The sequence below is a fragment of the Rattus norvegicus genome, chromosome X (assembly GCF_021556685.1).
Source record: "Rattus norvegicus strain SHRSP/BbbUtx chromosome X, alternate assembly SHRSP_T2T, whole genome shotgun sequence".
NCBI lineage: Eukaryota > Metazoa > Chordata > Mammalia > Rodentia > Muridae > Rattus > Rattus norvegicus.
The window spans coordinates 18,937,501-19,074,346 of record NC_141554.1 but is presented as its reverse complement, the minus strand read 5'-3'; the positions used below and the strand labels follow the sequence as shown (position 1 = coordinate 19,074,346).

At 39.5% G+C, this 136,846-nt stretch overlaps 1 protein-coding gene and 1 pseudogene across 1 annotated transcript; both read left to right on the top strand.

The window, feature by feature from the left end:
- Window positions 1–36,354: 36,354 nt before the first annotated feature.
- Window positions 36,355–113,019, top strand: Otc (ornithine transcarbamylase). Its single transcript, NM_013078.2, has 10 exons — window positions 36,355–36,531; window positions 49,720–49,858; window positions 51,626–51,707; window positions 67,464–67,551; window positions 94,555–94,708; window positions 97,479–97,601; window positions 102,775–102,828; window positions 102,914–103,063; window positions 105,996–106,133; window positions 112,605–113,019. The coding sequence occupies exons 1-10, from the start codon at window positions 36,455–36,457 to the stop codon at window positions 112,662–112,664; spliced, it is 1,065 nt and encodes a 354-aa protein (NP_037210.1). The 5' UTR covers window positions 36,355–36,454; the 3' UTR covers window positions 112,665–113,019.
- Window positions 113,020–116,470: 3,451 nt separating this feature from the next.
- LOC147998147 (PC4 and SFRS1-interacting protein pseudogene) lies at window positions 116,471–117,429 on the top strand (annotated as a pseudogene).
- Window positions 117,430–136,846: the final 19,417 nt, after the last annotated feature.

Genomic DNA, 136,846 nt, shown 5'->3' with positions numbered 1-136,846 from the left:
CCCAAGTGTCACTTGTAGTCCTAGAAACAAAGCACACATACTAAATGCACACATTAGTTCTTTATTGAATAAATGAATGCTATTATGATCATGCAAGTTGAATAATGTCACTCCTGTTTGCAGATATGCCAATTATACGTAGAAAGAGAAGCCCAGTTCAGGTTACTTAGCAGTCTAAATTATTAAAGTTATTTAAGATCTAAACAGTCTTCCTGCATTTCCTATATATAAGATATATAAAATTAACTCTGAAATATTATACTTTTCTGGATAAACCTTGGTTTCCCATCCATAACAGTTGGCCACAATAAAAAGGGGAAAAAAATCTTCCAGGAAGAGTTGATTCGTATGTCTGAGGTAGTCAAATGTCAATCAAGCACAACTGGATTTAAGGGAATTTTTATTATGAACACGAGAGGGAATCAAATCCAATCATTTGTGTGCAAACTAAAATTGGTGTTAAGATACTAGACAAAGGAACTGAAAGGAATTAGAGAACTCTGGACATAGTCAACTCATGAACTGATTGGTTCCTCCCAGGATCTTATAAGACTGGTTCCAGGTGAGTTGGCACGTTAACAGGATCTTTTTATCCTAAAACTATGGGAAATCATGGAGGAGCTTTAAACACAGAAGTGACAGGAGAGGACCTGTTATGCATGTTCTTAAAGTGATTCTGCCTTTACTGGCTGCTTTTCTGACAGGCAATCTGAGCAGTGAGAGGCAATTCAAAGGCTATTTATGTACAAAAGTGGTCAGGGTGCCTAAGTCCAGTGTTTTGGCACACAGAAAATGGTATCCTGGAAAATGCTGGACTATTAAATAACTTGCATCAGCAGAAAGGATCTAAAAAGGTAGCTTAACATATGTGGAGCAGGATTTGATACTCATGTTTAAAGGCTCATAATAATCATGATGAGAAAAATCAGAATATTTAAATATTTTCTTTGCTTATACTGTTATTTCATTGACTTTTAAAAATAAATATCAGAGTTTAAGTAGGTACTCAGCACTTCCACGCCGGTTTCTCACATAAGTAACTAGGAAAGAGTGGTGCCTTTTACAGAGATGAGAAGCGTTATGCAAGGAACAGAGGTTAGAGTTAGGTCAGTGAGGAAATGGAGGAGACAGTGACGTCAGCCCTTGAACACATAAGAAGGTCAGTGGAGTTGCTGAGCAGAGCAAGCAATTGCTGAGCAGAAGTTCCAGATGGATCCAGACATTTCTGGAATGCCTGGATTGACACAATCGCGACAGTCTAGGGAACAAATGAAAGAAGGAAAGGGAAAGACAAAGGAAACTAAGGTGGACCATGAAGAATGCCAAAGTATAATATCCTAGCAAAAGTTATAAGCCTAAAGGTGATGAGAGAGAGAGAGAGAGAGAGAGAGAGAGAGAGAGCGAGCGCAAAATACTGCACCAAACAAGAGCGTAGTCAAATTCTCCACAGAATGTGGACAAACTGAGACCTAATTATCTTCTGAAGTCAGAAACATGGCGATTATTCTCTGTGTTAAGAAAAGAACAGTTTGATGGGGGACTGGAAGAAGAAATAATATTGGAGAAGGAAGTTGGAGACACTGAGGGAAAGGAATCCAATAGGGCAACAGCGTTTGAGATAGTAAGTGCAGAGGGACAGAGGAAGAGGGGAAACATCATTTGAGCAGGGAAGAGAGGTAGAAGGAGGGCTTCTGTGAAACTAAGGAAACACGATAGCACTGGGAGGTCAAACTGAATAGATGGAGGAGAATACTTCTTCAGAAAAGTAATAGAATAGAAATTCTGGAAGACACCAAGCCCTTACATCCAGAGACTGTGGTGGAGGAACTAGCATTAGCTCAGAGACACAGCTTTCTAGCAGATAGGAAGAAAGAAAGAAAGAGAGAGAGAGAGAGAGAGAGGAAGGAAAAAAGAGAGCTTTCCATTTTAATATAATATTGGTACTTGTGATTCATCTAATATTTATAATCTAGGGGTGCCACACACATATGGCTATGATGGTACCTTAGATCATTCACATTATATAATATCTGTTAATAATGCTCTATCTCAGAAAATTTCTTAGCGATCCGAGGTAAGAATGTCAAACTCCTATCTCAACGCCCAGAATAAAGTAGCATTTAGTACTGTTAGGTATTAGTAACAAGGCAAAGTTGGCTATGGTCACTGTACTGGAAGGCAAACCCGAGGCTGTCTGGGCCACAATGGAAACAACACTCACATCTTGCAATAGCACAAAAGTTTTCTCTTCCTACAACAGGCCTAGCAAGGTTCAATGGCTTCACTGGGTCACATAGCTGCCTGGGTTACTGATGGAGGTGTTTTAGCTGCCTTTTAAGCATGGCTACCTTGGTTACCACAGGAGGGCAAGAGAATGGGGCTAGAAATTCAAGGTTGTAGATCAGAAGAGACAGAGTTTTCCAGTTTTGTGTGCATTCCAAGGGGACTGGAAAACAAGGGAAAGGCCCTGGCCCTTTAGAAACAATAAGGGCCTCTTCCACTATCCCAATAGTAACATTCTTTCAACCCATGACATCGCGTTTCTTATGTAGAAGAGTTAAGTGTGTGAGTCCCAGCTTTTCAAACTGTGCTTTGTACTATCCTACGAGGTCATGAAACTGAATAGAGGGCACAAAATGTTTGCCAATGGTGAAAGGTTTCAGAACTCATAATGACCAAAAGATAAATTTAGAATCAAATGTGTAATGAGCTGAGGGTTGTCGCTCATCAATCACCCGTTATCGTCTGTGACTTTACTACAGTCTCCCTCCGTAACATAAGACCTGTGTGTGCACTTTGAACTGTGTGTGCTCTCCTGCCATGCAGTGCCAACAAACTGCTGCCATTCTTCAGCTTAGAGGTATTGTTATATGATATGATATGATATGATATGATATGATATGTATATTTGTAATACATAAGAAACATGATTCTTTAATTCTTTAAAAAAACTATGTAGTTCCTCATTGTCATTTCTTAGCTAGTAAGCATCAAATTGTTAAATATTTGGATTATGTTGCCTTAGAATATTTTGCTTTTAAAAATCACTCTTTTAGTTGCAAACTAAAATTTCATTTTTAAAAGTCATCAAATGAATTTTGGTGTGGGATTAGGATAGATTTTTCCAAGAATTTTTCAAATGGTCTTAAGATATTTCTACCATTTTGAATTGTACATTTATGCAAAATAGAATTCCTGACATTAGTGATTCTTAAATCAAAATGTTGATTAATTTTGAAAAAAAAATGAAGGTGCCATGTCCTGAAGTATGAACTATTAGGTCAAAAAGGAATTCTTTATGTAAAAGTAAATGAGCATGACTATTTTACTAGGATGGAAATTTGTATGCTTCTTTAATAAATGGTAAGAACAATCTCTACTCTAAGCTATATTCATGTCACTCTCAAATGAATTCATCGTCACATATCTGAAAAAAAGTAGAAGTCTTGGCTGTTTAATGTATTACATCTAGCTGTGAGTAATTTCTGAGGATGTTTGTGTCCACTAAAAATAGAAGCATGTATAACAAGGAAGACATTTGATGGACTGTGTTTTCTTCCTGAATTTCATTTCTTACTTGCCAGCATTGAAGAAAAACTTGCAGGGTTTGCATGTTGAGTTACATTCCAATGCAGCGGCCTTCACTGTTTCTCAGGTTGCAGGTGTGTCCATACTTTGAAAACTCCATTGTGAGATTCCTAAGCAGCCCAACTCACTGAGAGCTTCTCATAATATATTTGACTTCTGAATGTTTTAATAATTAAATATAAACTATTCTAAGATACAACAAAAACAAACACACTGGAATTGGGGAAAACCAAGAAACAAAAGGAAAGGAGCCCAAGAGCAGGCACAAGAAACAGAGACCCAGTTGTTCACACACTCAAGAATCCCATAGAAACACTAACCTGGAAGCCATAATGTATATAAAAAGGTCCTGTGCAGGCCCCGTACATGCTACTTCAACCTCTGTATACTCTTATATGATACCTCCAGCAGTTCTTTTATTATTCGGGATAGTTTTAGTTATCATAGGTTTTCTGTGGTTTTTCTGAAGCTAAAAATTGCTGTTTTAAAATCTGTGAAGAATTGTGGGGATTGCATTGACTCTGTATGTTGGTCATTTTTCCTATATTGGTCCTATCCATCCATGGGCAGGGGAGATCTTTCCATCTTCTGAGATCTTTAATTTTTTTCAATGTCTTAACTTTCTATCAAATACATCTTTCACTTCCTTAGTCAGAGCTACTCCAGGATAGGTTATATCATTTGAGGCTATTTTGAAAGATGTTGTTTTGCTGATTTCATTCTCAGTCTGTTTGTCATTTATGTATACGATGGCTACTGAATTTTGTGAATTGATTTTGTTTCCAGCTACTTTGCTGAAAGTGTTTATCAGCCATAGGCATTTTCATGTAGAACATTTAGAGTCACTTATGTAAGCAATCATATCATTTACAAATAAAGGTTGTTTGACTTCATCATTTCCAATTTGTAACTCCTTGATATCTTTCAGGTGCCTTATTGCTTTAAGTAAGACTTCAAGTACTATATTGAATAGGTGTGAAGAGAGAGGACAACCTTGTCTTGTTCCTGATTTTAGTGAATTGCTTTGAGTTTCTCTTCTTTTATGTTGGCTATGGGCTTAATGTAAACCGCCTTTATTGTATTGAAGCATTTCTCTCGTATTCCTAGTCTCTCCAGGACTTTCATCATGAAGTGTTGTTGGATTTTATTAAAGGCCTTTTCTGCATCTAATGAGATGAAAATGTGCTTTTGTCTTTCAGGCTCTTTATATGATGAATTACATTAATAGATTTGCATATGCTGAACCAATCCTCTTCTCCTCCTTGTTAATTCTTGTTATTTTGATGTTAATGGTGTTTTTGTTTTGGGTGTGTGTGTGTGTGTGTGTGTGTGTGTGTGTGTGTGTGTGTGTACTTGTATCATACTGTGGAAAGCTGCAATAACATTCGCCATCACAAGATGGCGCTGGCTTCCGCTGCGCCCCACGTGAAAAGCCGGGATAGCATTCGCCATTACAAGATGGCGCTGGCTTCCGCTGCACCAGCCCGACTTCCTTTCAGGAAACTAGCTGTGTGCGCATGTGCAAGAGTGTGTTCGCGCCAAGTCTTTGCCCACCCCGGGGCGTGCCAGTGAGATCATGGGTAAGCGACCAATCAGGCGTGGACGTGCCGTGCTAGGGTTTTATTTATTTATTTATTTATTTATTTATTTATTTACTTTTTTTCGGAGCTGGGGACCGAACCCGGGGCCTTGCGGTTGCTAGGCAAGCGCCCTACCACTGAGCCAAATCCCCAACCCCCGTGCTAGGGTTTTATAAGCAGCGCCTTTCTGGGCCCCGGTCTCTCCTCTTCAAGATGTAATAAACGCTTTGCTGCAGAAGGATCCTGGTGTCCACACGTGTTCTTGCTGGCGAGACGATAGCACGGGACATCATACAAAATCTAAAAATCACTAATGAGATAAGGAATTTCTGCAGAAAACATTTCCAAATTTCGTTGGGCACATACCTTTTTTTTTTTTTTTTTAGAAAATTTTTCCATCTTTATTAACTTGAGTATTTCTTCTTTACATTTTGATTGTTATTCCGCTTCCCGGTTTCCGGGCCAACATCCCCTAACCCCTCCCAATCCCCTTCTGTATGGGTGTTCCCCTCCCCACCCTCCCCCCATTACCACCCTCCCCCCAACAATCAGGTTCACTGGGGGTTCAGTCTTGGCAGGACCAAGGGCTTCCCCTTCCACTGGTGCTCTTACTAGGCTATTCATTGCTACCTATGAGGTTGGAGCCCAGGGTCAGTCCATGTATAGTCTTTGGATAGTAGCTTAGTCCTGGAAACTCTGGTTGGTTGGCACTGTTGTTCATATGCGGTCTCGAGCCCCTTCAAGCTCTTCCAGTCCTTCCTCTGATTCCTCCAACAGGGGTCCCGTTCTTAGTTCAGGGGTTTGCTGCTGGCATTCGCCTATGTATTTGCTGTATTCTGGCTGTATCTCTCAGGAGATATCTACATCCGGTTCCTGTCAGCCTGCTCTTCTTTGCTTCATCCATCATATCTAGTTTGGTGGCTGTATATGTATGAGCCACATGTGGGGCAGGCTCTGAATGGGTGTTCCTTCTGCTCTGTTCTACACTTTGCCTCCCTATCCCCTCCCAAGGGTATTCTTGTTCCCCTTTTAAAGAAGGAATTTTGGTCATCCTTCTTGAGTTTCATGTGTTCTGTGCATTTAGGGTAATTCGAGCATTTGGGCTAATAGCCACTTATCAATGAGTGCATACCATGTGTGTTTTTCTGTGATTGGGTTACCTCTCTTGGGATGATATTTTCCAGTTCCATCCATTTGCCTATGAATTTCATAAAGTCATTGTTTTTGCTAGCTGAGTAGTATTCCATTGTGTAGATGTACCACATTTTCTGTATCCATTCCTCTGTTGAAGGGCATCTGGGTTCTTTCCAGCTTCTGGCTATTATAAATAAGGCTGCTATGAACATAGTGGAGCACATGTCTTTGTTATATGTTGGGGCATCTTTTGGGTATATGCCCAAGAGAGGTATAGCTGGGTCCTCAGGTAGTTCAATGTCCAATTTTCTGAGGAACCTCCAGATTGGTGCTGGTTCAACTGGAGGTCAGCATGTAGAAGAATGCAGATCAATCTATGCTTATCACCCTGCACAAAGCTTAAGTGCAAATGGATCAAGGACCTCCACATCAAACCAGATACATTCAAACTAATAGAAGAAAAATGGGGAAGAATCTCGAACACATGGGCACTGGAGAAAATTTCCTGAATAAAAGACCAATGGCTTATGCTCTAAGATCAAGAATTTACAAATGGACACAACAAAGAAAGAGAACTTCAGACCAATTTCCCTTATGAATATCGACGCAAAAATACTCAACAAAATTCTGGCAAACCGAATCCAAGAGCACATCAAAACAATCATCCACCATGACCAAGTAGGCTTCATCCCAGGCATGCAGGGATGGTTTAATATACGGAAAACCATCAACGTGATCCATTATATAAACAAACTGAAAGAACAGAACCACATGATCATTTCATTAGATGCTGAGAAAGCATTTGACAAAATTCAACACCCCTTCATGATAAAAGTCCTGGAAAGAATAGGAATTCAAGGCCCATACCTAAACATAGTAAAAGCCATATACAGCAAACCAGTTGCTAACATTAAACTAAATGGAGAGAAACTTGAAGCAATCCCACTAAAATCCGGGACTAGACAAGGCTGCCCACTCTCTCCCTACTTATTCAATATAGTTCTTGAAGTTCTAGCCAGAGCAATCAGACAACAAAAGGAGATCAAGGGGATACAGATCAGAAAAGAAGAGGTCAAAATATCACTATTTGCAGATGACATGATAGTATATTTAAGTGATCCCAAAAGTTCCACCAGAGAACTACTAAAGCTGATAAACAACTTCAGCAAAGTGGCTGGGTATAAAATTAACTCAAATAAATCAGTTGCCTTCCTCTATACAAAAGAGAAACAAGCCGAGAAAGAAATTAGGGAAACGACACCCTTCATAATAGACCCAAATAATATAAAGTACCTCGGTGTGACTTTAACCAAGCAAGTAAAAGATCTGTACAATAAGAACTTCAAGACACTGAGGAAAGAAATTGAAGAAGACCTCAGAAGATGGAAAGATCTCCCATGCTCATGGATTGGCAGGATTAATTTAGTAAAAATGGCCATTTTACCAAAAGCGATCTACAGATTCAATGCAATCCCCATCAAAATACCAATCCAATTCTTCAAAGAGTTAGACAGAACAATTTGCAAATTCATCTGGAATAACAAAAAACCCAGGATAGCTAAAGCTATCCTCAACAATAAAAGGACTTCAGGGGGAATCACTATCCCTGAACTCAAGCAGTATTACAGAGCAATAGTGATAAAAACTGCATGGTATTGGTACAGAGACAGACAGATAGACCAATGGAATAGAATTGAAGACCCAGAAATGAACCCACACACCTATGGTCACTTGATTTTTGACAAAGGAGCCAAAACCATCCAATGGAAAAAAGATAGCATTTTCAGCAAATGGTGCTGGTTCAACTGGAGGTCAACATGTAGAAGAATGCAGATCGATCCATGCTTATCACCCTGTACAAAGCTTAAGTCCAAGTGGATCAAGGACCTCCACATCAAACCAGACACACTCAAACTAATAGAAGAAAAACTAGGGAAGCATCTGGAACACATGGGCACTGGAAAAAATTTCCTGAACAAAACACCAATGGCTTATGCTCTAAGATCAAGAATCGACAAATGGGATCTCATAAAACTGCAAAGCTTCTGTAAGGCAAAGGACACTGTGGTTAGGACAAAACGGCAACCAACAGATTGGGAAAAGATCTTTACCAATCCTACAACAGATAGAGGCCTTATATCCAAAATATACAAAGAACTCAAGAAGTTAGACCGCAGGGAAACAAATAACCCTATTAAAAAATGGGGTTAAGAGCTAAACAAAGAATTCACAGCTGAGGAATGCCGAATGGCTGAGAAGCACCTAAAGAAATGTTCAACATACTTAGTCATCAGGGAGTTGGAAATCAAAACAACCCTGAGATTCCACCTCACACCAGTGAGAATGGCTAAGATCAAAAACTCAGGTGACAGCAAATGCTGGCGAGGATGTGAAGAAAGAGGAACACTCCTCCATTGTTGGTGGGATTGCAGACTGGTACAACCATTCTGGGCGCATACCTTTAGGTCCAGCACTTGGGAAGCAGAGATAGGTGAATCTGTGGGTTTGAGGTCAGCCCGGTCTACATAGTGAATTCCAGGATAACCAGGGCTATGTAGAGACAGAGAGAGAGAGAGAGAGAGAGAGAGAGAGAGAGAGAGAGAGAGAGAGAGAGAGAGAGAGAGAGAGAGAGAGAGAGAAGAGAGAGAGAAGAGAGAGAGACAGAGAAAGAGGGGGGAGAGAGATGAAAAAAATTCAAGCATGTAAAATCCTATTTACTATTAAAAATGTTACCCAAGCTGCACATCTGCTACATATGAGTGGGGAGGCCTAGGTCCGGCCTATGTTAGTTCTTTGGTTGATGGCTCAGTCTCTTAGAGCCCCAAGGGTCCAGGTTAGTCGACACTGTTGGTCTTCCTGTGGAGTTCCTATCCCCTTCAGAGACTACAATCCTTCCTCCTATTCTTTCATAAGTGTCCCCAGGCTCCATCCACTGTTTGACTTGGTGTACAGAGTGTCATTAATAGTGTCAGGGCTTGGTGCTTGCCCATGGAATGGGTCTCGAGTTGGGTTGGTTATTGGTTGACCGTTCCCTCAGTCTCTGCTCCATACCCCTTGCCTGCATTTCTCATAGAGAGGCTAAAATTTAGGTTGTAAGTGTTGTGGGTGGTTTGGTGTCTCTTTCATTCCACAGTGGTTCCAACCTGGCTACAGGAGGTGGCCATTTCAGGTTCCATATCCCCAACGCTGTGAGTCACAGCTAAGGTCACCCCCATTGATTCTTGGTCATCACCCTTTTCCCAGGTCTCTGTCACATCCTGGAGATGCCCCCCACCTCTCCACCTCAGTCAGTTGTAGGTTCCCATTCATTTTCATGGCCATCTGGGTTTCTCTGCTGTCCCTCCCCACACCTTATCCAGAACCCCCCATTTCCTTTCCCCTCCCTCCCTTTTTCCTCCCTCCATCTGCCTCTTATGATCATTTTATTCCCCCTTCTAAGTAAGATTCAAGCATCCTTGCTTGTGCTCTCCTTCTCGTTTAGCTTCTTTGAGTCTGTGGCGTGTAGCCTCCCTGCTCATATGTAGCAGATGTGCAGCTTGGTCTTCATGTGGGTCCCGAACAACTGGAATGGGAACTATCCCAAAATCTGTTACCTGTACATGGGATATGTTCTTCTAGCTGGACTGCCTTGTGTGGCATCAGTATGAGAGGAAGCGCCTAGCTTCACAAAGACTTGAAGTGCCTGGGTGGGGAGATACCTGAGGGCCCTACCTGCTCAGAGGAGGAGGAGGCATGGGAGGAGGAATGTGGGAGGAGGTGACTGAGAGGGGGGCAGTGAGCAGGATGTGAAATGAATAAGTAAAAAAATAATAATATCTACATAAACAAAAATTATGAACCAGTAAAAAAGTAAAATTTGGATTATTGCAGTTCCTTTTTAAATCATTTTCTTGCAAATTCATATTCCTTTATGATTTACAGAGAAGCCAGACTGATTTTTTTTTCCGAGTTGGGGACCAAACCCAGGGCCTTGCGGTTGCTAGGCAAGCGCTCTACCACTGAGCCAAATCCCCAATCCCCTGATTTTTTAAAATAAAAAGTAAGTCATGTCATTTCCTTGCCTAACAGTCTTTAAGAGCCTCCCATCTCATATTTTAAAATTTCTAAACACTTTTATTTTGTATACCCATACCCACAGCCAGTCTTATCACTAGGGAGGCATCAGCAGGTCGACCTGTGAGGTGGAGGCCAGCCTGAGCTACAGAGAGTTACAGGACAGCCAGGGTTACACAGAGAAACCTTGTCTCCAAAACAAAACAAACATACAAAAAGGTAAACAAAACCAAACGATGAAGTTGATTGTTTGGAGGGGGGTTGTTTGGTTTTGTTTTTGTTTTTTTTGGGGGGGGGGTTGATTGTTGTTGTTTTGTGGGGATGCCTGTTAAGTCGGTATGGTGATATTTGCCTTTCAAGGGTAACCTGGTCTATACAATGAGTTACAGGCCAGCCAGGGCTACAACAGTGAGATTCTGTTGTAAAAATCAAAGGAAAAAAAAGATTCTCTGCCTCAGGATTAGGTCTAGTGAATCTAACTTTTTTGACATTTCCAAAACACAATTTGACAATAAAATTATGGTTATTTTTAAATCTATATAATTCTTACTAAGCATAATTATGTCTTTAGTATAACTCCCTCCAAATTGTGTGTGTGTGTGTGTGTGTGTGTGTGTGTGTGTGTGTGTGTGTGTGTGTGAAATGAAACTAGTCTAGGTGTGGCTTGACAGTGGAATTTTACTCAATTGTCAAGAAAAACGAAATTATGACATTTTCAGGCAAATTAAACTAATTGTAATGTATTGTATTGTGTGAGGTGACCCAATGTCAAAAGAACAAACGTCTTACATTTTCTCTCAGATGGAGATGCTAACTTTTAATGTGTGCGTGTATTTAAATGAGGAGTGGTGAGAAGGGCATAGAATATAAAAGGAAATAAGAGACCAAGCGGGGGCAAAAAGTATTGAGAATGAGGGGCAAGGTGGCAAAAGGTCACATGAGACAAGAAAGTGGAAAGGAGGCGGCTGGGCACAGGGGACACAAAGAGGAGGATGGGAAAGAAGAGCATGGAGTGGAGAAATAACAATTTTTTTAACAAAATGCCTTTGTTAGCAAATGATGTTTTTAATGATATGTATTTAAAAGTATATCATTGGTACAATAAAATTACAGATGTCTAAAAGAAAACCAAAGCAGTTCAAGTTCTTTTTCTTTTCCCTTTCTTCCTTCCTTCCTTCCTTCCTTCCTTCCTTCCTTCCTTCCTTCTTTCCTTCCTTCCTTCCTGTCTTTCTGTCTTTCTTCTTTTTGGAGGAGGATGCTGTGGTCCCCGGAATGAAACCTAGGGCCTGGCACAGACTAGGAGAGCACTCTGTCTCTGAGCTGCTCCACAGCCTTCACTTTCCCTTTCATGTGGGGGGCAAGGTCTAACTAGATCAGCCAAGCAAACCTTGCAGTTGCAATCTTTCTTCCTACCTCAGCCTCCCCAGTCACTGAGATTATAGGCTTGCACCACCTGGCGTGACTTAATAAATATGTCCTAGGAACTATTAAATCACTTCCTAGAGGTTAGTGATCTGTAAGTGATTCTATTAGAAAATATTGGCCCATGATTCAGTCCTGGTTTTATTAGACATGGATGGCTGAACTTCTTCCATTACACCATGCTCTAATAAAGCACCGCAATTTTTGCAGTACCTGGAGCATTATTTTCTTACAGGCAGAACTTATGCATCCAAATGAGACATTCGCTGTCTTTTAGTAGGTTGCGCAGCCTAGCATTGCTCCGATTGCTAAGAATTTTTTTGACTCTTTATTTTAAACAGGTGCTAGAACATAAGAAATGTTCTTAAGCAGCATAGGTATATACCAGCGGTTCTCGACCTGTGGGTTGTGACCATCTTAGTGGGAGTGGGAGGTGTCAAATAGCCCTTTCACAGGGGTCACCTAAGACCATTGGAGAACACAATGCAATTCATAACACTAACAGTTAGCAACAAAAATTAACGTGTGGTTGGAGGTCACCACAACATGAGGAACTGTATTAAAGGGTCGCAGCATTAGGAAGGTTGGAAGCACTAAGCTAGGGAACACTTAGTCTGCCCATTTAAACACTATTTTGAAGATGGATTTCTTTTATTTGAAGTTCAGAAAACAAGGTCACACTGAAGAATAATTTGAAGCTGAAGCTGATGGATACTTTAAGATACTGTCAAGAAGAAACAAATAAACAATTGTCGTTGTGCTGCTTAGTCTTTCTTGTCAACTGGACACAAGCTTGGGTCATCCAAGAAGGAGGAATCACAACTGGGAAAATACATCCATCACATTAAACTAGAGGCTAGCTTGTGGGACATTTTTTTTTATTAGTAATTGATATGGGAGGCCCTATTCTAGTATGGAGAGCACCACTCCTGGGTACGTAGTCCTGCGTATATAAAAAAGCAAGCTGAGCAAGCTAGGGGAGGCAAGCAGGTAAACATAGGTGCTCTGTGGCCTCTCCTTCAGTTCCTGCCTCCAAGTTCTTGCCATGAGTTCTATCAGTGATGAAATGTTATTAGCATTGGTAAGCCAAATCAACCCTTTCCTCTCCACACAGTTTTTGAGCATGGTATTTATCACAGCAATGGACAGAAAACTAGGACAGGAGGCATAGCTAAAAGTTCCGTCATTTGCTTTTTTCGACTGTAGACTGACTTCAGCACTGCCAGGAGAGTCATCTCTCCCTGCAATGCTCGCATGAGAGAAGAAGCCTGACATAAGCCAGGCTTTACGTTCATGTTTTGTTATTTTCTGCGTTAGTATCCCAGGCAAGTTGTTTTTTTCCCTACCTCTTATTCTTCATCTGTTTAACCAGGATCCAAACTTCTTTTTTTTTTTTTTTTTTTTTCGGAGCTGGGGACCGAACCCAGGGCCTTGCGCTTGCTAGGCAAGCGCTCTACCACTGAGCTAAATCCCCAACCAGGATCCAAACTTCTAACGTGCAAGATTGTGTGCTTTCAAATGAGAGGGTGTGACCAAATCGTACAGTGCCTGGCTTTCAGCAAGCTCTTTTACTGTATGCCTTTCATCCCCATTACTTGTGCCTGAGTTTCTAAAATCGAGTGGCTTGTACAAGCTTCCATAATCAAATGGAGGCAGCCCTGCAGTTAAACTTGGTGCATCTAGATGGAGCTAGATTAATAGCTTTCTCATGCTGCTCCATTCCAAATACAGCACAGCTTTTCTTTTTGACAGCAAAGAACACTGGAGAGGAAGCATCTGGAAAAACCTATGTGCATTTTGAGCAGCACCACAGCATCAAGGAGGGGGAACTTAATGACTGTCAGACATTTCAAAATGAATGTCTCAACTGTTGACCAACTGTATGTTTGTGAACACAAACCCGCTCTTGTATAAGCTATTAGTCATTGTCATTTGTGACTGGAAATTAGGCTTTTAAACTTTCAAAGTGTCAATTGAACTCTTTTTTTTCTTAGTATTGAATAGAGTTTATTCAGGGCGTGGAGAGGGGAGTTAAGAGAGTAGTAGAGGCAGAGAAAGACAGAGAGTGAGTAGAGGAGTAAAGAAGTAGAGGCCCACCATGAGCATGTGGAGAGAGAGAGGGGAAGGGAATGGGGAGAGAGTCGGGGGAAGAAGGCAAGAACAAGAGAGGAGCAAGAGAGCAAGAAAGAACAAGAGCAATTGATCTCTTTTCATCTGTGCTTTTGTTTGGGTGACATTTTTATTAGCATATATTCAGTGAAATGATGTTTTCATCCAAGTACATGATATACTTTGAGCATATTCACACCTCATTACTCTTTCTGGTCCCCTTCCTCTCCTATTGGCCATTGACAGCTTTTACCCAACAGCGTCCCTCAGATACATTCAGTTTCATTAATTGTTTTTTCTACTTTTTTCTTTTTTTCCCATCTTTATTAAATTGGATATTTCTTATTTCCATTTCAAATGTTATTCCCTTTCTTGGTTTGCAGACCAACATCCCCCTAACCCCTCTCCCTCCCCTTCTATATGGGTGCTCCCCTCCCCACCCTCCCCCCATTACCACCCTCCCCCCAACAATCAGGTTCACTGGGGGGTTCAGTCTTGGCAGGACCAAGGGCTTCCCCTTCCACTAGTGCTCTTACTAGGCTATTCATTGCTACCTGTGCAGTTGGAGCTCAGGGTCAGTCCATGTATAGTCTTTGGGTAGTGGCTTAGTCCCTGGAAGCTCTTGTTGGTTGGCATTGTTGTTCATATGGGGTCTCGAGCCCCTTCAAGCTCTTCCAGTCCTTTCTCTGATTCCTCCAACAGGGGTCCCATTCTTAGTTCAGGGGTTTGCTGCTGGCTTTCGCCTATGTATTTGCTGTATTCTGGCTGTATCTCTCAGGAGATATCTACATCCGGTTCCTGTCAGCCTGCTCTTCTTTGCTTCATCCATCATATCTAGTTTGGTGGCTGTATATGTATGGGCCACATGTGGGGCAGGCTCTGAATGGGTATTCCTTCTGCTCTGTTCTACACTTTGCCTCCCTATCCCCTCCCAAGGGTATTCTTGTTCCCCTTTTAAAGAAGGAATGAAGCATCCACATTTTGGTCATCCTTCTTGAGTTTCATGTGTTCTGTGCATTTAAGGTAATTCGAGCATTTGGGCTAATAGCCACTTATCAATGAGTACATACCATGTGTGTTTTTCTGTGATTGGGTTACCTCTCTTGGGATGATATTTTCCAGTTCCATCCATTTGCCTATGAATTTCATAAAGTCATTGTTTTTGCTAGCTGAGTAGTATTCCATTGTGTAGATGTACCACATTTTCTGTATCCATTCCTCTGTTGAAGGGCATCTGGGTTCTTTCCAGCTTCTGGCTATTATAAATAAGGCTGCTATGAACATAGTGGAGCACGTGTCTTTGTTATATGTTGGGGCATCTTTTAGGTATATGCCCAAGAGAGGTATAGCTGGGTCCTCAGGTAGTTCAATGTCCAATTTTCTGAGGAACCTTCAGACTAATTTCCAAAATGGTTGTACCAGTTTGCAATCCCACCAACAATGGAGGAGTGTTCCTCTTTCTCCACATCCTCGCATCCTCGCCAGCATCTGCTGTCACCAGAGTTTTTGATCTTAGCCATTCTGACTGGTGTGAAGGGGAATCTTAGGGTTGTTTTGATTTGCATTTCCCTTATGGCTAAAGATGTTGAACATTTCTTTAGGTGCTTCTCAGCCATTCGGCATTCCTCAGCTGTGAATTCTTTGTTTAGCTCTTAACCCCATTTTAATAGGGTTATTTGTCTCCCTGCAGACTACCTTCGTGAGTTCTTTGTATATTTTGGATATGAGCCCTCTATCAGATGTAGGATTGGTAAAGATCTTTTCCCAATCTGTTGGTTGCCGTTTTGTCCCAACAACCGTGTCCTTTGCCTTACAGAAGCTTTGCAGTTTTATGAGATTCCATTTGTCGATTCTTGATCTTAGAGCAAAAGCCATTGGTGTTTTGTTCAGGAAATTTTCTCTAGTGCCCATGTGTTCGAGATGCTTCCCCACTTTTTCTTCTATTAGTTTGAGTGTATCTGGTTTGATGTGGAGGTCCTTGATTCACTTGGACTTAAGCTTTGTACAAGGTGATAAGCAAGGATCGATCTGCATTCTTCTACATATTGACCTCCAGTTGAACCAACACCATTTGCTGAAAAAGCTATCTTTTTTCCATTGGATGGTTTTGGATCCTTTCTCAAAAATCAAGTGACCATAGGTGTGTGGGTTCATTTCTCGGTCTTCAATTCTATTCCACTGGTCTATCTGCCTGTCTCTGTACCAATAACATACAGTTTTTATCACTATTGTTCTGTAATACTGCTTGAGTTCAGGGATAGTGATTCCCCCAGAAGTCCTTTTATTGTTGAGGATAGTTTTAGCTATCCTGGGTTTTTTGTTATTCCAGATGAATTTGCAAATTGTTCTGTCTAACTCTCTGAAGAATTGGATTGGAATTTTGATGGGGATTGTACTGATTCTATAGATTGCTTTTGGTAAAATGGCCATTTTTACTATATTAATCCTGCCAATCCATGAGCATGGGACATCTTTCCATCTTCTGAGGTCTTCAATTTCTTTCTTCAGAGGCTTGAAGTTCTTATCATACAGATCTTTTACTTGCTTGGTTAAAGTCACACCAAGGTATTTTATATTATTTGGGACTATTATGAAGGGTGTCGTTTCCCTAATTTCTTTCTCAGCTTGTTTCTCTTTTGTGTAGAGGAAGGCTACTGATTTATTTGAGTTAATTTTATACCCAGTCACTTTGCTGAAGGTGTTTGTCAGGTTTAGTAGTTCTCTGGTGGAACTTTTGGGATCACTTAAATATACTATCATATCATCTGCAAATAGTGATATTTTGACTCCTTTCCAATCTGCATCCCTTTGATCTCCTTTTGTTGTCTGATTGCTCTGGCTAGGACTTCAAGAGCTATATTGAATAAGTAGGGAGAGAGTGGGCAGCCTTGTCTAGTCCCTGATTTTAGTGGTATTGCTTCAAGTTTCTCTCCATTTAGTTTAATATTAGCTACTGGTTTGCTGTATATGGCTTTTACTATGTTTAGGTATGGGCCTTGAATTCCTATTCTTTCCAGGACTTTTATCATGAAGGGGTGTTGAATTTTGTCAAATGCTTTCTCAGCATCTAATGAAATGACCATGTGGTTTTGTTCTTTCAGTTTGTTTATATAATGGATCACGTTAATGGTTTTCCGTATATTAAACCATCCCTGCGTGCCTGGGATGAAGCCTACTTGGTCATGGTGGATGATTGTTTTGATGTGCTCTTGAATTCGGTTTGCCAGAATTTTATTGAGTATTTTTGCGTCGATATTCATAAGGAAAATTGGTCTGAAGTTCTCTTTCTTTGTTGGGTCTTTGTGTGGTTTAGGTATAAGAGTAATTGTGGCTTCATAGAAGGAATTCGGTAGTGATCCATCTGTTTCAATTTTGTGGAATAGTTTGGATAGTATTGGTATGAAGTCTTCTATGAAGGTCTGATAGAATTCTGCACTAAACCCATGTGGACCTGGGATCTTTTTGGTTGGGAGACTTTTAATGACTGCTTCTATTTCCTTAGGAGTTATGGGGTTGTTTAACTGGTTTATCTGTTCCTATTTTAACTTCGGTGCCTGGTATCTGTCTAGGAAATTGTCCATTTCTTCCAGACTTTCAAGTTTTGTTGAATATAGGCTTTTGTAATAGAATGTGATGATTTTTTGAATTTCCTCTGATTCTGTTGTTATGTCTCCATTTTCATTTCTGATTTTGTTAATTTGGACACACTCTCTGTGTCCTCTGGTTAGTCTGGCTAAGGGTTTATCTCTCTTGTTGTCAGTTTCATTTATAATGATTTACTTGAAATTTCACCTTTCATGTGAATTCTAAGATTTTGTTCCTTCTTGTTCTTCTTCTTAGGATGCTAAGTCTGTTGTATTTCTTTATGATAGTACTAGTGAGAAAAGGATGCACTTCCACGAATAATTTTAGAAAAATTACTTAGAAGTAATTCATTTTGAAGGTGGTTAAAACAAATAGAAGGCAATGGTGCTTAGACTCAGAGCCTACATCAGTAGGTCTGTTACTGCTGCATGGCCCAAAGCAATAAGGAAGAAAGCATTTGTTAGAACCCAAATGGAGAGAGCCAGGGTGGGGCAACCTTGAGGAAAACAGTGCAATTGTATTAAGACTAGGCCAAACCAATGTGTCAACATGAGAGTGGAAGAACCTGAATGTATAGCTCGACTTCACTCTTTCAATGTACTGCTAATGTCTCTGTACCTTTATATTTTGCTCAAGAGCAAAGTCCTAAGTGAATACATCCACTTGGGTGAGGTCATTACCCCTGCCTCTATGTTTGTTGAGAAATAGAGAGACAATATCAATCACTATAGACTGCTCTAGTGGGAACCCATTTAAATATTCATATTTTTAATAAAAAGCCCATATAACTGATTTTTTCTAGATATTAAAAAATGAGTTCAGGGATAGGGCTACAACTTAGTATGTTTAGTATGGGTGCCAGGTTCAATCCTCAGTACATGTAAATAAATGAAATTCAGAAAGAAGGTTCTGTTCCTTCTTTAAAAAGTTGCGTCACTACTAAATGACCTCTGAAGTTTTTATTAATCTATGGTAGCAAAACAATTGAGAATGCAGTGGGCTGGGGTTTGTATTTGCAGTTTCATATCGTCTCTCTCATTTCCTTCCTTCCTTCATTTCCTGTGCTCAAGAATGCCCCTTCTACTTTTATCGTTCTAGATCTTTATACAATAAGGCAGGGAGGGCTAAGTTACACATCTAGGTTAAGAGTTCAAACAGTGGGCAGTTGAAATACATATACAAGCCTACTTAGAACCCTTGGGACTGCTGATTTCTAATGGTCAATGATCATGGCATTCAATATAATGTTAAGGCTCTTATTTTTTTAACCATCCTTTATACATGAGACATTTATAAAATGTTTACATAGTTAAAATGCAGTGTGACATTTGTAAATGTCAGAGTGGTTTATTTCAGAAGTATTGAGGAGTAATAGATAAGACCGAATTGAGATTCCTCCACATGGTGTGTCTTCCAGTGTACCTCCACAGGACCATCAACAGTCTTAACTTAGGAAAAGTCTATATACATTCTTCTCAAAAGCTTCTTGCAACCAGCCCTAAAACTTTTTTATTGGGTATTTTTTATTTACATTTCAAATGTTATCCCAGTTTCCCCTTCATAAACCCCCTATTCCATCCCCTTCCCCCATCTTCTATGAGGGTGTTCCCTCACCCATCCACCCACCCCTTTCTGCCTTCCTGCCCTGACATTCTCCTACACTAGGGGGTCCAGCCTTCACAGGACCAAGGGCTTCTCCTCCCATTGGTACCCAACAAGGCCATCCTCTACATATGCAGCTAGAGCCATGGGTCTGTCCATGTGTAGTCTTTGGATGGTGGTTTAGTCCCTCGGAGTTCTGTATGGTTGGTATTGTTCTTATGGGGTTGCAAGCCCCTTCAGTTCCTTCAGTCCTTTCTCTAACTCCTCCAATGCGGACCCCATTCTCAGTCAATGGGTGGCTGCAAGCATCTCCATCTGTATTTGTCATGCTCTGGCAGAGCCTCTCAGGAGACAGCCATATCAGGCTTCTGTCAGCATGCACTTCTTGGCATCAGCAATATTGTCTGGGTGTGGTGGCTGTATGTATATGGGATGGATCCCCAGGTAGGGCAGGCTCTGAATGGCCATTCCTTCAGTCTCTGCTCCAAACTTTATCTCCATATCTCCTCCTCTGAATATTTTTGTTCCCCCTTCTGAGAAGAACTGAAGCATCTGCACTTTGGTCATCCTTCTTCTTGAGCTTCGTGTGGTCTGTGGATTGTATCTTGGGTAATCCAAGCTTTTGGGATAATATCCACTTATCAGTGAGTGCATACCATGTGTGTTTTTCTGTGATTGGGTTACCTCACTCAGGATGATATTTTCCAGTTCCATCCATTTGCCTATGAATTTCATGAAGTCATTGTTTTAATAGCTGAGTAGTATTCCATTGTGTAGATGTACCACATTTTCTGTATCCATTCCTCTGTTGAAGGGCATCTGGGTTCTTTCCAGCTTCTGGCTAGTATAAATAAGGCTGCTATGAACATAGTGGAGCACGTGTCTTTGTTATATGTTGGGGCATCTTTTGGGTATATGCCCAAGAGAGGTATAGCTGGGTCCTCAGGTAGTGCAATGTCCAATTATCAGAGGAACCTCCAGACTGATTTCCAGAATGGTTGTACCAGTCTGCAATCCCACCAACAATGGAGGAGTGTTTCTCTTTCTCCGCATCCTTGCCAGCATCTGCTGTCACCTGAGTTTTTGATCTTAGTCATAGTGCAACCCTTAAACTTATTCCCCTTTTCACACTTCTCTGGAACCATTAGCCACTACACATGACAAAGCATGGATAAGTGCCTCAGTTCTTCTCTCCAGCTAAGAAGAATGCCCCATTGGAAGCTTTGCTCACCAGATTCCTTGCCTTATGTACACCTGGATTTGGGATAGCTGCCCAACCTACAAGGAATTTCAAGGTGTTAGCTCCACACTGCTCTAAAATTGCATTTCTCAGTCTTGACTAAGCCTCCTTATATTCTCCGTGTACACTTATCACCGTGCACACTTCTGTGCACACATACTTTCCCGCATACAGTTCCTAAGGTTTCTTTTCTTTTTCAAAATAAAGTAGAAATCTAGAAATGTGTTGGCTTTCCCTGGCTTTTGACTTTGTTAGTACCACTTCCTCTCCGGATCATGTTAAATCTGACAACTGATAGGGAGGTGAGGTGGAGAGAAAGAAATAGCTTCATATTGCAGGGCAACTCCTCCAGTGAAAGACTAGCTCCAGGCAAGGTAACAACAGTTTCATCAGGCAAGATAGGAGAGATTTCTTAATTTGCCAAGGGAGATTGAATGAGAATTAAGGATTCAGCCTTCACAGGGCCTACTAAAATCCTCTTATATATTTCTGTGTCAATTTCTCAGCTTTGAAATTAAATCAGATAATATCACAAAATGCACCTCTAAAACCTGTCAGGGCTGTAATGTCACCAATATTATAGTTCATCAGCACACTGATCAAAGTCTGAATTATGTCTGACCATCTCGGTTCTACTGAGGCAAATGTCTTTTTTTACACTATAAAGCTATTTATTATAAAGAGCAGCTACCTTATTACCTATCAGTGAACTCGTCAGGCCCTTCATACCATTCTCTAAATCGGATACGGGTGGGCATGGCAGGTGATATTGGCAATTGATAAGTTAGTTTGTTGCTGTGTTTCTGAAGAGGGCTGTTAGTGTCTGTCATCCAATTCTGATTTTTATCAAGGTTTTCTGCAGCTTAGTTTATGATAGCAATTTCTGAATCAGAGCTCTTGGAAGAAAACAAGATTTAGTAAGAAAACATAAGGTAAGGCAGAGTATCAGAAATTCTGAAGAGAAGTGCCTGAGTGAGAGTAATAAACTGGGAAGGAAGGCAGCAACAGAAGAGCAGGTCCGAATACAATTGATGCCTTTAGCACAGTCTTTAGTGTTAGCATTTTGTCTAGGCTCCACCCCACAGTCACCTGGCAACATCCAGGTGTGCTGACTCACTATAAAAAAAGAGCTTGCTTGGCCCCTCCTCTCTCTTGCCTTCCTGCTCTGTCCTCCCGTCCCTCCTGTCCTGCTCCCCATCTCTCCCCATTCCCCTCCCCCTCTCTCTCCTTGTTCTTCTGGCCAGCCTCTACTCCTCTACCCTCTCCCTCTCCCTCCCCACTCCCCTCCCCCTTCCCCTCCCTCTTCCTCTCTACTACCCTCTCAACTGCCCTTCCTATGCCCCGAATAAACTCTATTCTATACTATACCTTGTGGCTGGACCCTCCTGGAGGAGGGATGCCTCAACATGGACCCACAGAGGCAACCCCTTTCCACACACCTTACCACATCTCCACCAAACATATTTCTTCTCTCCATATCTTTTTATAAAACACAACAACAGGTACCATTGGTCTTGACTGCCAAGGCAAGATCAGGCTGAGAACATGACAAAATCAGCACAGCTCATTGTTTACAGTACTTCTCATCTCAACAGATCAGTTTCAGTGATCCAAGTTTCAGAGCCCTAAGTGGGAGCATCCACTGGGTCCGCTGTATGTAACTTGGCTGTTTTTCCTTTCGGGATATAGAGAAGCACTAAGATTATACAGTAAGACCCATGAGGGGACCTGGGTGTGAGAGTCTGCTGCTATAAAGGAGAGGGGTTAGGGGGATGTTGGCCCAGAAACCCGGAAGGGGAATAGCAATCAAAATGTAAATAAGAAATACTCAAGTTAATAAAGATGGAAAAAAATTTTTAAAAAAAGACAACTATCTGTGGTTCTGAGTGAAAAAAAAAACCCTCCTTTCTCAGTCCATGGTGGAAGAGCTTTTATTAGGAACCCCAGAGTTATTTTTGATTTCTCAATTTCTCCTCACCTTTTCTACTTTGGAGAATGTCACTGTGCTTTTCTAGTGTTCCTGGAGACCAGAATTGGATAAAGATATTCAGAATCCATCTGTCTAAAACACTATGATTGCAGAAATTCCCTGACTGCACTTTGGAAGGTACTATGCTCATATGAAGAATATAAGACATACACCAAGTAAGAGTCCCCCCTTTTTATACAATAGATTGTTTTAAAGGATCATGTTAAGCCAACTCCTCTTTAAATATGAGACTTTTATATATACTAGATTCTATGTATTTACTGAATCTATAATATTAAGAAGCATTTTCCTTACTTGCTTCTTGACACTTTCTTATTGATTTTAGTAGTTTCCTTAATAACCTCCCTCCTTTCTATGTATATAAAACGCATATAAAAATCAAGATGAATCTAACGGAGGTCAATGATAAAAGAAGTTGGCATTTCACGAGGCCTTAAGGTCTTATCAAGGTTGAGCAATCAGTTTTACTTTAAATCTCTTATCTATCTAATTATTTCACCGCTTTGATTAACTAAAGGCAAAATTGGTATTGACGAAAAGAGAGAGCACAATCAGACAAGCAGATAAGCAAATAATTGAACACAAATAACTTTTAATTATACTTACTTAATAGAGTTAAGGAACAATGGCAGATGCCAGCTTTACTTTAGTATAACACAAGGCATTGGCAGGATGAACAGCCGAGTGTTTAGAAGATTTTTGGTTAGTTTCAAATTTGTGAAATACTTTTATTTCAATTTGGTTCCTGAGTAGCCTTAAAATATGAATGAAGGACATGTTCAAGCCCTTCAGTGAAAACACAGGGTTCTTTTCTTTTTTTTTTATCCTTTCATACTGTGATCATTTGTAGACTCATATGAAAGTCCCCAGGTTCCTTCAAACCCAGAACTAGATGGGCTTCCAGGCAGTTTCATCTGGCAAGATAAAAGTGCTGTTACACTTCAAATGAGAGCAGGACAACTAGCAGATAGCTTTCATTTACCTATATCATATGGTTTCCTCTAAACTAAATAATGTACTTACCCTTTTGTCCCTTTTTTAAACCAAGATTTCCTGGATTAGTTATCTTATCTGTCCAGGGTACATATAAGGAAAAAAATACATGGTAGTGAGATATGCCTTAGCTTATGATTTATAACTTTACGGTGATATGAAACAATACACATTTCACAGAAAATGAACATGCAATCTAATTTGAAAACCTTTTTCATTTTAATATCACAAGTCTGATAAGCCCTGTGTTAGACATTAAGATCAAGCCACCATGCCCACTCAATGGTGTGATCTCATAGGGAAACAACTAGCAGTTTACTGTGTGCTATGTTGCTAAGCTATGACTTCCCTTAGAGTAGGCATATTGAATGCATGCGTTTTTATGGACACAGCCCCATTACAGTGGAGGAACATTTGAAAGCTAACATGCAAAATACATGCAAAAGAGATGTGCACAACACATTCATTGATTACAGAAAGGGACTCTGGGTTAGGTGATTTGGTGACATTATCAGAAATTAAAGGTGATCTTAATAAATTACTGTCCTCTGATCTTGATTGGGGGACACCTATTTTAGAAAATGACTGAAATGCCTTCATGTTCTTATTGCTTTGAATAAACAGGATTTAATTGCAAATTTTAAGTGGAAAAATAGTGTTATGGGCACAGTAGTGAAGCAATTTTGTGATCCATGTTTAATATACTTCTACTTTGCACTGGAGGGCAAGAAAACAATGCTCTAGGCATTATAGAGTCCTTTGTATTTTTGAAGCACTTCACAATCATTAATTACATTATCTCCTTCCTATCTCATTTGAGATAGGTTGATTAGCATGGCAGGGCTACTATGGAAGAACAATAAGATTAGAAACTTGCAATGTTAGGCAGTTGATGGACTAAGTGGGAACAAAGGTCTTTGTTTTCATATCATTTATGGAAAAAAAGGATTGCTGAGAACACACCACTTCTCACTGAGAAATGTTGAATTTGTATCTTTTTCATTTTTAATTACTTTATAGGATGGAAATTTGATTTAAAAGTGACCTTTTTAGGGAAGCAACTGAGACTTTAGAGAGACTGAATGATTCATGCATAATGAGACTCTCTCCAACCTATAACTGGCTCTAAAATTTTTGGGTCAATTCTCTTTATAGTGATTCCCATGTGACCTGATCTTAATATTACTTTATGCAGTACACTTGGTAACAATCCAGGGTGACTAAATATCCATGAACTGTTTGATTCCCTAGAAGAATATTTCCAGCGGAGCGCCACTGAATAACTGTGAATGATTAAAATCAATGACGGTGAATATCTAAATCCAATAAGCAAACCTTGACAAAGTTTATGCAAACTTTGATATTGGATATAAAAAGGTGTTCATAAAATTTATCTTCAAGTTATGTCTAGGTCCCATTTTACATACAGCAGAGTTAATAGTGGAACCACCTTAAAAAAAGATGGCTGCACCAAACCAATAGCTTAAGGCAAGGCAATACCTTTGTTTGTTTAGCAAATATTGACCCAAGACAACCAGAGCAGAGGAAGAAGAGTTCACAAGTAGGCTTTAGTATCAAGTAGAAAGGTGACTACAGGATTATCAAGAACTAGAATTGGGAAAGGGGGCACTCACCAAGCAAGGCCCTTGAGGGTATTCAAAGACGTGTGACCGGCTAGCTCTCCAAGAGTGAATATTGTCATGGAAATTATTACCCTCCCCCCCCCCAGTGCTTTTATACTAAGCACTTGTCAACAGGAAGCAACACCAGAGTTCTCACAGGACCTCCATTAGCCTGGCCCTGAAAGTGTCCGTTAGTCACTTAGCTGTTAGATGAACTTTAAACCTTTGTGATTTCCTTGTTTGCTTAAAGCCTGATAGCCTTTGGTGTGCTAATAAAGCTCCTTTATGCACAGCTTAACCTCTGAACTTCTAAGGGGTGGGATAGGAATCAGCCTATGGGAAAAGAGATGGCTCTAGAATTCTCAGTGGGATCATGAGCAAACAAAAGATATCCTTGGAAGAGAATTGGCCCTTTTCATCTCGTCTGCCTCAGATACAAATTTGGATCACTGACATACTTATCTGCCTTTTTCCAATCTCATTAATTGTGCTGTGCATTTCATAATCTTGTTTGCTTTACCAGCTCATAAAATAAAAAGGCATCCAGAAATAGTTGAGACTTTTTTCTATTGCTATCTAAATGCAGAAAAATTCATAGCTCTGCTCAAAATCAAGAACTGCCAGGGTAAGTGGTAAAGAGAGATTGACTTCAGTGGTTAATGTGCTCTAGTAGAAATATTAGAACTAAATTCCTTGATCAGCATTTCACATTGTTGAGAACTTTGGTGTTCCAATGTCTCAGTTGAAAGTGTATAGTGAGGAAGAGGGGTGGAGAAAATCTTTACTGATTTCACAGTTTTCCCTAAGGCCTGCCTATTTGAACAAATATTTAGCAATGACGCAGAAAGAAAACATCTCTGAGTCAATATTTTTTGTCAAAGTCCCATTACCATCTGTTAATTGAGCAGTAATTTTCAGATTTTCTATAAATCCTGAGCTTCTTGGATGGCATATTTATACTTGAGAAGAAAAATATAGCCAGATGATAGGTAATTTGGTTTTTCACTATCTTGATTCAATTTCATTTCCTATTGCCAGTTCTCATGCACATCCAAACTATACACAGTTTATGAAGCACCGCCAAGATACTAAGAATTACTGGATTCTCCAGTATGTGGTTATAACTTAGGACACAGAACTTGAACAAATTTTATTTAGTCTTTTATTTATTTATGATTGAGTGATTGATGAGCTCTCCTGAGAATTTCGAAAAGCTATATCTAATAAAGGTCTTGTTCCAAGAACATTCACGCACACATACACACACACACACACACACACACACACACACACACACACATGCACGCATGTGCACAAAATGATGAAAGTGTATACATGTACACAAGCATTAGGTGTGCATGCTAAGAGAACAAACAAGTCAATTTTCTTAGCAGGCAAAAGATTTAACCTATATTTCACGAATGGAGATATAACAAATGACAACTAATCACAGAAAAACCTTCTTGACATTATGAGTTTTTAGAGAAATGCAAAATATTACCATTTAGAATGACAACCATGAAAAACTAATACAATACCACATCCTGACAAGACTGTATAGCAACTAGACCTTTGCTATATTCCTTATGATGCTACAAAATCATACAGTTATCTTAGAAATCACTGACAGTTTCTTCAAAAGATAAGTCTATATCTACTGTGTAGTGAAGGCATTATTTGTTAAGTGTTTACTTTAGACAAAAATATTTATATTCTTTGCAAAATCTATATATAGATGCTTGCAAAATAGCTATCGATAAGCTCCTTAAACAAGAGATAAATGAAATGTTCCTTAATGGAAGAAACTGGAGAATAAATTGATATATCTACACAATGAGATACTACTTAACAATATAAAGAAGCACGGTAGTGACAATACAATAATATAGAAAAATGATAAATCTCTAAGATGTTACGCTGCGTGAAAGAAGCCAGTCTCAAAAGATTATATAGTGTACAGTTCTGTTTGCATTATGTCAAGGAAAACAGCCAAACTGTAGGGAAGAGAGAAAAGCTTAGTATGTCATGTCTTATGAGGAAGAGAATATGATGGTATTCTGTTGCATATGATTACATGTTCATTTTAAAAGGTAGTTTTCTCCTTTTAGAACTGTTCTGTGCCCAATTGTAGTGGTGATTACCCAATCTGTACTATTCACACAATAATAGTGGGGTGCTTCAATAGTCTGCTGTCAAATTTAGATAGGTCTTAAAACACTGAACACAGTTAAGTTTGTTATAACTTAATTTATAACTTTAAACAATAAAACTCACTAAGCTGAAGAGATGGTTCAGTGGTTAAGAGTACATGCTGCTCTTAAAAGGGACCCAAATTTGGTTCCCAGAACCCAACCCAGTAGGTTTGCAGTCTGCATCTCCAGCTCCAGAAGATCTAAGGCTACCACCTTCTACCCTTCATGGGTACCTGCATTCCTACACACACACACACACACACACACACACACACACACACACACACACACACACATTAGTGGCAGATATTGAGTTCCATAGAAGGGAGAAGGGAGGGTGAATGAATGAACGAACAAATGCTTAAAGATATTTAAAAGGTCTTGCAAGGGCAAATTTTTGGGATTTTTGAATGTGGTCTACATGGGATTTCTGGCATTGTGAGCCTGGTATGACAGAAATTAGAGCCTAGAAATAGGTTTATACAATAAGTAGAAGGGAATTTAATTAAAGTTAATTACATAGATTATAAAATATTGAGGCATTTGATCTTCAATTATAGGTTGAAAAACAGGAGGTGGTGAAGAAGCACTGTCTCAATGGTTAATATTTGTTGAGATTGATTTAGTTGCTTTGAATTGTTTTAATTATCAAAATGCATGTGTTTATGAGTTTGGTGGTTATATTAAAATTCCTCTGGGTGAGAGGTCAAGATATACCTTTAATGATTTCTGATTATTGGACCAAGGACATTCTATTTTGGAAGAAAGATTCTGTATTTGTGTTGACAGCAAAGGAAAAAGGGCTCTGGACCCTTTCAGAATGATATGGATCTGATATGACAGGGGAAGACCTCCTGAGGATCTTGAAAACATTGAGAAAAATCTAACAAGACAGGTAAAGTGATCTGCTGATTCCTAGACATGGGAACAGCCCAGTAACTGGCTTAGACAAAATGTCTCTAGCCAAAACTTCAGCTAAAATGAGACAATAAATCTTGTTGGTTATGGAATCCTTAAGATTCTTCATGCCCCCTTCATATGGCATTAATGAAGATTTATTACAATTGGTTATTGATCAAGTTAACTCATAAAAAGACAGTTGTCTTCACCTGCTCCAACAAGGAGCAAAATTTTATCCTTAAGTGATCTGTGTACCCTGCACAATCCGTAAAAATATCTTTTTTTAATTTGTGCAGCTTTTTTTATTGGATATTTTTTCTTTACATTTCAAATGTTACTCCCTTTCCTGGTTTCCATCCATAAGCCCCCCTCCCCCTCCCCCTCTTCTATGAGGATCCATATGAATATCTTAATGGTACTAAAATTTTGGTTGTGAGATTCATATATGACAGAATGTACATCTTTGTTCAGAGATGCTGAATGACTGATCTGCTGTTACAGCCCCCTGCTTCCTGATGCTGTCCAGAGACATGCTTCCAGAACAGTTTCAGGAATTGTCACTGATGACAAATGATATTGCCTCGTGCAGTTTTTCAGACAGATCCAGTCAGAACTTCAGTCAAGCCCTGAGCCTTGAAAGCATATAGAGACTGGATAACAGATGCTAAAGCTAGCTTTCTTAGTCTAAACAATTTTCCAATTTACCTACCCCTCCACATCCTTTTAAATAATTTTTCATTGCCCCTATTTAGCAGGAAGAAGCCATGGAGAGGCATCAGCCCAATTGTTTGGGTTTGGGTGCCTGGTTATGGTTATTTTACAAATCATAGATATGTTGTCATTTTAAGGGACAATTTGGACATGGTCATAGTTTTTAATAGCTAGGAAATAGATGGGGGGATTACTAAATTTATTCTTGAACAAAAGCATTGTGTAGCCATAATCTTACATTAGTAGAAATCTTTGTAATTGATTTAACATTGAAGTTATAATGTCTTACACTGGTACAGAATTTATATATTTATATAGAATTAAGGTTTTAATTGGTATAAATCTATATGTTGATACATTATTTGAAATTAATATTGTTACTTTTAGATAGGCATTGTGGCTACGCAACTCATTTAGGAACACAAAACTTTGACACAGTTGTAATAGTTGCTATTACAAACTGTTTAAGAATTATTAAGTGGGGTTGGGGATTTAGCTCAGTGGTAGAGCACTTGCCTAGGAAGCGCAAGGCCCTGGGTTCAGTCCCCAGCTCCGAAAAAAAGAACCAAAAAAAAAAAAGAATTATAAAGTAACACAAGTTAAGGGTCAGAGAGTAAAGTCATGGTTAGGTTAGACTGTAGTTTAATTATAATAAAGTGGTTCCAGTTTACTCAAATAGAAATGGTTAAGAATGGCTAAGGTTTAAAAGTTTAAATATATTTTACACAGTCTTCAAAAATATCAGAAGTCCACAGAATCTGACATGTAATCATTTTATTATGATTAGACATTTTGGACCAGAGACATGTTGCTCCTGAGAGGACCCCTTTACAGTTCAGAGAAGATATTGAGTGTCTTTACTTTCAGGCAAGGTAGTCATGGGGCAGAAATTGCCTATTTCATCTGCAAACAAAATATTGTCCAAAAGGACAAACAGATGTGGGAGAGTTGATTACTAATCTTTGTCTAGCTAGGGTAAGCTAGTCGTTTATATTCCTACTTCGTTGCTGGCTCAGCGAGATGGCTCTGGGCCCAAAAGCTGAAGACAGATGCCCCAAAGTTATAAGAAATTAGGGGACTGTCCAGGTAGTCATCTGTTTCTATAATTGTTTAAGTTTTAGAAGCTATGTTTTGTGCATTCTACATACTCAGGTAATATTTAATTCATTCTCAGATTTCTGATGGGGTTGAAGACTAATTATAGTCCCATAAGCAAACTTAAGTTGTTTAACAGTAAAAGATGTGATATGGAATTAAAAACATGGTTTTCAGATGAAATTACAGGCTAAAAGCAAAACATAATTCAGGCATAGAATTGAAAACTCTTTTAAGTTAGGAATAATAGTAGAATACTTTATCTAAATTGACAAAATTGATGGACTGGACACTTTTAGTGTATATCATGGCTCATAGTTTACATGACTGTTATATTTATGTTCAATATATATTGAAAAGTATCTTAATTTGGGTTTTACTGCTGTGAACAGACACCATGACCAAGGCAAGTCTTATAAAGGACAACATTTAATTGGGGCTGGCTTACAGGTTCAGAGGTTCAGTCCATTATCATCAAGGCAGGAACATGGCAGCATCCAGGCAGGCATGGTGCAGGAGGAGCTGAGTTCTACATCTTCATCTGAAGGCGGCTAGTGGAAGACTGACTTCCAGGCAGCTAGGATGAGAGTCTTAAAGCCCACGCCCACAGTGACACACCTACTGCAACAAGGCCACACCTCCAACTAGTGCCTCTCCCTGGGCCAAGAATATACAAACCACCACAGAAAGAAAGGACATTTTTAGTGGACAAAAAGGAGGGAAATGGTGTTCTCTTGCTAATTGTGTTATCCAAAACCCTGCTCGCAGTGTCCTGCACGCAGGCTAAAGGAAACCTGCCCTCAGCTGGATTTGATTGGAAATAATGAATTGCCATACATCCAATGGCTGGGCAAAGGAAGACAGGGCGGGACCCTTAGGGTTTCAAGGACTAAGACACAGGAGGAGGAAGGGAGACAATCGCCATGACATAGGAGAGACAGACTGGACAGATTTCGGAGCTGCAGAGGGGAGATCATCTGAAATGTAAGACGAAAGGGAAAATAGCCCCTGGAAGGGCTGCCCAAAATCATCTTGGACAGAAAAGACCAATGGGCTTCACAGAAGGTTCCAGGGCATCAAAGTTCAAATTAGATTTAGAAGGTGTTGAGCCAGGAGTACCAGTGGGAAGGGTATGCTAGCAGCGGGAGTCTTAGAAGTGCCCAGTTACTGAGCTAGTAAGGTATGTTCAAAATAAGCTAATGTTTGTGTCTTTCATTCGCGGATCCAAAAACAGCTCCTGGGTGGGTGCATGTGTGTGATCCGCCAAGAGTCAAAGTGATGTAGCAAAAACTTTGCACTATAATCGTCGTCCTTTTTAGCTATACCAGCTTATTAGATATTGTCTCATGCATGGCTACCATGCTACACCTTCCTAAAGCATTATAAGTGCGTTCTCTCTCTCTCTCTCTCTCTCTCTCTCTCTCTCTCTCACACACACACACACACACACACACACAGAGAGAGAGAGAGAGAGAGAGAGAGAGAGAGAGAGAGAGAGAGAGAGAGGAGTGAGAGAGACTTTAGAAACTTTAGAGACTTTAGATTGGGATTCTGAGAGTTTCATGTGACTAGGCCAAACTCCTCTTCCCCAATAACTCAGACAGAGGTCACATTCTGTTTTCAACATCATTCTCCTCATATGTTTTTTATCACATTGGTTCTCTTTTCAGTGCCTGGATTAAACTAGGAAACACAATGACAATTTCACATAAATACTTCAGGTTCATACCTAAGGCTCATAAGCTGAAAATGCCAGCAAAGTGAGATGCTTGACATTATTATCTGGGTGTCTGGAACTTGAGACTCAAACATCATAGTACAAATTTGAAAACTTGGCATCTTACAAACTTCTCAATATGCCTACACTTAATAGCTGATAGATTTTCCTCAAAGATGAGTTCTATTCTCGAAATCTATGTTTCACCAATCCTCTTGTTTTCTATTTTTTTAACAGCCTCTCCATATGTTCAGCTCCTTCTTATCCCACAATATCCTCTTTAATTTTTGCCTCCACTTTTCTCCTTACTGCATGTCTCAAAGGACAGTACCAGACTCAAGACACAATGAAGATGATATATGTCCCCTTGTATACCCAGCTTTAAAATCTTTACCATCATTTCTTAACTACATTCAATCCTAAACTCCCTCACGTGGTTTTCGAGGCCTTTGAAAATGTGGCTTTAGTAATATCTTCCAAGCCCTGAGGCAAAGGACAGGGATTGGATGTAGGCAGCAGTGGGCCACTGATGCCTGATCAAAACAGCTTGCAGGAACAATTTTTTTTTGCTTCATTTTCCCAAACTCTGTAATTATTGAAGTCACACCCATAGCTTCCAGTTGACTGTTTTAGGAATATCCATAGGACTCATATTAAAGAACTAGTTATTAAGCATTTCTCAGTGGTTTCAAGTCAACTTGTATTAAATATAAGAAAGAGTACAGTAGGTCCAGGAGTCGAAGATGGTGTCACTGACAGCCTCAAAGTCAACGATAGGATGGTCTAAACTCTGAACTTTAATGGAAGGCAATAGAATCAGGGTGCTGAAATGTTGGGATTATTGGACTTGGGATAAAGTTGAATTGCCCAAAAAGCAGACATCAAGAAAGAGATTTGCCTCGGTTTGGGTTTCTATTCCTATGATGAAACACCATGACCAAAAGCAAATTGCAGGGGTGGGAGTGGGGATTTTTTTTTTTTTTTGGTTCTTTTTTTTTTCCGGAGCTGGGGACCGAACCCAGGGCCTTGCGCTTCCTAGGCAAGCGCTCTACCACTGAGCTAAATCCCCAACCCCGGGAGTGGGGATTATTTAGTTTATATTATCACATCACTGCTCATCATTGAAGAAGTCAGGACAGGAACTCAATCAGGGCAGGCATCTGGACATTGGAGGTGATACAGAAGCTAATGAGAGGTGCTGCTTACTGGCTTGCTCAGACTTCTTTCTTATAGAACACATAACCACCAGGCCAAGGATTGTACGTCCACAATAGTCTGCGTTCTCCCCCCTCAAAACCTAATTAAGAATTACTCTACCAGTGTTTGTAAACACTCCTAATGCTGTTGTCCTTTAATAGAGTTCCTCAGGTTGTGATGACCCCCCCCCCAACCATAAAATTATTTTCATGGCAACTTCGTAATGATAAGTTTACTACTGTTAGGAATTGTAATTTGGAGTTAGAGGCTTGTAAAGGAGTTGCAATGCACAGGCGAAGAACCACTGCTCTACAAGCTTGCCTACAGTCTGATCTTATGGAGGTAATTTTTAAATCGAGGTTTCTACCTCTTGGCTGGCTTTAGTGTGGGTTGAGTTGCCATAAGTCTAGCCAGCACATGATCTTAGAAAGCAGAAGCAGGATAGAAAGTTAAATGAGACAGGAAAGCCACTGACACTGGGTATACTGATAGACAACTTACTAGGCACTATGAAGGAAATTAGATGAATTCCAGTGGAGGCTGTTAAGAAGCCTGTGGTGGGGATCCTTTATAGCTGTTCATACGAGGAGCAGGGAGGTAAAAGTGGGAAATTGAATCTCAAGCAGAAAATTTGAATTATAAAGCGGGGCATATTTGTGAGTGTGGTGAATGGGACACCAGGGAAAACAGGATCCACACATCATGGTTTGGTATGCTTAGTATTGGTAGAGCTCCATTTACACAGTCAGTGTGTAGAGTATGTCCACCCTTCCTGATGTGGCTGGGATTACATTTCATGTGCTAACTATTTCTTCCTTTGAGTCTTCACTGGGATCTCTTGATTTGCAGTAAGATCTTCTCTAGTTCTCTGAAGTTTTGGGAAGCCACCAGTTCTTGTTACTCACCAAAGATCAATAACAGCTCCTTTAGGAAACCCAGCTATTACCACACCGTAGTCAGGCCAAGCTAGAGAAATGGGCATCTTATGTGCCCTGAAGTGAAAGGATAAGTGACAAGCCACCTAGACTCAGTTAGAATATATGTCCATAGATAGAAGCTGGTGTTCTTAGGTCATTTCAAATCATGAAGATTACATAGACAGTGACTCACCTTCTCTGTTTACACTATATTTCTCAAAGCCCACCCAGAACAGGGATTTAGCATGATTGTTTCTCTCTCTCTCTCTCTCTCTCTCTCTCTCTCTCTCTCTCTCTCTCTGTGTGTGTGTGTGTGTGTGTGTGTGTGTGTGTGTATGTGTGCATGCGCGAGTAGTAGTGGTGGTGGTGGTGGTGGTGGTAGTGGCAGTGGTGACAAATGAATGAGTGTCAGAAAACCAAGGGTAGAGAGCCAACGAAGGCAGCTGATGCTAAATCCGAGACGTGGAGGGATTGATCAGTGCACATGGATGAGTTCTGAGGATGAACTCTGCGATGATAAATCTTGATTATCAACTTGATGTGACTCTGAACCACCATGGGAACAAATGTCTGGGTCTGTCAGTTGCCCTGTCTAAATTAGGTTATCTGAGGCAGAAAGTCCATCCTGCATATGAGCAATACAATGTCAAGGACTTGAGACCTCACCTAAATGAAAAGGAGAAGATCAACTAAGCACTGCCTTCATCTCTCGCTCTGCTTCCCCACCTTGGATACAATGGGGCCAGCTACTTCAGGCTCTCCTTGGTACATTCACCCTCTATCTTCTTGGGGCTTTTACAAACAATTGCTTCAGCCTGGACTGCTCTTTCCAGACAATATGTTATTTTCACCATAATGAAGGTTTCTCTATTGAATTGTAAGAGAAAGTAACCTTTTTATTCCTTAAATTGCCCTTTTTTTGGTGTTTCCTGGCAACAGGGAGACAAGTAACTAATACAAACACAAAAAATCCTGCAAGGTAAAGAACTCCATGTATGGTTGTATCAGCAGAAGTGGGCTACTTGAGATGTACTTCGCCATTCCACTGAAATAGCTTACCTTTTGAGATTCAGTGAAATAGCCATGTGCACCCTCCCAAGTGCAGCTCTTCTCTCCCAGTCTTTGTGCTAGCTTCAGTTTCTCTTAGCCCCTCTGATGTTGATCTTCTACTTCCTCAGTATTAGAAGGGCTGGCAAGTTCCTTTCTAAAATGCTGCCCACATTTTCTAGCATAAAACGACAGACAAATCTTGCCCTTTTGCCCAAACATTGCTTCTATGCATTGTTTGGTAAGCACAGCTTACTAGCAATATGGTGGTGAACCTGGGAGCTTTCTCTTAGTGTGTGCTCTTCAGACTCCATAAAAGCAAATGCTTTCCCTCCTTATAGTATGAGAATAGTTTCAATCCCTGAGACCTTACAGCTGGCCGACCTCTCCACTTCAAAGGAGCTTTACTATCCTTTCCAACAAGCAGCTATCTATTCTCCTACTTGGCACGTTCACCCTCTACCTCCTTTCTTGTGGATTTCACAAACATTGCTTCTGCCTGGAGTGCTCTCTCCAGAACATATATATGATTTAGGAGAAGTTTGGAAATTCGATTTTCTTTCTGTTCATCCAAAATCATTCTCCACAAGTAGAAGGCAAGTGTGTCGAGATTTATTTCCCTGGCCATATCAATGATGATCTCATAACCATTTCTGCTCCTGACTTTCAAATGACATTTACTGGTGGTAGTCTATAAACTTCTAGCAAGTACACATCAGGGTTTGCTAAGACATATGAATTGACAGTAGGAGGCGCCTGCCTCCCCTCTCCCTCCTCCCCTGTCTTCCACCCTTCTTGTTTTAAAAGTTTCCCTCTTCTGTGTTCTGCAGGACAACGTTATCTGGATCTTTCATATGGTCTTGGACTAGGACTATTGTTTACAAATGCAATCACTTTTGTTGAAATCTTAAGCTCTACAAAGATGAGATCATATCCTCTTTAGAAATTCTAGTCTCCCTGATGTCTGACAAAGATGAGAATTTAAAGCCAGCTCATTTCAAGCTGTAGCTAAATGAATGAATGTGAAACATTGGCCCTTGATGACCTGAGGAGTTGCTGAGGTGCTTGGGGGCGGGGGGGGGGGGAGGGGTTCACTGGTACTTGGAAACTCACACCGGAATCAGTAAGTGCCCACCTACTTACTAAACACCTATTATGTGGAAGACATAAAGGGGCCCCCTGGACTGAGTTCTTTTTATTATACCTCTACACCTCTTGAACTTGCTGCCATGGAAACCCAACTTTGAGTCTATCCCTTTCTATTTGTTGTGGAACGGATGGGAGTGCTAGGTAGGAAAGTGAAATCAACAGGAATACACAGGGCTGTCATAGCTCCATCTGGGGTTTTGTACTGTCAATTTACATTTTCTGAATGAGTTATTTCAGTGTACCTTCAGAGCAGCCCCAGCACGGCAGTGCCTTGCATATATTACACGCTCAATGGGTACTTGTCAACTGATTTTTATCCAAGCAAGTGACAGCATAAATACATTATGAAAAATGAAGGGTCTGGGCTCTGAAAGCATTAGGACTCTTTCTTTAAACAACAACCCTAGAGTTAGGCTTAAAGTTCAAGTGCCCCTGCACCCTGCCCTGCTCTATCTCTAACCAGGTTGATCTGATAAGGTTGTGGAAAGGTGGTAGGACCTTTGATCCCCTCTGCAACTGAAAGCATTCTTAGCTTGCCAGTGGCCCCCACTGCCTGCCTGCCTGCGGAACTCTCTAGACCATAGATTCCTCCTCCACTCTAGCAAGAGAAGATGCTGTCTAATTTGAGGATCCTGCTCAACAAGGCAGCTCTTAGAAAGGCTCACACTTCCATGGTTCGAAATTTTCGGTAAGTGACAGAAACTGGGATCTGGTCAACGGTGAAAATTGGAATTATGTTCTGCAAGGGAATGCCTCTTTCAGCAAAGTAAGTGAAGTGCTACAGTTAGCAATTACATGAGAACAGTTGTCTCTAATCCTAGCGAGGTTCGTATCTCTCACTCATTCTGCAGTTGAATTTTACCACGCTAACCAAGGCAGCTACAACAGACTAAATGCTCTTGACATCTTTCATTTGTGTGCATTCTAAATGAGCTACTGGCGAAACCAACCTGCAAAACCACCTCCCTGGATTACTAAGGGAAGGTTCTCACTTTGAAGAAATGTATCTGTGATGGTGGTCCTGGGCTTACTTGTTCTCAACGACTGATAGACCTAAGTTCCCTGGACCTAGATGGAGTCTTTATCACCCCTTCTTTGGTGAGTATAAGGCTCTCAGAGGCAAGCATAATTCATGATATTGTAATTTAATAACCCACGTTATCAGGCGTAGCTGAGAGCTCGTCATCTAATCATGCATCCTCTTGTTTTATAGGTAGGATAGCCAGAGCCCAGAGAGACTGCAGGGTCTATCCATTAGCAGCAGTCACAACATACAAATAAACTTAAAAGAACGCCTGAAAAAACCTCAGGCTTAACAGACAATAGAAATGATTCTTACGGTATAGTCTCACCCTGAGGTTTTCCAATCTACAAACATGGGCTCTAGTTATCCTACCTATAAAACAAGAGAATGCATGAGTATTTGTTGAGTACCTATCTTCTTTCATTCACTATGCATTATGTTAAAATGCAATGGTAGATAAGGCACACTGGCTAGTTTTATATCAACTTGAGAAAAGGTAGAGTCCTTGGAGAGGAGAGAGTCTCAATTGAGAAAATGCCTCCAGAAAATTGGGCTATAGGCAAGCCTGGAGGGTGTTTTCTTAATTAGTGATTGATGAGAAGGCCCCACCCCATTGTGGTGGTGCCACCCTTGGGCTTGTTGTCCTGGGTATTATAACAAAACAGGTTGAACAAGCCATTGGGAACAAGCCAGTAAGTAGCACTCTTCCATGGTCTTTACATCAACTCCTGCCTCCAGGTTCCTGCCATGTTTGAGTTCTAGTCCTGACTTCCTTCAATGATGAAAAACAGTGTGGAAGCATGATCCAAATAAAGCCTATCTCATCCATGTTGCTTTGGCCATAGTGTTTTATTACAGCAATAGAAGCCATAACTAGGACATAAGATACTCCAGCCACATGAAGTCACACTCCAGTGATAATCAATGAGATAATTTGTGCAAAACCTGGAAAATAACAGATTTTTCTCTGGTTTTCATTCCAGCTCACTGAGTAACATGGAATAAAAGGGTGACTCCAATGTAACCCACAGTTTTTAATAAAGAAAAACCATTGAATTGAAGATACTATGGTGAATCAATGACCAATTTTAAAGCTTAGCCATATATCCCTTTAGAATACACACATGCATACACACACACACACACACACAAATCTGTTTTATTTTTTGTAATCATAATATATTAAATTTTATGAGTAAAACCTCTGTCAAATAGTTGCTACCTTTGATCAGTACTAATAATATTCTCTTGGTGTGTACACAACCTCAGCACTGATATTCTCTTCTTGATAGCTGCTACCCGGATTGCATTTCTAAAAGCCCAGTTAGACATTTCTAAAACGAAATAGGATCTGGAGAAAAATCCAGCTAAACTAACTCAAATCTGTATCTAACTTTTTGAAAATATGAAATCGTCCTAGACTTTTGAGAAACTCAATAATATTTGTCCAATTACAGCTGACATTATAGCATGCAATGGTCCAATCTCTTTAACTTGAGGGAGTTGAGCACCAGCTAGAAGGATGTTACTAAAGCACAGCTTGAAATGTGTCAGAATTGTCACATTAGGAACCCTTGCCAGCTCTCTCTGCTTTCTGGCCACCATGATGTGAGCTATTCTTGTTTGATACATCTTTTCCAACAGAATGAACTGAAATTTGTGAAAGTCTGAAGAAAACGATTTTCTCTCTTAAGTTGCTTACATTGTTTATTTCATTGCAATGATGTAGAAGCTATGAATAGACACTGAAATAGTTTCTGTAAGGTATTCTCATATAGTGTGTGTATTTGACATCCCTACTGCATTATTTAGGCATATTGTCTGCCATATAGATTTACTCCAAAATGCTGGTCCCGATCATGACCTTCAGACTTTGACAGGGCTCCTTCATAACAGAGCAAAGCTCCTTGTCAACACTGCCACACTTTTGCTTTACTCAAATTGGACTTTTCTCTCCTTTCCATCTCTGGAGGAAAGTGGAGGATCCCTGTCACACAGCAAACCATCTGAATTTACCATTAGAGCTGAACAAGAAATGTGTGGTCAGGACTTGGCAGTGCCACAAAAGCTGAGATTGAAGAGTTTTGAAGTGAATAGTTATGTATCATAATGTGTATAAGTAACAGCTGAAATGAGGCCGAAGCCATCCACACAGACACTTGGATCAATCCGTTTTAGTCAATTATTTTTTCTTTCTCCTCTTTTTCTTTTTCTGCAAAATCAATAAGATCAGAGATCAGGGATGGTGAAAAGAGCGAATCAGCAAGCACACCATCTCAGGCGTGCGGGTGTGGAGCCCGGCTGGGTTGGGATAGTAGCGTTCTATGATTTGTTGCCTGTTAGGAAAACCACTTATAGCTTTTAAAGAAACCACTAAAAATCTCTTTCTTTGTCAGAGAAGACCAATTTATAAGTTCACTTCAATTTCATCTTCCAAATAGAAATTTCTTCAGAGAATATTGAACTAAGCCAGCCAATTCTGTGGAGGTTATAGATTGGAGCCGGAGGTGACTGGTTTTCAGGTATTTCATTCCAGACCTCCATAAAGGCTCACATAACTCATTATGCTTCCTTCGTCCCCAACTCTCCACATCCACCCCCAAACATGGACACTTAGGTGAAATGATTGCAGACTGTGCAGAGAGACAAGACTCAATGATCTTTGTGTTTTAATGTCAAAATTAAAATGCCTAAAATGTTTTTCTTATTCTGACCTTAGAAAACCATACAAGGCATGGGGAAAAACTGGAATGGAGTTACAGGATCTCCTTTAGCAAACTGTTTTTTTTTTGTTGTTGTTGTTTGTTTGTTTGTTTCTAGCCTACCATTTAGCAATTATCTAAAATAATGGACACTATATATTTTCAGCACTCTTGTGTTTTAGTTAAGAGAAGTCATCAGGCTTTTAATAATAGGTCCCCTGAAGCTAGTCCTGGTCTACATTCTGCAGTTCTCAAAGACTTTTCACAACCTGGCAACAATCGATGTTCTAAAATGTTTCAGAAATAGTCATTGAGTTATTAACAATAATTTATAGTACATGTGGGTATAAAGCACCAATAAGGAAGGTTTCAAATAATTTTTGTTAAAAATTAATATAGCTGCTAGTAAAAAAAAGTTTATAAATTCAAAATAGGACTTGTGGATTTCTGTTCACACCAATGGAATCCATTCGAGGGTTTTGTGAAAATAAAGTCTCTAGACTTCTTTCTAATGTGCCTTTTAAAGGAAGTGAATGGGATTTAAAGTAGATACTGCAAACTCATGTTTATTAGCTTCATGGCTGTTTTGGAAGACAAAAGCATAAAAAAAATTGACTTAGTTCCCTGGTCCAGCTTTTCATTTAAGCAAGTGAGGTCAGACCTGGCAAATGACTTTCTCAAGGTCATAGTTTACTGCTGTGTCTGGGCTAAACTGCAACTGCGACTCAAACACTTAAAGAAGTCGTTCTTCCTACTTTGGCCCTTTGATCCCTCCAAATTGATGAGAGTGGCCAACTTACAAAGGTCTGATATCCATTTGTAGATAGAGCCAAAATATGTAAATGTAAACAAAAGAGGGAAATACACCCTAACTTTCACATTAGTGCAACAGAAGGAAGCATCAGGATCTTAGCCATGAGACACGCTGGCTCTCTTTAAGGTCTGCGGAAGCTAAAGTCTTTATTGCCAATTCTCTGTGGGGACCAGGGGACCACTTACCACTCAAGTTTTTCCTGCTCTGGAAAAGTCAGTTTCTAAGTGCACACATTTTACTCAAATCATGCAGTTCCTCTTCCAGTGAAATACAACGATACCATTGAACACATCCAAATGTTCCCCACCTCCTAAATAACTTGTCGGAAGTGGGGAATGCAGATTGTAGTGAAAGGCTTTATTGTGCCAGCAGTCCATGCTCTTCCACTTCTGGTTAGAGATCTAGGTAAAACTAACCCGCAATCTTCGCTCAGCATCTTAGTACTTAGGGATGTGAGGGGTAAGAAGCCTCTGCATTTGTTTTTTCAGATGATGCAATGTAAGGAAGTAATTGTGCTTTTCTCAAAGGCGGTGGCTCTAATTAGACTGCAAATTGGCTTTTAAATCTTATTTGATTTTTCACTTTGTATTTGGCACATACTATTTGTATATATTTACAAGGTATAATATATTTAGATTCATGTATATATCGAGTAAATCCCAACTATAGGTAATTAGTACACACATCACCTTGATATGATTGATGGGAGAGCGGTACGTGATTCTCATTGGCCCCAGGATTGTATTGTTTCTGTTATGTGTAAACACAATGTTAGTATGTTACTGTAGAAGTAACTCACCAGTAGGGACTTTTCCAGCATACAAAAAGCCATGGGCTCCCCAGTACTTCAACAAGAGAAAATAAAATAAGATAAAATGTATTTCTAAGAAAGACAGAATGATAAGGTAGCTCGGATCTGATTTGAGAGGTGACCTTCTTGTTTAATTTTAGTTTCTCTCTTATATAATTTAGAACAAGAAAGGTAAATACTTCATAGGAAAAATAAAAAATGGTTTGTGTGAGGCTGGAGGATGACTCAATAGTTAAGTGCCTGTACTGCTCTTGCAGAAGATCTGGAGTTTGGATCCTAGCACCCACATCTGGCAGTGTTCAAACTTCTGTAACTCCAGCTCCAGGGCGTTCCAGGGCCCCAAGCCCAATCAGGCACCTGCACTTCCATGGACATATTCCTCTCACACAAACAAAAATAAAAGAAATCTCCTTTTTAAAAATGTGATTTTGCCTTGGTTTTGTTTTCATGAACTAAAGTAGGCTGGGTCTGATTGGAAATGGGACTTAGTAACTTTGTGCCAATGTCTTTAACTGGCTAATTTGAATGGGGCTTTATTTTCCCCAAACAGGCCAATGTTTAATAAGGACCACGAGAAAAGGGTTTGTGTCATAGATATCTTAGTATGGCCCAGTCGTGGAGCTCTTGTGCTTCTCTGTAATTCTTATGAGCTTAGGAAAGAGGCGTGGCAGTTTCATTTTGTAGCCAAGGCAAGTTCTATGAGTTGATAATGAACATGATAGGCGTTAAACTGAAGCCATTGTGTTTGCTTTCCTTCCAATGATACATTTTCCTGGTTAGTTCTTGATATCTATGAAAAACAACATTTTCCCAAGCTACCATTTCCTGCCCTACCTCCTGGATAGAATTCAGAAATGTAATGACTACTCTAATGAATTTTGAATGGTATAAACAGTAGACCTCTTTATCAGTTGACAACATTTAATCTTTTTCTAATCAGTAAGTCAAGCCCTCATATAATGGTGTCTTAAAGTATAACATATCTACTTATCTACCCTTTTGGCACTGAGAACTATGGCAACTTACTCTGTTGAAAAGGGGCTTGTGGGCCTCTATAGCCATGCTAAAAATCAGCCATCTTGGCGCTGTGGCCATACATAGATCCCATCTGTTTCTCCCATCGGGTTTTCCTAGGTCTAGGCACTTAAAGAGATATGCGTAGGATGTACAATTATAGTGCTCTCATTTCTGAATCCATGCCCATTCATTGTTCTCAGTAGAACAAATGCTGTCCCAGAGTAGCAGAGTCCTAGGAGGGTTTTAGCTTTAGCAATATTCTAGGCCACAATTAATTATTCTGCATGCCTCAAGACTTTGAGTTGAATCTACCTGAAACTGTAGAACAAAAAATTGGCAACGGGATTGGTGATTGAGCCTCTGTGTGAAAGACACTAATTATACAGCCAGAGAGCAGCTCAGGGAAGAATAATGTATTGCTATAAACGCAGAAAACAGTTGAAAGCAAAGTACAAACGACTATGAGGAAGTGGTCCTGACTACATACTTGATTTTAAGGGAATTCTGAGAGATAATATACAACCTTGAATGTACCAAGGACAAACCATTAGAAGTTAACCGTCTTTAAAAGGAACATGAGACAGGAACCGGATGTAGATCTCTCCTGAGAGACACAGCCAGAATACAGCAAATACAGAGGCGAATGCCAGCAGCAAACCACTGAACTGAGAATAGAACCCCCGTTGAAGGAATCAGAGAAAGAACTGGAAGAGCTTGAAGGGGCTTGAGATCCCATATGAACAACAATGCCAAGCAACCAGAGCTTCCAGGGACTAAGCCACTACCTAAAGACTATACATGGACTGACCCTGGACTCTGACCTCATAGATAGCAGTGAGTATCCTAGTAAGAGCACCAGTGGAAGGGGAAGCCCTGGGTCCTGCTAAGACTGAACCCCCAGTGAACTAGATTGTTGAGGGGAGGGCGGCAATGGGGGGAGGATGGGGAGGGGAACACCCATAAAGAAGGGGAGGGGGAGGGATTAGGGGGATGTTTGCCCGGAAACCGGGAAAGGGACTAACACTCGAAATGTAAATAAGAAATACCCAAGTTAATAAAAAAAATGAATCAAAAAAAAGGAACATGAGAATTCACCAAGTAATAGAAAACATACTTGCTCTGCTTCGAAAGACGAATGAACAAAACACCAAGCACAGTGTAAACTACCCATCTTTGTAGATGTTACAAAGAAATGAAGCAGACAAAGTATTGCAAGTTTCGATATATATTTAATCCCAGTATACTAAAGATACAGCTGCTGTGCTGCTTGTGGGATTCTCCACACATCTATAGTGGAAAACAAAAGCCTATCTAATGCTGCTTTGGCAATGATTTTTTTAGGACTCAGAGCACAATGCTGATTTTTCCACTAATTATTAAGGTTAGTTTTGTCTTGTTTCAGACTTAACGGTTACTTGTTATCTAACACTACCATGCTGAGGCAGAAAATGCCTTTCATGTTTTAGAAAGCTCTGGAGGATCTTATGCTGAGTTAAATCAGCCAGCCACAGGAGATCAGGTACTACATAATTTCACACACACATTACATTTGAAATAGTCCCTGCTTGGTGAATCAGAGACTGCTGCCATGGTTATGAGAGGCTGAAGAATGCGGCATATGAACATAAAGTTTTAGTTATTGTGATGATTTGTATATGCTTGACACTATTAGAAGGTTTGGGCTTGTTGGAGTAGGTGTGCCACTGTGAGTGTGGGCTTAAGACCCTCACCCTAGCAGCCTGAAATTCGGTCTTCCACTATCATCCTTCAGATGAAGATGTAGAACTCAGCTCCTCCTGCACCATGCCTGCCTGGATGCTGCCATGCTTCCCTCCTTGATGATAATGGACTGAATCTCTGAACCCTTAAGCCAGCCCCAATTAAATGCTGTCCTTTATAAGACTTGCCTTGGTCATGGTGTCTGTTCACAGCAGCAAAACCCTAACTAAGACAGTTAAGCTACACAAACAAATTCTGAAGGTTCTTTATGGTGCAGTAGTTGTAATTACTAAGATGGTATTTCCCACTGCAACATTTGTGGAGACTTGATTTTCTTACTGCAAAACAAAGCTAAAAAATGACACAAAGAGCCTTCAGTGGGGAAAGCGTATCAGCTCCTGTTCTTGCTAGTACATTCTCTGGGCAATGAGTCAGGGCAACATTATCAACCGCCGCTGTTGAGAATCTAGCATGTGTTGTAGAGAGAATCTTTTTCCTTCACACTCCATGGGAAGAACTAATACTTTCTGTCATACATAAATTAAACATTAAAGGTTTTGACCAAAAGATAGTCAAACATGATGTTTGTCTGCCACTTGTACTTTTGTACTTGTACTTTTCATATTGATGCTGAGAAACATCCATATCAGCATCTTACAAGGAAGCTCAGTGGCAGGACCCTGACCCTAAGCCATAACATGAGATTTTGACTTTTGGCATATATGGGAATAAATATGAGGAAGATCTGGAGGATCTGCAAACTCTCTCTCTCTCTCTCTCTCTCTCTCTCTCTCTCTCTCTCTCTCTCTCTTAAAAAGGAGGAATAAGATCTAGAAGTTAGAAGTTTTTAACTCCTAAAAAGCATTGGTCCTTAGGGTTTTGTTTTATTGTTTTTGTTATTTTGTCACAGAAATTAGGAATAAAATTTAAGGTCTTTGAAAAGATTATCTTTTTCATATCATGAAACTCAACCAGAACAATACAATTCAATGGTATGTTGTTGTTGTTGTTGTTGTTGATGATGATGATGATGATGATGATGATGATGATGATGATGCTGCTGCTGCTGATGATGATGATGCTGATGTTCCTGGAGGCTAGAAGAGGGTGCCAGATGCCCTGGAAGTGGGGTTACAGATGTTTGTGAGGTACCATGTTGGTGCTAGGAATTGAATCTGGGTCTTCTGGAAGATCATCCAGCTGAGCCACCACTGCAGCCCTGCTCTATGGCTTTGGTGTTGTTTGTTTTAGTGAAACTATAAATTCAGTGAATGCTCAGAGGTTGGAGAATCCTTCAGAGGATGGTAGGAAGAGCAAGGGTAGTGAATCCTTTAAGGACACAGGTTTGAAAACCCAGCTTCTGCAGATTCCAAAAATAACCAGAATCCTGATCTTGAACGCCAGGCCAAAACTGAGGCCTTGAATGAACCCCCGAAGTTAGGTTTCCTGTTGTTGATGGATGTGATTCCAGCAGCTATAGTGTTCTTTCCTACACTCCCTGAGACACAGGGCGTGCAGTTTTCCAACCCAACATTTCTTCCTTTAAAAATAATGTGGGAGGAAGTCTCAGGCCATATGACAGTAATGTGTTGTCACAACACACGGAGTCTAAGGAGTTTATCACCTGCAATCATACATTGTTTAGACTATATTCCAGGAGAAAATGCATTTTCAAAATTTCCCTAACTGTGAAGTGGTAAAGATTAAGCTGCCACGCCTCTATTCAAAGACAGATTTAGAAAACTTATTTTACAAAGCCCCATAAGAAAGCTTGACCTTGGAAATACACAATTAGTCCGACTTACTTTTCAACAGCAGCGGTGCATATATATGCCAAGTGTTTCTCAATGTGACCGTTAATTAGTATTATCAGAGCCAAACTGGCCATCCACTGTAACTAAACAGGGCCTCAAGTGGAGGGACTGGGACACCAACCCAGCCACGAATCCTCTGACCTACACTTTGTCCAGCCTGCAGAGTATACTGGTACTGGAGCCTAATATAAGCCGTCATCAGAGAGACTTTATCCAGAAACTGATGGGAATAGGTGCAGAGTCCCACAGCCATATAATAGGCAGGCCTTGTGGAGTCCTGCAGAGGAAAGGGAGGAAGGATTAGGAGCCAGAGAGGTCAGGGACACCACAAGAACATGGCCCACAGAATCAACTGACAGGACTGGAGTAGGCTCACAGAGATCAGGGAGCCTGCCCTAGGTATTTGCAGAATATTTGCCTGATCTTATTGTAGTTTGTTATGCCATATTTGGTTGATGCCTGGGAGGGAGTTGATGCCTCTTTTTTGAGGGCAGGGACAAGAAGCATGGATCTGAAGGGAAGGGGAGGTGGGGAGAGAAAATGGGGGAGGGCAGAAAGAGGGAAATTGGATTTGGAATGTAATATATGAAAGAAGGAGACCCATGGCTCCAGCCTCATATATATCAGAGGACGGCCTTATTGGGCATCAGTGGGAGGAGAAGCCCTTGGTCCTGTGAAGGCTCGATGTCCCAGTGTAGGGGAATGCCAGGGTGGAGAGGTGGGAGGGAGTAGGTAGGTGAGGGGAGCACCCTCATGGAGACAGGGGGTGCGAGGATGGGATGGGAGCTTTCTGGAGGGGAAACTGGGAAAGGAGATAACATTTGAAATGCAAATAAGTAAAATATTCAATACAAGAAAAGAAAAAAGGAAAAATACAAAAAATTATCAGAACCAAATGTATAACCCAATTTATTATGTGAAGTCCAATTTTCTCCATAAATGTTAAAACTCAAAGTTATCTGGTATATGATTTACAAACATGGAGGTATTGTACAGAGTTTTATATGCTTTTAACTAGGGTTCTTGTAGAAGAAAGGAACAGCAGTTTGTTCTAGAAACTTCTTATAATGTTTTGCATATTTAAAATTATTTTTAAGTATTTTGTTATTCTTTGTCTAAATATTTTACTTTTCATTTTGTTATGCTTTGTAATATACATAATATGTCACTGTGCTAACTCTTGAATGCTTACAGAAAATACTAAGCCCAATCAAAGCCATGACAAAATAGTTCTATTATATAAATGAGAGTATGTTATAGTTTTATGTTCAAAGTTTTTATAAATATTTTTATAATTTCAGTGTATATGTATGTGTACCAATACATTTAGAAGCCTGTGAGAGTCAAGACACCAGATTCCTTGGAACTGGAGTTACAGGCAGTGTGAGCTACCATATATGCTAGGAACCCTGAGTCCTCTCCAAGAACAGTGAACACAAATAGTTACCTCTCCAGCCCCACACTGAAAATTTGAAGATGACTGCTTTAAAGAAATTCCCTCATGTAGAATGTATTATTTATTTATTTTGTGAAGTTGAAGACAGTCTTACGTCTCTGAAATAGGAGTGTTGACCAAATTTTTTCCACACAAAAACTGAACAGATGAATTTCTTTCTATATGTGTAAAATACACCATTAGTATCTCATATTAATACAGTCAACTAATTAGCCAACTCACCCACAAGTTCTCAATCCAACTCGAAATTCTGAAAGGTATAGTCCTACCATGTGTTCTGAAAAAATATATACTCACTTATTGAACTTAGACCGAAAAAAGCCAAATCTGCTAGACAGTAAAATTTAATGAAATTTGTCCAAATTATTATAGATTATGAAGTGGAATTAACAACTTGAGTGAATTTGTGATTTTCATACCTATGACCATGTCATATTGCAAAACTGTATACATAAATCTCAATGGAATATATACCCAAATTGTACTCTTATGATTGAAATCAAGTATGATCATTTTGTAGCAGTTAGTATGCTCCTTGTGAAATTTAATGTTTAATAGATATGTTAAATCAATTTTCCCATAGTTTCTCAGTCTTTTTAATTAGTATTCAGCCCCCTCTAGTGTGATTCGCATCAGTTATTAAGTACAGATAACACCATGACACTGGGAACAATTTAATAAAAGCTGCTCATTTCATACAGTGATTACCTCTAATAAAAGGTACCACAATACGATAGAATGCTAAGGTCTATTTCTGTCTTAGCTTGTACACAGGCCAAGCCAGTACTGACATTGCTCTCAGTGAGTCAAACTAGAAGTCAGAATCCCCAAAACAGACTTGCAAGACAGAGAGACAAGAATCAGTTATTATAAAAATATCAGTTAATATATACATTATCACTTACATATTATAAAGTGGGCTACAGAAACCAATCCAAGGCAGTGGAGATTAACAGGGAATTTTTTTAAAATATGAGATTCCAGCCATCTTGCGAGACAGTCACAAAAGCCAAGATAAGGAAACAACCTAAGTGTTCATCAACAGATGGGTGTAATGCGATGTGCAGCATATATACACACACTGAAATACTATTCTTCCTCTGAATAGCCAAGAAATTCTTGCACTGGGGACAGCAAAGACTAGAATACTATATAGTAAGTGAAATAAGCCATGAACAGGAGAGACATATATCTCAGGATCTGACTTGTATATGAAATGTGAAAAAGCTGAACTTAGAAATCAAGAGTAGAGCAGTGGTGATAAGGGTGAAGTGGAAGAATGAGACGTTAGTGAAAGAGCACTAAGTTAGTTAGGCAGGAAGAATAAAATAATAGGTACTAACTAGTTCACTGTTTTGATGACAGATTAAAAGAGGAATCTGTAATAAAATGGACCTTACTCTTGTCAGGCGAAGCAATATGAAGCATTTCCCATGGCAGGGGCCAGGGTGGAATATGACAAAGAATGGGTAGCATGGCATTGTTTCTGATCATGGCAAGTAATGTCCTGGGTAGGAAAAAAGACCTCATGGGGGTGATGGTGGCTAGATAAACATAAAACCTTTAGTATCCTTGGAAATGGTTTTATTTCCATCAAAAACTGTTCTGGGAGAGACTCTCGAGAGGACTGCCATAAATACAACGTAAACAGTCACCCTCAAACACCTACACCAGTACTAGAAAGCTAGAAAACAATTACATTTGCTCTCGAATTGGCCTCACCTTGAGGAAGTGAAGGAAGGCTCACAGAGCAAACAGCTCCTGGCTTGTCTTCCCCCAACAAAGGAGGTCACTCTGAATCAGGTATGAGCTGAAGGCGAAAAGTGTCATCTTGCAAGGAATTTACCAAGCTTAGCAAATCATCACCATTGTTATATTATTGTTGTTTATTGTTTTGCTCTCATTGGACTAAAAAAATAGTCATAGAACTTTAAAACATCTTTCTGCATGAATCAAGAAAATCTCCAGGGCTGGCTGTGGTTTCACCCAGTGAGAAAAGGAGGACAAGTCTTCAGAGAGAGATGTGACAAGAATAGGGGTAAACGGCCCACTTTTCCATTGTGCATTATAAACTTGCTTGCACTGGTTTCAATAACAGTAGGTATGCTCTACATAATGCCTATTACGCTGAGCACTGGTTCGCATGATATAAATAACTGTATTTTCACAATCACACTACAAAACTACTACACTCTTTTTGTTGATGAGAAACAGCTACAGAGAGAGGTTGGGTAACATGCTTGAAGCAGCGTGATTTAATAAGCCACAAAGCCAGCTAATCCAAGTGTGTCCGAATTCGATTTCGTTCCGCAAAGTCTTTTTTTTTCTCTCAAACATAACAAATACTGCATATATAACATGGAAACCAGAGCCACATTAGTTTTATTAATGCTTTGCTGTACCATATGATTTACTATGTTTGATTCCAAAGATTGGCCAATGGACCACCCCACGGCATTTCTCTCTCTCTCTCTCTCTAATACATACTGTCCTCTTCTGACTTCTCCCTTCTTTTGTAGGTATGGGAAGCCAGTCCAGAGTCAAGTACAGCTGAAAGGCCGTGACCTCCTCACCCTGAAGAACTTCACAGGAGAGGAGATTCAGTACATGCTATGGCTCTCTGCAGATCTGAAATTCAGGATCAAACAGAAAGGAGAAGTATGCAATATTTGCCTTTTCTTCTCTTCCATTAAAAACCAATGTTTGACGCAGCCTTTGTAAAGCAGAGAAAAAGAGAGTAGATTAAAATTCCTGAATGGTAGCTAAGTAATGAAACCTCACAGGCAAGGTAATTGCTTATCACTGAGTGTCCAGGCATATAAGCAAGCATGAAAAGCAGTTATTCTATGACAAGTCCTTGCAATTTTTCTTTCAGCTGAATGCTTAAATTCATTAGTAACTGGATCTGAAATGGAGATATCATTTGTCTAGAAAGATTTAATTCTCACATGTCCCTTTTCCTCTCTGTGTTTTCTGTCGGCTAAAACTTAAAGATAATGTGTTGTTGTTTTAGCAATACACTTTTGTTCTGTGGTCTGGAGATATATATATATATATATATATATATATATATATATATATATATATATATATATATATCAAATATGTTCATCATTAGGATGATATGCCTAATGATGAAATAATGTTTAGGAAACATTCCAATTATAAAGAGACAAATAAATTCTAGTCAAATAGGGGAAGAAATTGAATGTGGTACTTAACCATGGGCATTGTTCTGCATTTTGAACAATTTATGTTTCAAAATGCTACAGCAGTGACTTCATTTAGAATGCTTAATTGTGAAAGCAGATTTGTATTCCAAATTTGTTCAAATGTTGTTTGTTTCTGTTTGTTTATGAGAATGGGGCTCTGTAGCGTTGACTGACCTGAAACTCGATATGTACACCAGGCTGGCCCCAAACTCACAAAGAGCCATCTGCCTCTGCCTCCCCAGTGCTGAGATGTGTCACTTTGCCTGGCTCAAAGTGTTTGTTTGTTTGTTTGTTTGTTTTTAAGACTTGATGACAGGCTGAGGAAGTTTGGTACGACTCTGACTTTCTTATCTAGTTGGTTAGCTCTCCAAGCTCAAAGAGACTAGGAGATGCTCCACTTTCTATGGACTTATGTTCTTGTAGAATACTTGAAATGGGGGGAAAGGCATCCTTAGGTCACAGTCCATTGCCCTTTAATGCGTTGCTGACTGGAGACCAGAAGATGATAATACATCCTAGGCGGAAGTGCAACAATACACGAGGACAGAGGAAGAGCTCCACCCAAAGCTCAAGCTTCCAGAATGATTTCAAATGACTTCCAGGAACAAAGCCTTTATGTTCTCTCATAAGGGAGACTAAGGAACATGAAACTGAAAACTGAGGTTCATCAGTGTCCTAAGTAGGACCCTTCGTGTACCATGTTGGACAGAGTAGGGTCTTACTAATTGAGAAAGTCCTTCTGAATCAAAGCTTTTTCTCACTGAAAATTTAATGAGGATTTTGACAGAGTTCAGTAAGATAATGGCTCCAGCATGAAATATTATGCTTTTAAACAAGCTCCCAAATTGAACCCACTAACCAGAAATACTGTAGCTCAAGCATAGAGACACTCATCTGGAACCCTAGGCCTTCAGAGGTGGAGATAAGATGGTCAGGAGGTCAAAGCCTCTGTTATACAGGAAGTTCAAGGCTAGCCTGGGCTACATGAGAAACCTGTATCAAAAACTAAATTAATTTCTAATTCCATGCTAATAATCAGTGTATAGCAAATATGAAACACCTTTAAATTCAATTTCAAACAATATCGTGACCACTTCCTCAGAAGTAGTAGTTAGTTGATTTCTATTTTTATTAGCAGTTTGAAACATAATCCTTGATGTCAGACAGTAAGTATACTTTGCGTTTTAATCATAGTTTTGTCTTTGGTTTTCAGTACTTGCCTTTATTGCAAGGGAAATCCTTAGGGATGATTTTTGAGAAAAGAAGTACTCGAACAAGACTGTCCACAGAAACAGGTGAGTCTACTGACTAGCTCACACTTGTGTTGAAGAGCTAGCCAGAGGATGGAGACTTAGAGGGCTTAACGTGCTGGGGAGTTTTGTGTGTCTCTTTAGCAACCACAGAGAGCAAGTGTTTTACTGGAAGCAGCAGTACAGAGGTGTCTTTCAATTCATGGAAAAAACAATTTGCAGAAAGATCAGCTTCATCTGGAAGAAGCCTGTGAAAAATTGACTAGACATTTCAGACCTTGCTGTACATTGATGGCAAAATGTAAGTGGACACAAACCCTGAGGCCATAGACACATGGGAGAAATGTGTCTACTTTTACTCATGAACTTTTTCCTGAATAGTGCCAATGCTATTAGATGGGGAGAATGGAGTGTCCTCTGCATTAGGCAGCCCTTATGTGTCTCGGAGTTTATGTTGTAGATATCGGGTCTCCTCTCCCTCTCTCCAGTTACACCTAAGCCCTGTCAGATATTAGACTGTCTCAATAGCTAGGGATCAACTGGTGTGCTTTGTCATCAGGGCACCGCCACTGAATGTTTACCCTTGGGCCTCCTGGGACATCTGCATTTCTACAGGCTCTGCAGTTTGTTGAAAGCTTTGTGGCACTCTAATGGCAAGACCTTGTTAAGATTCTCTTGTTTTAGCTCCTGATAGCACTCTTCACTTCACTGGAATGGAGATACCAGAAGGTCAGCTTTAGCTAAGTGTTCCTTTCTCAAGGACAGTGCAAGGGAACTCTAGAACATTATTGCCTATCAGAGTTCTGTCTTAAAGGCAGAAAAGAGATGTTCTCAGTACTGGAGTTCCTCAAACTCCTATGAGGGTTCCATGTTCCCCATCCCTTGGAAGTTTTTCTGGGGTGCACAGAGCATGCACAGTGACAATGGTCCACCTAGTTCTACTGCTGTTACCTCTTTTCTTGGGCTCTCTTTGTTTCCATTCCAAGCATTAGAGATCATGTGAGGAAAAGACTACCTGGAAGCAAACCTGCTATCACTTCCAAATCCATTACTACAGTTGGCACCCAGACTCCAGGCAGGCAAAACGCAAGTGGTTGTCATTTTCTAAAGCAATTAACTCCACAATGAGTTTCAAAGAGTTGATTTTGAAACTTACAAGCCATGAATTACCCCTTTTCTTTTTCCCTGTATTTATCCTCCACCAGACCTCCATTGAATCAACAGTGTGACCCAAATGAGCAGAGTTGAGAAAGAAGTGCCATCAAAACATTGGCAGATTCTTCAGTCCTTGGATGACTTACCCTGCCTTAAAAGCATCAGAGGGCACTTTCTCAGACTGAGATGTTAACTACTGCTCTATTACGATTTGGTCTGATAGTAACTAAAAATGAAGTTCATCAAACAGATAGCCAAAAACAAAACAAAACAGTGAATTTCACAAGGATTAAGTGACCTCTGAGTTCACTCAGTAAAAACAACACCAAGATTTGGAGCTCAAGACCACTTTTCTTATACTTCCTTTGCTCCTTGAAAGAAGGAAACAGGAAGAGGGGAAATATGTAAATGTCACCTGATCTTAGAAATTCTAGGAAGGAAACAGATGGCTCTATTTTTCGCTTTAAATCTGCTTCCTATAAGACATGATTTTGGCAGCTGAGCGATAGTGGGGAAGAAATGAAGAAACCTGTCAGTAATTCTTAAACTCTTCCAACATTGATCTTCCATGAATCTAGCAGAATTTTACCTTTTAAAAATGTAACCATTGTTACTTTAAGAGAGATAGTCTTGACTCAAGCTGCAGGAGACCTGCAGTCCAGACTGCGCCCAGATCTGAAGGGACCTGGTCAAACAGCTCCCTGTACCCAAATCCCATGGGAGGGAGAGCTAGACCTTCAGAGGGGCAAACACACCTGGGAAACCAGAGAAGACAACTCTCTGCCCACATTTCTGAATCTAGAGGAAAACACCTAGCGCCATCTGGGCCCCCTGTGCACAGGGACCATCACGGGAGAAGGCGGGGCAGGCCCTTCTGGTTGCTGCCCTCAAGGAGAGCTGAAACCCAGCCCTGAGGGGCAACTTCAGGCCCGAGACCAGAGGTAAGACTAACTTCTCTGGTCCAAATGACCTGCCTGGTGGACTCAGGACACATGCCCACAGGAACAGCTGAAGACCAGTAAACAGGAACGACTACACGCCTGAAAGCAGAACACTCTGTTCCCATAACTGGTGGAAAGAGAACAGGAGAACAGGTCTACAACACTCCTGACACACAGGCCTATAGGACAGTCTAGCCACTGTCAGAATTAGCAGAACAAGGTAACACCAGAGATAACCTGATGGCAAGAGGCAAGTGCAGGAACCCAAGCAACAGAAACCAAGACTACATGGCATCATCGGAACCCAATTCTCCCACTGAATATCCAAACACACAAGAAAAGCAAGATCTAGATTTAAAATCTCATTTGATCATAATGATGGAGGACTTCAAAGAAGACATAAAGAACTCCCTTTGAGAAATACAGGAAAACACAAATAAACACGTAGAAGCCTACAGAGAGGAATCACAAAAATCCCTGAAAGAATTCCAGGAAAACACAATCAAACAGGTGAAGGAATTAAAAATGGAAATAGAAGCAATAAAGAAAGCCAGTGGGAGACAACCCTGGATATAGAAAACCAAAGGAAGAGACAAGGAACCGTAGATACAAGCATCACCAATAGAATACAAGAGATAGAAGAGAGAATCTCAGGAGCAGAAGATTCCATTGAAAGCATCTACACAATGGTCAAAGATAATGTAAAATGGAAAAAGCTACTGGCCCAAACATACAGGAAATCCGGGACACAATGAGAAGATCAAAAATAAGGATAATAGGTATAGAAGAGAGTGAAGACTCCCAACTCAAAGGACCAGTAAATATCTTCAACAAAATCATATAAGAAAACTTCCCTAACCTAAAGAAAGATATGCCCATAAACATAAAAGAAGCCTACAGAACTCCAAATAGATTGAACCAGAAAAGAAACTCCTCCTGTCACATAATAGTCAAAACACCAAGTGCACAAAGCAAAGAAAAAATATTAAAAGCAGTAAGGGAAAATGGTCAAGTAACATATAAAGGCAGACCTATCAGAATTACACCAGACTTCTCACCAGAGACTATGAAACTCAGAAGATCCTGGACAGATGTCTACAGACACTATGAAAACACAAATGCCAGTCCAGGTTACTGTATCTAGCAAAACTCTCAATTAACATAGAGGGAGAAACCAAGATATTCCATGACAAAACCAAATTTACACAATATCTTTCTACAAATCCAGTTCTATGAAGGATAATAAATGGTTAAGCCCAACACAAGGAGGCCAGCTACACCCTAGACAAAGCAAGAAAGTAATCATTTTGCAACAAACCAAAGAGAAGACAAGCACACAAACATAATCTTACATCCAAATATAATAGGAAGAAACAATCACTATTCCTTAATATGTCTCAACATGAATGGACTCAATTCCCCAATAAAAAGACACAGATTAACAAACTGGATACATAATGAGGACCCACCATTTTGCTGCCTACAGGAAACACACCTCAGAGACAAAGACTGACACTACCTCAGAGTGAAAGGCTGGAAAACAACTTTCCAAGCAAATGGTCTGAAGAAGCAAGCTGGAGTAGCAATTTAATAGCAAATAAAATCGATTTTCAACCAAAAGTCATCAAAAAAGATAAGGAAGGGCACTTCATATTCATCAAAGAAAAATCCACCAAGATGAACTCTCAATCCTAAATATCTATGCTCCAAATAAAAGGGTACCTACATACATAAAAGAAACTTTACTAAAGCTCAAAGCACACATTGAACCTCACACAATAATAGTAGAAAATTTCAACACCCCACTCTCATCAATGGGCAGATCAAGGAAACAGAAATTAAAGAGAGACATAGACAGACTATGAGAAGTCATGAACCAAATGGACTTAACAGATATTTATAGAACATTCTATCCTAAAACAAAATGATATACTTTCTTCTCACCACCTCAGGGTACTTTCTCCAAAATTGACCATATAATCAGTTGTAAAAGAGGCCTCAACAGATACACAAAGATAGAAATAATCCCATGCATCTTGTCAGACCACCACGGGCTAAAGCTGGTCTTCAATAACAAAAGGACAGAACACCTACATGGAAGTTGAACAATGCTCTACTCACAAGGAAGAAATAAAGAAATTAAAGACTTCTTAGAATTTAATGAAAATGAAGGTACAACATACCCAAACTTATGGGACACAATGAAAGCTGTGCTAAGAGGAAAACTCATAGCGCTGAGTGCCTGCAGAAAGAAACAGGAAAGAGCATACGTCAGCAGCTTGACAGCACACCTAAAAGCTCTAGAACAAAAAGAAGCAAATACACCCAGGAGGAGTAGAAGGCAGGAAATAATCAAACTCAGAGCTGAAATCAACCAAATAGAAACAAAAAGGACCATAGAAAGAATCAACAGAAGCAAAAGATGGTTCTTTAAGAAAATCAAGAAGATAGATAAACAATTAGCCAGACTAACCAGAGGGCACAGAGAGTGTATCCAAAAAGATCTGTATGATAAGAACTTCAAGCCTCTGAAGAAAGAAATTGAAGATCTCGGAAGATGGAAAAATCTCCCATGCTCATGGATTGGCAGGATTAATAAAGTAAAAATGGACATTTTACCAAAAGCGATCTACAGATTCAATGCAATCTCCATCAAAATTCCAATCCAATTATTCATAGAGTTAGACAGAACAATTTACAAATTCATCTTCAATAACAAAAACCCAGGATAGCTACAACTATTCTCAACAATAAAAGGACTTCCAGGGGAAACACTATCCCTGAACTCAAGCAATATTACAGAGCAATAGTGATTAAAAACTGTATGTTATTGGTACAGAGACAGACAGATAGACCAGTGGAATAGAATTGAAGACCCAGAAATGGACCTACACACCTATGGTCCCTTGATTTTTGACAAAGGATCCAAAACCACCCAATGTAAGAAAGATAGAATTTTCAGCAAATGGTGCTGGTTCAACTGGAGGTCAACATGTAGAAGAATGCAGATCGACCCAAGCTTATCACCCTGTACAAAGCTTAAGTCCAAGTGGATCAAGGACCTCCACATCAAACCAGATACACTCAAACTAATAGAAGAAAAAGTGGGGAAGAATCTCGAACACATGGGCACTGGAAAAAATTTCCTGAACAAAACACCAATGGCTTATGCTCTAAGATCAAAAATCGACAAATGGGATCTCATAAAACTACAAAACTTCTGTAAGGCAAAGGACACTGTGGTTAGGACAAAACGGCAACAAACAGATTGGGAAAAGATCTTTACCAATCCTACAACAGATAGAGGCCTTATATCCAAAATATACAAAGAACTCACAAAGTTAGGCTGCAGGGAGACAAATAATCCTATTAAAAAGTGGGGTTTAAAGATGGATGAAGCAAAGAAGTGCAGACCGACAGGAGCCGGATGTAGATCGCTCCTGAGAGACACAGCCAGAATACAGCAAATATAGAGGCGAATGCCAGCAGCAAACCACTGAACTGAGAATAGGTCCCCTATTGAAGGAATCAGAGAAAGAACTGGAAGAGCTTGAAGGGGCTCGAGACCCCAAAAGTACAATGCCAAGCAACCAGAGCTTCCAGGGACTAAGCCACTACCTAAAGACTATACATGGACTGACCCTGGACTCTGACCCCATAGGTAGCAATGAATATCCATCCTAGTAAGAGCACCAGTGGAAGGGGAAGCCCTGGGTCCTGCTAAGACTGAACCCCCAGTGAACTAGTCTATGGGGGGAGGGCGGCAATGGGGGGAGGGTTGGGAAGGGAACACCCATAGGGAAGGGGAGGGGGGAGGGGGATGTTTGCCCGGAAACCGGGAAAGGGAATAACACTCGAAATGTATATAAGAAATACTCAAGTTAATAAAAAAAAAATAAAAAAAAGTGGGGTTTAGAGCTAAACAAAGAATTCACAGCTGAGGAATGCTGAATGGCTGAGAAACACCTAAAGAAATGTTCAACATCTTTAGTCATAAGGGAAATGCAAATCAAAACAACCCTGAGATTTCACCTCACACCAGTGAGAATGGCTAAGATCAAAAACTCAGGTGACAGCAAATGCTGGTGAGGATGTGGAGAAAGAGGAACACTCCTCCATTGTTGGTGGGATTGCAGACTGGTACAACCATTCTGGAAATCAGTCTGGAGGTTCCTCGGAAATTTGGATGTTGCACTACCTGAGGACCCAGCTATACCTCTCTTGGGCATATACCCAGAAGATGCCCCAACATACAACCAAGACACATGCTCCACTATGTTCATAGCAGTCTTATTTATAATAGCCAGAAGCTTGAAAGAACCCAGATGCCCTTCAACAGAGGAATGGATACAGAAAATGTGGTACATCTACACAATGGAATACTACTCAGCTAGCAAAAACAATGACTTTATGAAATTCATAGGCAAATGGATGGAACTGGAAAATATCATCCTGAGTGAGGTAACCCAATCACAGAAAAACACACACTCATTGATAACTGGATATTAGCCCAAATGCTTGAATTACCGTAGATGCACAGAACACATGAAACTCAAGATGATCAAAATGCGAATGCTTCACTTCTTCTTTAAAAAGGGAACAAGAATACCCTTGAGAGGGAATAGGGAGGCAAAGTTTAGAACAGAGACTGAAGGAACACCCATTCAGAGCCTGCCCCACATGTGGCTCATACATATACAGCCACCAAACTAGATAAGATGGATGAAGCAAAGAAGTGCAGGCTGACAGGAACCGGATGTAGATCTCTCCTGTGAGACACAGCGAGAATATGGCAAATACATAGGCGAATGCCAGCAGCAAACCACTGAACTGAGAATAGCACCCCCATTGGAGGAATCAGAGAAAGGACTGAAAGAACTTGAAGGTGCTCGAGACCCCATATGAACAACAATGCCAAGCAACCGGAGCTTCCAGGGACTAAGCCACTACCCAGAGACTATATACATGGACTGACCCTGGACTCTGACCTCATGGGTAGCAATGAATATCCTAGTAAGAGCACCAGTTGAAGGGGAAGCCCTTGGTCCTGCCAAGACTGAACTCCCAGTGAACGTGATGTTGGGGGGAGGGTGGTAATGGGGGGAGGATGGGGAGGGGAACACCCATAGAGAAGGGGAGAGGTAAGTTGGCCTGGAAACCGGGAAAGGGAATAACAATTGAAATGTAAATAAGAAATACCCAATTTAATAAAGATGGAGAAAAAAAAGAGAGACAGTCTTTTTCCAAGCTACCAAAAGAATTAATATATGGGAACTTTTCAATTTTTAATTTTTAAATGAATATGTTTTGGTTGTTCTACAATTGTTCTACAATTATTTCTGTTTAAATATTATGCTTGATATTGAAATATCCTTGAATAATTTCTTCCATAACTGTGTATTAAATCTGTCAGTAATGGTAAGAATGAGTCTACAATGTAATTTTTGATAAAGACTCTGTGACAAGTGCTCCATTTAATTATATGGTTCATCTTACTCCATCCTCACTACAATGCTGTGGAAGGAAGAGAGAGGTAAGCATTTTGAACTAGGTTTTGGAAATGACCCACGTATAAAGAGCTAGCATATGGTAGACATGTGAATGGATGCTATCATTAAGTGCAGTTTTAAAAATAGCTAGTTCAGTTGAAGCATGAGATAGTCCCAGTTTATTCTAGTGAAACTGGTGCCCCAAATGGTACTAAGCATTTTGTTAGATGACAGTTGTCTGTAAAGAAGCACTGTAAAACAAATTGCAAACTCTATCAACAAATGCACAGGGGCGGGACTATTTGGCCTTTAAAATTTATGCTTCATACAGTAGTGGACATTATCTTCAGTAAATCCCTAAGGATCTAATTGGACATGGAATGCTGCCAACCAGACTCAGTAACAGACCAATGAGAGGGAGAGGCTGCCTTACATGTTTACAAAAATGACAAGGCCCAGTGGAAGGCACGACAAAACTGTTCTGCTGTTTAAATGTGCATCACTGGGGCATAGGCATGGGGATCCTGCTCATGCATCTTTTCACAGCATTGCACTCCCACTTTCCTATGTGCATAGGACTTTCTCAACAGATACAACATATGTTCTTGGCATTTAGAACAAAAATACATTGTACCTAATCGTCTATTACTAGGACAGAATTGTACCATTCCCTGGGATGGGCCGATTCTTCATTTAGTACTTGAGGATTCCATCTTAAGCCTGAGATCCAGGGATCCAGGAACGTTATCCACTCCCATTAATAACTTTTGAAACATGTATTTTAAAGTCTAACAAACTTACAGAGAAATGTGCATGGCAATAAGTATATGATAGTTCAGTGGATTCTTATAATAAATACAGTAATGTTACAAATACCCCAAAAGCAGAACATTAATGGTACTCAGAAGCCCTTTGCATCAAACCTGCTTTTTCTTCAAGCCGCTGTACATCCAAGGGTAACCATTATCTAGGTTTCTACTACTACAGATGAGTGCTGCCTGATTTCAACCTTTATATTGAAAGAACCATTCAGCATGTGCTCTTTTGTGTCTGCTTCTTTGCTCTGCATTACATTGGTACGATAATGTCTCTGTCTCTGTGTGTAGTTTTCGATCATTCATTCCACATCCCTCAGTATCTGCCTCCCTGGCAAACTAGGCAATTCTCCTGTGTATCTACTGGCAATTGGATTCTTTTCTTGTAAATTAATTGGGCTGATAGAATGATCCTTTTTTTATAATCACAGTAAATGCAGTAGCTGATAGAAAAATGCACGGGGAATTCCAAGCAATGGTTCTTCCCATTATTCAACGTGGCCATGTCACTTTCAAGGTGAAATTGAAGGTACTGCAGCAGCTGTTCAAATTCATCAATTTTACATAGACACAAATACAGAAAACGGGATGCTATTCGGAAGCTATGATGGCAAACCATAGAGAGGTTAATGATGGCCTCAGTTCTACTGGCAAGAGACATCAGATCCCTCCTATTTATAATACTGAATGAATTCTTACTTACATCCCGTGTTCCCAAGCCCATGTGAATATACAAAGAAAACAAGGAGCAACCCAAGATCTACTGCATTTTCTCAAACCAAAAGTGAGAAATTAACAGGAGAAAAAACATCGAACAAAAATAGCTGCTATGGAAGCTGGAGCAAATGTAAGAAGTAGAAAGATTAGTCTGAAGGAAGAGTGGTGAGCCATCCATCTGTCCTCTCCTCTGTCATAGCTGCTCATGTGGTTCTCAAATCCTTTAACCCCCTTTGAATTGTCATGACCCAGGCCTGATAAATTAGTTGACTTATGCCTTTGGATAGGGGTCCGAGTTTCGGGATTGCTATCCAACCCATTTTACATCAAGTTTGACACAGAGTCATTTGGAATGAAGGGATTCTTAATTGAGAAAATGCTCCCATAATATTTTCCTGTAGGCTATGCTGTAGGGCATTTTCTTGATTAGTGATTGATGTGAGAGGGCTCAACCCAGTGGGATTGGTGCCATCCCTGGGCTGGTTGGTGGTCCAGGGTGCTATAAGAAAGCAGACTGAGTAAGCCATGAGGAGCAAGCCAGTAAGCAGCACTCCTCCTCTGGTGTCTGCATGTGCCCTGTTTGAGTATTTTCCCTGACTTCCCTCAGCAATGGAAAATGATGTGACAGGTCCAAGATGAAACAAACTCTTCTTTCCCCAAGTTGTTTATGGTCATTGGTTTTATCACAGCAATAGAAACATTAAGACAGGCCCTACACCTTTGGCCTTTCTCATGAGCTAAAACCTTCTTAAAATGCTTTCTGTGACCTGCTCTTCCGACTTCTGTCACTCATGTTCATACCAGATATGAAGTCTACATTATAACACAAAAAAGAAAGTGTAAAGATATCAAATTAGTTCCAAGTTGCTGCAACAGAATGACTTCTACCTGATAGGCTACAGTGTGAGTCAGACATGACAAGCAGTCTTGAACTTTCCTTTGTATGTATATGTGTATATTTCCCATGTGCTTGGATGTTTGTGTGTGAATGAGTACATGAATGTATATACATGCGCAAGGCACAGTACAACCTATGGTATTGTTCCTCACTCACTATCCACCTTTTTATTTGTTTCTTCTTATGAGGCCAATCATCTCACTGGACTGGACTTTGCAAGATAGGCTAGGCTGATTGGCCATTAAGCCTTGAGGATCTACATGTCTAACCTGCCCAGCACTGGGATGATAAACACATACCACCATGTCCAGTTGTATTTTACATGGGTTCTAGGCCTGATATTAAGGTCTTCATGCTCACATAAGCAAGCAGTTTACCAAATGAGCTCTCTTTTCAGAGTCCTTCGACTTCCTTTACCCTCTTCCTTCACAGTCTCAACCCTCAGTAGTGCTTACCATTTGGCCTGGCATATGGTTGAGGTGCACAGTAAAGATTTTCTTGATGAGTATTCAGTATTCAACTCTGTTTAGGTTAACTTCGCATGTTTATATGCAAATGTAGAGCTCAGAAACGATCATCATTTACGGCCATCACCGACTTCACAGAAGTAGTTGACTTAACAGATTTGAAATTTCTGTTCCTTCCGTCAACACCATGGAGATGTTTGATGGAGATGAAAAGAGCAAGAGCTCTCAGTTTCAGAATGGGCCCTATCTCCAGAGTCAATGCCCTTCCTTTATCCATCAATGCATTCAACAAACATTCCTGATACACTTAGCATTTGACATCTTTATATTAAATGTTTGTGAGTCGATTAACAGTAAACAAAGCATGGGAAACACCCTGTCCTCATGCAACTTACTTTCTAGTAGGTAGAGAGACAACAAATAAAAGACATAATAAATATGCAAACAATAGAATATGTTGAATAAATATAGATACTTTCAGCACAAAGAATTAATAGGTCTCATGATGAAGCAGAAAGGTTTGCACCATTAATAGTATTGGTGCTTTTACCCTGGATGAAATAGAAAATTCACCTGAGATTACTGGGGAAAGGAGGACCCCAGTCTAAGTTGCCTTTTATAAGTTACCACTCTATTGAAAATAGACTGTGTGTGTAAGGGGTATGAAAACAAGACAAATACAGTGAAGTGCATCAGTGGTAAGACATGGAGACGGGGCAGGGAAGTCTAGAATCAGTGTATTAATAATGAGAAACCTAGGAGGGACTGTTGTTGTAAAAATATAAAAATAAAAAAGTAAAGTTGTCTTTTACCCCACTAGCTCTGGCACCGTAGTGTCCCAAGGTATCTGCTAGATATCTTAGTGGAAACACATCCCCACTCCTCGCGGCCCAGTGTCTCTTGCTGCCACACACTTTCCTACACTCAAACCCTCACATAAAAGAACACACAACACAATAATCTTTGACCCAATTGATAAGATATAATTGCCCACTTAAACATACAAAGCCCGGTACCATCCATCCCTTAGGAACATTGATAACAACCTGTAAATACACAGAGCAGAATCTTAAGGTCACCTGCCATGGCTTCTCACTCTCTCCTCTTTCTGTCTCTCCTTTTTCCTCTAGTCTCCTCCTCTTCCTTCAAACTTCTCTCCCGCCCATCCTTCCTTCTCCTCCAATGACAGGCCTCCTTCTATCCTGTACCTGCCCCTCACCTGTACTTTACAAATTCAATGGGGAGAAGGTTCTGCTGAAGTCACCTGAGTTCTGAGTAGAGACTAGGCAGCTGTCCTTGGGGCAGTGGAATTAGCATTAAAATACAGATAACTTCAGCGCAAACCACAACAAGGGACAGGTTTTTAATACACTTTGAAAGGAGATCCAAAGAGATTAAATTTGCTTGCCAAAATATAGAGGCTAAGAGTGACTTCAAGATGTCTCTCTGCCTGAGCAATGATGAAAGCTGCAGGTGGAATGTGCTGAAAGGGAACAAACAGCCCTTCATTACTGCTGGGATTGAGATTGCGATCTCTGTTAGACGTACAAGGAAAGATACGTAAAAGAACTTCAGTGTAAGCCTGGAGTTTCCATATAAGACCGAGAATACATATGTTTAAGGGTCATCATTATAGAGATAGCATTCGGAGACATGGAACTTGATATAGTGACTGTAGATTGAGAGAAGAGGACCAAGAATTGAGCCTGGGACGCTCCAATATTTACAAGTCATGGAAAATAGGAGAAACCAGAAATCAAGGGTGTTTCAATAAGGTACTACATTCACTTTCAAGTAACAAGACCAACAAGGAAAATTACCAGTGTGAATATGAAACCAAGAAGGTGTGATATCCTGGGGCTTTTAGAATGAATTTTTATCCAGAAGAGACTGGTGCATAGCTTTTTTGAAGAGACTGAGAAAAAAGAAGGGTAAAATGATGAAAGAATGGTCATGGTAATGTTGATGAGAGGAGTTTTGTTTCCATGGTGACTAGCAAAGTTTTATAGAGCTGAGTTTGATGGAAATGAGAAGACGAGAAAAAGGGGGCTGATTGGAGAGGAGCAAAGAATTAAGTTATTCTTGAATGTGAATGTGGTGCCAAGGAAAAGTGTTTTCATTAACTATTGAATATGGTTCTTGGAGGTTAAGGCCTAAGAGATAAAGAATCGATAATGTTCATGAATGCTCAAAAGGGTTGACCTCAAATATGTGAATGGAAGCATGAGACAAAGATGACGCAGAGATTGTTAAGCATTTCTGGTAAAGATTCTAAAGAATGCGGGTGAATTGGACATGTCAATAAGACAGTAGGAAGAGAGGGAAACACAAGAGGTGAGAAGTTCATCTATGCTTAGTGATAAATAAGTGAAGCAGAATACATGGATACAAATGTTGGCAACTGGAAGGTTTCTGATAGCTGTAATATTCTCATTGAGGTAGGAAATAGGGCCAACAGTTGAATACTGGGGCTACTTTCAAAATACTTATATATCAGTCATACAACCGCTTTCTTACTACTTCAGCTGCAGTCATTCTAGTCTGAGTTCTGAATTTTCATCCAAATTTTACAAATGTCTCTCCTAACTGTTCTCCTTGATGTTGACCATTTATTTATATATCCCACTAAAACCAAATCCTAGTTGTGCCATTCATCTGTTCCAACCTTCCATAGATTTCCATTTTCCTCAGGCAAAAATCAGTTTTTGCCTTTTCTTCCCATCTTCTACTTGTCACACACCCTTTATTTTTCAGCCCACTTTCTTGCTATCTCTTATATCAGCCATTTGTGACCACTGCGCAAGACAGGTCTTCCCCCATCTTATGTTTCTCGGGTTCACACTCACGAATTCCTCAACCTTCATGCAAATGTCCCTCACTCAGTGTGGCTTCAGTGACCTTGGCACTTAAAATGGCAATTGCACTCTTACATTCCCTGTCATCCTTTCTTACTCAGACTTTATAATCCTTATCAGTATATAATCTATAATATATTCTGCTTACTTACTCCCTTTATAGTCAGTCTTTCACCACTAGAATATGTTACAGGAACGCAAAGAGTTATATTTTATAAAATTCTTTCAATAGCATCTACTGGACTATTTCTCAGGGGAAAATCAATGGAGATAGGTGTACAAAGTGGCAGCAAGTGCTCTTGATTTGTATTTTAAAATTCAGGGCACACTGACTTCTCGTACAATGACAGACATAGCAACATAAAGGATGGTTATTGTAGCTTTTAATGCTTTTGTTTTTATAATAGACGTTCTCAAGTAAATACAAATGTAGAAAGATTAGCATAAAAACACAAAATACTGCTTATATCAATCTTAACAATTGTTAGCATATTGTTTGCCTTAGTTTATCTACTTCCTCTCACTGATGAAGTGTTTTTAGTGAAATTAAAACTATGACATTTTATCCCCAAAATATTCCTTAATATTGTTAAAGCCTATTTTCCTCAGCTGCAATCATTAACAAAATGATTCCTTAATATTTAATAACACTTTGTCCTGGTTTGGGTTTTTATTGTTGTAAAAATAACTGTGTAAACTGTGTTGTAAAAATAACTTCTTGGGGAAGAAATGGCTTATTTCATAATAATTAGAACTGCCAGGTCAAAATTCATCGTGAAATGAATTCAGGGCAGGCATGCAAGGCAGGAATCTAGAAACAGAAGTTGATGCAGAGGCATGAAGTGGACCTGCTTACTGACTTCCTCCTTCTGGCTTGCCCAGCCTGCTTTCTTATAGAACTTAGGATCACTACCCCGGGAATGACACTACCCGTAATGGGCTGGGTCCTTTTGCACCAATCACTAATAAAAAATGCCCTACAGGCCTGCCTAAAACCCAATCTTATGGAGGCATTTTCTCAATTGAAGTTTCTTGTTCACAGATGACCCTGGCTTGTGTCAAATTGATTAAAAAAAAAACTCATCCAGCCAGGAAATATTCCATATTGAAACATTATTATTCAAATTGTGTTAATACAACAGTGAACAGTGTCATGAAACTTTGAGTCAAACTTCCATTTTTAGCCAAACTTCCATTTGTAAGTCTAGAATTCCTCGCCCAATTCAATGGGTGGTTAATGATTTCCTTCTCACAAAATAAATCCCCCCAATAGATGGGACTAACAAGTTATAACAGTTATGTGTTTTCCAGGACATAAATTTGACACATTATGGCATAAAGGGCAAAGTATATTTGCAAAATACTTCAGACAAGTATTAACCTTGAAATTAAGCTTCTTGGCCTCTCATTTCTATATTGGAGCACTTCTGCACACGGACTCTATCTCAGATGGCACAGTAAAGTTCTGGCCAGCTGCCACCATCTCTCGCACATTTCCCTCAGATCCTATAGCAAAAGGCTCTGCTGGTTGTCCTCAGAGTTTGCTGTGGCTTGAGGCAGACTCCTGTGGGTCTAGTCCTCTTCACCCAAGCAGTGGAATGTGTTTTGAGAAGAGGGTAGGAGCCAGGCTCCTGTACGCAGGCATCTGTAATACACTAGATGTGCAAAGACAGTGGGAATGCAGGGAGGTAATGACCTAGTTGGTGCTTAGCTTTTTCTTTAGTAGAAGACTAAGAGGGCCAGTAACACGTTATCTCTCAGTGACTTTAAAGCACCATCTCAGCACTCGCTTTATTTTTTTTTTTTGGATACTTTAAAAACTTAAAGTATTATTTATGTGTAGAAAATGAAGATATTAAATATGCCCTTCAATGTTGACAAATGTGCATGTCTGTGTAACCTGGAAGCTCTATGAAAATGTAAAATATTCTATCGTCCCATGCTGTGGCAACAGCTATGTGTAATCCTTCTATTCTCAATACTTACTCCTAGACATTTTCCAACGCTAAATGTTTACTCTTTCATTTAGCATAGTGTTCTGAAGGTTTATTTTTTTTATTATTGATTAATACCCCACTATAGTCCAGGGTATCCCATATAGCTTCAGCTTATTTCTTTGTACTCCTAGAAGGAGATATTTTTGTAATTTGAAGAATTTAAAAGTAGGCATAGTTCCCCAAAGACAGCAATGCCCCATTATTGCTACCTCTTGAAAAAATAGAAGAGAGATATAAGCATGAACTCAAAATAAGTTAAGTACATTTTGGCACAAAATTCCATATTCATCCACCAATTTATCATTTTGTTATGCTTGGGAATTTCCTATCAGAGAGGTTGAAGAGATTTGAGGTGAAGATTTTTTGATTGAGATAGATGGTGCTAGTGCCAGTGCCTCAGAATTTTGTTTTGCCTCTTAGTTCTTTTACTTTCCTTCAAAAATTTACTGTCTTTTTCTTACTTTTAGGCTTCGCTCTTCTGGGAGGACATCCTTCTTTTCTTACCACACAAGACATTCACTTGGGCGTGAATGAAAGTCTCACAGACACAGCTCGGTTTGTAAAACTTTTCTTCTTTCCAAAGTTTATTTCAAACTCTGATGTGTTAGTTTAAAAATGAAGATGATGCTTCTCCTTAAATAATGCTTTCCCCTCTCAGTGTCTTTTGCACCTTCTCCCCTTTACCAGACTATGTATTGTTCAAAATGCCTCTCATTCTGTAGCCCCTTTCTATGAGTCCCTTAGTTTGCCCCCATTGCTATAATAAAGACCAAGGTAAAGCAATTTGGGCAGAAAAGGGTTATTTCATCTTAAAGTCCATGCAAATGCATTTTAAGATGAAATAAACCTTTTCCTAACCAAATGAAAAAAAAATAAACAGGGCAGGAACTGAAGACAAACTAGGATGCAGGAAGTGAGGTAGAGGCCATAGAAGAATGCTGTTTAATGGCTTGCTCAAGCTGCTTTCTTAAACCATCCAGGAGCACCCGCCCAGGAGTAGCATCACTCACACTGCGTGGAGCCCTCTTCTATTGATTGACAATCAAGAAAATTCCCCTACACCCAAGCTGATGGAAGCATTTTCTCTACTGAGGTTCTGCTTCCCATTAGTCTCTAGCTTCTATCAAGTTGATTAAAACAAAATTAACAAGGACAATGTTTAAGTTCTTATTTCTTAGCAATTTATTTTTTATTTTATGTGTATGGATGACTTTGTTTGTATTTCTGTTCACAATACAATGCCTGGTGCCCTCTGAGACCAGAAGTAAGCATTAAATACCTCAATACTAGTAGGCCACACTCAGCTAGAGGAAAGCTGGGGCAAAAGGACTCTAGCTCCTATATAATGTTGACACTTTAAAACACAGCTCTTCTGATTTTCTGACTTCCTGTGTAATAATCTTATGACTGTTTCTCCTTTAGCTCATACATCCAAAGAAAATGTCTTTGTTAAGTGTTTTATAACAGTAGAGAAGCCTAACTTTCCCCCTAAACAACTTATGATGCAAAGTAACTCTTTCCAGATAATGTCTGCTTTTTTTTTCTATGTATGCTAGAGAAATTTGCCTTGGTTGACTTGCTCAAGAGATTTCAACAACTCATCTTCAAGCCTTTTATGTTTGAAGATGTTACGTTATTTTATATAAAGCAATGAGAGTACTAAAACATGGACAGTAGGGACATGGGGACTAACTGAACACATATTAGAACATATTTTCAAGTATGATGCTACTAACTGAGATTATATTTGCCTAGTAATTCTGATTCCACAAACGTAATACAGACTTAATTCATAAGCAAACAACCAGAGCAAATGAAAGGAAAAAGACAAAGCTACGCTTAGGAGAACAGTTTTCATGGAGGGGCTCCAGAAAGCACCAGGCAAGCAGCAGTGAATAAATCTTGTATGAAGTAATGGTTGCCACAGTAGCCAGCTGAGTGAGCGTCCAAGCAAAGCTAAAGCAGTGCAGACTGGCAGCTAGAACAAGACTAGGGCCCAGGAATAAATGGACACTTAAGGGTGCTCAAAGCAAGAGCCAAACAACTAACCATAATTGTGAGCTGGGAATGAATATCAACATGTGTTTTTCTTTGCCTCCTCTCCAAGCAGTCCCCACAGCCCATGAGGCATTAGAGAAACTCTACATATATCCTGAGCAAAGCAATCTATTCACAAGCTTCAACAGAACTGTGACCTTTTGAGTTCTTACGATCACTTCTATTACTGTGTATGGTAGAATAAGGATAAAATTGGATCCATATAATTCTGTCTGATCACTAAACCCAACCTAAAAGGTTAAATAGAACTAATAGTTACTTCTTCAACAATATGTCTTCAATATGTCACAGACCTCTTGTGGTGAACTTCTGTGAAATAAATGTTATTGGCCCAGTTTTTTAGACAAAGAAGCCATGGCACACAGAACTAATGACACCTGGCTGCTTAATGACCCATGGATGCTGCTTCAATCCATGGAAAAACTCCTGGCTTGTTGGAGTTCACCAAGACACTCCTGAGGTTTGGTCTTTGCTGACTTGCTATATTAACCCTCACAGGACTCAACACAGACATACCTGTGATTATGATTGATTTTTAACAATGAAATACCAAATACTATCAGCAATGAAACTGATACATGCAGTAGAGTTCAGGAGAAATCAGGTGTAAGCTTCCAAACCTGTTCTTGTGGAACCATACAGGATATACTTAATTCCTTGAGCAAGGCCACGTGACACAATATTTGAAATAGTAACAAAAAGAGGCCCATAGTAGACTCACCTCTCACTTTTTGCTGAAGACTTGTCATATTAGCACACCCTACCTGGCATGTAATCAAATTCCTGCCCCATCCCCCCAACAGAAAGCATGTGTTTACTTCAAGTCATAGTGTTTATAAGAACATTTTAGGCACAGTGTTCTCAGTTCCTGGCGATAGTGGAAACTCCCCCAAAGTAAGTTCCCAGATGTTATTTCAAGAACCAGCCTTAGTTTAGATCGTTGCTTTGCTTTGTTAACTAAAAGTTTTACAACATTGTTTCCTGTATTAAATGAAGGACTTCCAATGCTTAAGGTTCACTTTTGGGGGATGGAGATGATGTTATCTCTTCCTTTTATTTGTGTGTGTGTGTGGGGAGAGAGAGAGAGAGAGAGAGAGAGAGAGAGAGAGAGAGAGAGAGAGAGAGAGAGGGAGAGAGAGAGAACAGCATGTGGAGATCAGAGAACAACCTGTGGGAGTTGGTTTTCTCATTCCATACTGTAGATTCTTAAGATTAAAATCAGGTCATCAGACTTGGCAGCCAAGTGCCTTTTCCCATGGAGACTTCCCACCAACCCTAAAATTCACCAACATGTATATAATGTATAATACATATAAAGTAATTATCCCTAACCAGAAGTGTGGTCCAAAGTAAACATCTGCACATATTAAAATAACTGGTTTCATCATAAGACACCCCAAGACCAAATTCTCAGTACACAGGAGACTTATTTGTCCCAGAGGGCAGAGAATAAGAGACAAAGACAGGAGATATAAGTTGAGGGAAAAGGGGAAGGGAACAAGAGAGAAGGAACAGGAGTATTTGTCCCAGAAGAGGAGGAGAGATAAAGGAAGGACTGCCTCTGGATAATGAGGGGACAGACAGTAACCCATAGGCGTATACACACACACAACAACAACAACACACACACACACACACACACACAGGAAAATATGCATTTATCACATACACAGGAGAGAGAGTGGGTGTTATGAAGAGGTGTGGGGAATCTAGGCTGTTGTGCTGTGAATTGGACTAATAAAACTGTGTAAATAAAGAGAGGGATAATAAGAGAGTCACATAATGTCATGACAACTGCTGATTGTAAAAGGTGAAATGTAATGGTGGTTAAATTATTCCAGATTGTGTGTGTGCATGCGAGACTGTGAGTCTGAGCAGATGTCTCTCTCTGTCTCTGTCTCTCTGTCTCTGTCTCTCTGTCTCTCTGTCTCTCTGTCTCTCTGTCTCTCTGTTTCCCTCTCCCTGTGTGTGTGTGTGTGTGTGTGTGTGTGTGTGTGTGTGTGTGTGTGTGCATGTATTTCTGCTCTTGGGAAATGAATAGGTTAGCTATTAGGCAAATTGCATTAAAAGTCGATCCAAGTACACATATTTACATGCCAGTGAACATAAGAACCTTGGGTGACATTGAGAGCTGGAGAAGTATGCATTCACTCAGTGGTTTAAAAAAGAAACTCCACAGGCTCCCTGTGAGAGAATTGTGGAAGGCCGTATCTCAAGGGCAGATGCAATTAGAGTAAAAAGAGAATACATGTATTCCAAATATAAGAAGCAGGGCTGGGAGATGGGGCTGCCAGAAAAGAGTAGCAGTTATTGTAGAAATGTGACTTTCTTCTGTGTATCTCATGACTGCTTAATCTGCCAAACTATCTGACAAACAAGGTATTCTGAGATTCAGAAATTCAATAAACTAAAATTGAAAAAGACAAAAGAAATCCACTGCCTTCCAGTGAAGCAATTGGAAGGGTGGAGGAGGGAAGTGAATCTTAATGGCATCAACTCTGCAATGTGCACTGAGCAAACCTTAGCAATTGGATCCTTTGCCTTTTGTGGAAGTTAACTTTGGAAGATGCAATGGCATTGTGTGGTGTTTGAATGACAGTACTCGCCCTTTCTAGTCAAGAGAACAGTGCACGGCTGACACTGATTGATGGCAACTGGTTTTCCAATCTACCTGTCTGGCTGCTTTGGGGGCCTGGGACAATAAAAAGTGCCTGTGTGTTGCTGGAAGATGAAACCAGGGAGGGGATTCGAGGTGTAGCCACTGAAAGCAAAACTGGCCGTTCATATGGGGTCTCGAGCCCCTTCAAGCTCTTCCAGTTCTTTCTCTGGTTCCTTCAACGGGGGTCCTATTCTCAGTTCAGTGGTTTGCTGCTGGCATTCGCCTCTGTGTTTGCTGTATTCTGGCTGTGTCTCTGAGGAGAGATCTACATGCGGTTACTGTCTGCCTGCACTTCTTTCCTTCATCCATCTTGTCTAATTGGATGGCTGTATATGTATGGGCCACATGTGGGGCAGGCTCTGAATGGGTGTTCCTTCTGTGTCTGTTTTAATCTTTGCCTCTCTCTTCCCTGCCAAGGGTATTCTTGTTCCCCTTTTAAAGAAGGAGTGAAGCATTCGCATTTTGATCATTCGTCTTGAGTTTCATTTGTTCTAACCCCCAGTGAACTAGATTGTTGGGGGGAGGGCGGCAATGGGGGGAGGGTTGGGAGGGGAACACCCATAAAGAAGGGGAGGGGGGAGGGGGATGTTTGCCCGGAAACCGGGAAAGGGAATAACACTCGAAATGTATATAAGAAATACTCAAGTTAAAAAAAAACAAAAAACTGGCCTTTCTCTTGTATCTGTTAAACGCAGTTTCCAGAATATCACTCATTCTTTTAAATGATTTAATTTTTTCAAAACGGTTGCTACATGCCAGTTTCTTTTTTAAAGCAATCATTTTTTTAGCATTGAGAATCAAATGTTGATTATGTCGAACAAGATCTTTTATGGGGTGGGAATATATGCTATTACTTTGTTAAATAACTAAGAGTCGATTGGAAGATATGCTAGGACGAAGAGAAGGCAGGGTGACCTGCCATTGGTGCCGTTGCTACCTTACCTGGCTGGTCAAGTCTGCATGTGACAGTCAAGCTGAGAGCTCGATTAAGACAGAGCCAGATAGAAAGAACGATAGGAAGAGCATCACATAAAGAATGAGCTAATGGAGAAAAATGCCTGTGACAGCAGCAGTAGGGAAACCTGAAATGTCCTCAAGTTAGCAGATAGATATATTTTTAAGTCTAAAAAATGCATATGTACAAATGATGTGTATATAAATATGTGTATCTTCAATCTTACTAAGGGGAGGAAAATTAAATAAAGCCATGTACACCATGTGACTATAGTCTCAGCACTTGGATGTTTGAGGACTGTCTGGGCTACCTAGAAAGACTGCTTCAGAAAATCAAAACAAAAGAAGAATCAATGAGGGAATGGGAAAACTGAACAATAACTATCTAAACATTACAAGAGACATCCTATGGCACGTCCCTGAAATGTATTCATCCGTTTGGCACATCCTCAGGCTGTCTAGGCCTATGCACCAGCAACTCTGATTTTCTTCCACGCCATTATTTCCTCAACTCCCTAAAAAGCACCTTTCTACTCGGTGCTGCTGTGAGTTTGCCTCTTCCAAATGCATCCTCTGAGTGGGAATTGCACCATGTGGTCTTCTGTGGCTGGCCTCACTCATTGGGCATAATGTCTTCCAGGCGTAGGTATGCTTCTGCAAATGGCGGGATCTCGCGCTGAAGGCTGACTGATACTTCATTGCGTTCATCTACCACATTTTCATTGTCCACTCATGTGTTGCTCTGGTGGTGGCTTCCCTGTCTCAATTCTTATGGCTAATGCTGCCATGAAAATACAAATGTCTTTTCAGTCCTAATTTCAGTTATTTTCAATAAGTAGCCAGAATTGTCAGCATCACAGGCTATGATAAGCACCATTTTTAATATTCTAAGAGCATGCCTTCTTCCTCGCCCTAATTCCTACACCTATTTACATTCCCACCCAGTACACAAGACTTTTTGGCAGTTCCCACCTTCGCTTCCACTTATCTTTTGTCTTTTTGATGCCATCCATTCTAACAGGTGTGACATTATAGCGCAGGGTAGTTTTGATTTGCATTTCCCTTAGGATCACTGTTGGACATGCTTGTGGGACATACGTGTTGACTAGCATATAGCTTCTTTGCAGAAATGTTCACTCAAGTGTCCATTTTGAAAATTAGAATTTGTTTCATTATTGAGTTGTAAAAGTTCCCTAAATAGTTGGCATTTTGACCCCCATACTCGGATATGTGCTTTCTAAACACCTTTATTCGATTTTTTTGCAGATTGCCTTTTTGTTCTTCTGAATGGTTTTCACATTTAGCTCTCCTGTTACACATGTTTCCTACATTAAAAATCATATTTAGGGTCAAGTGAGATCTTAAAGATTAGTCCACAATAGAAAAGTGCCCCAAGGAAGATTTTGCAATCAATGAAAAATATTCTACTTCTTTTCTTCTTGATTTATAATGATATAAACCTGTTTATATTATACAAGATAATGTTGTATTATTACACACGATATTGAGGCTAAATCCCCTCTTAACGAAGCCTTAGTTGTATACTGTCTAGTCTGAAGGTGGGTCAATGAAAACAATGGGACTAAGCCGCCCAGTGGCATTTGGGGGAAGCTGGTATGCTGACAATTTTCAATGTCACATACATGTTTGGTGACTATTTAGGAGGTGAACGCTTCATGGCCAAGATTTCTGGCAGCTAAAACCTCTAAGTGAAGATTACAAAAGGAGGGTTGAGGGTACAACTCGGTGACCAAGCATTTGCCTATTATGTGCAGGCCCTTGAGTTTCATTCTAAATACTGTAGGCGAGGTGGGGAAGGGAGATGTGGATTACAAAGGGAAAAGACATAAGGGACAAAATGTGGACCAAACTAGGCCTAAGCTTCTCTAAATTTTCACTAGTTGAAGTCACACAGGATGTACTTAAATCATTCAGCAAAACAGTCACAAGGTTTCTATTGGAGGCTGTAACATAAGCATACTTAATTACTCCTCAAGAAAAAGAGATCCCAGGGTTTTTATTGGGGACTGGCCACTTCAGCACCTTGCCAAGCACAAATCTACATTCCAGCATCCTAGAAGGAAGGAGGGGCACGTGTATACTTAGTTCAGGAAAATTCTCCTAGACTCCATTTTCAGATAGTAGCCCAAGGCCTCCAGAGGATAGCCATTTCAAGACATTAGCTCTTTCCCACACAACCAAGCCTTTCTTTTTTATTGGATAGTTTATTTATTTACACTTCAAACGCTATCTCCTTTCCTGGTTTCCCTCCGAAAAACCCCTATCCTATCCCCAACCTCCTGCTTCTATGAGGGTGCTCCCCACTCACCCCCCCAACCCCTGCCACCTCCCCGCCCTGGCATTCCCCTACACTGGGGTATCAAGCCTTCCCAGGACCAAGGGATTCTCCTCCCATTGGTGCTTAACAAGGCCATCCTCTGCTACATATGCTGCTGGCACCATGGGTCCCTTCATGGGTATTCTTTGGTGGTTTAGTCCCTGGGAACTCTGGGGGGGGGGGCGTCTGGTTGGTTGATACTGTTGGTCTTCTTATGGGGTTGCAAACCCCTTCAGCTCCTTCAGTCCTTTCTACAAGTCCTCGATTGGGGTCCCCATGTTCAGTCCGATGGTTAGGTGCAAACATTCTTATCTGTATCAGTAAGGCTCTGGCAGAGCCTCTCAGGAAACATCCATATCAGGCCTCTGTCAGCAAGCTCTTCTTGGCATCAGCAGCAACATCAAACTTTTCAGCCATGCTGTCAGGAAACAATAAGAGGAAGTTTGGTTGTACACCTGTAGCGCCATTGAGAGCTTTGTAATCCTTGTAAACAAATGCTCTGTATTTTAATTTTTGTTCAAAGCAGGCTAATGCCCTAGAGGATATACAAGCTCTCTCTATAGTGTTTACTGATAAAGGGGTGGGTTCTCAGTGACAAAGTGAAACCCAATTTAAAACCTGGCCAGAGAACTTGAATTTATCCTATACCTTGCAAAGGCAGCCTTAAACTTTTAGTTGTTTTCTTAATAAAGCATGGACCATTGAAATACTGAATAAGATCAGCTCTGCTGCACGTTTCTGTTTCTTTAAAATCTTTCTTAGCAAATCTCTCCCAACCCCTAATGTATCAGAAAATACAAAGCACGCCCATGTACGTCCTCTGAAATGTGCTTCAGATTTGAAGGTATTTTCAGATTCTCCAGTGTCCTACTGGCCTTAAGAATTGGATAGTCTATTTTTTCCTTCCTCTGAAATTGTACTTTTAGGTGTCATACCGGCAGTGACACCCCACTCGGACTCAAATCATCAAGTGACTCTTCGGAATTTTAAAGTCAGGTGGAACTGAGCAACAGTGAGCAACAGTGGAGGGCATTATCTCTCCACTTCTAGGCTTTGTGTTTCTTCCATAATGACAGCTGCTCAGACCTAATGTGCTGAGTGCAGGATTGAAAGGTGCATAATGGCTTCACAGTCATTTTCACTTTAATACAGTACTTAGTAATATGGCTTCGGAAGCCATATGTATGAGGGGCTCTGTATAAAACCCAAATAGTGTGACGGTGTTCAACTCTAATTAGTTTCACTCCAGATGTAATTTACTCATGGTGGTGATTGTTAGAGTGCTCTGCTGTTGAGACACGAAGAAGGGCAGCAGAAACCCTCTGTATTTGTTTTCTGGAGCCACCATAAGGAATTGCCATACACTCAGACAGGGATGCTCTTTACTCTCTCACAATTCTAGAGGATACAATATCCAGATCCACATGTCACCAGCATCCTGCTCCCATTTCCGGTGTCTCCCAGCAGTTCTTCCTACTTCTTGACTTGTAGCTGCTCACTTCAAAGTTAGCTTCCATTTCCACCTGTTTTTTTTTTTTTGTCTCTCTGTGTGTCTATGTATCTCATCCCCTCAAGAGGAGCAGCAGCCCTTGGCTTTAGTTCTCCTACTTTAGTAATATTACCTAAGCAATATAGTCTCTAAAGATCCTACTTTCTTTCTGTTTTGTTTTTCCCATTATTTATTCACTTTACCCCCTCCTGCTAATTTCCCTTCACACAGCTCCTTGCCCCATGTTCCCTCTCCTTTTCTTCTAAGAAGGAGGCAGCTCCCCCTCGGTATGAATTCACCCTGGCATTCCAAGTCTCTGCAGGACTAGAGACACACTCTCACACTGAGCAAAGACTCTGCTTTCAAGCAAGGTCACATTTTGGGTTACTGAATGACCGTGTGTATTCAGGGAACACCAGTCAAGCCACTCCAATCGTGTACACACTTATCCTTGCAGCATCATGGAAGAATTTCTTATCCATGCCATGCTGACATTTCAAACAGTGAACTTTGGGGAAGGATTTGAGCATGGGAAACAATTAAGAGAGGAGTCAATCATCTTATTGAAAAGAATGCTGCAAAAAGATGGAATGTTATTATAAAAGTATTTATGTTAATGACATTAACATTACAAAGGTAAAATGTTTAGCCCTTTTGTAAAACATTTTTAACATTGCACTTAAGAAGAAATATGTGCTTAACCAGACACTAACAAATTGCATTGACTACTGTGATGTTGTTGAATGGTCACAGAAAGGAGGTTCTTTAAGTCTGAATCATGCTATGTTCTCTTAAAGGAACCACAGTGTAGGGTAAGGAGCAAGGACTTTGAAGCAGGGCCAGTTTTGAGTTCAATTTACAGCTTTCCCACATAGTAGCCCTTGTGGTTTGGGTCAATTATTTCTGATTAGCAGGTTCCCGAGTTGTAAAATAGAGACAAAAATGTTTCATGAGTTTCATTAAAGGAAATAAATTCATGTTGTAACAGACATGGGTACAAAAGGAATTCATGTAATGTTGATTGAAGTGAGTAATAGTTGAATTCAATCTCAGGACACTCTCATGACTCAACTTCTGTGGTTCCCTAGACAGGTTTCACAGACTCCAACTCTGTAATTACTAAAGAACCTTATGAGGAGGTCATTCTAAATACCATTATACCATAAAGGGGTTTCTCTGGGATCCTCAACCTCAGAATCTAACATCTAAGCCAAAACATGCTGGTCATTGAAGGTAATTTCATAATGAGATGAATATGGCAATTGAATCCACTCCTAAGTCTTCAACACCAACCCATTCAAGAAGATTACATTTCGTTTTTTGAAGTTATACTTTCTGTTCTTTTATCCATTTTTATTATTAATACAGTGCAAGTAGGCCAAGGTTATTTTGATCTGGTTAGAGATGCTAGAGGGATTAAGATATTTTCTTTCCTGGAGCATACTCAGAAAGTATTGATAAATTTATACAAGAAAGAGTGCCTGTGTGTCTTGTAGGGCCTAGGACTATTTTGGAAAAACATAAGAAAGAAAGAAAGAAAGAAAGAAAGAAAGAAAGAAAGAAAGAAAGAAAGAAAGGAAGAAAGAAAGAAAGAAAGGAAGGAAGGAAGGAAGGAAGAAAGAAAGAAAATATTTACCTCAAAAATATTCTCCCCGTTGTTATTATGTACAACCAAACTTCCTTCCACTGTTTCCTAGTCAACTATTCAAGTACTATGTGTCACTGATAGCAGAATGGGGCCCAGAAGGACCAGTCAGGATGAGGGTAGGATAGGAGTAATGGGAGAAATGAATTGCAGGATCCTATTAGAATAAGCCTACAGTTGCCTTTGGCTTTTATAACCTTGTAGGAAATCTATCTTGACCTCATTGTGAACATTATAATTTGTGGCGATCGTGAATGTCCCCTAAACCATTTCTGACTCTTGATAAATACACAAAAAAGACCCATGAGGACAGTATTATGAACCTTTCCAACAAATCCTGACATCATAGGTGTTGGAATGTGGCTGATGTTCTTAAAGTTAAATTGTGTCAGTGTATGATCAGGTACATTTCAGCCTGATGGCTAGCCACCTTTGTCGGGGTCACAGTGAAAAACAAATCCCCTGCTACTCAAGTCTTGCTTCTTCACTTGACCATCAAAAAATCCCCAATAAATTGTACCCTGTGTAGTCTTTGATCTATACATGCCTTGTTGTATGCTCAGGGCATCTTGTGACTGGTTTTCATATACCAATGTCAGTTATCCCTCACCCAGTTCTTGAAGGCATGAAAACTGCCATGTAATTGTCTATCTCATCAACACCTACATTGGCTCTTAAGATATGTCTCAGACCATGACCTGTGTTTAAAAAACAACAACAAAAAGTTGTTCACTTAATCCCACAGACTCTGCGCCAGACCTCCCAGGGTTCGTGTGAGACTTGAGTATTTGGCTTGATTTGTTTTTAAGGGTGTTTAATTCACAAATCAGTTTCCAGTTTTGTGTGGAAGTAAAACCTATCAAAGAACAACACAAACTGTGTGCTGTTAGATCAACTGCCCTTGGCAAGTTTTTTCCATTCCACCCTTTCAAGATTGTCAGAGTTCTGCATGGATATACCAATCATTAGGATACTTTTTTTTGTTTACAGACGTATTTGTTTATATATTTTATGTATAGGGTACTTTGTATGTAGTTCTGAAAATAAGATAAAGTTATCTGATCCCATTATAAATGGTTGTTAGGCACATTATGAGTGCTGGGGAACAAACCCAGATTCTCTGAAATAGCAAGAGTTTTTAACCCCTGAACATCTTTTCCAGCCCCAAGGCACTCTACATATACTAAACAGCCTTCTTCCATTTTCTAATTTCATCTGGCTTTTTTGACCAAGAACTTATACAGATTAAGAGCTATCTTTCAAATTGACTGGAAATTGGTCCTACTAATATTAATAATATTGATATTAATAATAACCATCTTTGCCCTGGTCACATTGAAGAACACATTTCCTGTTGTTCAAGTCTTACTTCACTTGACCATCAGAAAATCTTAATATTCTTCGATTTTAACATATTTATAAAATTCATGGATTTTAAAATATTTGAAAGTTTTAATGCACATAGTTGTTATCTGTATGGATGCACATATCTTCCCTTACTTGGCAAATGTGCTATGTGTTCCAGTTGGCTCAGTTTGAAACAAACTCCATCTGTCTTTAAGATAAGACATTCCAGAATCATCTCATTGCTTTAACAGGACCAAGATTTCGCTATTATTGTAAAAAGCTCTATGGTCTCAAGAAACAAGCTGGAGTAGCCATTCTAGTATCAAATAAAATCTATTTTCAACCAAAAGTCATCAAAAAAGATAAGGAAGGACACTTCATATTCATCAAAGAAAAAAATCCAGCAAGATGAATTCTCAATCCTGAATATCTATGCTCCAAATGCACCTACATTCATAAAAGAAACCTTACTAAAGCTCACAGCATACATTGCACCTCACACAATAATAGTCAGAGACTTCAACCTTCCATTCTCATCAATGGACAGATCATGGAAACAGAAACTAAATGGAGACACAGTGAAACTAACAGAAGTTATGAACCAAATGGATTTAACAGATATCTATAGAACATTTGAGCCTAAAAGAAAAGAATATACCTTCTTCTCAGCACCTCATGGTAACTTTCTTAATGCCTTTCACTGGGCTGTATCCTTAGCCTGCCCTGCTCCCAGTTCCATTTGTAATTGTTTCGGTCTGTATTGCTTGGTCGCCTTGAAATCACTGTGCAAACTAGGTTGACCTTGATCTTTCAGCCAACTTCGTGCCTGAGTGTATTTTGTGCTGGTGTTACAGGCATGAACCACCACCAGAAGCAGAAATGTTTCTTTCGTTGGGTGACGTAGTTGTTTTCTGATTATTACAATAAAACTCCCTTAGACAATAACCACTGTAAAGAAGTTATTACAAATGAGAGCACCACCATCAAGAAAAGAGTCCGAGTTAACATTCGTTGTCCTATAGCATCTTCACATTGAAAGAATTCAACCATTCTTCCCTTTTAGTGTGCAAAAAAGAACACATGATGTTTGACATGTTAATCATCCACACAAAATAGGATGGATAAATATTTTAAGCTGTTGAAAAATCCCAACATTAGCTATTAAATACCTACGGCACACCGTTGTTTGCTTGCAGGACATTTTAAATACAGGAAATAGAGATTGTGCCAATGTTGTTTTGCTATAATTGTTGGCAGAGGCCTGAGAGCATCTGAGAACTTGCAGGGATATACTGGAAACAAAGCAGAACTCCATTTCTATTCAATAGAAATGAAAAGAGACCAAAAGGACATATCTTTCCCGAGCCAGGAAGTATTTTTAACTTGTCAGCCTTCCCTTTGTAACAAGTATAATCAAGCTCTTAAGACGTTTAGAACTGGGGCTTTAAATGATGAGCTGCACAAAGCCTCCAGCTCTAGCTGCAAGTTTGTCATTGTTTTCATTGGCTTGTTCATATTTTAAAATGATCTCTGTTAGCCTAAAAGCATAAAATGAGTGAATTCTCTGTTTCAAGAAACTTTAAGCATGAAGGAACCAATGCTGCAGAAAATAATATGCATAAATCACGCAAAGCATCTTTAATATCTTTGTCCCCCAAGTCTTCCTAATGCAAAAAGCACTCTGGGAACTGCTTCTCCCAGTTGGCCCACATCATAGCCATATCATTGGATGCCATGGCTAAAGGAGGGCCGAGTGGTGCTTTTGATAAAGGTTGACATGCTTCCTTTTTATGGTACATGAATGTTCAAGGAACTACTTGTGAATACAGCACTATTCCTTACACTGTCATTTGCTTACAGTTCAATCTATTAATCATATTAATGCATCAAACATTTACAATTCCTTTAAATATAATTCAGATAATTCAGAGTGCATTCTTCTATGTCACTTAGTCTCAAAATGTGGTTACCATAGCAAAACATAAGCAACCCTTGGGTGCTTGTTAGAAAAGAGACCTTCTGAATGAAACATTCAGCTGCTGATGCTTTGGAAGCCCTCCTAGTGACTCTACTATGCATTCAGAATTTGCATTTCTTTAACAATTTGAATGTAAAGGCTGACTGTATAGCTCAGAGGTAGTGCACTTGTAGCATGCATGAGGCCCTGGGTTCTATACCCAGGACTACAGAAAGCAAAAAGACCCATATTGCTTATTCAGTCAAATGTGTAAGAAGTGAAGAAGGCCCAACTCAAACATTTCCATATTGATTGCAAACTTAATCAGATGCTTTCAATATGTAGTCACAAAAGAAAATGTACACATATCATATTGATTGCAGACTCAATTGATATTTTGATGATAAAACAGGTATAATGTTCTTTTTTAAATTTTATTTTTCTTGGATATTTTATGTATTTACATTTCAAATTTTATTTCCTTTCCCTCCTCTCCCATAACCCATCCCCCCTCCCTCTGCTTCTATGAGTGTGCTCCTACTCCCACCCACCCACTTCCAACTCAACACCCTGGCATTACCCTACATTGGGGAAACAAGCTTTCACAGGACCAAGGGCTTTTCCTCCTATTGATGCTGAACTATGCCATCCTCTGCTACATATGTGGCTGGAGTCCTGGGTCCCTCCATATGTACTTATTGGTTGGTGGTTAAGTCCCTGGGAGCTCTGGTGGGGACTGGTTGGTTGATACTATTGTTCTTCCCATAGTGCTGCAAAACCCTTGAGTTCCTTCAGTCTTTTCTCTAACTCCTCCATTGGAGCCTCCTTGATCAGTCCAATGGTTAACTACAAGCACCCTCATCTGTATCAGTGGGGCTCTAGCATAGCCTCTCAGGGGACAGCCATATCTGGCTTCTGGCAACAAGCACTTCTTGGCACGAGTGCAAACTCACTCACACAATAGTGACTGAGTTTGGTGGCTGCATATGGGATAGATTCCCAGGTTGAGCAGTTTCTGGTTGACCTTTTCTTCAGTCCTTGCTCTACTCTTTGCCCCTGTATTTCCTCCCATGAGTATTTTGTTCTCCTTTCTAAGAAGCAATAAAGCATCCACGTTTTGATTTTCCTTCTTCTATGACCTCTGAATTTATTCTTAGGTATTTCAAGCTTTTGGGCTAATATCCACTTATCTTTGAGTACATATTATGTGTATTCTTTTGTGACTGGGTTACCTCATTCAGGATGATTTTTCTTTTTTGGGGGGGGGGGTTCTTTTTTTCGGAGCTGGGGACCGAACCCAGGGCCTTGCGCTTCCTAGGTAAGCGCTCTACCACTGAGCTAAATCCCCAGCCCCAGGAAGATTTTTCTAGTTCCATCCATTTGCCTAAAAATTCCATGTAGTCATTGATTTTAATTGCTGAGTAGTACTCCATTGTGTAAATGTACTGCATTTTCTGTATCCATTATTCTGTGGAACGACATCTCCGTTCTTTCCAGCTTCTGGCTATTATGAATAAGGCTGCTATGAAAATAGTGGATCATATGTCCTTGTTATATGTTGGAGAGTCTTTTGGGTGTATGCCCAGGAGTCGTATGGCTGGGTTCTCAGTTAGTACTATGTCCAATTTTATGAGGAAACTCCAGACTGATATCCAGAGTGGTTGTACCAGCTTGCAATCTCACCAACAATCACGGAGTGTTCCTCTTTCTCCATATCCTCACCAGCATCTGCTGTTACCTGAGTTTATGATCTTTGCCATTCTGACTGGTGTGAGGTGGAATCTCAGGGTTGTTTTGATTTGCATTTCCCTGATGACTAAGGATATTGAACATTTCTTTAGGTATTTCTCAGCCATTCGCTATTCCTCAGCTGAGAATTCTTTGTTTAGCTCCATACCCCATTTTTAATATGATTATTTAATTCCCTGGAGTCAAACTTCTTGAGTTCTTTGTATAAATTAGATATTGGCCCTCTATTGGATGTGGGACTGGTAAAGATCTTTTCCCAACCTGCTGTTTGCCATTTTGTTCCAGTAACAGTGTCCTTTGTCTTACAGAAGCTTTGCAATTTTATGAGGTCCCATTTGTCGATTCTTGATCTTAGAGCATAAGCCATTGGTGTTCTTTTCAGGAAAATTTCCCCTGTTCTTTTGTGTTCAAGGCTCTTCACTTTCTTTTCTATTAGTTTCCATGTATCTGGTTATATGCGGAGGTCTGCCATCCACTTGGACTTGAGCTTTGTACAAGGAAGTAAGTGTGGGTCAATTTGCACTCTTCTACATGATGACCTCCAGTTGAACAGCACTATTTGTTGAAAATGCTGTCTTTTTCCATTGGACAGTTTTCACTCCTTTGTCAAAGATCAAGTGACCATAGGCATGTGGGTTCATTTTCGGGTCTTCAACTCTATTCCACTGATCTGCCGGTCTGTCTCTGTACGAATACCATGCAATTTTTATCATGATTGCTCTGTAATACAGCTTGAGGTCAGGGATGGTGATTCCCACAGAAGTTCTTTATTGTTGAGTATAGTTGTAGCTATCCTGGGCTTTTTTGCTTTTAAAATAAATTTACAAATTGCTCTTACTAATTCTATGAAGAATCAAGTTGGAATTTTATTGGGGATTGCATTGAATCTGTAGATTGCTTTCAGCAAGATTGCCATTTTTACTATATTAATCCTGCAAATCAACGAGCATGGGAGATCTTTCCATCTTCTGAAATCTTCTTCAATTTCTTTCTTCGGAGACTTGAAATTCTTGTCATACAGATCTTTCACTTGCTTGGTTAGAGTCACACCAAGACATTTTATATTATTTGTGGCTATTTCAAAGGGTGTCATTTCCCTAATTTCGTTATCAGCCTGTTTATCTTTTGAATAGAGGAAGACTACTGGTTTGTTTGAGTTAGTTTTATACACAGCCACTTTTCTGAAGTTGTTCATCAGGTTTAGGAGTTCTCTGGTGGAATTTTTGGGGTCACTTAAATATACGATTATATCATCTGCAAATGTTGATATTTTGACTTCTTCCTTTCCAATTTGTATCCCTTTGACCTCCTTTCACTGTCTGGTTGCTCTGGCTAGGATTTCCAGTACTATATTGAGTAAGTAGGGAGAGAGTGGGCAGCCTTGTCTAGTCCCTGATTTTAGTGGGATTGCTTCAAGTTTCTCTCCATTTAGTTTGATGTTGGCTACTGGTTTGCTGTATATGGCTTTTACTATGTTTAGGTATGGGCCTTGAATTTCTGATCTTTTCAGGACTTTTATCATGAAGGGGTGTTGAATTTGGTCAAATGCTTTCTCCTCATCTAATGAAATGATTATGTGGTTTTTTCCCTTGAGTTTATTTATATAGTGAATTACATTGGTGGATTTCCTTATATTGAAACATTCTTGCATTCCTGGGATGAAGCCAACTTGAAAATGGTGAATTATCATTTTGATGTGTTCTTGGATTTGGTTTTTGAGGATTTTATTGAGTATTTTTGCATAGATATTCATGAGGGCAACTGGTCTGAGGTTCTTTTTCTTTGTAGGGTTTGTGTGGTCTTTGTGTAGGTATAAGCATAATTGTGGCTTCAAATAATGAATTGGGTAGTGTTCCTTTTGTTTCTATTTTGTAGAAAAGTTTGAATAATATTGGTGTGAGGTCTTCTTTGAAGGTCTGATAGAATTCTACACTAAACCCATCTGGTCCTGGGCATTTTTTTGGTTGGGAGACTTTTAATGGCTGTTTCTATTTCTTTAGGTATCCAGTGTCTGTTTAGAAAATTTTCCACTTCCTGGAGATTTTCCAGTTTTGTTGAGTATAGGCTTTGGTAGCAGGATCTGAGAATTGTTTGAATTTCCTCAGTCTCTGTCATTATGGCTCCCTTTTCATTTCTGATTTTGTTAATTTGGATACTGTCTTTCTGCGCTCTGGTTTGATTTTCCTCAAAGAACCAGCTCCTGGGTTTTTTATTCTTTGTATAGTCCTTTTTGTTTCTACTTGTTTGATTTCAGCCCCGAGTTTGCTTATTTCCTGCCTTCTACTCCTCTTGGGTGAATTTATTTCTTTTTGTTCTAGAGCTTTTAGGTGTGCTGTCAAGCTGCTGACATATGCTCTGTCCTGTTTCTTTCTGCAGGCACTCGGAGCTATGAGTTTTCCTCTTAGCACAGCTTTCATTGTATCCCATAAGTTTGGGTATGCTGTGCCTTCATTTTCATTAAATTCTAAGTTTTAATTTCTTTATTTCTAACTTGGCCAAGTTGTCATTGAGTATAGAGTGTTGTTCAGCTTCCATGTTTATGTAGGCTTTCTGTTGTTTTTGTTGTCATTGAAGACCAGCCTTAGTCCATGGTGATCTAATAGGATGCGTGGGATTATTTCAATCACCTTGGATTTAATGAGGCCTGTTTTGTGATCAATTATATGGTCAGATTTTGAGAATGTACCATAAGGTGCTGAGAAGAAGGTATACTCTTTCATTTTATAATGAAATGTTCTATAGATATCTGTTAAATCTATTTGGTTAATAAGTTCTGTAATTTTCACCATGTCTCTCTTTACTTTCTGTTTTCACGATCTGTCCATCAATGAGAGTGGGGGGTTGAAGTCTCCTACTATTATTTTGTATGGTGCAATGTATGCTTTGGGCTTAATAAAGTTTCTTTTATGAATGTTTGTGCCCTTGCATTTGGAGCACAGATGTTCAGAATTGAGAGTTCATCTTGGTAGATGTTTCCTTTGAAAATATGACGTGTCCTTTCTTATCATTTGTGATAACTTTTGGTTGAAAGTCAATTTTATTTGATATTAGAATGGCTACTCCAATTTGTTTCTTTGGACCATTTGCTTGGGAAAAAATTTCCCAGCCTTTTACACTTAGGTAGTATCTGTTTTTGTCACTGAGGTGCATTTTCTGTATCCAGCAAAATGCTGGGTCCTGTTTACATATCCAGTCTGTCAGCCTATGTCTTTTTATTGGGGAATTGAGTCTATTGATATTAGGAACCAATGATTGTTGTTTATTGTCATTTTTATTGTTAGAGGTGGACTTATGTTTAAGTGGGTATTTCTTTCAGGTTCATTGCTTTTTCGAGGGTGTAGTTTCCTTCCTTGTGTTGGAGTTTTCCATCTATTATCCTTAGTAGGCCTGGATTTGTGGAAAGATATTGTGTAAATTTGATTTTGTCATGGAATATCATGGTTTCTCCATCTGTGGTAATTGAGAATTTTGCTGGATATAGTAGCCTGGTTGGCATTTGTGTTCTCTTGGAGTCTGTATTACATCTGCCCAGGATCTTCTATATTTCATAGTCTCTGGTGAGAAATCTGGTGTAATTTTGATAGGTCTACCTTTCTATGCTACTTGACCCTTTTCCTTTACTGATTTTAATATTCTCTCTTTGTTTCTTTACTTGGTGTTTTGACAATTATGCGATGGGAGGAATTTCTCTTCTGGTCCAATCTGTTTGTAGTTCTATAGGCTTCTTGTATGTTCCTGGGCATCTCTTGTTTTAGGTTAGGGAAGTTTTCTTCTATAATTTTGTTGAAGATATTTTCTGGTCCTTTAAACTGGAATTGTCGTTCTCTTCTATACCTATTATCTGTAGGTTTGATCTTCTCATTGTGTCCTGGATTTCCTGGATGTTTTGGGTTAGGAGCTTCCTGCTTTTTGCATTTTTTGACTACTTTGACCATGTTTTCTATGGTATCTTCTGCCCCTGAGATTCTCTCTTCTATCTCTTATATTCCGTTGGTGATGCTTGTGTCTATGTCTCCTGATCTCTTCCCTAGGTTTTCTATCCCCAAGGTTTTCTCCATTTGTACTTTCTTTATTGTTTCTATTTCCATTTTTATATCCTGGATTGTTTTGTTCAATTCCTTCACCTATTTGGTTGTGTTTTCCTGAAATTCTTGAAGGGATTTTTGTATTTCCTCTTTAAGGGCTTCTACTTGTTAACCTGTGTTGTCATGTATTTCTTTAAATTAGTTATTTATGTTCTTAAAGTCCTCTAACATCATCCTGAGATGTAATTTTAAATCCAAATCTTGCTTTTCTGGTATATTGTGATATCCAGTATTTGCTTTGGTGTGGGAACTGGGCTCTGATGTTGCTAAGTATTCTTGATTTCTGTTGCTTAGGTTCCTGCTCTTGCCTCTTGGCATCTGGTTATCTCGGATGTTAGTTGGTCTTGCCATCTCAGACTGGAGCTTGTCCCTCCTGTGGGCCTGTGAGCCAGTGATCTTAGGAGCGAAAGGGCTCTTGGGAGACCAGTGCTCTCGGTGCCGGTTTTGGGTCCGAGAGCTGTGGCCAGGCCATAATGCTCTGACTACTTTCATTGATATTATTTTATTCTTATACCTCATCTTTTATTTGTTCCCAGTCCTGGAATTAAAACATCACTGGGCTGTGGATGCTTTTACATACTTTCAATTTTTTGTAATTCGACCAGGATGGAAAGAAAAAAGAATAATCTTAGGAAGGCAGGAATAAAATTTCAATGGTTACTCAAAAGATGCTCCAACATACAACAAAGACACATACTCCACTATGTTCATAGCAGCCTTATTTATAATAGCCAGAAGCTGGAAAGAACCCAGATGCCCTTCAACAGAGGAATGGATTCAAAAAGTGTGTTACGTCTACACAATGGAGTACTACTCAGCTATCAAAAACAATGACTTCATGAAATTCATAGTCAAATGGAATGAACTAGAAAATATCATCCTGACTGAGGTAACCCAAAAAATCACACTTGGTATGCACTCATTGATAAGTGGATATTAGCCCAAAAGCTGGAACTACCCAAGGTGCAATCCACAGACCACAGGAAGCTCAAGAAGAAGGATGACCAAAATGCGGATGCTCCCACTCCTTCTTAAAAGGGGGAAAATATCCATAGGAGGGAATATGGAAGCAAAGTTTAGAGCAGTGACTAAAGGAATGGTCATTAAGAGCCTGCCCCACATGTGGACCACATATATACAGCCACCAAAACTAGATAAGATTGATGAAGTTAGAAAATGCATGCTGAAAGGGACCAGATATAGATCTCTCCTGAGAGAGACATCCAGAGCATGTCCAATACAGAGGTCAATGCTAACAGCAAACCACTGAACTGAGAAGAGGAAGTCCTTGGGGGAAATTAGAGGAAGTATTGAAAGAGTTGAAGGAGCTTGCAACCCCATAAGAACAACAATGCCAACCAACCAGAGCTTCCAGGAACTAAACCACTATCGAAAGACTATACGTGGATTGACCCAGGGTTCCAACTGCTTATGTAGCAGAGAATAGCCTTGTTGGGGCACCAGTGGAAGGGGGAAGCCCTTGGTCCTGCCAAGGTTGCACCCCAGGGCAGGGGAATATGGGGGGACAGTATGGGGGATGGATGAAATACTCGTATGGGAGAGGGGGAGAGGATGGGGATTTATGGACAGGAAATCAGGAAAGGAACAACATTTGAAATGTAAGTAAAGAAATATATCTAATTAAAAACAAGATATAGAGAACTAAGACTCTTACATTTAAAAAAAATTAAATTGTTGTTAAGCACTTGATTCTGATTGGTTAGTGAGAACTGGTAGTTAAGGTCAAGGCAAGCTGAATTCCAGCTGTTGTAACTTACCAAAATAGTTTTCAGTTTTGTTGTTTCTTTAACATGCTATCCCAAATGTCATGGCTTATGCAATTAAAAAGTGAACTTTCTGTGTTGGGTGTCTGAAATTTAGAAGAGGTGCCTCCTTCTGATGATTCTGGGGAAGATTTGGATCCTTCATCTTGCCAGATGGCAGAGGTAGCCCACATCTTTCAGCTCACCCCCAAACCTCTCACCACTGCATCATTTCCCATTTCTCGTCTCTTTCTTTCTTTTATAGGGGGATACAGATTACATGGAATCCAACTCAGGGAAATCATTCTCTCTCAAATCATTGCTTTGAGATTATCCACGCATTCAATTTGTGAAAATTCGGGGATTAGAACATGGGCATCTTTGTGAACCATTATTCTGTTTACTACAGGAACCTCATTGTTATCTTTCATGCCCATTCTTGGCTTTTAAGAAACTTTTTAAGATGAGGTGTTACTTTGGTTCCATTCGTTTTCCTTTAATTTATGACTGTACATGACCCATTACCACAGCTTTGTAATAAAAGACACTTGTCCTCTCTCAATGTGTTAAAGGATGGACCTTGTTTCTTGGCATTGAGTTAATATTAGTTAAGTCATGAAAAGACTTCCCTTTCAGAGAAACAAGAAAATGAATTTGGAACTTTAGACTGACAGTTTAAGTCTTTATTTTGGAATAACAGTTCAATCGCATTGGAAATCACATGACAACTGGTGCTAGTTAAATGCTGGAGTCCCCGCTGCTTCCCCTTTCTAGAAACCACAAATGCTGAGAGAGCCTATATTTGAAACAGTTTCTACTGTCTCAAGAGCCAGTTGGCTGATAAATCTGTATTAAGCAGATTGAAAATAATATACATGTATAAATATGTATATATGTATACATGCTTAACATTCAAAAATACATTTAATGAAAATACCCATAAAGTATCTATTTGAATCTATTTGAAAATATACACACATATGTGTGTGAGTGTGTGTGTGTGTGTGTGTGTGTGTGAGTTTGTGTGTGTGTGTGTATGCATGGGCATATGTATGTATGTGTTCCCACTTGTTTAAATAAATTTAAATGTAGAGGTACCTCATTTTTTAATATTTCTCTTTTATTCTTTTTATATTAATTCATTTCTTACAAGTATCAAGGCTTTTTACAACAAATAGAACTTGTTTCATGAAAAATAAATTTTACCACTCTAAATAATTATAAGCTTGAAAATGGAAGCTTCTTTAAGATGACTCCCTCCTCAGTAGCAGTGCCCTTGCCATTTAAAGGCCTCTCTTTCTTCCTGGCAATAATGTAATGTTGCAGACTCATTCTGGTTTTATCCTGCCAAGGACGCTGAATTGAATATCCTCTAATAGTTCCCTTTCCATATATATTGCAATAGAATATTGTTAAAGACCAAATTCTTCGTCCTAAGGATTCTTGCAGGAATCTCGGGGATTGAAAACAATAGCTTCTGTACTGTCATTCTTGGTAATTGACTGAGATGAAAGGAAAATACATAACGTGTGTATAAAATCTTAATCCACCCAGTAAATAACACACCAAGTTGTTATTCCATTCTCTCTCTCTCTCTCTCTCTCTCTCTCTCTCTTTCTCCTCTCGTCCCCAGAGGAGCTTTATTGGAATGTGAGGATTCTCAGGGATTTGAATAGCTGTAGCAGATCAGTAGTGAGAAGTGCTCATTCCTAAAGGATGCTATACCATCTTGTCATTACAAACTTCTATTCTGACTATGCGATCTGCGTGATCATAAAAGAGATTATCCCAAATGATAGTTTCCTTTATAACCTGCATAAGGAGAATGCAGATTCATTTCTACTTTGTGTACACGTGTGTGGTGTGTGGGTGAGAAGGTGTCTTACTAAGAAACCAAGGCTGGCCTTGAACGATAGTGATCCTCCCACCTCAACCTTCAGAATACTGTAAATACAGGTATGCACTACCATGCCTGACTTTTTCATTTGGTGCTGGTGGTTGAACTACAGTCCTATTCATGTTAGCTAAGGACTTACCTTATACCCGCAGTCCTGTCTGCTGGCTTTTTACCTTTCCATTCCTTTATGGTGACGTCAAACTTGCAGAGCATATGTTAACAGACATTTCATGAGTTCATTCATAGCTCTCCAAAATGGCCCGGCAGCTGGAGTACTGCATATGTTGATTTTGCTTTCTGAAGGCTGGTGTGTAGTTACACTACAAACCACTTCCAAACTCTTTGTGCTAGTACGCTCTAGAGAATTTTCTAGAGTATAATCCTCCCATGATACATTACACGGTACCTGTCTGCTTCAAATCTAGGACCATGTCCAGGGTTATCTTCCTCTTACCTTCAAGTACATGAGACTCCAAATCTTTTATGCTTTCTCCCTGTGCCTGGGTCCTCTTCCAGTTCAGACTGGACATCCATGTGTGATAAATGCTTAGTTCAGCAGAAATATTCAGAGGCAGGGCTTCTGGGAAGGGATTGGGTCATTTGTGCTCTGGCTTCATCAATGGATTAACAGATTAATCCTAAGTTCCTGGGATATTGGGAGGTGCTGAAAGTATAAAAGGTGAGACCAAGGCAAAGCCACTGGGTTAGGAGGCGTCTGGATACACTGTAAGAAGTTTAAAGTATGCCATATAAAGTGAACCATACTTCTGCACCTCTTATGAGATTGTACGTATCACCAAATTGATTCTCCCTAAATATGGATTTACTAGTTGATTATGGTTTAGACCTTACTAAGTTGTCCAGTTTCATTGAGTAACTTTTCTACAGTAGAGATAGAAACTTGCATGCTTCTACGACGAAGATTCTTGGAAGTCCTAGCAGATATGAAATTCTTTAAACTGTTATTGATGCCTTAGAGGAGTGTTCTTAATCTTTGGAAGGTTATCTGGAACACTCTGGAATTCAGAAGTCATCCTCTATATTTGAGATCCAGGCTTCTGTGTAGTAACAGAAGACTCAACAAAGTTCCATTGTCCCCAGGTCATCAGATAAATGGGGTAGCTCATTGTTCTAATGTAGGAGGCTTTACTGGGGAATATCAGTGGCTGTATCATTCTATGGCTCAGAGGATTTGAGATCTTTTTTTTTCTTTTAAGTAACCCAGAAAGAAGTATTCCTTGGCATCCATTATAGACTACTATCTCAGAAGCAGAGTATTCTTGAATTTTTTCCTACATTGCTAAGATTCTAGGAAAAGAATCTGGAATTTTTTTTAAACACAGTAGCTTTCACTCCCTCTTTAGTAAGAACTTCAATATGCAAGTTTGCCACTTGGAGATCCAGTCACAATAGAGATCATGTCATGGCAGTAAATCTGGGTAGAATTTGAGATACTGAGCACCTGCTTAGATTCCAGGTTCTGGCAATATTGATCTAAAAAGCAATGTGCTATTTTTGGGTTTTCAGCCTTAGCTGGATATTAGCATCTCTTTGGAAATTAAAAAACAAAACAAAACAAAGCAAAACAAACAAACAAACAAATCTGCCAATCCTTAAGTACTACTCCTTAGAGATTCGGGTTTTCTTCATATATACTATATGGAGTAAACATCAAAGATTTTGAAAATATTCCAAATGATTTTCCTGTGGAGCAGGGTTTGAAAACCCTTGTTTTTGGTGTTGCTTGAGACACCACCAAAAGATCACTGATACAGTGTATTTTTTTAAAAAAATATTTTGTTAATTCTTAAAGAATTTAATATACTATGTTTTGATCATATTCTCCCCATTATTCCATGTAATCCTCCCCAATCCACCCTCCCTCTCCACTTTTGACTTCCTTTTTGTTTTAAATAACCCACGGAATCAATTTTATACTGCCCATATACCCCTCAGTATAAGGCTATCCACTATCCTGGTTTTACTACCAGGAGCCACACTCCTAACACAAACAAACCCTTTATCCCCCAGAAGCCATCAACGGTCCATAGTTCCTCAGTTAGTGGTAAGGGCTGATAACCCACTTCCTACTCCTTGCTAGAATGTTGACTGCCTTGATTATGGGTGTGTCTTGTACAGGCTACTGTGAGTTCCTGCCTGATATGGTCCTGGCATGTCCAGAAGACACTGTTTCACTGTGAGTCTTGAACTTTTGACTCTTGTAATCTTTCCAACCTTTTTTCTGCAATGTTCTCTGAGCCTTGGGAGAAGTGATATCACTTAACCTACAAAGTGGCCTTTTTATTCACCTATCTCATGCTACAAAACACAATGTACTTAAAACACTTTATAGCTACAAATTATCCGGATTCCTCTACTGCTGCCATCAGTTACAAAATAAAAAAGAACTAAAACAATAAAGTAAGTTTCAGGCATCCCAGTTTCCAAATTTTAAGCATCACTCTCCATACCATTTTTGTGTTAAAATTTTCTCTGCTTTACTAGAAAAGAGTAAGTAAGTTACTACTCAGAGATATTGTGTAGATATCCAGATATTTTGGGGAACTTTGCCAATTCAAAAAATCTGGAAATATAAGAATCTACAAACATTTGAAAGAATCAGAATATCTAGGAAATTTTTAATATATGAATATTTTTTTCAATCCTTGATTCTGCAAGTGGTGAGTCTTTGGGGGAGAATTTTATAAGCACCGGAGTTCATTTTGAGCTGTTAGTACAGGTCCACTGTGAATCAGACATCAAGATAGAATTAGTCATGTAAGACATTTATTAAGGGAAACGCCCACGGAAAACAAAAGAGGTAGAAAACATGAATCAAGGGTTGAGATAAAGCCTTCATATCAGCATGCAGGACTGGCCCATGCACGTGAGAAAGTAAAGAAGATATGGGTAGGACAGACCTAGGTGGCATTGTTGCTTAAAAAACAAAAGCTTGCAGAAGCTGTGGGGTGCTCCAGAGGAAAGACTTAATGGTCCAGCTCCATTCTCCTCTGCTGAGCCTAGTTACTGGGTGGGAACAGTGTGAGGAGAAGGTGCCCTTGGCCTTGAAGCTACAGATGTAGATGGTGACATTCAGAGCCTGTCAGTGGATGGTTTTTTGTGCAGAAGGTTCTCTCCTGTAGGGTTTGTATGTGTGCTTCCATAGTTGCTACATGGATGCTTTATATACTATGAAAACAAATAAAAAAATTTCCCCCTGTTGGGTAATATAAAGAAAAATTATCCACATACCAAGTCATGAATGCTTTTTTTTTAATGTCTTGCTGTTTGTTCTTGTCCCTTTAAACCTAGGTAAATGGAAAAAAGTTTCGTGTATCAGTCATACTTTATCATCATGTCTGCCAGATTCACAATTGATTTCTTAGCTCCACAAAAATGTAACATGGTCACTGAATAAGATATGGGTGGAGGAACAATGTCTGTCCTCTATAATGACTATATATTTAGTGTTAGCTTTTCAAACTGTCGCACTCCTAGGTGTATTGCAATACACACATTTTCATATATTTGTACTTACTCATATCTTTAAGGAGCTTGTATTAAAGAAGGAGTTGTTGAGAACAATTGTAAGAATGTCTCTTCTTGGTTTGCCCCAGTGTGTTATCTAGCATGACAGATGCAGTGTTAGCTCGAGTGTATAAACAATCAGATCTGGACATCCTGGCTAAGGAAGCAACCATCCCAATTGTCAACGGACTGTCAGACCTGTATCATCCTATCCAGATCCTGGCTGATTACCTTACACTCCAGGTTGGTGTATTTCTTTGCTTTACAACAACAAATCATTCCTAACTCTCAAGTGGAACCATTTATTTACATGATGTTTAGCAGTTATTATGAGTAACTTTGATCTTAAAAAGTATGCACATGTGTGAATACTAGAGATCTAGAAAACAGAACATTGCTCTAAAGAGACTGTATGACCTTTTCTTCTAAATCCTACCTCCAAACCCCCTTTAGCCCCTCTCATATCTTCTGTTCTTTCAATCGTTTTGCTTTCTGTTGCTCAATTTAGCAATGGATGATTAAGGAATGAAATTGCGTGTGGAATGAATACGACTTATGCGACTGTGCGGTTAACATTGTTAACCTTTTGAGATCTAGAATCACCTAAATGACAAGCCTCTGAATACATCTTTGAGTCACTGCCTACAAGAGGTGGGAAGAGTGACGTTAATTGTGGGTAGCGTGACCTGGGGTTCTAATGTGAAGGGAAAGGAGGAAGTGAGCTAAGTGCTAGGACTCCCCTTTCTCTCCGCTTCCTGACTGGGTGCAATGTGACCAGCTATCTCAAAGTCTAGCGGCCCAGACTCCCCTACAATGATGAACCATATCCTTGAACCTGTGAGCTCCACATAGCCCGTTCATTCCTACCTTAAGGTGCCTTTGTCAGGTATTTCATCCCAGCACCATGGAAAGAAACTTATACAGTCATCCTACAGACACTACACTCCGTAACTTGGAGATGAGGAGTAGAGGAGTTTACTTTAAATGCACAAGATGCTCTGTTACCGTTTAATAATAGAAAAGGGCACTTCCTGCCATTTTATAAATTCATTAGAAATAGAATAAAGAACATGTAGACTTTATAGTATTAAGGATCTAAGTCAGCTATTATACCCAAATCAGACACTTGAATGACTTTTAAGACCTACATTATTCATTTGGATTGACACATCCAAACTACATGATCTTGTCACTCAGAATCTTAACAATCAGGGTTTCCATGTCTCTGGATGATTTTGAAGAGAAAAGGCAAACTGGATATAGGTTGACCTTCCTTTGAATTTGATGCTTGTAATGAGCTGTGAGCATTTAAATGAGAAGTCAAACACAAAGAAATGCTGTTTGGAGGTGAGGACAAGATCCACACAGAGAAGAAGAAACAATGTCAGACAGAAAGTTTCTGGTTTTGAGGGAAATCTTATGTAGACACTAGATGACTTCATGTTTCCCTCTGGAACTTTATCATTACTAAGTCATGAACTCACTAAGGGGACATGAGCTGTTCTGTTTATCATAGGGTCTCCTGCTGGCCCTTGTGCAACACTTGACCAAGGCAACACCAAGATATGATTTCAGTGACTGAAGAACAGGTTATGAAGATCACAAGGTTTAAGTGAGGTGAACCTGCCTTCACATACTAGCCTCGCCACCTACTAGTTCCGTGATCTCCAAATGACTCATTCTTTCTCCTTCTTTGATATTTATGAGGATTTAACTTTAAATGTATTAACCCTGCAGACATTTTTCTGTTTTTTTAAAAGGATGATTTATTTTACGTATATGAGTACACTGTAGCTATTTTCGGACACACTAGAAAAGCGTCTCAGATCCCGTGACAGATGGTTGTGAGCCACCATGTGGTTGTTGGGATTTGAACTCAGGACCTCTGGAAGAGCAGTCAGTGCTCCTAACCGCTGAGCCAGCTCTCCAGCCTCCCTTCCCCCTTCTATAAATTTTTGTTCCGTTTTTTCTTGTCTCTTTTTTTGATTTTTTTAAATTTTCATTTCAAAACAAATAAAAACAGGATGCTAGGGCAGCTCAGTGAATAAAGTCACTTGACATCGGTTCTGGGAAACCACAAGATGGAAGGGTGGAAGGGTGGAAGGGTGGAAGGGTGGAAGGGTGGAAGGGTGGAAGGGTGGAAGGGTGGAAGGGTGGAAGGGTGGAAGGGTGGAAGGATGGTGCCTGGAAGTTGTCCTATGACTTCCACATATATGTCGTAGCATGTTCTTGCCATCCCTCCATAAAATGAATACTTTTTAAACTTAAAAAATAAAAACAAATTCTTACCCATACGTAATACTGCTTTATCAAATTTTTTCTTTTGTGGTGCTGGGGATGGAACCCTGGGCCTCATGCATAATTGAGAGATTCTTTCCTAGTGAGCCCCACGTTTAGAGCAGTTTTGTCCATTTCTAAAGCAATGAATCAAGTAATTTAGATTCATTATTGTTTTAAAATGAAATAATTGAGTTGGAACATACTATGTCCATTCCTTTACTCCCACCCTACAAAGAAGTTGTTACCATGATATTTGTATTTGTAATCTGAGGAGTGCCTTTATACTTTACACATAACTGTATCCATAAACAGAGTAATAGTGGACATGTTTTTTGACCATTGATGGTGGCTATGCTATACTGTATTTTTTGCATGATAATACTTCTTTAGAATAACAAATGTGAGTTACATAGAAGTAATGGCTTTCTGCCCCTTTTCTTTGTTTCATCTTCAGTACAAGGCTGCTATCTGGACATTGACATTGCTAATTCTTTAAATTCATGACGATGTAAGCCTCACAACCACGTCTTGGCTTAAAATATTAGAACCTTTTAGCTCTACAGTTCTGTGATTGTATGTTCAGGTTACTGAATATAATTCCAAATATAGTCTCTTCCTTCCGATAAGGCATTTATTTCGAGGGAAAAGTTTTTCTTTATCTTAACTCTAGTAACTGTTCCACGAAAGTGGGTTTTCCTCCCCATATCCAATGCCGTTACCTCTTGTTTTGTAGGAACACTATGGCTCTCTCAAAGGTCTCACCCTCAGCTGGATAGGAGATGGGAACAATATCCTGCACTCCATCATGATGAGTGCTGCAAAATTCGGGATGCACCTTCAAGCAGCTACTCCAAAGGTAGGAATGCTGTCTGGCCTGAAAAAGCTTCTCTGGTGGTCAGAAGCTATTACCCAGTGGAAACAAGGCTTCTGATCAGAGCGAGCATAGTTGAAGTCAGGTAATTTAAGCTATATTACCAACTCTTCTGTTAAATAACTAGCTTCTTAAGAGCCCAATTTTACATATCTATCATGGAAACTAGTCTTGGTTGATGCCTTTTATTCTGTGATTCTGTGATAAAAGCACATCTGAATTATGCTTTTGGGTATTCTGATACTGGTCATTATGATGACTGGCATCTTTGTGCGTTATCACTACACAGGCAGAAGAGTACAGTGAAAACCAGACCATGTAAAATATTCAGGGCATGGGAATGGTGTTGTAGTCTCTCCAGTGCAGCAATGTGATTTAGAAAGAAAGAAAGAAAGAAAGAAAGAAAGAAAGAAAGAAAGAAAGAAAGAAAGAAAGAAAGAAAGAAAGAAAGAAAGATGTCTATCCTATGTCAAGGATCCAGTTTTAGATTTCAAACCCCATCACCAGGGTCTCTTCAAAGTTTTAAATCTAGTCTACCGCTACATGTTTTTCTATCCTGATTATACATTTCCATAGAATGTATGGGAAGCACACTCTGTTATTTAAGGAAATGGTAATAGCTGTTGCCTCTATATAAAACTAGAAAGTTCAAGGATAGAGGTAGAAGAGAGTTTTCTTCTTCTCCTCCTCCTCCTCCTTCTTCAAGGGATGTCCTTTTATATGGTCTAAATTTCTTAACACATAGATGTTTGATCTGTATAATAACATACATGCATAAATAAATTCACTAAAATAAAAACATGTGCACCCCCCCTGGAAGTCATCTTGCATTATGATATCCTTATTCTGTGCAGAATGAACAGGACTTCGGAAAGGTAGGAATTAGCCCTATAAGGAACAAGCCAACCCTAAAAGCCCTACTAAGAATGTTTTAAACAGCCCAGATCTACTATTCCCTTCTCTCCATTATGTTTCTTGTTTAGCTTCTGATGTGCTTTCAAGAGTCTTGTAAAAAGGAAAGTTCCCTGAGTAGAAACGATTTCGGAAACTGAGTGTTGATTTGCAGTCAGAGAATTGGCCTTCATATGAGGACACACCTGGTCACCACAATCACGTGTCCTGTCAGTGTATTTGAAGGATCAAATATAGATAGATAAATATAGAGGGACTTGAAATTTTTTCTTCACGCTTCTGCTTCTTGAATTTGAGATGTTTCTTTACCAACTACTAGGAACATAGCAGTAACGATCACCCAGTCTTGAGTATCTCATGCACATTTTACCCTCCATCTCTGTGCAGTGTCTTCAGTTGAGTTTCCTACTCACATATCCATGCCTGAGAGATTTACAGGAAAGCAGTAGGAAGAAAACAGGGAAAGGGAAAATCAAGGAAGGATCCTTTAGATAGGGACCAAACATCTTGGTTTCCCTAGACCTGGGGTATTTCCAGAGAAGAGAAACATTCAGTGCTAATTTTTCAAGATTATTTGGAAAACCAGGATGATTTGGTCACCCTAGTGCCATGACATGTTCAATCTAACAGAAAGAACTTCACTTGGTATAACAACTGAGCTCAGGGTGTTAGGCGTGCTTCAGAATTGTCCCATCCTAGAGTCAGGAGAGCAGCATTTCATCCTTCTGAACAGTTACTGAACAGGCAAAGTGGAGTGGCAAGTCTCTGGCACTTACAATGAGAGGAGCAGTCTGGTAGCCAGAAAGTGGCCTTCTGAAAAAGAAAAAAAAAAAAAAAAACAGCTGTAAGTTCTGTGTTGATCACAACCTTGTGTGGCCTGTTGTATTCCAAATAAGTAAATAAAATCAGTTTCTCTCATGTTTCAGCTGAGTTGGTTTGAGTCAATGCATCCTTCTCTCTTAGTTTCCTAGGTCGGAACAAATTAGGACCAACTGGGTGGTTCAGAAAGCAAAGTGACATGTTGCCTGAGCTCTAGGTGCTGGCACAGCCTAGCCATGTTCCATTTGTTAATTGGCTTCTTCCTTAATTACTCCAAGCGTTTCTTCTACCCCCTTCATTCTGTGTCCATAGATCTCTATGTGCAAAAGCCCCTGGTCTTCAAAATGATAGCCGATTAAATTTAGGTCACTACCGCTCACCGTGGCCGCAGCTGAAGTGCTTATATATGCAAAGACCCTATTTCCGATTAAAGTTACATCCTGAGGGGTTCCCATTGGGCTGTGTGTGTGTGTGTGTGTGTGTGTGTGTGTGTGTGTGTGTGTGTGTGTGTGTGTTGCCGTGGCATCAAAGCCAGGGCCTCATATATTCTACCTAAGTACTTTACCACTGAGTTATGCCCTACCTCTAGGGCGTGACTTTCCCAAGGACATTATTTGTCCCGATGCACCTGCCATGCTGAAGAACAAATGGCAAGTACTTGCAATAATAGCATGCTCTGGAGGCTCATCTATTGCAACAAATTTTCTTGACTCAGAAAGATGGCCCTTCCAACAAATTCTCCTTTCATTTAGCATGCACTGGGTAAAAAAGCTCGACTGTGCCGTGTTTGAGCACACTCTCACTAGAACTCCAAGTCTGCAGAAAGGGTCTGTATGAAAACAAAATGTGAGTGTGTTTGCTTTCATAGAGAAAATGTGCATTGAAAATAATTATTCCCCGCTATAAGGAGATTCTGGAATGGCTCCATTCTGTTGAAAAAATACACTGTTTAAATGCTGTATTACTTGTCAAAAATGTTTTATTAACATTAAAAGAAAATTTCCAATATTACAGAGTAATTTCAGTAATGTTCATATATGGAAACTCATTTAAATGATAAAGTGTAGCAAAGTCCACTCAAATCTTGGTGAGAGCAAGGTTTTTGTTTTTGTTTTTTAAAAAAATACTGCTGCAAAGTCTGATAGTGCAGAAGTTGGTCCATCAATTTGTAGGTCTTCTTTTGTTAGTAGAACTATTTGCCTTAAAGATAAAGCTGGATTTATTATAAATTTAAGAAACACTGAAGTTTCCAAAATCATATGTAATCCATTTCCTCATGCCTCAACCAAGAATAACTTACACGTTCCCAAGAATATTATTCTGACCATGATTTGCAACAGTGTTCCATAAGCCATGGATGGTGATGATTTTAACATTGTTCTAAGTGAATATCTAGACTGGTTTATTAATCACCTTCTTCATCTGGCTTTAAGATTTATGTAAAGGCCAATGGGCTATTTAGTATTGAAAACAGAGATGTGAGTGAAGAAGTTCTCTATGCCTTGTAAATCACAGTTCAGGGTGGGCAAGGTTGGCTGATTTTCTAATTTCCAAGCCTCTCTCTTGGGTCTCTAAGTACCTATTGATTCTTTCTCTAAGAGTGATTATGCTTAGAGAGCCCAATACCTCCTCCCTGAAGGCAAGACTACACTGCCAGAGCAGTAGGTGCCTGGTGTAATAGCCCTGGCTCTTTATGTATGTTTACCTTTATGTGTGTTCAAAGCATTGATTTCCAAATTCACAAACCTTTATTAATTACGCCCCCTCCAAACTCCATAAACCACACTCCGAAAGCTCATGGCATCTTGAACATAACAAACCTTGCTTTAAAATGGCTGCAGCTATCATAATCAATATCTTGGCAGTTTCTTTCTTCCAGAATTTGGTGAGGAGAAAAGGATTATGGTAGACAAGTATGTGTAAAGAAGCCAGATTTCAGGTGAACAGACCAGGCATAAGCTGAGCTTCTCAGAAAGCAGAATCTGAGAGACTAGTGTGTAGAATGTATAACATGCCCATGACAGTATAACCCTGAACTCAGTGGCTGTGGAAAAGGGCAAGGTAAGGAATCAGGAGTGGTCAGAGGGAGAAGTTGAGCATGATGTGAGCTTAACCCACAGTCTTAGATGACCTATTGAGCATTTTGTATGTGGAATGCTCATTTGGATCTTCTGGTCTTGGGCGAAGGGGTCTGGTTTCCTATTAATCACTGACCTTCTGTAAACGAGCGAGGCAGTGTCTGAAGGGGTCAGACAGATAAAAGCCACCTTCTGGCAGCACCGTTGCAACTTAAAGAAGTAAGTTTTCTTTACTATCATGATTACTCATAGTGGTGGAGTGTAAAAGGGATATCCCAACACTCAATAGAAATCCATATATAAAATGCACAGAATTGATTCATAATAGGTGCTATGAATTAAAAACATGAGAAAGATGGAGGAGGGTGAGTATAACTGTGGGGTTTGAACTGACACGAATTCCCTATGAGCTCATGAGCTGCCATGTTCTGATGAAGACACCTTCAAGGATGAAAGGCTGGCATTGTAGGAAAGGACACTAGTGTAAAGGGCCGAGGGGATGGTTGGCTCTCCCGGGGCAGTATATCGAGAAGAATTGCAGGACATGGAAGCAAGGGAGGTAGGCAGAGAGGCTTGAGGCTCTGCATCAGCTTTGCCATAAGATGCTGGTACTGAACAATTTACGCAGACAGGAGGGTGGGGAGAGACTGTTCATGGCCGTGTGCCACTAACTCTAGCTACTTTAGCTGCCTGCAGATTGTCCACTAGAGCTGGGACTAGGGTGAGTAAACAAGACTCCCAGGATGCCATATCACTGAATCCTAAGAATGTGCACCTCTTACAGTCACCTGCTTACCTCTCCAAACTACTCCAAATATATGAATACATGATATTTAAAGCAAGTCCCACTCTTTGGGAAAAGAGTAAGGCAGGAGCCCATTAGTCTTTAGTTGGAGTGGCTACGGTGGGCTTTTCTGTGGAGTAGTCATTAAAGCTGAGATTTCAAAACTTGTCCGTGGAAAGAGTGAGGAGAAGCATGTTAGACAAAAAAAAGAGAGTCCTTTGTACAAAGGCATAGATAAAAATGCGTTAGGCTATGTAATTATGTATATAGTTTTCTCATGCCATTAAAAGATCAAGGAGAGGTTTGTTCTGAGGTAGGATATGCCATGCTCTGACCGTCTTTATGACTGAGGAAGACAGAGATAGTCCAAAGGACACCATGAAAGCTTCAATGTGCTCTACCTAATGCGAATAAGCTACATCTTTTAAAAGAGAAGAGAGCGCCAATTCTTAGGCTTTATTTTGTTTTGTTTTAAGACATACTAGATATGTTGTTAAATATAAGAGCTATTAAATAGTGTCATGGATAATTAAACTAACTAATCAGCTAATGTTTTTTCTTGCAGGGTTATGAGCCAGATCCTAATATAGTCAAGCTAGCAGAGCAGTATGCCAAGGAGGTAGGTTTTAATTTGTAAATTTCTAATTGTTTTTCTTGGTCCCAAGAAGTTTTTGTTTTTTAACCAGCAGACTTCTCTGTCCTAGAATGGTACCAGGTTGTCAATGACAAATGATCCACTGGAAGCAGCACGTGGAGGCAATGTATTAATTACAGATACTTGGATAAGCATGGGACAAGAGGATGAGAAGAAAAAGCGTCTTCAAGCTTTCCAAGGTTACCAGGTTACAATGAAGGTACAAATTGAAGCTTCTCTGAAGGTTCATTCATTACATTCATAAAAACTTAAACCATCTCATCGCTCATTCACTTCAGGGACCTTTCATACCCTGTTAAGGACTCACTGCAACCCAACAAGATCTCTTTCCTCCCAAAGACTAGCAATATTCTATAGAAAAAAAACATTTATGGTAGACAAATCTGAAACCTGACCTGTAGAGGAGCAAGCTTTTCCCTCTCTAACAACAACAGAGGTTCCAAAATGCTTTATTCTGCATAAGTTCAAAGAAATTGGGTTACTTCAGCTGCATACGATTTAAGTTTTCTTCCATAAGAAAAGCCCCAGTAACTGCGTGCAGTATTAGGTCTTGCTTTTATGTTTATTTTCTAATGTTTCTTAAATCCGTGGTAGTTTTTCCAACTGTCCCCAGAGATCCCTAAGGGACACCCTTTCAATCTAATGCCTTACTGGAAGATCAAAAAAGCTGGATATCAATCTTTCCTTCCTGCTTGCCTCCCTCTCTTCTCTTACCTTTTTCATTGGTTGTCTGCAGCGCTGGGCATCTGCGTGGAGCCCAGGGCCTAGAGCAAGTTAGGCAAAGAACTCTAACACTGAATGATGCCTTCCTCTGCACGCACTATGCTCAATCTTGAGCAATCATCTGAATGACCAGTGTGTGTAGTTTTCCTCAGCTGGCTGTCCCAACTCCAGGGTCTCTGATTCAGTGGGTCATGCATGTAAAACTTTGCATTCTATTTGATTTCCAGGTAATACATTTCTGCTAGTTTGGCCACACTTTGAGAACTTCTATTGAAAGCATACCCTGAATGACAGGAGAACATTGAGCTCAAGACAGTGATTATAGAAAAACACAAAGAAATAAGAACAAAGTAACACAATAATTTTCTTTCTATTACTTATCAAAATTTGAAAAAGTGGTTCCCCCTTTTAACAAGTTATAAAACCAACATGTTTATTTTCTGTCTCTCTCTGCCCTCTCAACTGTTTCCACAGATGGCTACTGTTTAAAAGTATAACGTGGTTCTTTTCAGAATTATTTGCCCATTTACATATGTTTGCCCATTTACATACAAGTATTGGTTTAATATTTGTTACATGGTACTTCAAACATATTATTCTCACTTTTTTTTCCACTTGACAAAACTGAGATTTTCGTATTAATTCATTGACATATTTGCAGGTTGTAAAAATGTTTTTACTTTCATTTTTATTTTTGGTCTATGGGTGTTTTGCCTTCATGTGTGTCTGTGCACTGCTTGGCTGCTCTGCCCATCGAAGCCAGAAGAGTGCTGTGACTCCTCCAGCTGGAGTTACAGACAGCTGTGAGCCACCATGTGGGCGCTGGAAAGCAAACCTAACGCCCCTGGCAGAGCAGCCGGTGTTAACTGCTGACCCATCTCTCCAGCTCCCGGTTACTTTCAAAATAAGTTTTAAATAATTTCATTAAGTAATGGTGTGCATGTAAACGAAAAGTACAGATCACAATGATCCCAATTCCACAGAGTGAACTTAATTTCAGCCTCTAGCATCCCTGACACCTGCTTCCAGTCACAGCTCAATCCCAGAGGTGAACTCTATTGGTTCATTCTTCACCTTGCACCTTGAATTGCAAAGTACAAGTGGGTTTGCCAACACAGTTCTTATTGATATAAGTAAAAATCTTAATTTCAAATAATTCTACAAAGAACAACCTTATTAATATTTCTTCGTGAACTAGACAATAAGCTTCTGAAGGAAGAATTTTTCTTTGTTGTCCTATATACATAAAAAAAAGCACCAGTGCTGTTCATCCAAACAGGATGAATAGTTTAACTTCTAGTTGTAAATTACAGGTCTATCTCCACATACCCCGTTCTTTGTCATTTACATTTTACATCTTGTAAGTTGAAGAGAAAATGGCATCTCGTGATTTCTTAAAGTTGCCTTATTTCTGATTAGGTTAAGCATTCTTCATATTGATTGGTCATTCCGTTTCTATGTCTTTGTATCTCTGTCATATCTTTAATTGATTTCTATCTGTTCCCTTTATCACTGGTTGTATGAGATTCTTTTATATAGCATGGTTAATCCTTTGTCATATGTTTCAAATATTTGGTGGAGCAATTTTAACTTACCAATACTTTGCCTCATGCTCAACTTGGGCAATTTTCTGGTGCCGGCACTATAAGCTGGAAGAATAATAATTTTCCTGACATGTGACAGGTATAAATGCTACTTCTTTTCCATCTCATTTGCCAGTACTTTAGAAGCTCAATTATTCTCAACTTAGAAGCGAAATAAAATTTCAGTACAAAGGCAGTAATTTTGAGGTAAGAATGTATGAGGCAATGTAGTTTTAAATGTGTAAGTGAAACATGGAAATGGATGGAGGGTGTTACTTTGGGGAATTAACTGCGGGTGAAAATGGAGAGTGCTAGCGCGTTTGCATTTGGAAAAAAGTAAGCAGTGCTCAGAATCCTCCTTAATGCACTCCTACCTCACTGCTCTCTTCAAAACCATTTTAATTTGTGACAAGGTATACTTCAAATGCCCAAACTCATAACTTTGAAAAAATGGCTCAAAGTATAATACCAATGCATTGAAGTAACTTCTTGGTGTACTGGCAACTTCCGCTACCCACTGCATATCAGCCAGGTTCCTTCCTAAAACGTCCACTGCCTTGCAAGGCAGAACATCAGAAAAGGAAATGGACTGCTTGAACTTGGAGTGACGATCTCCCAAATTGAAGAGTGACTACAAAATGCCATAAGTCAGAGGGGCTAATGCGTTATCCTGGGTGCCTTCTGCTAAAAACTTCACTCTGCCCCTTTGCTTTGCAGTGATATATCATGCCAGGACAAATGTGCTACTGCATACTGAAAAGCTGTATATGACTGCCACATGTAAGACTTCATACTCAAAATGTGATCTTACCCCCATCTCTTTAGACTGCTAAAGTGGCTGCGTCTGACTGGACGTTTTTACACTGCTTGCCTAGAAAGCCAGAAGAAGTAGATGATGAAGTGTTTTATTCTCCGCGGTCATTAGTGTTCCCAGAGGCAGAAAATAGAAAGTGGACAATCATGGTAAGGAAGAAGCGGGCAATGGAAGGGTAAGAAATTGTAGCCGCCGTGCTTTCAACTTGGCGATTCATGCTTTGGGGTAAAAAAAAGAAGCATCCAGGTTTCTCCAACTATACCGATTGCTCTTCTGGCATCTATTTTCCATGTTTAAATTGTAGTCTATGTAAGTCTTTTTGAGTGTGCATGGGGTGGCACACACTTAACAAAGAGCATAATTGGAGGTTAAGAAGAGTCTCTTGCAGGAGTCAGTTCTTTGCTATTACTGTGTGCGTCCTGGGGCTCAAACCCACGTCTTCAGATTTGGCAGCATGTTGTCTTTACCTGCTGAGCCATTCGCCATCCTGGTCTATGTTTTTTTGCTGTTGTTGTTCGGGAAGATCACAAGCCAGTATTTCTTATTAGCATGCACAGCATAGCTGAATGAAGTAAAATAGATTCCCTCCCAAATTCATCAATTTTAATCAAAACTCTTACTGTCATGAGTTACAATTATAGCAATCTGTGCTTGTTGAAGCTGCTAATTGAATGCCTAGTATGAAAAAGCCATTCAAAAATATCATTTCTTTCTTTGACTCTTCTCCTCTTTTACTCTTTTCTTGATATATTAACCAAGGAACTGTAGTTCTCTGAGTTTGGTCATGGAGGTTAATTTGTTTATAAGTATGGAACATTTCTAAAATTTATGGTAAATTTATGCCAGACATCCTTCATCCCTATCAGATGAAGCTGTTGGTCATCTTTACCACTGGTATGTGAAGAAGTACTAACATGATATTGCTTTGCAATATGCACGGGGAAATGTCTATGGAAAACTCCATATGCATATGCTCTAAGTTAGCTCCTCCATTTTAAAGGTATTTAGCTGATCTCAAGTACTCTACAGCAGAGGCTTCATTGCAAGCAACACACTCCACCCTAGGTGGGTACGGGAAAGAGGTTAATAGACACGAAAAACCCCATCGGGTGAGGGAATACAGTGAATCATGACAGAGCACCACATAGGCAAGACATCACAAGCCGAAAAATATACACCAACTCATTGTAGATGTTTTCTAGCCAGAAAAACTACAACTACAACAACCCATAGCCTGGTATCGAGGGCCACTGAAGTCAGATGCACTAGCTGAAGCAGATACTTTAACCTGCACATGGAAACGAGGATTAAATCTTTCAGACAGTGACTTCTAGTGCATGCCGTTTGCTTGTATATCCAAGTGTTCACTAGATGTAGTTTATTACCATTCTTTTACTGAAGCTTCAAGGAAGTCTGGAAAAATATAGTATTAGCATCTAATCACCGTGGTATGGTAGAGTAAGTTGGGAAGGACTGTTAATTCTTTATCAGTGAGAATAAGATCATTATGGTCATTAAATAATTCAAGAGAATTTTAGAAGTGCCTAATGCAGTATGAATATTATCCTAATTAGCATCATAATTATTTTCTTCAGGGTTGATCTGATGCAGGACCCATAATTTTAGCTACTGCTTCAATTGCTTTTCTTCTAAGCTAGTCTCTGAAGATTTACTAGTCATTTCTCTAATTTGTTAAGAGAAACTTTGGAGTTACTACTCCTGAGATGGGGCTTGAGAGTTGATATTTATGAGACCCTAGATAATTCAAATGTCATTGTCTTATGGACCACATTGTGAGTATTAAAAATCTCGATGATGTAAAATAGAAAATGAAAGTTCTCCAACATTCACCTTAGGAAAAGACATAATTTCCCTTCAAACTCTGTTTTTAGAGGACAATTGAAGTCTCAAAGATGATCTAAATAAATCTGCTAAGGGAGATGGCGTAAATACTAGGGGAGATGCTCAAATCTCAACTGTGGAGATAGTCTGTGTTTCTGAAAATTTAAAGCATATAACATGTTTAAGTTAGGTTTACTTCCAAAGTTAAATCTACAATGTGTCATTGTGGTTAACATGTTTACAAGAACATAATTCACACAGTGAACTTTCATAGCCCACTTTATCCACCTAGGTCTCACTGTGCTCTCACTCTATCTGTTGTCTTGGACTACTCTTATTATGGAAAGATTTAGCTTAATGAAATTCTGAAGGGAAGGCTATGCTAAAGTGAATACAGAGAGTCTAAGACTGCTGCGCTGGCTGTCAAGAAACGCCTTCTATCACCCAGCTTCAAAACAAACCATCTGTGTCATCTTGGATAAACTGTCTCAACCTTCAGTGAGCACACCCATAAAATGAGCCCACTGACTCACCGAGAACACAAAGAGAGGCATAACTGATTATTTAACATTCTTAACATGAATGCTGAGAAGGTGGCAGTCGACAGCTCTGTCCTTGTGCCCTTGCTGGAGGATTTGGAGGTCCCTTGGAGTTCATTTCAGCCACGTGATTTGAGCTTCTAAACTTTGCCAGATTCTCTGCCAGGCACTGTAGGGTTTAAAGTGAAATCGCAAAAGAATAATATTCAGCCCTCCCACAGCCTGTTACAATCTCTAAGTGCAGAGCATTTTCAAGCAGGATGGGACCTTGGAGGTCATCTGGACTGCATTCCTGTTTTAAAGGGCAATAAAATTATTCTCTGCTTGTTCAGAATGGCCTTTAGATTCAGCACTGCTGGGATAATTTGTTTTTCAGGATGCTCTAAATGGACAATATCCTACAATTGTTCTATCAATCAGGGAGCCACCGGGTACACACAGCTATTTACATTTATATTAAATTTTAAAAAATTAAAGATTTAATTCCTTGGTCAAACTAAGCTCAAACCACACCTTGGGTGTTCAGTATTGGGCAGCACAGGCTGGTCATTTTCACCAATGCTGACAGATCTGCTGAAGAGCACTCCTCTAGGGAATGGTTTTCTACTATAGAACTTCATTTCAAATAAGGGTGGAAGCAAGAAGAAAAGATCCTACCTGGCTTCCACATCTGAGATGCATACAACGACTATTGTAAGGTACATCACTCCAAGAACGTAGAGAAAGCCTGTTCCTATCTTATGTAAGATCATTAAAGTGAAAATGTGCTGTTAGGGCTCCTTTACAAGGCCTCCACATTAAGTACTTTCCAACAAGTCTACTCCCAACACAATATTCGCTCCATAGTGCACATGCCTTCTTTAAAAACAGAAACAAAAAGCACATTTTCCTCCCCAGAAATTGTTTTTGTGTTTTTCTGTGATTAGTGAGAAAGCAATACATATAAAACTACTGGTATATTTCCCCCTCTGTATACATGTTTTTAACCCATAGTACTAAAGTAACCTAAAGAGACTCTTTTGAAAATGCTCCACTTAAAATCACTTTTATCGGGATGATCCTTAAGTATCTAACACCTTTGCAAATACAATTCGTGTTACTCGAAATTATTCACTCCTCTCCGAGCTAAGACTGCTATATGAAATACAGTGTGCTCAGTTAAATTGCAATTTCAGATAAACTATTAATTTTTTTAATAGGAGTATGTTCCACACACTATTTAGAACACGCTTAGAGCAAAAAAGAGCATGGTTTAGATAAATTTTGACTGTTTGGCAACACCACCCATTCCTAGGTTTGTTTGTTTGTTTTGATTTTGTGAAGATGAGCTATGACTGTGACACATGAAGGAAAACGTCAGATGCAGATCTGTAAACCCTTAAAAGAGCTTGAACAGGTAAAACTGTTCCATGTCTTTCCCCTCCTGAAATGCCCTCCCACGGTCCTTTTTAACAGTGTCCTGCGTTACCAAGGTCTCCCTGGACTCTCCATTCTCCTGCATCCTTTTAACCACTTTAAAATTTTATTGTCTACAAGTAAAACCTTGTCATTTTGTTTCTTTGTCTATTCATTGTTCTCCGACTGAGAGGAAATAAAACGATCACGCCTAAGAAGGAGCATCTCAGTGATGCTCTGCCTTATGGCTGGAAGAGTGCGGGCAACATAGCCTGGCCCTGTAGTCAGTGCATTCGTTTTCACTCTGAAGGTGCATATGATAGTGGTTTGAGAATGTAGGCTTTGAAAAAACGGGTTTAAATTTGGTTCCCTTATCTTGGAAAAAAATACTATAATTATAATTTCATTTAACCAAATCTACTCCCGTTGGGGAAAAAACTGAGGCTAAAACAGAAACAAGTTCAAAATGATCTTGAGGATTTAAGGAAGTAAGAGTCAGCTGAACACAGAGGTCAGTTTCCCTGTTTACCATCATGCAGTCAGAAGAATTGCACATCATCTTTACTGTTTACAGTTCATATTGCTTACCCCTCCATACCATATACAATGTTCTTTTTCCATCTTTATTAACTTGAGTATTTCTTATTTACATTTCGATTATTATTCCCCTTCCCAGTTTCTGGGCCAACATCCCCCTAACCCCTCCCCCTCTCCTTGTATATGGATGTTCCCCTCCCCATCCTCCCCCTATTACCGCCCTCCCCCTAACAATCATGTTCACTGGGGGTTCAATCTTGGCAGGACCAAGGGCTTCCCCTTCCACTAGTGCTCTTACTAGGCTATTCATTGCTACCTATGAGGTTGGAGCCCAGGGTCAGTCCATGTAAAGTCTTTGGGTAGTGGCTTAGTCCCTGGAAGCTCTGGTTGGTTGGCATTGTTGTTCATATGGGGTCTCGAGCCCCTTCAAGCTCTTCCAGTCCTTTCTCTGATTCCTTCAAGGGGGGCCCATTCTCAGTTCAGTGGTTTGCTGCTGGCATTCGCCTAATATACAATGTTTTAAAGTGGTCTGATGCACAGAAACACTCAGCACAGGCTAGCTGTTTAAAAGTGCATTCATAGGGCTGGAGAGAGAATGCCTCAATTAGGAATGCACTTACTGATAAGTGGATATTAGCCTAAAAGCTCGAATTGCCCAAGATACAATTCACAGACCACAGGAAGCTCAAGAAGGATGACCAAAGTGTGGATGCTTCAGTTCTTCTTAAAAAGGGGAACAAAAGTATTCACAGGAGGGGATATGGAGACAAAATTTGGAGTAGAGACTGAAGAAATGGCCATTCAGAGCCTGCCCAACTGGGGATCCAGCTCATACATATACAGCCACCAAAATTAGACGATATCTATGAAGCCAAGAAGTACATGATGACAAGAGCCTGATATAGCTGTCTCCTGAGAGGCTTAGCCAGAGCATGACAAATACAGAGGCGAATGCTAGTAGCGAACCATTGAACTGAGAACGGGGTCCCCATTGGAGAAGTTAGAGAAAGGACCGAGGGAGCTGAAGGAGCTTGCAACCCCATAAGAACAACAATACCAACCAACCAGAGCTCCCAGGGACTAAACCACCATCCAAAGTGTACACATGGACTGACCCATGGCTCCAGCTTCATATGTAGCAGAGGATGGCCTTGTTGGGCACCAGTGGAAGGAGAAACCCTTGGTCCTGCCAAGACTGAACCCCCCAGTGCATGGGAATGTCACGGAGGTGGGAATAGGGACTGGTTGGGGAGGGGGAACACACTTATAGAAGAAGGAGAGGGGGATGGGATAGGGAGCTTATGGCCAAGAAACCAGGAAAGGGAATAACATTTGAAATGTAGATAAAAAAATCCAATAATTTTTTAAAAGGCATGAATACTGTTTTGCAAAGAGGACTTGAGAGGGGATCCAGAGCTTTTCTCTGGTCTCTATGGACAATGGCACATAACTACAATCACATGCACATACCTACACCCTGATGCACACAGATATTCAGTGAATGTCTTTGAAATGCAACACTGCATTTCTGCTGAAGCCTGTGGATACTTAGAGAATTACCTCAGAGGCAATAATACTGCTTCTTAAGAGTAGAATCAGAGAATTTGGATTTAGATCCATTTCTGCCTTTTGATTTCTAAGCAATAATGAAGGAAGCCACCTTAACAGGTCATTTCATTAAGTAAGAAAATGCATGGAAGTTCATTTTTAACTCATCCAATTATTTAGCCTAGTGGTGGGCAAATATATTTGACTGACACATAATATGGTGTTTAGTGAGCTTCATTTTGACATATATATGTGTGTGTGTGTGTGTGTGTGTGTGTGTGTGTGTGTGTATTCTTGGGTTGACAGCCCAAGAAAGGAGGCATAGATTTGCTTGAGTAATTTATTACTTATTATTAGTAGCAATTATTTATTACATTTATTACTTCCACGCGGCTTCTTTCAAATGTCTCTAGGTTTCAAATGGCATCACCACAGAGTAAACAAGGGGAACTGGGTCAGGGGGCATCATATTGCCCCACTCATTGCAAGCATCGTGACATCACACTTTAAGTCTCTGACCATAATGTGTCTTCAGTAAGAACGGTGTTGATGAAAATACTTGGGTCTGGCTAACCCCTGTGGACCTTCCTTCATCTGAACAAAAATAAGTATTAGTTAAGACCTGTTCCCTTGTCCTTTCCTTGGGAAAACATATTTTAAATTCTAAGCCTGCAAAACTGAAGTCTAATTCTCTTAGTTTAGGTCCCAAGGCAGACTGGTGCTAATGTTTATCCGTTTGTTTCTCTTTTGTCATCCCAGGCTGTCATGGTATCCCTGCTGACAGACTACTCACCTGTGCTCCAGAAGCCAAAGTTCTGATGCCTGTCAAGAGGACGAAAAACCCAAAAGACAAAAAAATCTGTTCTTTAGCAGCAGAATAAGTCAGTTTATGTAGAAAAGAGAAGAATTGAAATTGTAAACACATCCCTAGTGCGTGATATAATTATGTAATTGCTTTGCTATTGTGAGAATTGCTTAAAGCTTTTAGTTTAAGTGCTGGGCATTTTATTATCCTGCTTGACTTGACTTAAGCACTCTCTTCAATTCACAACTTCTGAATGATATTTGGGTTTCATATTAATTATCATACACATTTCCTTCCACTAAGCATTAAACACTATGCTTACAATGCATACCATCTAAGTCATTAAATGTAATCCATGCTTATTACCTTAATAAATGATCACTCGTGCTCATTTCTGAATAAACATTTGCCAGGCAGTCAACTGCTATCAAGTTCATGGGCCTTCAGACCAATGAGAGAGTTGAATGACCTACATCCTGCAAATGAGTACAATTCTCAGGGCAACAAGCAAAGTCAGACAGCCACAGAGACATCATGGAATTCTTTAAAAATGACAATTTACCCATACCGAAGTATTTTTCTAATAATTTATGGGAAGATCGGAGTCTGTCAAATGCATACATCTCTCTATGTACTGACTACTTCATGTTGCATATGGGTACCTGTCCAGGATCATGGGTTCATTACAGACTCACATAGCCCATAATTACAATTTCTCCAGTAGGAACAATTTATTTTTTTATATCTGGGCTTATCATAAATCTACTCATACCACATATTGACTATTTCCATAAATCTACTATTTGCCAAATTTTCCCTTGCCTTTTTCTCCCTAGGTGTGATCATCACAATTTGAATAGATCTCCTTTGTGGGTGATCAAATTAGTCAAATGACTATGAAATGATTACAAATATTTTAGTCGATAATTTAAATAACATAGGAGGTTGTTCTTAAAATAACACAGTTTACTATAGGACAAAATAATGTAATTGACTTCATGTTCCACCCCTATTTAAAAAAAAATGTTTTCAGTCTGGTTGACTTATATTCATTAACAGACATTTATGACTTAAATGAATAAGCAAGAGATGAATAAAAATTAGATATACAATGAAGATACAATAAAACATTATTCTGTAATATCATGAAAAATATCAAACTTTCTAGTAAATGTCAAAAGTGGCCTTCACATCGATTGAAGCTTATTGGAAGCACTTAAGAGACAAAGAGAACAAGGCTTACTGGAATACCTTCCTTTGGCAAAGAATATTGGGGCAGTTCAACCAGCAGGTGCTATATGGACTGCGAAGGCTCACCTTCAAACTACTATTTTAAAAGTAGCAGGGCCAAGGTAATGGCTAAGTTGGTAAAGTGCCTCTCACACAAACATGAGGATCTGAATTCTGATCCCATAATTCCATGTTTAAAAAGCTAGATGTAATTTGTGTACCTGTAAGCCTAACATGGCATGGGGCATGGGAACAATCTGCTACCCCAGAGTTCATTGGACAGTCAATCTAGCCAGTGGGGGAGCACCAGGTTTAGTATGTCCACCCATCCTAAAAGATAACATCGAGAGTAGTTGAGGAAGAAATGAGATGTTGACATTTGGATTTCATACCCACACATGGGCAAATATATGTACACATATACAAAGTCATATTCCTCCAAGTACCACATGATCTCCAATGGTGATAGAATATCGTACTTTTCCTGAACCAAATTTATGGTCTAGGGTTGTTTCCAAACCAGAAATAACTTGTAATCTTTTTTCTTTTTTGCTTAAAAATATAGTCAGTTTTTCCTCGAAATTCTCCAAGCTTTCTGTTCCATATGATTTAATTTCTTTTTCAAAGAAACCTGGAAGGAAACTGTTAGATCTAAAAATCTTTAAAGAAAAAGATTACTTCATAAAAAAAAAACAGTGATGGAAGAAAGTTCAACTTTAAATTTTATCAATTCTATTTTTAATCTTCTTTTTTTACTTTCCTCCTCGTCTCCCCATTTACATAAGTGCTACAACTCGAAAAATTAACACAACTCTAACAGTGACCCTTGGGTCCCTGACATATATAAGAAATCCTATTTATTTAATTAATAAAACTAGCCAAAGAATTATTTCTTCCAGACTCTCTCCACTATGACATCAGGAATAGAAAGCCACACATAATTGTGCCGCAATGATTTCTACATTGAGAAAGAATCATCAGTAGGGTTGTGGATTTTTTTGGTGATTAATTTTTAATAACTCCCAGAGAAACAATTTAATGTCAGATAGTTCATATACATATGTTATCTCATACATTACATCCTGACCACAGTTTACTCTCCCTCCACTCCATTCAGTCTTCTCTCCTCTTCTTTTCTCTTATCTTCTGTTTCTCTTCAGAAAAGAGCAAGCCTCCCAGGGGTCTCCACTGAACATGTCATAACAAGTTACAATAAGATAAAGAATATATATCAAGGTTGAACGTGGTTACCCACTAGAAGTAAAAGGGTTCCAAAAGCAAGCAAAAGAGTCAGCTTCTTTTGGAGACTCGCACTGTTAGGACTACTAGAACACCAAGCTACAAAACCATAGCATATATGCAGAGGACCTAGCACAGACCCATGCGGGCTCTGTGATTGTCACTTCAGTCACTGTAAGCCCCCATAAGCCCTGCTTTAGTTCATTCTGTGGGCTGTGTTCTTGTTGTGTCCTCAACCCCTCTGGCTCCTACATCCCTTCTTCTACGTGGTTCCCTGAGCTCTGCCTAATGTTTACTGTGAGTCTCTGCATCTGTTCCTATTGGTTGCTGGATGAAGTCTCTTTGATGACCATTGGGCTAGGCTCCAACCTATGAGGATAGCAGAATACTGTGGTGCTTTTAATATGTTTGGCCCTGGGAGTGGCACTATTAGGAAGCGTGGCCTTGTTGGAGTAGATGTAATCTTGTTGGAAGAAGTGTGTCACTGTGGGGGTGGGCAAGGAGCCAGTCTTCTGTTTGCCTTCAGAATAAGATGTAGAACTCTTAGCTCCTTTTGCACCATGTCTGCCTGGACACTGCCATGTTCCCACCTTGATGATAATGGACTGAACCTCTGAACCTGTAAGTCAGCCCCAATTAAATGTTGTCCTTATAAGAGTTGCCTTGGTCATGGTGTCTGTTCACAGCAGGAGAACCCTAAGACAAATATCATTAGTAATCATTGACTTTTTGGCCCATTATGTTTGGTTCTAGCTGAGGTTTCCAGGCTATCAAACCTCTTCTAATGATTTGGCTATTATAAAATCCTGAGGTAGAAAGAGTTTCCAAGAAGATCACAAGTGAGACCATGTTCTACTTGCATGTGGATTAGTTCCTTCCTGCATCACTGTGACAAAAAATGACTTAGAAGGGTTTATTTTGCCCCCCCCCTTTTTACTTTGGTCTTCATCAATAACCATGTCACTTTCTGATGGACAGGGCTGTTTTACCACCTTAGGTCTGCCTCTTGGTTTTGGAACCTTGACGTCAATAGGCGCAGGTCATCCTCTGTTAGGACTTGCTTTCACCTTAGAAATGTTTGCTATAGTCACCGTTCCTGCCTCTTCAGTGTCCACTTGTTTTTCAGCCTTTCTCTTTCTTCCTCCCCTGGCAGCTTTTGGAGTGGTTATGTCAGCTGCTTTAGTCACATCTTCATTGCTGGCTTTTTCTTCCTGATCAGTATTTTCCTTTGAAGCACGAGTTCCTTTTTCTTCCACTTCAACATCACATGATGCATTTGACTCTGTGGTTGATACCTGTTGACTTGAAAATTTCACTTTTGCATTGTTATCTATCTCCAACAATCCTTCATTAAAACCTCTTCATTTATTTGGTTTGCTATAATTTTTCTTATTTTCTGAATAAGGAAATATGTCCTTTGGTCAAAAGGAAGAAGAGAAGCCAAGAAAAGAACCAGGTAAGAAAGAGGGGAAGAACGAAGTTGAATCTAACCAGAAAAGTTTAGCTAAACCAGGGGTTACATCAACCTCTGATTCAGAAAATGAAGGTGATAAGAAGGTGAAAAGAAGAGAAAGGGTGAAAGAAACTTTCGGGTTTCTCACAGGAGGAACATGCTAAAAGGCCAACATGAGAAAGAGGCCACGGATTGGAAACACAAACAAGAGGAAGAAATGGAAACTGAGTAGCAGAATAAAGATGAAGGAAAGAAGCCAGAAGTTAAGAAAGTGGAGAAGAAGCGAGAAACATTAATGGATTCTCAACTTCAAAGGATATATGCTGAGATTGAAAATTCACTCAAATTTGATAATCTCCATGTGAACAGATGCATTGAGGCACTGGATGAATTTGCTTCACTTCAGGGAACAGTGCAACAAGCACAGAAGCACACAGAGATCACAACCCTGAAGAAAATACGGTGCTTCAAAGTCAGTCAAGTTATCACAGAAAAGTCTACAATGTTATATAACAAGTTTAAGAATATGTTTTTGGTTGGTGAAGGAGATACAATCACCACTCAAGTGCTGAACAAAGACAGCATGAGGAAGCAAATAAAGCCAAAGACTGAGGGAAGAAAGGGCCAAACAAAAAGCTAGAAAAGGAACAAACAAGTACAAAGCCTAAATGCTCAAGAGATGCTCAACAGAGTAGTCATCCACAACACAATGGTGATGGTACCCAAGAAAGCAAAGGCAGCTGCGAGGCCAGCTGTAAGACAAAGACACCTGGAGAAGAGAGAGGCCGAAGCGCTCTGAAGGAGTCTGCACTAGATAACTAGGTCTGCAGACTTCAAAGAGTAGGTGAGAAGTCTGTTGTGAGTGGCTTTGTTTGAAATACTTAGGCTGCTGAAAGGTTTTAAGTTTTATAAGCCTGGGTTTTGAAGTCTAAGTAATTGGGGAAAAGAAAAACCCTTTATATTTGTGTAAAAGTCAATTATTGCTAATTTTCCATGTGCAGTATTAACAGCTCCACCATCTAGTTTAGGAGTAAGGGAAACCAAATTAGAAAGGTTAACCTGCTTTATAGACATGACTGTAGTATATTTTCGGTTAATGTGTATGTTAGTGTGTAATTGGTAATAGGGCAGTTACATTTTGGAACTGCTACTTATATAAATCTTTCCTCTTTTCCCAAATACCATGGGTTGTATGCGTAGTTTTCATAAATATGGATTTACCAGACTGTCTTTTTCACTGTTTGTGGGTTTTTTAGAAGTTGAACATTTTTATGGATGATAAAATGAATGTCACTTCTAAGTACTCCCTTTTATCAACAGTTACCACCTCAGTCCATTGTGCTACATTAGCGTGCCTCTTTGTAATAATGTGTAGTCTGTATGATAACTAGATGTTCACCATGTTGTTATAGAAGGTACAAATTTGTTTACTTTTGAAAGTAATTTCGTTTTAGAACAGGGATTTCAGTGGCGTTAGAACTAGAGAGAACAGACTGGTTATAGATACATATAGGGAGTCCATCTACAATCCTTGATAGGTACTAATCACACAAACCAAAACTACTTTGTTTTTAATCTTACACTCATTAAGAAGGTCACATTCATTAAGGTGTGTTTTCTTTGCCCCTTTTAAATTAGAATCAATCCATGATGCTTCTAAGTGATAAATATGGAAACGAACCTAACATGGCCATATCAGAATGGTTTTTGGTTTTTTTTTTTTTTTCAGAGCTGGGGACTGAACCCAGGGCCTTGTGCTTGCTAGGCAAGCGCTCTACCACTAAGCTAAAGCCCCAACCCCCAGAATGGGGTTTTTAGTTTCTCTATCAAACACAGCAGAGGATTAGAGAAGAAACAAACATCAGTTGTTCCAAGATACTAACCAGATAGTCCATACACACAGACATGGACTATGACTCTGTTAAATTAAGGGATTACATTTCAAAGATATTCAGGTCAGTTATTGGTTTCTATTACTTAGAAAAGTTCATCCTCATGCTTTGAAGTTCTGTAGGAAAGTGACTTAATACCAGTGTTTGTGTGCGATACGATTAAATATTTTCTTGATTTCTCAGCTAATTATTTTTGCCTATGTAAAACTTTTTAAATACTCCAATAATTGGACTTTGCTTTGATAGCTCTTACCATTCAACTACTGTTTTGAGCAAGTGTACATTACATTTACACCAGTCTTCTGCTTTGTCTTTAGTACATTTTTAACTTGGACAAAAATTATTCTAGTTAAGCCATAAGTGTCAATGTGTTAATTGTTTTAATTAAAAAGTTTTTTTTCTACCACAAAAAGCAGGGTTTATTTTGACTCAGTTCCTGGAGGTGCAGGTGGAAAGGCATGGTAGAGCACTAAGTCACTGTGACGGGAGCTTGAAGTTTGTTCATCTCTTGACAGTTTAGGAAGCAGGAGCTCAGAGAGCATAGAAACAGGCTATAATCCTCAAAGACCTATCACCAGTGACCCCTCCTTTATCTGTGAAACCTCCCATCCTATAAGTTTCACAGAATCCCAAAACATGCCATATATTAGGTACCAACTGATCAAATACATGAGGTCATGAGGGACAATTCATTTTTTACTCATAATGACCCATAACCCTTGAACTTTAATTAAACATGCCAGTGATTCCTTGATTCATTGCTAAAATTCCATGGCATGTCTTGTCACATGGTAAATAAGAGTGAATGAATATTGCGAAGCAATCCAGGCCATATTCCTTCAGGATCCTTTTATTATAGAAGTAGTCATTGATCACTTCTTTAAGCCATATCTTGAGACAGGGCCTGACTCAGCAGTCCTTTAGGACTAGTATCTTTTGACGAATATGAAGGGTCATCCATCAGGTGACAGTGATCAGGATTCTACAAATGGAAATTTCACATGGGGCTGTGCAAGCTATACTCTGTGCAAAAATGACAAGTAAAAAAATTCAAGTTAACATTGAGACCTGATCAGCACGTCAATGAGCAAATCCTTCAGTGTTGCCTTTCCAGGTCTTTTCTCCAAAAGTGGTTTTGTTGTTGTTGCTGTTAGAATGTCTCCCCTAAGTGGGGACATTGTTCAGTATTCCATATGCCTGGAGAGGTGCCTTGTTTTGAATCACACAAACATCTGGTATCCCCTGGAAAGTAGATCAGGCATCGACAATTTACATCAGGAAGTTTTTTCAATACCACCTTGCACCTGAAGAAAAGACCCACAGACACAGTGCAGTAATCATTTCAATGTCTTGTCTCATTTTCTGTTGTCATGGGCTCAAATGTTTTCAGCTTATTAATACTTGATTTTTGTCAATAACACCAGATTTAGTTTCTAATCCATGCTTCTATGCAGCAACTGTTTTCTGAACAAAACCATTAGGCAAATGGATTTTAAAAATGGAACAGGATTTAACATAATTCAGACTCTAGCTTCATTTTACAGGAAAAAAACATAATGAATAATGACAGTGTTTCTAAAATTAATATATCTCCAACTGAGAAGTGTAATTATTGGACTAAGTTCTTCTTTATAAACTATTTAGGATATAGCCCCTTGGTTTGATTTATCCATAGATGTGGGTGAGAATAAGAAACTGGCGGGTCCATAGTTATGGCTCTATGGGATCAGAGGCTAGATAGGAGGAGAGTCCCACATGAGGCAACAATAGTTAGTTACCAGTAGCTAAAACTATGAAGAGTCACAGAAATGTTCATGTAATGAACTGCTGCTGGTGGGGTTCTAACTGCATCTCTTTGACTGGATTTATCCACTTACCTTGCCCACCTCCAGTTTTATTATGGTTTCCTGATAATGATGCTCTGCTGCCCATTTCTCTAAAATATTGCTATGAGTTTCATAGAACACTCTTAGCCAGGAAGTCAAATTCACTGCCACCCTGGAATCAATATATTTTGCTTCCCCTCACTGCTCTAATCTGTTTCCTTTCTTCTGAGAATGCTTCCTCAGTACATCACTTACATCAGAATTTCCATCCTAGACTCTGCTTCCAGGAAGTTGGATCAAAGATGTCTTTGATTAAGATATTTTGGGAAGTGGAAGGTACCATATTATTCATCCTTCTGGCATCAAAGAAGTAGCAAGAGGCCCTTAAACGAATAGTGACCATAGAAAAAGTAAGAAAAAATTTCCTTGCAAAGAATCCAAAAGAAGAGAGCCACACAAACCTAATTTCAACTCTAACAACAAAATTAACACGAAACAAAAAGCACTATTACTTTATATCTGTTAACGTCAATGGACTCAAAATACCCAATAAAAAGACATAGACTAACGGACTGGATACATAAAGAGGAGCCAGCATTTTGCTGCATTCAAGAAACACACCTTAGTGACAAAGACAGAGTAAAAGGCTAGAAAACAATTTTCCAAACAAATGGTCCCAAGAAACAAGCTGGAGCATCCATAGCAAATAAAATTGACTTTTAACCAAATGTTATAAAAAAAAAGAAGGAAACTTTATATTCATCAAAGGAAAAATCCAAGATGAACTCTCAATCCTAAATGTCTATGCTCCAAATGTAGGGACAATCATTCATAAAGGAAACCTTACTAAATCTCAAAGCACACATTACACCTCACACAATAGTAGTGGGGGATTTTAACACCCCACTCTCATCAATGGACAGAAAATGGAAACAGAAAATAAACAGAGACATAGAGAAATTAACAGAAGTTATGAAGCAAATGGATTTAATAGGTATTTATAGAACACTCCATCCTAAACCAAAAGAATGGACCTTCTTCTCAGCACCTCATGGTACTTTTTCCAAAATTGACCACATAGTACATCACAAAACACGTACTAAGAAATACAAGAGTGAAATAACCCCACGCATCCTTTCAGATCACCATGGTCTAGAACTGGTCTTCAATAACAACAAAAACAACAGAAAGCCCACATACATATGGAAGTTGAATGTTGTTCAACTCAATGATAACTTGGTCAAGGAGGAAATAAAGAAAGAAATTAAAGACTTCGTAGAATTTAATGAAAATGAAGGTACAATATACCCAAACTTATGGGACATAAAAAAAAAGCAGTGCTGAGCACTGAGTGCTTCCAAAAGAAACTGGAGAGAGTATACATGAGCAGCTTGACAGCACACCTAAAAGCCCTAGTACAAAAAGAAGCAAATACACCCAAGAGAAGTAGACAGTAGGTAATAATCAAACTCAGGGCTGAAATCAATCAAGTAGAAACAAAAAGGACTGTACAAAGAATCAACAAAACTAGGAGCTGGTTCTTTGAGAAAATCAACAAGATAGATAATCTTTTAGCCAGTATCCAAATAAAATCAGAAATGAAAAGAGAGACATAACAACAGAAACTGAGGAAATTCAAAAAAGTCATCAGATCCTACTAAAAAGCCTATATCCAACAAAACTGGAAAATCTGAATGAAATGGACAATTTTCTACACAGATATCAGGTACCAAAGTTAAATCAGGATGAAATAAACCATCTAAACAGTCCCATAAATCCAAAAGAAATAGAAGAAGTTATTAAAAGTTTCCCAACCAAAAAAAGCCAGTTGGGTTTAGTGCAGAATTCTATCAGACCTTCATAGTAGACCTCATACCAATACTGTCCAAACTATTCTACAAAATAGAAATGGAAGGAGCACTATCCAATTCCTTCTATGAAGCCACAGTTACACTTATACCTAAAACTATACAAAGACCCAACAACTTAAGATCAATTTCCCTTATGAATATAGATGCAAAAATACTTGATAAAGTTCTCGCAAACTGAATCCAAGAACACATCAAAAAGATCATCCATTATGATCAAGTAGGCTTTATCCCTGGGATGGTTCAATATATGGAAATCCATCAACATCATCCACAATGTAAACAAACTCAAAGGAAAAAAATCACATAATCATCTCATTAGATGCTGAGAATGCATTTGACAAAATTCAATACCCCTTCATGATAAAAGTCCTGGAAAAATCAGGACTTCAAGGCCCATACCTAAACAGAGTAAAAGTCATACACAACAAACCAGTAGGCATCACTAAACTAAATGAAGAGAAGCTTGAAGCAATCCCACTAAAATCAGGGACTACACAAGGCTGCCTATTCTCTCCCTACTTATTCAATATAGTTAGTACTTGAAGTCCTAGCCACAGAATCAGACAACAAAAAGGAGGTTAAAGGGAAACAAATTGGAAAGGAAGAAGTCAAAATATCGCTATTTGCAGATGATATGATAGTATATTTAAGTAATCCCAAAAGGTCCACCAGAGAACTACTAAACTTGATGAACACCTTCAGCAAAGTGGTTGGGTATAAAATTAACTCAAGTAAATCAGTAGCCTTCCTCTATACAAAAGAGAAACAAGCTGAGAAAGAAACTAGGGAAACGACACCCTTAGTAATAGTCCCAAATAATATAAAATACCTCAGTGTGACTTTAACCAAACAAGTGAAAGATTTGTATGGTAAGAACTTCAAGCCTCTGAAGAAAGAAAGTGAAGAAGATCTCGGAAGATGGAAAGACCTCCCATGCTCATGGATTGGCAGGATTAGTAGAGTAAAAATGGCCATTTTGCCTACAAAGCAATCTACAGATTCATTGCAATTCCCATCAAAATTCCAACTCAATTCTTCATAGAGTTAGACAGAACAATTTGTAAATTCATTTGGAATAACAAAAAACTCAGGATAGCAAAAACTATCCTCAACAGTAAAAGGACTTCTGGGGGAATCACCATTCCTGACCTCAAGCAGTATTACAGAGCAATAGTCATAAAAACTATATGGTATTGGTACAGAGAAAGGCAGATAGATCAGTAGAACAGAATTTAAGACCCAGAAATGAACCCAAACACCTATGGTCACTTGATTTTTGACAAAGGAGCTTAAACCGTCCAATGGAAAAAAGATAGCTTTTTCAACAAATGGTGCTGGTTCAACTGGAGGTCAAAATGTAGAAGAATGCAGATCGATCCATGCTTATCACCATGTATAAAGCTTAAGTCCAAGTGGATCAAGGACCTCCACATCAAACCAGATACACTCAAACTAATCGAAGAAAATGTGGGGAAGAATCTTGAACACATGGACACTCGAGAAAATTTCCTGAACAAAACACCAATGGCTTATGCTCTAAGATCAAGAATCGACAAATGGGACCTCATAAAACTGCAAAGCTTCTTTCTCTAACTCACTGTCTCTAGGACAAAACATCAACCAACAGATTGGGAAAAGATTTTTTACCAATCCTACATCTCATAGAGAGCTAATATCCAAAATATACAAAGAACTGAAGTAGTTAGACTCCAGAGAGCCAAATAACCCTATTAATAATGGGTTACAGAGCTAAACAAAGAATTCCCAGCTGAGGAATATTGAATGCCTGAAAAATACCTAAAAAAGTATTCAACATCTTTAGTCAGGGAAATGAGAATCAAAACAACCCTGAGATTTCATCTCACACCAGTCAGAATAGCTAAAATAAAAAACTCAGGTGACAATTGATGCTGGCGAGGATGTGGAGAAAAAGGAACACTCCTCCATTGTTGGTGGGATTGCAGACTGGTACAACCATTCTGGAAATCAGTCTGGAGGTTCCTCAGAAAATTGGACATTGAACTACCTGAGGACCCAGCTATACCTCTCTTGGGCATATACCCAAAAGATGCCCCAACATATAACAAAGACACACACTCTGCTATGCTCATAAGCAGCCTTATTTATAATAACCAGAACCTGGAAAGAACCCAGATGGCCTTCAACAGAGGAATGGATACAGAAAATGTGGTACATCTACACACTGGAGTACTACTCAGCTATCAAAAACAATGACTTCCTGGAATTCATAGGCAAATGGATGGAACTAGAAATTATCTTCGTGACTGAGGTAATCGAATTTTAAAAAACACATATGGTATGAAATAACTGATAAGTGTATATTAGCCCAAAAGCTTGAATTACCCAAGATATAATTCACAGACCACATGAAGCTCAAGAAAGATCACCAAAGTGCAGATGCTTCAGTCCTTCTTAAAAGGGGGAACAAAATTTTCATAGGAGGAGATATAGAAGTTTGGAGCAGAGACTGAAGGAATGGACATTCAGAGCCTGGCCCACCTGTGGATCCCGCCTATATATATATATATATATATATATATATATATATATATATATATATAAATAATATATACAGCCATCAAACCTAGACAATATTTATGCAGCAAAGAAGTATATGCTGACAGGAGCCTGATATAGCTGACTCCTGAGAGGCACTGCTAGAGCATGAAAAATGCAGAGGAGAATGCTCATAGCAAACCATTGAACTGAAAACAGGGTCCCCATTGGAGGAGTTAGACAAAGGATTGGTGGAGCTGAATGGGCTTGCAACCCCTTAAGAACAATAATACCAACCAAGCAGAGCTCCCATGTATTAAACCACTACCCAAAGTGTACACATGGACAGACCCATGATTCCAACTGCATATGTAGTAGAGGATGGCCTTGCTGGGCACCAATGGGAGGAGAAGTCCTTGGTCCTGCCAAGACTGGACTCCCTAGTGTAGAGGAATGTCAGTGCTGGGAGGCAGGAGTGGGGTGGTGGTTTGGGAGGTGGTACACCCTTATAGAAGAAGGGGGAGGAGCGATGGGATAGGGGGCTTACGGCGGGAAAACCAGGAAAGTGAAAACATTTTAAATGTAAATATAAAAACATTTGATAAAAATAAGTAAATAACTAAAAGCTCAAGTTTTGTCTTTGACAGTAATCGAATTCTTAGGAGTAGTATCCTTCCCTCTTTGTTTTAACAGGAAAATTTCTTGCAAACTTCAGAATATGAATAATCATAGTTAGTCATTTTTCAATAAAATGAGTATCCCAATTTTTAAAAATAATGGGTTGCTTAGTGCATAACTCAAAGAGCTGTACAAATGTCCTTTTTAATATAATTTTACCATTATATTTTATTACGCAGTATGAGGTCTAATGCTCACTCTAAATTTCAAAACAGAGAATACAAAAAAGATACGTTTTCACAGGTTGAAATTTGATACTAATACTTTTTACCACTTAATCAAAGACCATTTAAAGTGAACCTCGTTTTTTGTCAAAGTGCCTTTGTGTGATTAGAAAGAATACAATAGGTCTTGGTTGTCCAGCTTCAATTTTTGCTTTAGGTGTCAAGAATTTTACCCACCATTCCATTCTTATCATTCCGGTTCCAGAAATTACTTTTTGTGAATCATGGTTTTATAGTGCCCTCAGGAATCCAAAAAGGGAGGGCGGGAGCTCTGCAATGCTCATTCTTGATTAAACTCTAACAACTGGCTTTTGTCTTCTAAAAACATCCTCCTAGATAACAGAAAGTGTGTGACTCATTCTTACAAAGAAAATCTTACTAGTGTAAGATTTTTGCCCCAGATTTGTGCCAGGCATTGTGCTGAGGTCCGGGATGAAAGTAACTGGCAGGAAAGAACTGTTTCTTGTTTTCATGTTGCCTGCCTTAAGAGCTGAGACTCCCAGCCACATGTAAATGGAAGTTGTGCCAAGAGCTGTGCATGAAACAAGTGTAGAAAAAGAAAGGGATATTAGCAAAAGTACACATTTGGATCAGTAGGTCTCAAAGTTCAGAGGGCAGCAGGTTTCCCTAGAAAGCTTAGTGAAGAATAGAGAAGGAGGGAGAGTCTGGGCTTCTATGGCTTTACAAAAAGATTGCCAAAAATTTAGAAGTACTACTTGAATTGTAGTACCCAGTGCAAACCTCTTAAAGCAGGTGACCTTAAAAAGATAGTCTGGATTCATTTTTTATTCAATAGGGAAGCCAGCCTGTCCCTCGGTTTTGGGTAAGATTTGTTGGAGATGATACTGTTCTGCTGAAGGTCCACGTATAGGACTGACAAGTCACTGAGTCACGAAGTAAGCCTATTCCATTGCTTTATGTGTATGGGCATTTGGCCTGCATATATGTCTGTGTACCATGTGCATGCCTGGTATACATACATGAAAGCCAAAGGAGGGCATTGGATCCTCTAGAACGGGAGCTATATATATAGATGGTATTGAGGTGCTGTGTGGGTACTAGAAAGCAAACTAGAGTCCCCCCAAAAAGCAGTCAGTCCTTTTAACCACTGAGCTCTGCATTCTATGTCTTATTACAAAAATATTTTATTACAGAAGTTAACAGCTTCAGGTTCCTTTAGTAAATATAAGTTTTGAACATGGATTGATTGTTCTATAAAATATTCAAAAGTCTTATTATGGAATATTTATCTCTTTAAAATTGGATAGACATACCAATTAGAGCCAATGTCAAATGCTCAGCCCTAAAAGTATGCCTACAACTAACATTATACAGATGGGGGAAGATGTATGTAAAGCGTATAGATAGATATGTATATATACAAATATATATGTAAGTATATTCATGTAACAACAGTTAATGCAAAAGAGGTCATGAATTTTAAAAAGAGCAAGGGGGCATATGGAAGGGTTTATAAGGAGTAAAGGAAAGGGATAAATTATATGATTATATTATGATTTCAAAATAATCTGACCAGATATCTTAAATATGCAACAGATTTAAATGTGCTTACAGACACTTAAAGTCCTGTTTTTAAAGAAACAAATGGGACAGATTTCACATGCTTAAAAACGTTTGCCGGGACAGAATATCTTTCTCACAGTATCTTTTTACATGCTCAGTAGCCTACGAATGTTCTCCCAAATTCACTTCATTGTGTTGCTAAGGTTAACAATCAGAATGACACTTCAAATTAATTCTCAAAGTACGTGTGCTAAGAAGATTATCTCCCCTTAAGGGTTTTCATTAAATATAATTGCAAAAATTACATTTCTTTAACTAAGGTCAGTAAAAGAAATGAAAGTATTTAATAGCTGATTTTTATATAATTAAGTGCAGAATGCAGAGGAAGAGAAGTCCAGCTGGAGAGACTCGATTGGTGTGGGGTGAAAAGGTGGATTGGAGTCTTCAAGGATCTGAGAGAGCCAGGTAGTAAAAGTGCAGTGACAAAGAAAGAAATGAACACAGACACATTCTAGAAAGTTGGGCAGGGGTTCCCCCATGTTGATCTTTGCAGCTATTGGAAGAAGTGTGGTGAGAATCTCAGTGCAATTACAGGGCATTAATAGGGTAGGTCTATCAGTAGTTGTCTGCAAAGACAACCAGGAGTCAATACATCATAAAATTGTGTCATTGCCTATCACACAATTTAGTCATTATTAATTAATACATAGACTACATGCATTGATCTCTTTTCCACTTAATTGGTATAACTTACTTCCTATAGTTTACTCAGCTGTTGGCCAGCCAAAAAAATGAAAGAAAGGAAGAAAGGAAGAAAGAAAGAAAGAAAGGGAAAAAGAAAGAAAGAGAGGTATTTTCACAGATTTAAACTGAAACACAAATATTTTTACCAAATTTGAGCCAAGAAAGGACCTTGGTGAATTTGTCCATATACAAAGACTATTCTGGGAATGGCCAATGTTGCTAGAAATAACCTCTGGCTCTTGTTTCATATACCTTAATTCTGCTTTGTTAGTTCCCAACCTTCGTTTTGTTTTGTTTTGTCTTGTTTTATGTTACTGTGATAAAATACTCTGACAAAATAAACTTGAGAGAGAAAACATTTATTTTAACTCGTAGTCCACCATGATGGTGAAGTAAAGGCAGTAAGACCTTGAAGCAGCTTTGCCCACTGTACCTATGACAAAGAGACAGAATGACAGACGCAGGTTAGTGCTCAATTCATGTTCTCCATTTTATACGTTCCTGGATCATCTGCCCAATGAATAATCCAGCCAACATTTAGATGTGCCTTCCTACATCGATTACTGGGATTAGGATAGTCTCCCACAGGCATACTCAGAGGCCCACATTCCAGTTGTTTCCTGCCACGCAGTCTTCTCTGTTTCTCTGAAACTTTATATTCCTTTAAGTACAAGACAGCTTAGGTGATAAGAATATGAACTATTCAAACCGCACTACTCCTCTTCTTGGTGAGCTGACCTTTGCTAAGATCTGTAGCATCAAATCCATCACCTATGAATAGTGAATTAGTGTGCCTACTTACAGAAATGAACATGAAAGTCCAAAAAAAAAATACTTAGTGCATGGCTGTATAATGTATAATACACACTAAAAAGTTACCAAATGAATCTTTATTATCCATTTAAAACGTTCATGTTTATGTCTTATATTCTATCCTCTTTCAACTTAAGGAATATATTATCCATTCCAAATCTACTATGTCACCTTGCACTCTGAAATATTTGAAGTCTTCTTGGTACAACTTGGAAATAGGATAACACTTAGGGGGGAAGGGAAATTACCACCTTTAAAGCCAATACGAAAATTGTTCAATGCCTTGTAGTGATGGCATACACTTTTAATCCCAGACCTCTGAGTTTGAGGCCACCCTGGTTCCAGAACAGTCACGGCTACACAGAGAAAACAAGCAAGCAAGCAAGCAAGCAAGCAAGCAAGCAAGCAAGAAGGGAGGGAGGGAAGAAGGAAGGAAGGAAGGGAGGGAGGAAGAAAAACTTCATTTGTGATTGAATATAAGTTAATTATTGACAAAAATTGAATCGGCATTCAAGATTTCAGGACTGTGAGCAAATAAGTGAGAGGAGAATGTTGATATCGTACAATTAGAATTAGGGAATTCGCATCTGGAAATATTTGGGGATGCTTGTTGGTATTAAACTAGGGTGCATCTTCACCAGCAAGATCTTAAGTTTGGAGGGTTGTGTTTTGTTTTGTTTCTGTGAGCTTTGACCTAAGAGAAATATTCAATCGAAGCAAAGTTGCATCAAGGTTGATCTGGCAATGCAATTTTGGAGGTTGGGGAAGTCAGGATCATAACAGCTCTTCCTTGAGTTAGGCAGTACTTGTGGATATGCAAGACTTAAGCCAAAAGGAGAATAGCAGGACTTTGTGTTTGTGTCTAAAATCAAAGTATGGACTACACATTTACCTTGAAATTATCAAAACAAAAAGAAAAGCATCCCATTTGACCCACTTGCTGCCATACTTCTGTCCTTAAAACAGCAAAAGTAAACTGCATGGTCAGATATTTGGATCATGTGTCACTGGAATGGCAAGAGCTTAAGCATGATGCAGGCTTCTTTCTGCTACTTTTATAGTACAAGGAAAGTAATTGAGAGGTATTTGCTCATTTTAAAATTATTTTTGCCATTAGAAATAGAGCCTGATCTCCAAATCAAGACATTTTGGTAGTAGCTAAAGGAAATTATAAAGAAGACACTAGTCTGCTCATGTTGTCCTTAAATTTAGCTTCCATTTTAATATGTCAAGCAACTATTGTTTGTTCCTTATTCTGACTGGTGGCTTCCCTATCCTTCTCCATCCATCAGTAAAAGTTCAATAACATTACATTATTTTTGTGGACATCTCTATTTCTTTGACCTGACAAAAGTCCAAATTCTTTCATAATCAAGTGAATATTCCTTTAAAAGTCACTGGAAGGAAATTATAGATATACGTAAACTAAGAGTGAGAAGTTGTTCTCAGTATTAAAAACATGATGTATTCTCTTCTGTAGTTCTGACCACTTCGTTGGCCCTTGAAATGGCTATTTTTATCCTTGTACTACTTCAGTTTGGGCCAGAAAGCTAACTTTCAGTTTCCAGGGATCACTTCCAATGACCCTTCCAAGTCCTATGAACTAAGAATGTCTTAATAGATAGTCAATAAAATGAGTCCACATCACAGCTTGAGTTCTGTAGCTGGATGAAATTATCCCAGGTGAAGAAGCTCTCAGAGCACATATCTGCTAACCAATCACAGTTCAGTTAGTCTCACTTTAAACTGGGCAATCCCCACCCAAATGGCACATCTAAAGAAATAAAAATTCCTGCTGTCTGTGGAGTTAGATAGAACAACTAAAAGTCTTATACTTCACTGATGGAAATAAGAACTGCTACAGCCATAGTGCAGAAATATCTGGATGTATCAACAATGCTAAACATATATCTGTGAGCCAGTTATAGCCCTTACATTGGTAGACGGTGTGACCAAATTGACAACATATTATGGAACACTTTCTTTAACATATCTGTACTTGAATGTATTCAAATTTCAGCTCAGTTAATATTATAAAATAACCACATACTCTTGCAGTAAAACTTCAACCCCAATAAACCCATGCAGAGAACACACAACTCTGTTATAATATTAATAAGCTGGACACCTAAATTGGGCAGATCTACCACTACACTAATCTATTCCCCAGCTATGAGATCCCTCGATACTCGTCGCTCTTCCAGACCACGTGGTTCTTCTCCATCTTCCTCTGTCTCCTCCTCTCTTAATCCACTTCTCTCCTTCCCTCCTCTAAAATCTCCAGTCCCACCTTTCCCTTCCATTGCCCAATCACAGGCATTAGCCTTTATTTGACCAGTTAAAATGGGGAGAAGGTTCACATGAAATCATCCGAGTATAATACATGGTCCACTCCTCGTCTGGGCAGCCCCTTTTGAGGAAGTGGAATTAACGTCAAAATACAAATAGCAAAATACCAAAGCAACCCACAATAACATACTGTAAACGTTAAGTAGATACAGAAATTCCAAGTATAAGAACTAAATGAGTCAGCAAAAGTTATATTTTGTCTAGGTTTATAAGTGTATGAGACTCTGCTGCTTTAATTGAACTGCCTATCTGAAAGGAATTACATTTCAATCATCCCATGTAATTAAAATAATTATACTGGGCATATTATTTATAATAACTAAATCTGCAAACTACAAAGATACTAGCAGAGTTCAAGATGGAAAATTATCTGTTATTTCCTACTTCTACTAATTGTCAAAAATTAGTAATAATAAAGTGATTCGTCAAAATTATTTCTAAAATAGGACTCATTGACTTGCCATTCTTGTGTGAATGGGTATTCAACATACGACAATTGCCTTCAACATATGTCACTGTTCCTCACATTGAATATGCAGCCCCTGCCTGCATTTTAATGAAAAGGTTATTCACAATGTGAAGGCTATCATATTACATCGTCCTGCAATAGCAAAGTACTGTAGACTGGAATACTTCAGAAATAAAAGAAAAAACATTTTCCACGGTTCTAGAATCTATAAATTCAAGATGAAGATGCCATTATATTTACCTATGCTCTGTTCTTTAAACATAGAACCTGTTGCTGTGCCAAACCATAGATCAATGTCTGAATCTGCATCTATAAGGGTACGGGATTCATTTGTGATAAAGGAGTCTTCATGACCCTGTCACTTTCTAAAGTATCCACTTTTGTTTTTTTATTAACTTGAGCATTTCTTATATACATTTCGAGTGTTATTCCCTTTCCCGGTTTCCGGGCAAACATCCCCCTTCCCCCTCCCCTTCTTTATGGGTGTTCCCCTCCCCATTCTCCCCCCTTGCCACCCTCCCCCCATAGTCTAGTTCACTGGGGGTTCAGTCTTAGCAGGACCCAGGGCTTCCCCTTCCACTGGTGATCTTACTAGGATATTCATTGCTACCTATGGGGTCAGAGTCCAGGGTCAGTCCATGTACAGTCTTTAGGTAGTGGCTTAGTCCCTGGAAGCTCTGGTTGCTTGGCATTGTTGTACATATGGGGTCTCGAGCCCCTTCGAGCTCTTCCAGTTCTTTCTCTGATTCCTTCAACGGGGGTCCTATTCTCAGTTCAGTGGTTTGCTGCTGGCATTCGCCTCTGTATTTGCTGTATTCTGGCTGTGTCTCTCAGGAGCGATCTACATCCGGCTCCTGTCGGTCTGCACTTCTTTGCTTCATCCATCTTGTCTAATTGGGTGGCTGTATATGTATGGGCCACATGTGGGGCAGGCTCTGAATGGGTGTTCCTTCAGTCTCTGTTTTAATCTTTGTCTCTCCCTTCCCTGCCAAGGGTATTCTTTTTCCTCATTTAAAGAAGGAGTGAAGCATTCACATTTTGATCATCCGTCTTGAGTTTCCTTTGTTCTAGGGATCTAGGGTAATTCAAGCATTTGGGCTAATAGCCACTTATCAATGAGTGCATACCATGTATGTCTTTCTGTGATTGGGTTAGCTCACTCAGGATGATATTTTCCCATTCCAACCATTTGCCTACGAATGTCATAAAGTCATTGTTTTTGATAGCTGAGTAATATTCCATTGTGTAGATGTACCCCATTTTCTGTATCCATTCCTCTGTTGAAGGGCATCTAAGTATCCACTTTCTAATATAATTTTCTTGGAGTTGAAGGTCCAGTGTATGCATATGGAATAACGCATCCATTAAAATGACAGCAAGAATCTACAATTTTTTTTTAAAAAATGTGTATTTTTCAGCGCTTAGCAGTCTGTCCTTGTTCAACAAGATCAGTGATAAACTGTGGAAATCCTTTCTTAATCCCCATGGTAGATTTAAATGTTCTAACAGGGATCTATGAATCCAGTGATACTAGGCATTTTTTACATATGTTAGTGTTTGCCTGGGAAGGAAAACAAAGCTTTTGTGGAAGTCATGAAAACATGCCTGCAAGGTTTACTCCTATTGTAATACAGGACCTATAGTCCTAGCACTCTGAAATCCAGCACCAAGTTAAAGAAAAGGTCACACTTCCCATAACCTGCTCCTGCTAATGATATAGGACTTGCCTTTTGGTAACTCTGGCTTAAGAACTCCTTGAGCATCTTGCTGAACTGTAAGAACTGGACTTCAGTCTTGGGTGTTTATATTTAATCTTCCCTCTCTTTTCTTTCTGCTTTATCCTGATCTCTCAGATACGCTTTGAGGCCTCCACCTTCCTCTGGTTCTCTCTCAACTTTCCTTTTAGATGCTGTTCATAACCCTTCTTGTATGGCTAATCCTATTGTAGTGTCTAATTCATGGAAAACATGAATTAGTACTAGGAATGGCATGGGAATACAAGAAGTAGGATGTGAAACTGGGATTCAGACATTTACTATCCAGTATGTGGCTGATAGGTGGGGCATAACTAAGCCCTGGAACTAAAGTCTTCCAGGATAGAAACTTTAGAGAATGTCCTAATAGAGGAATTCATTGTGCAGAGATGTGATGGACCACTCCCTCCAGTGGAAAAAAAGTAAAGCAAAACATACATAGCTGTGCTGCCTCTACTCACTAGACCCGGTGGTATGACAGTTGTCAGTGATGGAAAATGATGCAGCATGGACTTTATGATCCCATGGGAGAAAAACAGGGTAAGTCTTAGGAGTCTGGAGCAAGAACTTATAGTCTACAATAATTAATGATATGTCTCTTGAGAAGCAGGTCCTAGTATGTTACTAGGCCATAAAAAGATAGTGTACTTGAGGCTAGTGTCAAAGAATCATGGAGTTTGAGTTATCTCTTATGAGTGGGTACCTTGTGGCAAACCAAGTTAGGAAGTCAGACAGGCCAGATGTCAATCAATCTTACCATGGAAATGGAAAATCCAGGATGGAGCCCGGTGAAATTTGGAGAAACAAGTAAGCTGCATGAGCATGTAGGCCAAGGTCACATGTCATTCTTATGAAGTATATTGATATTTTTCCTATGCTTTTCACCCATACTCATACAATGGAGGAATCTTATATAAATGCATAATTGTATGAGAAGAATAAAGCCCCTGATTTGTTTTCAGAGAGATCTGCTCAATATGTGAGTGAAAGGTATAAATGAATAATGGTGGCCTGAAAGATAGTTAAAGGGAAAAATTATCCAAATATGTGGAGCTGAAGCAGTACCTCTGATCATCCATTCCAGAGAAGTAGGTTGTGTTGAGAATACTTACAGATTAACAGGCAGCTAATTATATGTTCTTGCCATATGGTCGGAAGATCAGAAAAGAACTCTAGATAAAAGATAAGAAGTTCCTGGAGAGAGGCTGGTGGAAAGAACTATGAGAGTGAATTTAAGATGTAAAGAAATTTCCATCACACAAAAACATCTTCAGCACAGGAGACAATTTCCTAAACAGAACACTCAGGCACTAAGATCAACAATTAATAAATGGGACCTCGTGAGACTGAAAAGCTTCTTTAAGTCAAAGGACACCTTCAATATGACAATATGACAGCCTACAGACTGGGAAAGGAACTTCATCAAACCGACATTTGGCAGAGGGCTAATATTCAAATATATATGAAGAACTCAAGAAGTTAGATACCAATAACCCAAATAATCTAATAAAAATGGGGGACAGAGCTAACCACAGACTTCTCAATAGAGGACTCTCTCTAATGGCTGAGAAAGGCTAAAATGTTCAATGTCCATAGTCATCAGGAAAATGCAAACCAAAACAACTATGAGATTCCACATTACATCTATCTGAATGGCTAAGATAAAAAACCCCAAGTAACAGCACATGCTGAGCAGGATATGGAGAAAGGAGGAACATTCTTTATTGCTGGTGAGGGTGAAAACTTGTACAACTGCTCTGGAAATCAATTTGGCAGTTTCTCACAACATTAGGAATAGTTCTACCTCAAGAACCAGCTATACCACTCCTTAGCATATACCCAAAAGACGCTCCACCATACCATAAGGACACTTGCTCAACTATGTTCACAGCTGCTTTATTCAAAAGAGCTAGAAACTGAAAACAACTCAGATGTCTTTCTACTGAAGAATGGAAAAAGAAAATGTGGTTGATTTATACAGTGGGATACTACTCAGCTATTACAAAGAAGGACATCATAAAATTTGCAGGCAAATGGATAGAACTAGAAAATATCATCCTGAATGAGGTAAGTCAGATCCAAAACTTATAAGTGAGGTGATACTCACTTATAAGTGAATATTAGCCATAAAGTAGAGGATAATCATGCTATGACCCATAGACCCAAAGGAACCAAAAGAAGCAAGATAGGATTTTGAATTTCTCAGAAGGGGAAATAAGTTAGGCATTGGACATGGATTGGGGAGGTAACTGTGGGAGAGGGGATGGGAAGGGAAAGGGGTTGAGGATCAGGTAGCGGGAAAGCTGGGGAGAGAGAATGGAAAACAGCTACAGGTATGGGGATCCTTTCTAGGATTCCAGAGACCTGGGATATAAAGAGGTCCCAGAGAGCCTATGGGGGTGATTCTAGCTGAGGCTCCTAGCAGGGGAGTATATGGCCCTGAAGTGCCCACATCCTGTACCCAGGCAGAACTCCCAGAGGGGGGAATAAAGATGACAACATACCCACAATCTTTTGACCCAAAATGTACCCTGCCTATGAGAGGTATAGGGACAACGTTGGAGCAGAAACAGAGGGAATGGCCAACCAACAATTGAGATCCATAGTATTGGCAAGAACCAATGCCTGACACTATTAATGACACTCTGATATGCTTGCAGACAAGAGCCCAGCATGGCTAGACTCTGAGAGATCCACCCAGCAGCCAATGGAAAGAGATGCAGAGACCCACAGACAAAAATTAGATGGAGCTTGGGGAAACTTGTAGAAGAGTTGAGAGAAGGACTGAGGGACCTGAATGGGTTAGGGATGATACAAGAATACCAACAGAGTCAACCAACCTGGACCCTTTGAGAGATCCCACAGAATGAACCACCAACCAAAGAGAAAGCATGGGCTGGACCTAGACCACTTGTATATATGTAGCAGATCTGTAGCTTGGTCTTGATTCAGGTCCCCCAACAACTAGAGCCGGGGCTGTCCCTGAATCTATTGCCTGCCTGTGGGTCCTGTTCTAACTGAGCTGCCTTGTCTGTCCTCAGTGGAGAAGATGCACCTAGTCCTATAGTAACTTGACGTGCTAGGGTGGGGTCATACCTAGATGGGTGGTTCCCACTTCTCAGAGAAGGGGAAGTGGATATGCAGAAGGAGCTCTGTGAAGGTGGGGCCAGGAAGGGGGCTGCTTTTGGATGTAAAGTGACTAAAGAAATTAATTAATTAATGAAAAAATATCACCAGTAAGCACCCAGCACAGAAAGTACCACTAACCTAAGGAGGTATAGTGATTTAGCCACTTAACCAGCCTTCTACACCATTTACACCCAGCACAAAAGGCACAATATTCAGGATGCTCATGGTTGCAAAGACATAGACCAGTAACTTTTCCCAAGTTTCATGTAACTAAAAATGCTTTGGAATGGTCAGCAATATTAGCCATAGTGACAAATACTGAACTCCTCAGATACAACCCATAGCTCTTGCTCCTGGTCACTTGGTTGGAGTTTCTAATGCTGTGAAAAGACACCATGCCCACAGCAACTCTTATAAAGGACATTAGTTGAGGATTGCTTGCAGTAGTAGTAAATAATACAAAATAAGTAATACAAAAAATGTT

Coding starts and splice junctions, on each gene's coding strand:
- Otc (NM_013078.2), top strand. CDS start 36,455: ATGCTGTCTAATTTGAGGATCCTGCTCAACAAGGCAGCTCTTAGAAAG. Junction 36,532..49,719: donor TCCATGGTTCGAAATTTTCG/GTAAGTGACAGA, acceptor CTTCTTTTGTAG/GTATGGGAAGCCAGTCCAGA. Junction 106,134..112,604: donor ATAGAAAGTGGACAATCATG/GTAAGGAAGAAG, acceptor TTGTCATCCCAG/GCTGTCATGGTATCCCTGCT.